Below are 144,179 nucleotides of genomic sequence, written 5' to 3'. Positions count from 1 at the left end.
TCACAAAATCCACTTTTTTTCTTTTCTTCCAAGCCTGAAACGTATTTTAAGAGCATAACAGGCTAAGAATGTACCGTAAACCAATAAAGGTGTGTAAGAATCAGTTTCTATCGAAAACATCATGAAACAGTGAAATCAACTGCCCTACGCCAGTTTTCTGAAACTATGTTGACTTTCACAAAATCCACTTTTGGCCTCTTTCAAGCCTGAAACGTATTTTAACAACATAAAAGGCTACATTAAACCAGTAAAGGTGGGTACGCATCAGGTTCTAATGAAAACATCATGAAACAATGAAATCAACTGCCCTGAGCCAGTGTTTTGAAGAACATCCTTGAAACTATGTTGACTTTCACGAAATCCACTTTTGGCCTCTTCCAAGTCTGAAATGTATTTTAAGAGCAGAAAAGGCTGAGAATGTACCGTAAACCAGTAAAGGTGGGTAAGAATCAGTTTCTATCGAAAACATCATGAAACAGTGAAATCAACTGCCCTGAGCCAGTTTTCTGAAAATATGTTGACTTTCACAAAATCCACTTTTGGCCTCTTTCAAGCCTGAAACGTATTTTAAGAGCATAAAAGGCTACATTAAACCAGTAAAGGTGGGTACGCATCAGGTTCTAATGAAAACATCATGAAACAATGAAATCAACTGCCCTGAGCCAGTTTTTTAAAGAACATCCTTGAAACTATGTTGACTTTCACAAAATCCACTTTTGGCCTCTTCCAAGCCTGAAACGTATTTTAAGAGCAGAAAAGGCTGAGAATGTACCGTAAACCAGTAAAGGTGGGTAATCATCAGGTTCTAATGAAAACATCATAAACTGAACTGCCCTGAGCCAGTTTTTTGATGAAAACCTTTGAAAGTATTTTGACTGTCACAAAATCCACTTTTTTTTTTTCTTCCAAGCCTGAAACGTATTTTAAGAGCATAACAGGCTAAGAATGTACCGTAAACCAATAAAGGTGTGTAAGAATCAGTTTCTATCGAAAACATCATGAAACAGTGAAATCAACTGCCCTAAGCCAGTTTTTTGAAACTATGTTGACTTTCAGAAAATGCACTTTTGGCCTCTTCCAAGCCTGAAACGTATTTTAAGAGCAGAAAAGGCTGAGAATGTACCGTAAACCAGTAAAGGTGGGTAAGCAGGTTGTAATGAAAACATCATGAAACAGTGAAATCAACTGCCCTACGCCAGTTTTCTGAAACTATGTTGACTTTCACAAAATCCACTTTTGGCCTCTTTCAAGCCTGAAACGTATTTTAACAACATAAAAGGCTACATTAAACCAGTAAAGGTGGGTACGCATCAGGTTCTAATGAAAACATCATGAAACAATGAAATCAACTGCCCTGAGCCAGTGTTTTGAAGAACATCCTTGAAACTATGTTGACTTTCACAAAATCCACTTTTGGCCTCTTCCAAGTCTGAAATGTATTTTAAGAGCAGAAAAGGCTGAGAATGTACCGTAAACCAGTAAAGGTGGGTAAGAATCAGTTTCTATCGAAAACATCATGAAACAGTGAAATCAACTGCCCTAAGCCAGTTTTTTGAAACTATGTTGAATTTAAGAAAATGCACTTTTGGCCTCTTCCAAGCCTGAAACGTATTTTAAGAGCATAAAAGGCTGAGAATGTACCGTAAACCAGTAAAGGTGGGTAAGCAGGTTGTAATGACAACATCATGAAACAGTGAAATCAACTGCCCTGAGCCAGTTTTCTGAAACTATGTTGACTTTCACAAAATCCACTTTTGGCCTCTTTCAAGCCTGAAATGTATTTTAAGAGCATAAAAGGCTACATTAAACCAGTAAAGGTGGGTACGCATCAGGTTCTAATGAAAACATCATGAAACAATGAAATCAACTGCCCTGAGCCAGTTTTTTAAAGAACATCCTTGAAACTATGTTGACTTTCACAAAATCCACTTTTGGCCTCTTCCAAGCCTGAAACGTATTTTAAGAGCAGAAAAGGCTGAGAATGTACCGTAAACCAGTAAAGGTGGGTAATCATCAGGTTCTAATGAAAACATCATAAACTGAACTGCCCTGAGCCAGTTTTTTGATGAAAACCTTTGAAAGTATTTTGACTGTCACAAAATCCACTTTTTTTTTTTCTTCCAAGCCTGAAACGTATTTTAAGAGCATAACAGGCTAAGAATGTACCGTAAACCAATAAAGGTGTGTAAGAATCAGTTTCTATCGAAAACATCATGAAACAGTGAAATCAACTGCCCTAAGCCAGTTTTTTGAAACTATGTTGACTTTCAGAAAATGCACTTTTGGCCTCTTCCAAGCCTGAAACGTATTTTAAGAGCAGAAAAGGCTGAGAATGTACCGTAAACCAGTAAAGGTGGGTGAGCAGGTTGTAATGAAAACATCATGAAACAGTGAAATCAACTGCCCTAAGCCAGTTTTCTGAAACTATGTTTACTTTTACAAAATCCACTTTTGGCCTCTTCCAAGCCTCAAACGTATTTTAAGAGCATAAAAGGCTGATAATGTACCGTAAACCAGTAAAGGTGGGTAATCATCAGGTTCTAATGAAAACATCATGAAACTGAACTGCCCTGAGCCAGTTTTTTGAAGAACATCCTTGAAACTATGTTGACTTTCACAAAATCCACTTTTGGCCTCTTCCAAGCCTGAAACGTATTTTAAGAACATAAAAGGCTACATTAAACCAGCAAAGGTGGGTAAGCATGTTGAAATGAAAACATCATGAAAGAGTGAAATCAACTGCCCTGAGCCAGTTTTTTGAAGAACATCCTTGAAACTATGTTTACTTTCACAAAATCCACTTTTGGCCTTTTCCAAGCCTGAAACGTATTTTAAGAGCAGAAAAGGCTGAGAATGTACCGTAAAACAGTAAAGGTGGGTGAGCAGGTTGTAATGAAAACATCATTAAAGAGTGAAATCAACTGCCCTGAGCCAGTTTTCTGAAACTATGTTGACTTTCACAAAATCCACTTTTGGCCTCTTCCAAGCCTGAAACGTATTTTAAGAGCAGAAAAGGCTGAGAATGTACCGTAAACCAGTAATGGTGGGTAATCATCAGGTTCTAATGAAAACATCATAAACTGAACTGCCCTGAGCCAGTTTTTTGATGAAAACCTTTGAAAGTATTTTGACTGTCACAAAATCCACTTTTTTTTTTTCTTCCAAGCCTGAAACGTATTTTAAGAGCATAACAGGCTAAGAATGTACCGTAAACCAATAAAGGTGTGTAAGAATCAGTTTCTATCGAAAACATCATGAAACAGTGAAATCAACTGCCCTAAGCCAGTTTTTTGAAACTATGTTGACTTTCAGAAAATGCACTTTTGGCCTCTTCCAAGCCTGAAACGTATTTTAAGAGCAGAAAAGGCTGAGAATGTACCGTAAACCAGTAAAGGTGGGTAAGCAGGTTGTAATGAAAACATCATGAAACAGTGAAATCAACTGCCCTACGCCAGTTTTCTGAAACTATGTTGACTTTCACAAAATCCACTTTTGGCCTCTTTCAAGCCTGAAACGTATTTTAACAACATAAAAGGCTACATTAAACCAGTAAAGGTGGGTACGCATCAGGTTCTAATGAAAACATCATGAAACAATGAAATCAACTGCCCTGAGCCAGTTTTCTGAAACTATGTTTACTTTTACAAAATCCACTTTTGGCCTCTTCCAAGCCTCAAACGTATTTTAAGAGCATAAAAGGCTGATAATGTACCGTAAACCAGTAAAGGTGGGTAATCATCAGGTTCTAATGAAAACATCATGAAACTGAACTGCCCTGAGCCAGTTTTTTGAAGAACATCCTTGAAACTATGTTGACTTTCACAAAATCCACTTTTGGCCTCTTCCAAGCCTGAAACGTATTTTAAGAACATAAAAGGCTACATTAAACCAGCAAAGGTGGGTAAGCATGTTGAAATGAAAACATCATGAAAGAGTGAAATCAACTGCCCTGAGCCAGTTTTTTGAAGAACATCCTTGAAACTATGTTTACTTTCACAAAATCCACTTTTGGCCTTTTCCAAGCCTGAAACGTATTTTAAGAGCAGAAAAGGCTGAGAATGTACCGTAAAACAGTAAAGGTGGGTGAGCAGGTTGTAATGAAAACATCATTAAAGAGTGAAATCAACTGCCCTGAGCCAGTTTTCTGAAACTATGTTGACTTTCACAAAATCCACTTTTGGCCTCTTCCAAGCCTGAAACGTATTTTAAGAGCATAAAAGGCTGAGAATGTACCGTAAACCAGTAAAGGTGGGTAAGCAGGTTGTAATGACAACATCATGAAACAGTGAAATCAACTGCCCTGAGCCAGTTTTCTGAAACTATGTTGACTTTCACAAAATCCACTTTTGGCCTCTTTCAAACCTGAAACGTATTTTAAGAGCATAAAAGGCTACATTAAACCAGTAAAGGTGGGTACGCATCAGGTTCTAATGAAAACATCATGAAACAATGAAATCAACTGCCCTGAGCCAGTTTTTTAAAGAACATCCTTGAAACTATGTTGACTTTCACAAAATCCACTTTTGGCCTCTTCCAAGCCTGAAACGTATTTTAAGAGCAGAAAAGGCTGAGAATGTACCGTAAACCAGTAAAGGTGGGTAATCATCAGGTTCTAATGAAAACATCATAAACTGAACTGCCCTGAGCCAGTTTTTTGATGAAAACCTTTGAAAGTATTTTGACTGTCACAAAATCCACTTTTTTTTTTTCTTCCTAGCCTGAAACGTATTTTAAGAGCATAACAGGCTAAGAATGTACCGTAAACCAATAAAGGTGTGTAAGAATCAGTTTCTATCGAAAACATCATGAAACAGTGAAATCAACTGCCCTAAGCCAGTTTTTTGAAACTATGTTGACTTTCAGAAAATGCACTTTTGGCCTCTTCCAAGCCTGAAACGTATTTTAAGAGCAGAAAAGGCTGAGAATGTACCGTAAACCAGTAAAGGTGGGTGAGCAGGTTGTAATGAAAACATCATGAAACAGTGAAATCAACTGCCCTACGCCAGTTTTCTGAAACTATGTTGACTTTCACAAAATCCACTTTTGGCCTCTTTCAAGCCTGAAACGTATTTTAACAACATAAAAGGCTACATTAAACCAGTAAAGGTGGGTACGCATCAGGTTCTAATGAAAACATCATGAAACAATGAAATCAACTGCCCTGAGCCAGTTTTTTGAAGAACATCCTTGAAACTATGTTTACTTTCACAAAATCCACTTTTGGCCTCTTCCAAGCCTGAAACGTATTTTAAGAGCAGAAAAGGCTGAGAATGTACCGTAAACCAGTAAAGGTGGGTAAGCAGGTTGTAATGAAAACATCATGAAACAGTGAAATCAACTGCCCTGAGCCAGTTTTCTGAAACTATGTTTACTTTTACAAAATCCACTTTTGGCCTCTTCCAAGCCTCAAACGTATTTTAAGAGCATAAAAGGCTGATAATGTACCGTAAACCAGTAAAGGTGGGTAAGCAGGTTGTAATGAAAACATCATGAAACAGTGAAATCAACTGCCCTACGCCAGTTTTCTGAAACTATGTTGACTTTCACAAAATCCACTTTTGGCCTCTTTCAAGCCTGAAACGTATTTTAACAACATAAAAGGCTACATTAAACCAGTAAAGGTGGGTACGCATCAGGTTCTAATGAAAACATCATGAAACAATGAAATCAACTGCCCTGAGCCAGTGTTTTGAAGAACATCCTTGAAACTATGTTGACTTTCACAAAATCCACTTTTGGCCTCTTCCAAGTCTGAAATGTATTTTAAGAGCAGAAAAGGCTGAGAATGTACCGTAAACCAGTAAAGGTGGGTAAGAATCAGTTTCTATCGAAAACATCATGAAACAGTGAAATCAACTGCCCTAAGCCAGTTTTTTGAAACTATGTTGAATTTAAGAAAATGCACTTTTGGCCTCTTCCAAGCCTGAAACGTATTTTAAGAGCATAAAAGGCTGAGAATGTACCGTAAACCAGTAAAGGTGGGTAAGCAGGTTGTAATGACAACATCATGAAACAGTGAAATCAACTGCCCTGAGCCAGTTTTCTGAAACTATGTTGACTTTCACAAAATCCACTTTTGGCCTCTTTCAAGCCTGAAACGTATTTTAAGAGCATAAAAGGCTACATTAAACCAGTAAAGGTGGGTACGCATCAGGTTCTAATGAAAACATCATGAAACAATGAAATCAACTGCCCTGAGCCAGTTTTTTAAAGAACATCCTTGAAACTATGTTGACTTTCACAAAATCCACTTTTGGCCTCTTCCAAGCCTGAAACGTATTTTAAGAGCAGAAAAGGCTGAGAATGTACCGTAAACCAGTAAAGGTGGGTAATCATCAGGTTCTAATGAAAACATCATAAACTGAACTGCCCTGAGCCAGTTTTTTGATGAAAACCTTTGAAAGTATTTTGACTGTCACAAAATCCACTTTTTTTTTTTCTTCCTAGCCTGAAACGTATTTTAAGAGCATAACAGGCTAAGAATGTACCGTAAACCAATAAAGGTGTGTAAGAATCAGTTTCTATCGAAAACATCATGAAACAGTGAAATCAACTGCCCTAAGCCAGTTTTTTGAAACTATGTTGACTTTCAGAAAATGCACTTTTGGCCTCTTCCAAGCCTGAAACGTATTTTAAGAGCAGAAAAGGCTGAGAATGTACCGTAAACCAGTAAAGGTGGGTGAGCAGGTTGTAATGAAAACATCATGAAACAGTGAAATCAACTGCCCTACGCCAGTTTTCTGAAACTATGTTGACTTTCACAAAATCCACTTTTGGCCTCTTTCAAGCCTGAAACGTATTTTAACAACATAAAAGGCTACATTAAACCAGTAAAGGTGGGTACGCATCAGGTTCTAATGAAAACATCATGAAACAATGAAATCAACTGCCCTGAGCCAGTTTTCTGAAACTATGTTTACTTTTACAAAATCCACTTTTGGCCTCTTCCAAGCCTCAAACGTATTTTAAGAGCATAAAAGGCTGATAATGTACCGTAAACCAGTAAAGGTGGGTAATCATCAGGTTCTAATGAAAACATCATGAAACTGAACTGCCCTGAGCCAGTTTTTTGAAGAACATCCTTGAAACTATGTTGACTTTCACAAAATCCACTTTTGGCCTCTTCCAAGCCTGAAACGTATTTTAAGAACATAAAAGGCTACATTAAACCAGCAAAGGTGGGTAAGCATGTTGAAATGAAAACATCATGAAAGAGTGAAATCAACTGCCCTGAGCCAGTTTTTTGAAGAACATCCTTGAAACTATGTTTACTTTCACAAAATCCACTTTTGGCCTTTTCCAAGCCTGAAACGTATTTTAAGAGCAGAAAAGGCTGAGAATGTACCGTAAAACAGTAAAGGTGGGTGAGCAGGTTGTAATGAAAACATCATTAAAGAGTGAAATCAACTGCCCTGAGCCAGTTTTCTGAAACTATGTTGACTTTCACAAAATCCACTTTTGGCCTCTTCCAAGCCTGAAACGTATTTTAAGAGCATAAAAGGCTGAGAATGTACCGTAAACCAGTAAAGGTGGGTAAGCAGGTTGTAATGACAACATCATGAAACAGTGAAATCAACTGCCCTGAGCCAGTTTTCTGAAACTATGTTGACTTTCACAAAATCCACTTTTGGCCTCTTTCAAACCTGAAACGTATTTTAAGAGCATAAAAGGCTACATTAAACCAGTAAAGGTGGGTACGCATCAGGTTCTAATGAAAACATCATGAAACAATGAAATCAACTGCCCTGAGCCAGTTTTTTAAAGAACATCCTTGAAACTATGTTGACTTTCACAAAATCCACTTTTGGCCTCTTCCAAGCCTGAAACGTATTTTAAGAGCAGAAAAGGCTGAGAATGTACCGTAAACCAGTAAAGGTGGGTAATCATCAGGTTCTAATGAAAACATCATAAACTGAACTGCCCTGAGCCAGTTTTTTGATGAAAACCTTTGAAAGTATTTTGACTGTCACAAAATCCACTTTTTTTTTTTCTTCCTAGCCTGAAACGTATTTTAAGAGCATAACAGGCTAAGAATGTACCGTAAACCAATAAAGGTGTGTAAGAATCAGTTTCTATCGAAAACATCATGAAACAGTGAAATCAACTGCCCTAAGCCAGTTTTTTGAAACTATGTTGACTTTCAGAAAATGCACTTTTGGCCTCTTCCAAGCCTGAAACGTATTTTAAGAGCAGAAAAGGCTGAGAATGTACCGTAAACCAGTAAAGGTGGGTGAGCAGGTTGTAATGAAAACATCATGAAACAGTGAAATCAACTGCCCTACGCCAGTTTTCTGAAACTATGTTGACTTTCACAAAATCCACTTTTGGCCTCTTTCAAGCCTGAAACGTATTTTAACAACATAAAAGGCTACATTAAACCAGTAAAGGTGGGTACGCATCAGGTTCTAATGAAAACATCATGAAACAATGAAATCAACTGCCCTGAGCCAGTTTTTTGAAGAACATCCTTGAAACTATGTTTACTTTCACAAAATCCACTTTTGGCCTCTTCCAAGCCTGAAACGTATTTTAAGAGCAGAAAAGGCTGAGAATGTACCGTAAACCAGTAAAGGTGGGTAAGCAGGTTGTAATGAAAACATCATGAAACAGTGAAATCAACTGCCCTGAGCCAGTTTTCTGAAACTATGTTTACTTTTACAAAATCCACTTTTGGCCTCTTCCAAGCCTCAAACGTATTTTAAGAGCATAAAAGGCTGATAATGTACCGTAAACCAGTAAAGGTGGGTAATCATCAGGTTCTAATGAAAACATCATGAAACTGAACTGCCCTGAGCCAGTTTTTTGAAGAACATCCTTGAAACTATGTTGACTTTCACAAAATCCACTTTTGGCCTCTTCCAAGCCTGAAACGTATTTTAAGAACATAAAAGGCTACATTAAACCAGCAAAGGTGGGTAAGCATGTTGAAATGAAAACATCATGAAAGAGTGAAATCAACTGCCCTGAGCCAGTTTTTTGAAGAACATCCTTGAAACTATGTTTACTTTCACAAAATCCACTTTTGGCCTTTTCCAAGCCTGAAACGTATTTTAAGAGCAGAAAAGGCTGAGAATGTACCGTAAACCAGTAATGGTGGGTAATCATCAGGTTCTAATGAAAACATCATAAACTGAACTGCCCTGAGCCAGTTTTTTGATGAAAACCTTTGAAAGTATTTTGACTGTCACAAAATCCACTTTTTTTTTTTCTTCCAAGCCTGAAACGTATTTTAAGAGCATAACAGGCTAAGAATGTACCGTAAACCAATAAAGGTGTGTAAGAATCAGTTTCTATCGAAAACATCATGAAACAGTGAAATCAACTGCCCTAAGCCAGTTTTTTGAAACTATGTTGACTTTCAGAAAATGCACTTTTGGCCTCTTCCAAGCCTGAAACGTATTTTAAGAGCAGAAAAGGCTGAGAATGTACCGTAAACCAGTAAAGGTGGGTAAGCAGGTTGTAATGAAAACATCATGAAACAGTGAAATCAACTGCCCTACGCCAGTTTTCTGAAACTATGTTGACTTTCACAAAATCCACTTTTGGCCTCTTTCAAGCCTGAAACGTATTTTAACAACATAAAAGGCTACATTAAACCAGTAAAGGTGGGTACGCATCAGGTTCTAATGAAAACATCATGAAACAATGAAATCAACTGCCCTGAGCCAGTGTTTTGAAGAACATCCTTGAAACTATGTTGACTTTCACAAAATCCACTTTTGGCCTCTTCCAAGTCTGAAATGTATTTTAAGAGCAGAAAAGGCTGAGAATGTACCGTAAACCAGTAAAGGTGGGTAAGAATCAGTTTCTATCGAAAACATCATGAAACAGTGAAATCAACTGCCCTAAGCCAGTTTTTTGAAACTATGTTGAATTTAAGAAAATGCACTTTTGGCCTCTTCCAAGCCTGAAACGTATTTTAAGAGCATAAAAGGCTGAGAATGTACCGTAAACCAGTAAAGGTGGGTAAGCAGGTTGTAATGACAACATCATGAAACAGTGAAATCAACTGCCCTGAGCCAGTTTTCTGAAACTATGTTGACTTTCACAAAATCCACTTTTGGCCTCTTTCAAGCCTGAAACGTATTTTAAGAGCATAAAAGGCTACATTAAACCAGTAAAGGTGGGTACGCATCAGGTTCTAATGAAAACATCATGAAACAATGAAATCAACTGCACTGAGCCAGTTTTTTAAAGAACATCCTTGAAACTATGTTGACTTTCACAAAATCCACTTTTGGCCTCTTCCAAGCCTGAAACGTATTTTAAGAGCAGAAAAGGCTGAGAATGTACCGTAAACCAGTAAAGGTGGGTAATCATCAGGTTCTAATGAAAACATCATAAACTGAACTGCCCTGAGCCAGTTTTTTGATGAAAACCTTTGAAAGTATTTTGACTGTCACAAAATCCACTTTTTTTTTTTCTTCCAAGCCTGAAACGTATTTTAAGAGCATAACAGGCTAAGAATGTACCGTAAACCAATAAAGGTGTGTAAGAATCAGTTTCTATCGAAAACATCATGAAACAGTGAAATCAACTGCCCTAAGCCAGTTTTTTGAAACTATGTTGACTTTCAGAAAATGCACTTTTGGCCTCTTCCAAGCCTGAAACGTATTTTAAGAGCAGAAAAGGCTGAGAATGTACCGTAAACCAGTAAAGGTGGGTGAGCAGGTTGTAATGAAAACATCATGAAACAGTGAAATCAACTGCCCTACGCCAGTTTTCTGAAACTATGTTGACTTTCACAAAATCCACTTTTGGCCTCTTTCAAGCCTGAAACGTATTTTAACAACATAAAAGGCTACATTAAACCAGTAAAGGTGGGTACGCATCAGGTTCTAATGAAAACATCATGAAACAATGAAATCAACTGCCCTGAGCCAGTGTTTTGAAGAACATCCTTGAAACTATGTTGACTTTCACAAAATCCACTTTTTAGAAGAAAACCTTTGAAACTATGTTTACTTTCACAAAATCCACTTTTTAGAAGAAAATCTTTGAAACTATGTTTACTTTCACAAAATCCACTTTTTAGAAGAAAATCTTTGAAACTATGTTTGCTTTCACACAATCCACTTTTGGCCTCCTCTCTGCTTGAAACGTCTTTTTAGAGCATAAAAAGTGAAAATGCATCTCTAGCCCTTGTGTTGTCCTGGGGTCATTAATGACCCCAGAAGAAATCTTTTGCTGTCAAAATATGTTTTTTATTCATCAAATGGTCTGAAAATAATGGGGGGCGTTCGATACTATGCTCTTCATGATTAAAATAAATTTGAGGTAATTTGATTGAATTAACGGTGATTTATTGAATTGAATAACTTCTGTTGTCCTCTGGGGTCAAAAAGACCCCGCAGCACAAAGTGGCTCAATGAGGCAAGTTGTCACACCATACTGCTTTCCAAAACATCTTTGATCTTGGATGTTTGATGTGTGGGGTCAAGCAATGGTTATGACAATAAAAAAATAGGTATTTTCTCACAGGTGTTGGGGCATTTCACATTTTAGAGAGAGACAGGCAGCACAATGAGGAGGCAGAAGCGCTATACTGCACAGGAGGCTTGTGAGGTAATTTTGAACTATGATGTGGAAAAGAATAACCAGGAGGACAATGCTGAACATAATGAGGAGGAAGAATCAACTGATGAGGACGATTCAGGGTCAGAAGAGACGGAAAATAATGATGAGGCGATGGATCCAACCTACAGACCACATGCTACTACTTCCTCTGAAGAAGCCCCCACATCGCCCGCTGAAATGGAAGAAGGGCATGAAGAGAAGGAAAATGATGACCATGATGAGGTAGAATCTGAAGCTGAAATGGAAGAAGTGTCAGAAGTGGAGAACTGCACTTATTATGATGAAGAGGAAGAATCAACTGATGAGGTAAAATCTGAAGCTGAAATGGAAGAAGTGTCAGAAGTGGAGGACTGCACTTATGATGAAGAAGAATATTTCCAGTCAAAGGATGAAAAAATGATCTGGTCTTCCATCCCTCCCAGTGACAGACGACGCATGTTGACAGTCGAGAGAGCAGAGAGAGAGACAAGCCACCATGGTCCAACCGCATATGCAAGGTCTCGTATTGATGACATAAAGTCCACTTTTGACCTGTTTCTGCCCAAGCCTATTGAAGAGGTGATGCTGAACATGACAAACAAGGAGGGGCGACGTGTGTATGGCAACAAGTGGAGAAAGATGGATCGAATGGACCTGCAGGCATATGTGGGTTTGTTGATTCTCGCAGGCGTGTACCGATCCAGTAAAGAAGCTACATCTAGTTTATGGCATGCCGAGTCTGGTAGGGCAATTTTCCGTGCTACCATGACACTCAAGATGTTTCATAAAATCTCAAGAGTGATTCGATTTGATGATAAAGACACAAGAGAAGACCGCCGTGCACGAGACAAACTTGCTCACATTCGAGACGTATGGGACAAGTGGGTGTCTCTCCTGCCATTGATGTACGATCCAGGCACAAATGTGACTGTGGATGAGCGCCTGGTCCCCTTCAGAGGTCGCTGTCCATTCAAACAGTACATCCCGAGTAAACCAGGGAAATATGGGATCAAAATATGGGCAGCATGCGATGCCAGGTCCAGCTATGCATGGAACATGCAAATATACACTGGCAAACCTGCTGGTGCGCAGTCAGAAAAAAATCAGGGCATGCGAGTTGTCCTTGACATGACAGGAGGTCTCCAGGGGAAAACGATCACCTGTGACAACTTCTTCACTTCACATGCCCTTGGCCTGCAGCTGCTGAAAAGAAAGCTGTACATGGTGGGAACAGTACGGAGGAATAAGCCTGAGCTTCCCCCTGCACTGGTGTCAAAAACGGACAGGGCTCTGTTCTCATCGAAGTTTGCCTTCACCGAGACCCATGCTCTGGTGTCCTATCACCCCAAAAAACAGAGAAATGTTCTTCTGATGAGCACTCTGCATCGGGATGCTGCTGTGAGCAACAGGGATGACAAAAGGCCAAAAATCATCGAAGATTACAATCACAACAAAGGGGGTGTCGATAACCTTGACAAGGTAATGCACATTTATTATTCATAATATTTATAATATTATATATGGAAAGGATAATGCATTGAATTTGTATGTAGGAAAATAAACCTACATTTCTGAATATTTTTTGGTTTGTTTCTTTTGTTTCAGGTTACAGTGTGTACACGTGCAAAAGGAAGACAGCCCGTTGGCCCCTCGTTGTCTTCTTCAACATTCTCGACGTGTCTGCATACAACTCATTTGTCCTGTGGTCTGAGATCAAGCCAGCCTGGAATCAGGGGAAGTCCAACAGGAGGAGACTGTTCATGGAGGAGCTTGGGCGACAACTGGTGATACCTCACATCAAGCGACGCATGGTCAGCATTAAGCTACATTTATGTTGCTCTTCCTTCTGTAGTGACCTCACAATTTGAACTATTTGTATTTGTACTGTGATTTGTTATAATAAAGTTTGACTTGACTTGACAGGTTATTCCCCGCACGCCAGCCGCTGCCAGAATGGTTATGTCTATCCAGCAGCTCTACTCCAGCTCTACCTCTGCAGCAGCTCCCCCTCGCCCAGCTGCCCCTCCATGCAAAAGGGGAAGGTGCCAATTGTGCCAGAGTGATCTCAAAACAACACAAACGTGCCAAAAATGCAATGCATACATCTGCAAAAGTCATGCCATTACAACCTGCCTTGCATGCATCTGAGGGCACATTCAGACTGTTTTTTTCTGAAAAGTTAGTTTTGAAAAGTTAAATGTTTTGGAAATGAATGTTGACATGTTTTATGTCAGTAATGAGTTGGAATAAAGTTGACTAAAAAGTTGAAACACAGAGTTGGGTGATAATTTATACTTTATAAACAGTCAAACCAGACGGGGTCATTTTTGACCCCAGAGGACAACAGGTGTTATTATTTGCTGCCATTAAAAAAATTCAAATGATTCAAGAACAGCATCCTCACTAAACTTTGATATATACCTCTCTGTGATAAGTCAAATAGTCAAAAATAATGTAAAGTCAAAATAATTCATTGTTTCATTGTATTTTCACTCAAAAACAGGGTATACTTTTATGTAAACAAGGTCTATTGGCCCTAAATTCCAAAACGAAGGTAAAACTGTGTTGGACTGAAGTAAGACTAAAGGTGTAAAACAGAATTGATTGACAATTTATACTATATGCTTTAAAAACAGTCAAACCAGGTGGGGTCATTTTTGACCCCAGAGGACAACAAGTGTATGGCAATCGGGAGGACAACACAAGGGCTAGCCAGCAAAGTGCTGAAAGCTGCAGATATTCATGAACATGACATCAGACTGTGAAATCAACTGTCTTGAGGAAGTTTTTTGAAGAAAATCTTTGAAACTATGCTTACTTTCACAAAATCAACTTTTGGCCTCCTCTCTGCCTGAAACGTCTTTTAAGAGCATAAAAAGTGAAAATGCATCTCTAGGCAGGAAAGTGCTGAAAGCTGCAGATATTCATGAACATGACATCAGACTGTGAAATCAACTGTCTTGAGGAAGTTTTTTGAAGAAAATCTTTGAAACTATGCTTACTTTCACAAAATCAACTTTTGGCCTCCTCTCTGCCTGAAACGTCTTTTAAGAGCATAAAAAGTGAAAATGCATCTCTAGGCAGGAAAGTGCTGAAAGCTGCAGATATTCATGAACATGACATCAGACTGTGAAATCAACTGTCTTGAGGAAGTTTTTTGAAGAAAATCTTTGAAACTATGCTTACTTTCACAAAATCAACTTTTGGCCTCCTCTCTGCCTGAAACGTCTTTTAAGAGCATAAAAAGTGAAAATGCATCTCAAGGCAGGAAAGTGCTGAAAGCTGCAGATATTCATGAACATGACATCAGACTGTGAAATCAACTGTGCTGACGTAGTTTTTTGAAGAAAATCTTTGAAACTATGTTTACTTTCACAAAATCAACTTTTGGCCTCCTCTCTGCCTGAAACGTCTTTTAAGAGCATAAAAAGTGAAAATGCATCTCTAGGCAGGAAAGTGCTGAAAGCTGCAGATATTCATGAACATGACATCAGACTGTTAAATGAACTGTGCTGACATAGTTTTTTGAAGAATATCTTTGAAACTATGCTTACTTTCACAAAATCAACTTTTGGCCTCCTCTCTGCCTGAAACGTCTTTTAAGAGCATAAAAAGTGAAAATGCATCTCTAGGCAGGAAAGTGCTGAAAGCTGCAGATATTCATGAACATGACATCAGACTGTGAAATCAACTGTCTTGAGGAAGTTTTTTGAAGAAAATCTTTGAAACTATGCTTACTTTCACAAAATCAACTTTTGGCCTCCTCTCTGCCTGAAACGTCTTTTAAGAGCATAAAAAGTGAAAATGCATCTCTAGGCAGGAAAGTGCTGAAAGCTGCAGATATTCATGGACATGACATCAGACTGTTAAATCAACTGTGCTGACGTAGTTTTTTGAAGAAAATCTTTGAAACTATGTTTAGTTTCACAAAATCAACTTTTGGCCTCCTCTCTGCCTGAAACGTCTTTTAAGAGCATAAAAAGTGAAAATGCATCTCTAGGCAGGAAAGTGCTGAAAGCTGCAGATATTCATGAACATGACATCAGACTGTGAAATCAACTGTCTTGAGGAAGTTTTTTGAAGAAAATCTTTGAAACTATGCTTACTTTCACAAAATCAACTTTTGGCCTCCTCTCTGCCTGAAACGTCTTTTAAGAGCATAAAAAGTGAAAATGCATCTCTAGGCAGGAAAGTGCTGAAAGCTGCAGATATTCATGAACATGACATCAGACTGTGAAATCAACTGTCTTGAGGAAGTTTTTTGAAGAAAATCTTTGAAACTATGCTTACTTTCACAAAATCAACTTTTGGCCTCCTCTCTGCCTGAAACGTCTTTTAAGAGCATAAAAAGTGAAAATGCATCTCTAGGCAGGAAAGTGCTGAAAGCTGCAGATATTCATGAACATGACATCAGACTGTGAAATCAACTGTCTTGAGGAAGTTTTTTGAAGAAAATCTTTGAAACTATGCTTACTTTCACAAAATCAACTTTTGGCCTCCTCTCTGCCTGAAACGTCTTTTAAGAGCATAAAAAGTGAAAATGCATCTCTAGGCAGGAAAGTGCTGAAAGCTGCAGATATTCATGGACATGACATCAGACTGTTAAATCAACTGTGCTGACGTAGTTTTTTGAAGAAAATCTTTGAAACTATGTTTAGTTTCACAAAATCAACTTTTGGCCTCCTCTCTGCCTGAAACGTCTTTTAAGAGCATAAAAAGTGAAAATGCATCTCTAGGCAGGAAAGTGCTGAAAGCTGCAGATATTCATGAACATGACATCAGACTGTGAAATCAACTGTCTTGAGGAAGTTTTTTGAAGAAAATCTTTGAAACTATGCTTACTTTCACAAAATCAACTTTTGGCCTCCTCTCTGCCTGAAACGTCTTTTAAGAGCATAAAAAGTGAAAATGCATCTCTAGGCAGGAAAGTGCTGAAAGCTGCAGATATTCATGAACATGACATCAGACTGTGAAATCAACTGTCTTGAGGAAGTTTTTTGAAGAAAATCTTTGAAACTATGCTTACTTTCACAAAATCAACTTTTGGCCTCTTCCAAGCCTCAAACGTATTTTAAGAGCATAAAAGGCTGAGAATATACCGTAAACCAGTAACGGTGGGTAATCATCAGGTTCTAATGAAAACATCATGAAACTGAACTGCCCTGAGCCAGTTTTTTGAAGAAAACCTTTGAAAGTATTTTGATTGTCACTAAATCCACTTTTTTTTTTTCTTCCAAGCCTGAAACATATTTTAAGAGCATAAAAGGCTAAGAATGTACCGTGAACCAATAAAGGTGTGTAAGAATCAGTTTCTATCGAAAACATCATGAAACAGTGAAATCAACTGCACTAAGCCAGTTTTTTGAAACAATGTTTACTTTCACAAAATCCACTTTTGGCCTCTTTCAAGCCTGAAACATATTTTAAGAACATAAAAGCCTACATTAAACCAGTAAAAGGTGCCTGAAACGTATTTTAAGAGCATAAAAGGCTGAGAATGTACCGTAAACCAGTAAAGGTGGGTAAGCAGGTTGTAATGAAAACATCATGAAACAGTGAAATCAACTGCCCTGAGCCAGTTTTCTAAAACTATGTTGACTTTCACAAAATCCACTTTTGGCCTCTTCCAAGCCTGAAACGTATTTTAAGAGCATAAAAGGCTGAGAATGTACCGTAAACCAGTAACGGTGGGTAATCATCAGGTTCTAATGAAAACATCATGAAACTGAACTGCCCTGAGCCAGTTTTTTGAAGAAAACCTTTGAAAGTATTTTGATTGTCACTAAATCCACTTTTTTTTTTCTTCCAAGCCTGAAACATATTTTAAGAGCATAAAAGGCTAAGAATGTACCGTGAACCAATAAAGGTGTGTAAGAATCAGTTTCTATCGAAAACATCATGAAACAGTGAAATCAACTGCACTAAGCCAGTTTTTTGAAATAATGTTTACTTTCACAAAATCCACTTTTGGCCTCTTTCAAGCCTGAAACATATTTTAAGAGCATAAAAGGCTACATTAAACCAGTAAAGGTGCCTGAAACGTATTTTAAGAGCATAAAAGGCTGAGAATGTACCGTAAACCAGTAGAGGTGGGTAAGCAGGTTGTAATGAAAACATCATGAAACAGTGAAATCAACTGCCCTGAGCCAGTTTTTTGAAGAAAACCTTTGAATGTATTTTGACTGTCACTAAATCCACTTTTTTTCTTTTCTTCCAAGCCTGAAACATATTTTAAGAGCATAAAAGGCTACATTAAACCAGTAAAGGTGCCTGAAACGTATTTTAAGAGCATAAAAGGCTGAGAATGTACTGTAAACCAGTAGAGGTGGGTAATCATCAGGTTCTAATGAAAACATCATGAAACTGAACTGCCCTGAGCCAGTTTTTTGAAGAAAACCTTTGAATGTATTTTGACTGTCACTAAATCCACTTTTTTTCTTTTCTTCCAAGCCTGAAACATATTTTAAGAGCATAAAAGGCTGAGAATGTACCGTGAACCAATAAAGGTGTGTAAGAATCAGTTTCTATCGAAAACATCATGAAACAGTGAAATCAACTGCCCTGAGCCAGTTTTCTGAAACTATGTTGACTTTCACAAAATCCACTTTTGGCCTCTTCCAAGCCTGAAACGTATTTTAAGAGCATAAAAGGCTGAGAATGTACCGTAAACCAGTAAAGGTGGGTAAGCAGGTTGTAATGAAAACATCATGAAACAGTGAAATCAACTGCCCTGAGCCAGTTTTCTGAAACTATGTTGACTTTCACAAAATCCACTTTTGGCCTCATCCAAGTCTGAAACGTATTTTAAGAGCATCAAAGGCTACATTAAACCAGTAAAGGTGGGTACGCATCAGGTTCTAATGAAAACATCATGAAACAGTGAAATCAACTGCCCTGAGCCAGTTTTCTGAAACTATGTTGACTTTCACAAAATCCACTTTTGGCCTCTTCCAAGCCTGAAACGTATTTTAAGAGCATAAAAGGCTGAGAATGTACCGTAAACCAGTAGAGGTGGGTAATCATCAGGTTCTAATGAAAACATCATGAAACTGAACTGCCCTGAGCCAGTTTTTTGAAGAAAACCTTTGAATGTATTTTGACTGTCACTAAATCCACTTTTTTTCTTTTCTTCCAAGCCTGAAACATATTTTAAGAGCATAAAAGGCTGAGAATGTACCGTGAACCAATAAAGGTGTGTAAGAATCAGTTTCTATCGAAAACATCATGAAACAGTGAAATCAACTGCCCTGAGCCAGTTTTCTGAAACTATGTTGACTTTCACAAAATCCACTTTTGGCCTCTTCCAAGCCTGAAACGTATTTTAAGAGCATAAAAGGCTGAGAATGTACCGTAAACCAGTAAAGGTGGGTAAGCAGGTTGTAATGAAAACATCATGAAACAGTGAAATCAACTGCCCTGAGCCAGTTTTCTGAAACTATGTTGACTTTCACAAAATCCACTTTTGGCCTCTTCCAAGCCTCAAACGTATTTTAAGAGCATAAAAGGCTGATAATGTACCGTAAACCAGTAAAGGTGGGTAATCATCAGGTTCTAATGAAAACATCATGAAACTGAACTGCCCTGAGCCAGTTTTTTGAAGAAAATCTTTGTAACTATATTGACTGTCACAAAATCCACTTTTGTTTTCCTTCCAAGCCTGAAACGTATTTTCAGAGCATAAAAGGCTAAGAATGTACCGTAAACCAATAAAGGTGTGTAAGAATCAGTTTCTATCGAAAACATCATGAAACAGTGAAATCAACTGCCCTGAGCCAGTTTTCTGAAACTATGTTGACTTTCACAAAATCCACTTTTGGCCTCTTCCAAGCCTGAAACGTATTTTAAGAGCATAAAAGGCTGAGAATGTACCGTAAACCAGTGGAGGTGGGTAATCATCAGGTTCTAATGAAAACATCATGAAACTGAACTGCCCTGAGCCAGTTTTTTGAAGAAAACCTTTGAATGTATTTTGACTGCCACAAAATCCACTTTTGTTTTTTCTTCCAAGCCTGAAACGTATTTTAAGAGCATAAAAGGCTAAGAATGTACCGTGAACCAATAAAGGTGTGTAAGAATCAGTTTCTATCGAAAACATCATGAAACAGTGAAATCAACTGCCCTAAGCCAGTTTTTTGAAACAATGTTTACTTTCACAAAATCCACTTTTGGCCTCTTTCAAGCCTGAAACGTATTTTAAGAACATAAAAGGCTACATTAAACCAGTAAAGGTGGGTACGCATCAGATTCTAATGAAAACATCATGAAACAATGAAATCAACTGCCCTGAGCCAGTTTTTTGAAGAAAATCTTTGAAACTATGTTGACTTTCACAAAATCCACTTTTGGCCTCTTCCAAGCCTGAAACGTATTTTAAGAGCATAAAAGGCTGATAATGTACCGTAAACCAGTAAAGGTGGGTAATCATCAGGTTCTAATGAAAACATCATGAAACTGAACTGCCCTGAGCCAGTTTTTTGAAGAAAACCTTTGAAAGTATTTTGATTGTCACTAAATCCACTTTTTTTTTTCTTCCAAGCCTGAAACATATTTTAAGAGCATAAAAGGCTAAGAATGTACCGTGAACCAATAAAGGTGTATAAGAATCAGTTTCTATCGAAAACATCATGAAACAGTGAAATCAACTGCACTAAGCCAGTTTTTTGAAATAATGTTTACTTTCACAAAATCCACTTTTGGCCTCTTTCAAGCCTGAAACATATTTTAAGAGCATAAAAGGCTACATTAAACCAGTAAAGGTGCCTGAAACGTATTTTAAGAGCATAAAAGGCTGAGAATGTACCGTAAACCAGTAGAGGTGGGTAAGCAGGTTGTAATGAAAACATCATGAAACAGTGAAATCAACTGCCCTGAGCCAGTTTTCTGAGACTATGTTGACTTTCACAAAATCCACTTTTGGCCTCATCCAAGTCTGAAACGTATTTTAAGAGCATCAAAGGCTACATTAAACCAGTAAAGGTGCCTGAAACGTATTTTAAGAGCATAAAAGGCTGAGAATGTACCGTAAACCAGTAGAGGTGGGTAATCATCAGGTTCTAATGAAAACATCATGAAACTGAACTGCCCTGAGCCAGTTTTTTGAAGAAAACCTTTGAATGTATTTTGACTGTCACTAAATCCACTTTTTTTCTTTTCTTCCAAGCCTGAAACATATTTTAAGAGCATAAAAGGCTGAGAATGTACCGTGAACCAATAAAGGTGTGTAAGAATCAGTTTCTATCGAAAACATCATGAAACAGTGAAATCAACTGCCCTGAGCCAGTTTTCTGAAACTATGTTGACTTTCACAAAATCCACTTTTGGCCTCTTCCAAGCCTGAAACGTATTTTAAGAGCATAAAAGGCTGAGAATGTACCGTAAACCAGTAAAGGTGGGTAAGCAGGTTGTAATGAAAACATCATGAAACAGTGAAATCAACTGCCCTGAGCCAGTTTTCTGAAACTATGTTGACTTTCACAAAATCCACTTTTGGCCTCTTCCAAGCCTCAAACGTATTTTAAGAGCATAAAAGGCTGATAATGTACCGTAAACCAGTAAAGGTGGGTAATCATCAGGTTCTAATGAAAACATCATGAAACTGAACTGCCCTGAGCCAGTTTTTTGAAGAAAATCTTTGAAACTATATTGACTGTCACAAAATCCACTTTTGTTTTCCTTCCAAGCCTGAAACGTATTTTCAGAGCATAAAAGGCTAAGAATGTACCGTAAACCAATAAAGGTGTGTAAGAATCAGTTTCTATCGAAAACATCATGAAACAGTGAAATCAACTGCCCTGAGCCAGTTTTCTGAAACTATGTTGACTTTCACAAAATCCACTTTTGGCCTCTTCCAAGCCTGAAACGTATTTTAAGAGCATAAAAGGCTGAGAATGTACCGTAAACCAGTAAAGGTGAGTAAGCAGGTTGTAATGAAAACATCATGAAATAGTGAAATCAACTGCCCTAAGCCAGTTTTTTGACACTATGTTTACTTTCACAAAATCCACTTTTGGCCTCTTTCAAGCCTGAAACGTATTTTAAGAACATAAAAGGCTACATTAAACCAGTAAAGGTGGGTAAGCAGGTTGTAATGAAAACATCATGAAAAAGTGAAATCAACTGCCCTGAGCCAGTTTTTTAAAGAACATCCTTGAAACTATGTTGACTTTCACAAAATCCACTTTTGGCCTCTTCCAAGCCTGAAACATATTTTAAGAGCATAACAGGCTAAGAATGTACCGTAAACCAATAAAGGTGTGTAAACATCAGTTTCTATCGAAAACATCATGAAACAGTGAAATCAACTGCCCTGAGCCAGTTTTCTGAAACTATGTTGACTTTCACAAAATCCACTTTTGGCCTCTTCCAAGCCTGAAATGTATTTTAAGAACATAAAAGGCTACATTAAACCAGTAAAGGTACGCATCAGGTTCTAATGAAAACATCATGAAACAATGAAATCAACTGCCCTGAGCCAGTGTTTTGAAGAACATCCTTGAAACTATGTTTACTTTCACAAAATCCAATTTTGGCCTCTTTCAAGCCTGAAACGTATTTTAAGAACATAAAAGGCTACATTAAACCAGTAAAGGTGGGTACGCATCAGGTTCTAATGAAAACATCATGAAACAATGAAATCAACTGCCCTGAGCCAGTTTTTTAAAGAACATCCTTGAAACTATGTTGACTTTCACAAAATCCACGTTTGGCCTCTTCCTAGCCTGAAACGTATTTTAAGAGCATAAAAGGCTGAGAATGTACCGTAAACCAGTAAAGGTGGGTAATTATCAGGTTCGAATGAAAACATCATGAAACTGAACTGCCCTGAGCCAGTTTTTTGAAGAACATCCTTGAAACTATGTTTACTTTCACAAAATCCACTTTTGGCCTCTTCCAAGCCTGAAACGTATTTTAAGAGCAGAAAAGGCTGAGAATGTACCGTAAACCAGTAAAGGTGGGTAATCATCAGGTTCTAATGAAAACATCATGAAACTGAACTGCCCTGAGCCAGTTTTTTGATGAAAACCTTTGAAAGTATTTTGACTGTCACAAAATCCACTTTTTTTTTTCTTCCAAGCCTGAAACGTATTTTAAGAGCATAACAGGCTAAGAATGTACCGTAAACCAATAAAGGTGTGTAAGAATCAGTTTCTATCGAAAACATCATGAAACAGTGAAATCATCATGAATCAGATTCTACCTCATCATGGTCATCATTTTCCTTCTCTTCATGCCCTTCTTCCATTTCAGCGGGCGATGTGGGGGCTTCTTCAGAGGAAGTAGTAGCATGTGGTCTGTAGGTTGGATCCATCGCCTCATCATTATTTTCCGTCTCTTCTGACCCTGAATCGTCCTCATCAGTTGATTCTTCCTCCTCATTATGTTCAGCATTGTCCTCCTGGTTATTCTTTTCCACATCATAGTTCAAAATTACCTCACAAGCCTCCTGTGCAGTATAGCGCTTCTGCCTCCTCATTGTGCTGCCTGTCTCTCTCTAAAATGTGAAATGCCCCAACACCTGTGAGAAAAGACCTATTTTTTTATTGTCATAACCATTGCTTGACCCCACACATCAAACATCCAAGATCAAAGATGTTTTGGAAAGCAGTATGGTGTGACAACTTGCCTCATTGAGCCACTTTGTGCTGCGGGGTCTTTTTGACCCCAGAGGACAACAGAAGTTATTCAATTCAATAAATCACCGTTAATTCAATCAAATTACCTCAAATTTATTTTAATCATGAAGAGCATAGTATCGAACGCCCCCTACATTAAACCAGTAAAGGTGGGTACGCATCAGGTTCTAATGAAAACATCATGAAACAATGAAATCAACTGCCCTGAGCCAGTTTTTTGAAGAACATCCTTGAAACTATGTTTACTTTCACAAAATGCACTTTTGGCCTCTTCCAAGCCTGAAACGTATTTTAAGAGCAGAAAAGGCTGAGAATGTACCGTAAACCAGTAAAGGTGGGTAAGCAGGTTGTAATGAAAACATCATGAAAAAGTGAAATCAACTGCCCTGAGCCAGTTTTTTGAAGAACATCCTTGAAACTATGTTGACTTTCACAAAATCCACTTTTGGCCTCTTCCAAGCTTCAAACGTATTTTAAGAGCAGAAAAGGCTGAGAATGTACCGTAAACTAGTAAAGGTGGGTAATCATCAGGTTCTAATGAAAACATCATGAAACTGAACTGCCCTGAGCCAGTTTTTTGATGAAAACCTTTGAAAGTATTTTGACTGTCACAAAATCCACTTTTTTTTTTCTTCCAAGCCTGAAACGTATTTTAAGAGCATAACAGGCTAAGAATGTACCGTAAACCAATAAAGGTGTGTAAGCATCAGTTTCTATCGAAAACATCATGAAACAGTGAAATCAACTGCCCTGAGCCAGTTTTCTGAAACTATGTTGACTTTCACAAAATCCACTTTTGGCCTCTTCCAAGCCTGAAATGTATTTTAAGAACATAAAAGGCTACATTAAACCAGTAAAGGTACGCATCAGGTTCTAATGAAAACATCATGAAACAATGAAATCAACTGCCCTGAGCCAGTGTTTTGAAGAACATCCTTGAAACTATGTTTACTTTCACAAAATCCAATTTTGGCCTCTTTCAAGCCTGAAACGTATTTTAAGAACATAAAAGGCTACATTAAACCAGTAAAGGTGGGTACGCATCAGGTTCTAATGAAAACATCATGAAACAATGAAATCAACTGCCCTGAGCCAGTTTTTTGAAGAACATCCTTGAAACTATGTTTACTTTCACAAAATCCACTTTTGGCCTCTTCCAAGCCTGAAACGTATTTTAAGAGCAGAAAAGGCTGAGAATGTACCGTAATCCAGTAAAGGTGGGTAAGCAGGTTGTAATGAAAACATCATGAAACAGTGAAATCAACTGCCCTGAGCCAGTTTTCTGAAACTATGTTTACTTTTACAAAATCCACTTTTGGCCTCTTCCAAGCCTCAAACGTATTTTAAGAGCATAAAAGGCTGATAATGTACCGTAAACCAGTAAAGGTGGGTAATCATCAGGTTCTAATGAAAACATCATGAAACTGAACTGCCCTGAGCCAGTTTTTTGAAGAACATCCTTGAAACTATGTTGACTTTCACAAAATCCACTTTTGGCCTCTTCCAAGCCTGAAACGTATTTTAAGAACATAAAAGGCTACATTAAACCAGCAAAGGTGGGTAAGCATGTTGAAATGAAAACATCATGAAAGAGTGAAATCAACTGCCCTGAGCCAGTTTTCTGAAACTATGTTGACTGTCACAAAATCCACTTTTTTTTTTTCTTCCAAGCCTGAAACGTATTTTAAGAGCATAACAGGCTAAGAATGTACCGTAAACCAATAAAGGTGTGTAAGAATCAGTTTCTATCGAAAACATCATGAAACAGTGAAATCAACTGCCCTAAGCCAGTTTTTTGAAACTATGTTGACTTTCAGAAAATGCACTTTTGGCCTCTTCCAAGCCTGAAACGTATTTTAAGAGCAGAAAAGGCTGACAATGTACCGTAAACCAGTAAAGGTGGGTGAGCAGGTTGTAATGAAAACATCATGAAACAGTGAAATCAACTGCCCTACGCCAGTTTTCTGAAACTATGTTGACTTTCACAAAATCCACTTTTGGCCTCTTTCAAGCCTGAAACGTATTTTAACAACATAAAAGGCTACATTAAACCAGTAAAGGTGGGTACGCATCAGGTTCTGATGAAAACATCATGAAACAATGAAATCAACTGCCCTGAGCCAGTTTTTTGAAGAACATCCTTGAAACTATGTTGACTTTCACAAAATCCACTTTTGGCCTCTTCCAAGCTTCAAACGTATTTTAAGAGCAGAAAAGGCTGAGAATGTACCGTAAACCAGTAATGGTGGGTAATCATCAGGTTCTAATGAAAACATCATGAAACAATGAAATCAACTGCCCTGAGCCAGTGTTTTGAAGAACATCCTTGAAACTATGTTTACTTTCACAAAATCCACTTTTGGCCTCTTCCAAGCCTGAAATGTATTTTAAGAACATAAAAGGCTACATTAAACCAGTAAAGGTACGCATCAGGTTCTCATGAAAACATCATGAAACAATGAAATCAACTGCCCTGAGCCAGTGTTTTGAAGAACATCCTTGAAACTATGTTTACTTTCACAAAATCCACTTTTGGCCTCTTCCAAGCCTGAAACGTATTTTAAGAGCAGAAAAGGCTGAGAATGTACCGTAAACCAGTAAAGGTGGGTAAGCAGGTTGTAATGAAAACATCATGAAACAGTGAAATCAACTGCCCTGAGCCAGTTTTCTGAAACTATGTTTACTTTTACAAAATCCACTTTTGGCCTCTTCCAAGCCTCAAACGTATTTTAAGAGCATAAAAGGCTGATAATGTACCGTAAACCAGTAAAGGTGGGTAATCATCAGGTTCAAATGAAAACATCATGAAACTGAACTGCCCTGAGCCAGTTTTTTGAAGAACATCCTTGAAACTATGTTGACTTTCACAAAATCCACTTTTGGCCTCTTCCAAGCCTGAAACGTATTTTAAGAGCAGAAAAGGCTGAGAATGTACCGTAAACCAGTAAAGGTGGGTAAGCAGGTTGTAATGAAAACATCATGAAACAGTGAAATCAACTGCCCTGAGCCAGTTTTCTGAAACTATGTTTCCTTTTACAAAATCCACTTTTGGCCTCTTCCAAGCCTGAAACGTATTTTAAGAGCAGAAAAGGCTGAGAATGTACCGTAAACCAGTAAAGGTGGGTAAGCAGGTTGTAATGAAAACATCATGAAACAGTGAAATCAACTGCCCTGAGCCAGTTTTCTGAAACTATGTTGACTTTCACAAAATCCACTTTTGGCCTCTTTCAAGCCTGAAACGTATTTTAACAACATAAAAGGCTACATTAAACCAGTAAAGGTGGGTACGCATCAGGTTCTAATGAAAACATCATGAAACAATGAAATCAACTGCCCTGAGCCAGTTTTTTGAAGAACATCCTTGAAACTATGTTGACTTTCACAAAATCCACTTTTGGCCTCTTCCAAGCTTCAAACGTATTTTAAGAGCAGAAAAGGCTGAGAATGTACCGTAAACCAGTAATGGTGGGTAATCATCAGGTTCTAATGAAAACATCATGAAACAATGAAATCAACTGCCCTGAGCCAGTGTTTTGAAGAACATCCTTGAAACTATGTTTACTTTCACAAAATCCACTTTTGGCCTCTTCCAAGCCTGAAATGTATTTTAAGAACATAAAAGGCTACATTAAACCAGTAAAGGTACGCATCAGGTTCTCATGAAAACATCATGAAACAATGAAATCAACTGCCCTGAGCCAGTGTTTTGAAGAACATCCTTGAAACTATGTTTACTTTCACAAAATCCACTTTTGGCCTCTTCCAAGCCTGAAACGTATTTTAAGAGCAGAAAAGGCTGAGAATGTACCGTAAACCAGTAAAGGTGGGTAAGCAGGTTGTAATGAAAACATCATGAAACAGTGAAATCAACTGCCCTGAGCCAGTTTTCTGAAACTATGTTTACTTTTACAAAATCCACTTTTGGCCTCTTCCAAGCCTCAAACGTATTTTAAGAGCATAAAAGGCTGATAATGTACCGTAAACCAGTAAAGGTGGGTAATCATCAGGTTCAAATGAAAACATCATGAAACTGAACTGCCCTGAGCCAGTTTTTTGAAGAACATCCTTGAAACTATGTTGACTTTCACAAAATCCACTTTTGGCCTCTTCCAAGCCTGAAACGTATTTTAAGAGCAGAAAAGGCTGAGAATGTACCGTAAACCAGTAAAGGTGGGTAAGCAGGTTGTAATGAAAACATCATGAAACAATGAAATCAACTGCCCTGAGCCAGTTTTCTGAAACTATGTTGACTTTCACAAAATCCACTTTTGGCCTCTTCCAAGCCTGAAATGTATTTTAAGAACATAAAAGGCTACATTAAACCAGTAAAGGTACGCATCAGGTTCTAATGAAAACATCATGAAACAATGAAATCAACTGCCCTGAGCCAGTGTTTTGAAGAACATCCTTGAAACTATGTTTACTTTCACAAAATCCAATTTTGGCCTCTTTCAAGCCTGAAACGTATTTTAAGAACATAAAAGGCTACATTAAACCAGTAAAGGTGGGTACGCATCAGGTTCTAATGAAAACATCATGAAACAATGAAATCAACTGCCCTGAGCCAGTTTTTTGAAGAACATCCTTGAAACTATGTTTACTTTCACAAAATCCACTTTTGGCCTCTTCCAAGCCTGAAACGTATTTTAAGAGCATAAAAGGCTGATAATGTACCGTAAACCAGTAAAGGTGGGTAATCATCAGGTTCTAATGAAAACATCATGAAACTGAACTGCCCTGAGCCAGTTTTTTGAAGAACATCCTTGAAACTATGTTTACTTTCACAAAATCCACTTTTGGCCTTTTCCAAGCCTGAAACGTATTTTAAGAGCAGAAAAGGCTGAGAATGTACCGTAAAACAGTAAAGGTGGGTGAGCAGGTTGTAATGAAAACATCATTAAAGAGTGAAATCAACTGCCCTGAGCCAGTTTTCTGAAACTATGTTGACTTTCACAAAATCCACTTTTGGCCTCTTCCAAGCTTGAAACGTATTTTAAGAGCAGAAAAGGCTGAGAATGTACCGTAAACCAGTAAAGGTGGGTAAGAATCAGTTTCTATCGAAAACATCATGAAACAGTGAAATCAACTGCCCTAAGCCAGTTTTTTGAAACTATGTTGACTTTAAGAAAATGCACTTTTGGCCTCTTCCAAGCCTGAAACGTATTTTAAGAGCATAAAAGGCTGAGAATGTACCGTAAACCAGTAAAGGTGGGTAATCATCAGGTTCTAATGAAAACATCATGAAACTGAACTGCCCTGAGCCAGTTTTTTGAAGAAAACCTTTGAAACTATGTTTACTTTCACAAAATCCACTTTTTAGAAGAAAATCTTTGAAACTGTTTGCTTTCACACAATCCACTTTTGGCCTCCTCTCTGCTTGAAACGTCTTTTAAGAGCATAAAAAGTGAAAATGCATCTCTATCCAGTAAAGTGCTGAAAGCTGCAGATATTCATGAACTTGACATCAGACTGTCCTGAGGTACTGTTTTGAAGAAAATCTTTGAAACTATGTTTACTTTCACAAAATCAACTTTTGGCCTCCTCTCTGCCTGAAACGTCTTTTAAGAGCATAAAAAGTGAAAATGCATCTCTAGCCCTTGTGTTGTCCTGGGGTCATTAATGACCCCAGAAGAAATCTTTTGCTGTCAAAATATGTTTTTTATTCATCAAATGGTCTGAAAATAATGGGGGGCGTTCGATACTATGCTCTTCATGATTGAAATAAATTTGAGGTAATTTGATTGAATTAACGGTGATTTATTGAATTGAATAACTTCTGTTGTCCTCTGGGGTCAAAAAGACCCCGCAGCACAAAGTGGCTCAATGAGGCAAGTTGTCACACCATACTGCTTTCCAAAACATCTTTGATCTTGGATGTTTGATGTGTGGGGTCAAGCAATGGTTATGACAATAAAAAAATAGGTCTTTTCTCACAGGTGTTGGGGCATTTCACATTTTAGAGAGAGACAGGCAGCACAATGAGGAGGCAGAAGCGCTATACTGCACAGGAGGCTTGTGAGGTAATTTTGAACTATGATGTGGAAAAGAATAACCAGGAGGACAATGCTGAACATAATGAGGAGGAAGAATCAACTGATGAGGACGATTCAGGGTCAGAAGAGACGGAAAATAATGATGAGGCGATGGATCCAACCTACAGACCACATGCTACTACTTCCTCTGAAGAAGCCCCCACATCGCCCGCTGAAATGGAAGAAGGGCATGAAGAGAAGGAAAATGATGACCATGATGAGGTAGAATCTGAAGCTGAAATGGAAGAAGTGTCAGAAGTGGAGGACTGCACTTATGATGAAGAAGAATATTTCCAGTCAAAGGATGAAAAAATGATCTGGTCTTCCATCCCTCCCAGTGACAGACGACGCATGTTGACAGTCGAGAGAGCAGAGATGCCAAGCCACCATGGTCCAACCGCATATGCAAGGTCTCGTATTGATGACATAAAGTCCACTTTTGACCTGTTTCTGCCCAAGCCTATTGAAGAGGTGATGCTGAACATGACAAACAAGGAGGGGCGACGTGTGTATGGCAACAAGTGGAGAAAGATGGATCGAATGGACCTGCAGGCATATGTGGGTTTGTTGATTCTCGCAGGCGTGTACCGATCCAGTAAAGAAGCTACATCTAGTTTATAGCATGCCGAGTCTGGTAGGGCAATTTTCCGTGCTACCATGACACTCAAGATGTTTCATAAAATCTCAAGAGTGATTCGATTTGATGATAAAGACACAAGAGAAGACCGCCGTGCACGAGACAAACTTGCTCACATTCGAGACGTATGGGACAAGTGGGTGTCTCTCCTGCCATTGATGTTAAAATACGTTTCAGGCTTGAAAGAGGCCAAAAGTGGATTTTGTGAAAGTAAACATAGTTTCAAAAAACTGGCTTAGGGCAGTTGATTTCACTGTTTCATGATGTTTTCGATAGAAACTGATTCTTACACACCTTTATTGGTTCACGGTACATTCTTAGCCTTTTATGCTCTTAAAATATGTTTCAGGCTTGGAAGAAAAAAAAAAGTGGATTTAGTGACAATCAAAATACTTTCAAAGGTTTTCTTCAAAAAACTGGCTCAGGGCAGTTCAGTTTCATGATGTTTTCATTACAACCTGCTTACCCACCTTTACTGGTTTACGGTACATTCTCAGCCTTTTATGCTCTTAAAATACGTTTCAGGCTTGGAAGAGGCCAAAAGTGGATTTAGTGACAGTCAAAATACATTCAAAGGTTTTCTTCAAAAAACTGGCTCAGGGCAGTTCAGTTCCATGATGTTTTCATTAGAACCTGATGATTACCCACCTCTACTGGTTTACGGTACATTCTCAGCCTTTTATGCTCTTAAAATACATTTCAGGCTTGGAAGAGGCCAAAAGTGGATTTTGTGAAAGTCAACATAGTTTCAGAAAACTGGCTCAGGGCAGTTGATTTCACTGTTTCATGATGTTTTCGATAGAAACTGATGCTTATACACCTTTATTGGTTTACGGTACATTCTTAGCCTGTTATGCTCTTAAAATACGTTTCAGGCTTGGAAGAAAAAAAAAAGTGGATTTTGTGACAGTCAAAATACTTTCAAAGGTTTTCATCAAAAAACTGGCTCAGGGCAGTTCAGTTTCATGATGTTTTCATTAGAACCTGATGATTACCCACCTTTACTAGTTTACGGTACATTCTCAGCCTTTTCTGCTCTTAAAATACGTTTGAAGCTTGGAAGAGGCCAAAAGTGGATTTTGTGAAAGTCAACATAGTTTCAAGGATGTTCTTCAAAAAACTGGCTCAGGGCAGTTGATTTCACTGTTTCATGATGTTTTCATTACAACCTGCTTACCCACCTTTACTGGTTTACGGTACATTCTCAGCCTTTTCTGCTCTTAAAATACGTTTCAGGCTTGGAAGAGGCCAAAAGTGGATTTTGTGAAAGTCAACATAGTTTCAAGGATGTTCTTCAAAACACTGGCTCAGGGCAGTTGATTTCATTGTTTCATGATGTTTTCATTAGAACCTGATGCGTACCCACCTTTACTGGTTTAATGTAGCCTTTTATGTTGTTAAAATACGTTTCAGGCTTGAAAGAGGCCAAAAGTGGATTTTGTGAAAGTAAACAGAGTTTCAAAAAACTGGCTTAGGGCAGTGGATTTCACTGTTTCATGATGTTTTCATTACAACCTGCTTACCCACCTTTACTGGTTTACGGTACATTCTCAGCCTTTTATGCTCTTAAAATACGTTTCAGGCTTGGAAGAGGCCAAAAGTGGATTTTGTGAAAGTCAACATAGTTTCAAGGATGTTCTTTAAAAAACTGGCTCAGGGCAGTTGATTTCATTGTTTCATGATGTTTTCATTAGAACCTGATGCGTACCCACCTTTACTGGTTTAATGTAGCCTTTTATGCTCTTAAAATATGTTTCAGGCTTGGAAGAAAAAACAAAAGTGGATTTTGTGACAGTCAAAATACTTTCAAAGGTTTTCATCAAAAAACTGGCTCAGGGCAGTTCAGTTTCATGATGTTTTCATTAGAACCTGATGATTACCCACCTTTACTGGTTTACGGTACATTCTCAGCCTTTTCTGCTCTTAAAATACATTTCAGACTTGGAAGAGGCCAAAAGTGGATTTTGTGAAAGTCAACATAGTTTCAGAAAACTGGCTCAGGGCAGTTGATTTCACTGTTTCATGATGTTTTCATTAGAACCTGATGCGTACCTTTACTGGTTTAATGTAGCCTTTTATGTTCTTAAAATACATTTCAGGCTTGGAAGAGGCCAAAAGTTGATTTTGTGAAAGTCAACATAGTTTCAAAGATTTTCTTCAAAAAACTGGCTCAGGGCAGTTGATTTCACTGTTTCATGATGTTTTCATTAGAACCTGATGCGTACCTTTACTGGTTTAATGTAGCCTTTTATGTTCTTAAAATACATTTCAGGCTTGGAAGAGGCCAAAAGTGGATTTTGTGAAAGTAAACATAGTTTCAAAAAACTGGCTTAGGGCAGTTGATTTCACTGTTTCATGATGTTTTCATTACAACCTGCTTACTCACCTTTACTGGTTTACGGTACATTCTCAGCCTTTTATGCTCTTAAAATACGTTTCAGGCTTGGAAGAGGCCAAAAGTGGATTTTGTGAAAGTCAACATAGTTTCAAGGATGTTCTTTAAAACACTGGCTCAGGGCAGTTGATTTCATTGTTTCATGATGTTTTCATTAGAATCTGATGCGTACCCACCTTTACTGGTTTAATGTAGCCTTTTATGCTCTTAAAATAAGTTTCAAGGATGTTCTTCAAAAAACTGGCTCAGGGCAGTTCAGTTTCATGATGTTTTCATTAGAACCTGATGATTACCCACCTTTACTGGTTTACGGTACATTATCAGCCTTTTATGCTCTTAAAATACGTTTCAGACTTGGAAGAGGCCAAAAGTGGATTTTGTGAAAAAAACATAGTTTCAAAGATTTTCTTCAAAAAACTGGCTCAGGGCAGTTGATTTCACTGTTTCATGATGTTTTCATTACAACCTGCTTACCCACCTTTACTGGTTTACGGTACATTATCAGCCTTTTTTCTCTTAAAATACGTTTCAGGCTTGGAAGAGGCCAAAAGTGGATTTTGTGAAAGTCAACATAGTTTCAGAAAACTGGCTCAGGGCAGTTGATTTCACTGTTTCATGATGTTTTCGATAGAAACTGATTCTTACACACCTTTATTGGTTCACGGTACATTCTTAGCCTTTTATGCTCTTAAAATATGTTTCAGGCTTGGAAGAAAAGAAAAAAAGTGGATTTAGTGACAGTCAAAATACATTCAAAGGTTTTCTTCAAAAAACTGGCTCAGGGCAGTTCAGTTTCATGATGTTTTCATTAGAACCTGATGATTACCCACCTCTACTGGTTTACGGTACATTCTCAGCCTTTTATGCTCTTAAAATACGTTTCAGGCACCTTTACTGGTTTAATGTAGCCTTTTATGCTCTTAAAATACGTTTCAGGCTTGGAAGAGGCCAAAAGTGGATTTTGTGAAAGTCAACATAGTTTCAGAAAACTGGCTCAGGGCAGTTGATTTCACTGTTTCATGATGTTTTCATTACAACCTGCTTACCCACCTTTACTGGTTTACGGTACATTCTCAGCCTTTTATGCTCTTAAAATACGTTTCAGGCTTGGAAGAGGCCAAAAGTGGATTTTGTGAAAGTCAACATAGTTTCAGAAAACTGGCTCAGGGCAGTTGATTTCACTGTTTCATGATGTTTTCGATAGAAACTGATGCTTACACACCTTTATTGGTTTACGGTACATTCTTAGCCTGTTATGCTCTTAAAATACGTTTCAGGCTTGGAAGAAAAAAAAAAGTGGATTTTGTGACAGTCAAAATACTTTCAAAGGTTTTCATCAAAAAACTGGCTCAGGGCAGTTCAGTTTCATGATGTTTTCATTAGAACCTGATGATTACCCACCTTTACTAGTTTACGGTACATTCTCAGCCTTTTCTGCTCTTAAAATACGTTTGAAGCTTGGAAGAGGCCAAAAGTGGATTTTGTGAAAGTCAACATAGTTTCAAGGATGTTCTTCAAAAAACTGGCTCAGGGCAGTTGATTTCACTGTTTCATGATGTTTTCATTACAACCTGCTTACCCACCTTTACTGGTTTACGGTACATTCTCAGCCTTTTCTGCTCTTAAAATACGTTTCAGGCTTGGAAGAGGCCAAAAGTGCATTTTCTGAAAGTCAACATAGTTTCAAAAAACTGGCTTAGGGCAGTTGATTTCACTGTTTCATGATGTTTTCGATAGAAACTGATTCTTACACACCTTTATTGGTTTACGGTACATTCTTAGCCTGTTATGCTCTTAAAATACGTTTCAGGCTTGGAAGAAGAAAAAAAAGTGGATTTTGTGGCAGTCAAAATACTTTCAAAGGTTTTCATCAAAAAATTGGTTCAGGGCAGTTCAGTTTCATGATGTTTTCATTAGAACCTGATGATTACCCACCTTTACTGGTTTACGGTACATTATCAGCCTTTTATGCTCTTAAAATACGTTTGAGGCTTGGAAGAGGCCAAAAGTGGATTTTGTAAAAGTAAACATAGTTTCAGAAAACTGGCTCAGGGCAGTTGATTTCATTGTTTCATGATGTTTTCATTAGAACCTGATGCGTACCCACCTTTACTGGTTTAATGTAGCCTTTTATGTTGTTAAAATACGTTTCAGGCTTGAAAGAGGCCAAAAGTGGATTTTGTGAAAGTAAACATAGTTTCAAAAAACTGGCTTAGGGCAGTTGATTTCACTTTTTCATGATGTTTTCATTACAACCTGCTTACTCACCTTTACTGGTTTACGGTACATTCTCAGCCTTTTATGCTCTTAAAATACGTTTCAGGCTTGGAAGAGGCCAAAAGTGGATTTTGTGAAAGTCAACATAGTTTCAAGGATGTTCTTTAAAAAACTGGCTCGGGCAGTTGATTTCATTGTTTCATGATGTTTTCATTAGAACCTAATGCGTACCCACCTTTACTGGTTTAATGTAGCCTTTTATGCTCTTAAAATACGTTTCAGGCTTGAAAGAGGCCAAAAGTGGATTTTGTGAAAGTCAACATAGTTTCAGAAAACTGGCTCAGGGCAGTTGATTTCACTGTTTCATGATGTTTTCATTACAACCTGCTTACCCACCTTTACTGGTTTACGGTACATTCTCAGCCTTTTCTGCTCTTAAAATACGTTTCAGGCTTGGAAGAGGCCAAAAGTGGATTTTGTGAAAGTAAACATAGTTTCAAGGATGTTCTTCAAAAAACTGGCTCAGGGCAGTTGATTTCATTGTTTCATGATGTTTTCATTAGAACCTGATGCGTACCCACCTTTACTGGTTTAATGTAGCCTTTTATGTTCTTAAAATACGTTTCAGGCTTGAAAGAGGCCAAAAGTGGATTTTGTGAAAGTAAACATAGTTTCAAAAAACTGGCTTAGGGCAGTTGATTTCACTTTTTCATGATGTTTTCATTACAACCTGCTTACTCACCTTTACTGGTTTACGGTACATTCTCAGCCTTTTATGCTCTTAAAATACGTTTCAGGCTTGGAAGAGGCCAAAAGTGGATTTTGTGAAAGTCAACATAGTTTCAAGGATGTTCTTTAAAAAACTGGCTCGGGCAGTTGATTTCATTGTTTCATGATGTTTTCATTAGAACCTAATGCGTACCCACCTTTACTGGTTTAATGTAGCCTTTTATGCTCTTAAAATACGTTTCAGGCTTGAAAGAGGCCAAAAGTGGATTTTGTGAAAGTCAACATAGTTTCAGAAAACTGGCTCAGGGCAGTTGATTTCACTGTTTCATGATGTTTTCATTACAACCTGCTTACCCACCTTTACTGGTTTACGGTACATTCTCAGCCTTTTCTGCTCTTAAAATACGTTTCAGGCTTGGAAGAGGCCAAAAGTGGATTTTGTGAAAGTCAACATAGTTTCAAGGATGTTCTTTAAAAAACTGGCTCAGGGCAGTTGATTTCATTGTTTCATGATGTTTTCATTAGAACCTGATGCGTACCCACCTTTACTGGTTTAATGTAGACTTTTATGTTCTTAAAATACGTTTCAGGCTTGAAAGAGGCCAAAAGTGGATTTTGTGAAAGTCAACATAGTTTCAGAAAACTGGCTCAGGGCAGTTGATTTCACTGTTTCATGATGTTTTCATTACAACCTGCTTACCCACCTTTACTGGTTTACGGTACATTCTCAGCCTTTTATGCTCTTAAAATACGTTTCAGGCTTGGAAGAGGCCAAAAGTGGATTTTGTAAAAGGAAACATAGTTTCAGAAAACTGGCTCAGGGCAGTTGATTTCACTGTTTCATGATGTTTTCATTACAACCTGCTTACCCACCTTTACTGGTTTAATGTAGCCTTTTATGTTCTTAAAATACGTTTCAGGCTTGGAAGAGGCCAAAAGTGGATTTTGTGAAAGTCAACATAGTTTCAAGGATGTTCTTCAAAACACTGGCTCAGGGCAGTTGATTTCACTCTTTCATGATGTTTTCATTTCAACATGCTTACCCACCTTTGCTGGTTTAATGTAGCCTTTTATGTTCTTAAAATACGTTTCAGGCTTGGAAGAGGCCAAAAGTGGATTTTGTGAAAGTCAACATAGTTTCAAGGATGTTCTTCAAAAAACTGGCTCAGGGCAGTTCAGTTTCATGATGTTTTCATTTGAACCTGATGATTACCCACCTTTACTGGTTTACGGTACATTATCAGCCTTTTATGCTCTTAAAATACGTTTGAGGCTTGGAAGAGGCCAAAAGTGGATTTTGTAAAAGTAAACATAGTTTCAGAAAACTGGCTCAGGGCAGTTGATTTCACTGTTTCATGATGTTTTCATTACAACCTGCTTACCCACCTTTACTGGTTTACGGTACATTCTCAGCCTTTTCTGCTCTTAAAATACGTTTCAGGCTTGGAAGAGGCCAAAAGTGGATTTTGTGAAAGTAAACATAGTTTCAAGGATGTTCTTCAAAACACTGGCTCAGGGCAGTTGATTTCATTGTTTCATGATGTTTTCATTAGAACCTGATGATTACCCACCATTACTGGTTTACGGTACATTCTCAGCCTTTTCTGCTCTTAAAATACGTTTGAAGCTTGGAAGAGGCCAAAAGTGGATTTTGTGAAAGTCAACATAGTTTCAAGGATGTTCTTCAAAAAACTGGCTCAGGGCAGTTGATTTCATTGTTTCATGATGTTTTCATTAGAACCTGATGCGTACCCACCTTTACTGGTTTAATGTAGCCTTTTATGTTGTTAAAATACGTTTCAGGCTTGAAAGAGGCCAAAAGTGGATTTTGTGAAAGTAAACAGAGTTTCAAAAAACTGGCTTAGGGCAGTGGATTTCACTGTTTCATGATGTTTTCATTACAACCTGCTTACCCACCTTTACTGGTTTACGGTACATTCTCAGCCTTTTCTGCTCTTAAAATACGTTTCAGGCTTGGAAGAGGCCAAAAGTGGATTTTGTGAAAGTCAACATAGTTTCAAGGATGTTCTTTAAAAAACTGGCTCAGGGCAGTTGATTTCATTGTTTCATGATGTTTTCATTCGAACCTGATGCGTACCCACCTTTACTGGTTTAATGTAGCCTTTTATGCTCTTAAAATACGTTTCAGGCTTGAAAGAGGCCAAAAGTGGATTTTGTGAAAGTCAACATAGTTTCAGAAAACTGGCTCAGGGCAGTTGATTTCACTGTTTCATGATGTTTTCATTACAACCTGCTTACCCACCTTTACTGGTTTACGGTACATTCTCAGCCTTTTCTGCTCTTAAAATACGTTTCAGGCTTGGAAGAGGCCAAAAGTGGATTTTGTGAAAGTAAACATAGTTTCAAGGATGTTCTTCAAAACACTGGCTCAGGGCAGTTGATTTCACTCTTTCATGATGTTTTCATTTCAACATGCTTACCCACCTTTGCTGGTTTAATGTAGCCTTTTATGTTCTTAAAATACGTTTCAGGCTTGGAAGAGGCCAAAAGTGGATTTTGTGAAAGTCAACATAGTTTCAAGGATGTTCTTCAAAAAACTGGCTCAGGGCAGTTCAGTTTCATGATGTTTTCATTTGAACCTGATGATTACCCACCTTTACTGGTTTACGGTACATTATCAGCCTTTTATGCTCTTAAAATACGTTTGAGGCTTGGAAGAGGCCAAAAGTGGATTTTGTAAAAGTAAACATAGTTTCAGAAAACTGGCTCAGGGCAGTTGATTTCACTGTTTCATGATGTTTTCATTACAACCTGCTTACTCACCTTTACTGGTTTACGGTACATTCTCAGCCTTTTATGCTCTTAAAATACGTTTCAGGCTTGGAAGAGGCCAAAAGTGGATTTTGTGAAAGTCAACATAGTTTCAAGGATGTTCTTTAAAAAACTGGCTCGGGCAGTTGATTTCATTGTTTCATGATGTTTTCATTAGAACCTAATGCGTACCCACCTTTACTGGTTTAATGTAGCCTTTTATGCTCTTAAAATACGTTTCAGGCTTGAAAGAGGCCAAAAGTGGATTTTGTGAAAGTCAACATAGTTTCAGAAAACTGGCTCAGGGCAGTTGATTTCACTGTTTCATGATGTTTTCATTACAACCTGCTTACCCACCTTTACTGGTTTACGGTACATTCTCAGCCTTTTCTGCTCTTAAAATACGTTTCAGGCTTGGAAGAGGCCAAAAGTGGATTTTGTGAAAGTCAACATAGTTTCAAGGATGTTCTTTAAAAAACTGGCTCAGGGCAGTTGATTTCATTGTTTCATGATGTTTTCATTAGAACCTGATGCGTACCCACCTTTACTGGTTTAATGTAGACTTTTATGTTCTTAAAATACGTTTCAGGCTTGAAAGAGGCCAAAAGTGGATTTTGTGAAAGTCAACATAGTTTCAGAAAACTGGCTCAGGGCAGTTGATTTCACTGTTTCATGATGTTTTCATTACAACCTGCTTACCCACCTTTACTGGTTTACGGTACATTCTCAGCCTTTTATGCTCTTAAAATACGTTTCAGGCTTGGAAGAGGCCAAAAGTGGATTTTGTAAAAGGAAACATAGTTTCAGAAAACTGGCTCAGGGCAGTTGATTTCACTGTTTCATGATGTTTTCATTACAACCTGCTTACCCACCTTTACTGGTTTACGGTACATTCTCAGCCTTTTCTGCTCTTAAAATACGTTTCAGGCTTGGAAGAGGCCAAAAGTGGATTTTGTGAAAGTAAACATAGTTTCAAGGATGTTCTTCAAAACACTGGCTCAGGGCAGTTGATTTCACTCTTTCATGATGTTTTCATTTCAACATGCTTACCCACCTTTGCTGGTTTAATGTAGCCTTTTATGTTCTTAAAATACGTTTCAGGCTTGGAAGAGGCCAAAAGTGGATTTTGTGAAAGTCAACATAGTTTCAAGGATGTTCTTCAAAAAACTGGCTCAGGGCAGTTCAGTTTCATGATGTTTTCATTTGAACCTGATGATTACCCACCTTTACTGGTTTACGGTACATTATCAGCCTTTTATGCTCTTAAAATACGTTTGAGGCTTGGAAGAGGCCAAAAGTGGATTTTGTAAAAGTAAACATAGTTTCAGAAAACTGGCTCAGGGCAGTTGATTTCACTGTTTCATGATGTTTTCATTACAACCTGCTTACCCACCTTTACTGGTTTACGGTACATTCTCAGCCTTTTCTGCTCTTAAAATACGTTTCAGGCTTGGAAGAGGCCAAAAGTGGATTTTGTGAAAGTAAACATAGTTTCAAGGATGTTCTTCAAAACACTGGCTCAGGGCAGTTGATTTCATTGTTTCATGATGTTTTCATTAGAACCTGATGATTACCCACCATTACTGGTTTACGGTACATTCTCAGCCTTTTCTGCTCTTAAAATACGTTTGAAGCTTGGAAGAGGCCAAAAGTGGATTTTGTGAAAGTCAACATAGTTTCAAGGATGTTCTTCAAAAAACTGGCTCAGGGCAGTTGATTTCATTGTTTCATGATGTTTTCATTAGAACCTGATGCGTACCCACCTTTACTGGTTTAATGTAGCCTTTTATGTTGTTAAAATACGTTTCAGGCTTGAAAGAGGCCAAAAGTGGATTTTGTGAAAGTAAACAGAGTTTCAAAAAACTGGCTTAGGGCAGTGGATTTCACTGTTTCATGATGTTTTCATTACAACCTGCTTACCCACCTTTACTGGTTTACGGTACATTCTCAGCCTTTTATGCTCTTAAAATACGTTTCAGGCTTGGAAGAGGCCAAAAGTGGATTTTGTGAAAGTCAACATAGTTTCAAGGATGTTCTTTAAAAAACTGGCTCAGGGCAGTTGATTTCATTGTTTCATGATGTTTTCATTAGAACCTGATGCGTACCCACCTTTACTGGTTTAATGTAGCCTTTTATGCTCTTAAAATATGTTTCAGGCTTGGAAGAAAAAACAAAAGTGGATTTTGTGACAGTCAAAATACTTTCAAAGGTTTTCATCAAAAAACTGGCTCAGGGCAGTTCAGTTTCATGATGTTTTCATTAGAACCTGATGATTACCCACCTTTACTGGTTTACGGTACATTCTCAGCCTTTTCTGCTCTTAAAATACATTTCAGACTTGGAAGAGGCCAAAAGTGGATTTTGTGAAAGTCAACATAGTTTCAAGGATGTTCTTCAAAACACTGGCTCAGGGCAGTTGATTTCATTGTTTCATGATGTTTTCATTAGAACCTGATGCGTACCCACCTTTACTGGTTTAATGTAGCCTTTTATGTTGTTAAAATACGTTTCAGGCTTGAAAGAGGCCAAAAGTGGATTTTGTGAAAGTAAACATAGTTTCAAAAAACTGGCTTAGGGCAGTTGATTTCACTGTTTCATGATGTTTTCATTACAACCTGCTTACTCACCTTTACTGGTTTACGGTACATTCTCAGCCTTTTATGTTCTTAAAATACGTTTCAGGCTTGGAAGAGGCCAAAAGTGGATTTTGTGAAAGTCAACATAGTTTCAAGGATGTTCTTTAAAAAACTGGCTCGGGCAGTTGATTTCATTGTTTCATGATGTTTTCATTAGAACCTGATGCGTACCCACCTTTACTGGTTTAATGTAGCCTTTTATGCTCTTAAAATACGTTTCAGGCTTGAAAGAGGCCAAAAGTGGATTTTGTGAAAGTCAACATAGTTTCAGAAAACTGGCTCAGGGCAGTTGATTTCACTGTTTCATGATGTTTTCATTACAACCTGCTTACCCACCTTTACTGGTTTACGGTACATTCTCAGCCTTTTCTGCTCTTAAAATACGTTTCAGGCTTGGAAGAGGCCAAAAGTGGATTTTGTGAAAGTCAACATAGTTTCAAGGATGTTCTTTAAAAAACTGGCTCAGGGCAGTTGATTTCATTGTTTCATGATGTTTTCATTCGAACCTGATGCGTACCCACCTTTACTGGTTTAATGTAGCCTTTTATGCTCTTAAAATACGTTTCAGGCTTGAAAGAGGCCAAAAGTGGATTTTGTGAAAGTCAACATAGTTTCAGAAAACTGGCTCAGGGCAGTTGATTTCACTGTTTCATGATGTTTTCATTACAACCTGCTTACCCACCTTTACTGGTTTACGGTACATTCTCAGCCTTTTCTGCTCTTAAAATACGTTTCAGGCTTGGAAGAGGCCAAAAGTGGATTTTGTGAAAGTAAACATAGTTTCAAGGATGTTCTTCAAAACACTGGCTCAGGGCAGTTGATTTCACTCTTTCATGATGTTTTCATTTCAACATGCTTACCCACCTTTGCTGGTTTAATGTAGCCTTTTATGTTCTTAAAATACGTTTCAGGCTTGGAAGAGGCCAAAAGTGGATTTTGTGAAAGTCAACATAGTTTCAAGGATGTTCTTCAAAAAACTGGCTCAGGGCAGTTCAGTTTCATGATGTTTTCATTTGAACCTGATGATTACCCACCTTTACTGGTTTACGGTACATTATCAGCCTTTTATGCTCTTAAAATACGTTTGAGGCTTGGAAGAGGCCAAAAGTGGATTTTGTAAAAGTAAACATAGTTTCAGAAAACTGGCTCAGGGCAGTTGATTTCACTGTTTCATGATGTTTTCATTACAACCTGCTTACCCACCTTTACTGGTTTACGGTACATTCTCAGCCTTTTCTGCTCTTAAAATACGTTTCAGGCTTGGAAGAGGCCAAAAGTGGATTTTGTGAAAGTAAACATAGTTTCAAGGATGTTCTTCAAAACACTGGCTCAGGGCAGTTGATTTCATTGTTTCATGATGTTTTCATGAGAACCTGATGCGTACCTTTACTGGTTTAATGTAGCCTTTTATGTTCTTAAAATACATTTCAGGCTTGGAAGAGGCCAAAAGTGGATTTTGTGAAAGTAAACATAGTTTCAAGGATGTTCTTCAAAACACTGGCTCAGGGCAGTTGATTTCATTGTTTCATGATGTTTTCATTAGAACCTGATGATTACCCACCATTACTGGTTTACGGTACATTCTCAGCCTTTTCTGCTCTTAAAATACGTTTCAGGCTTGGAAGAGGCCAAAAGTGGATTTTGTGAAAGTCAACATAGTTTCAAGGATGTTCTTTAAAAAACTGGCTCAGGGCAGTTGATTTCATTGTTTCATGATGTTTTCATTAGAACCTGATGCGTACCCACCTTTACTGGTTTAATGTAGCCTTTTATGTTCTTAAAATACGTTTCAGGCTTGAAAGAGGCCAAAAGTGGATTTTGTGAAAGTCAACATAGTTTCAGAAAACTGGCTCAGGGCAGTTGATTTCACTATTTCATGATGTTTTCATTACAACCTGCTTACCCACCTTTACTGGTTTACGGTACATTCTCAGCCTTTTCTGCTCTTAAAATACGTTTCAGGCTTGGAAGAGGCCAAAAGTGGATTTTGTGAAAGTCAACATAGTTTCAAGGATGTTCTTTAAAAAACTGGCTCAGGGCAGTTGATTTCATTGTTTCATGATGTTTTCATTAGAACCTGATGCGTACCCACCTTTACTGGTTTAATGTAGCCTTTTATGCTCTTAAAATACGTTTCAGGCTTGAAAGAGGCCAAAAGTGGATTTTGTGAAAGTCAACATAGTTTCAGAAAACTGGCTCAGGGCAGTTGATTTCACTGTTTCATGATGTTTTCATTACAACCTGCTTACCCACCTTTACTGGTTTACGGTACATTCTCAGCCTTTTATGCTCTTAAAATACGTTTCAGGCTTGGAAGAGGCCAAAAGTGGATTTTGTGAAAGTCAACATAGTTTCAGAAAACTGGCTCAGGGCAGTTGATTTCACTGTTTCATGATGTTTTCATTACAACCTGCTTACCCACCTTTACTGGTTTACGGTACATTCTCAGCCTTTTCTGCTCTTAAAATACGTTTCAGGCTTGGAAGAGGCCAAAAGTGGATTTTGTGAAAGTAAACATAGTTTCAAGGATGTTCTTCAAAACACTGGCTCAGGGCAGTTGATTTCACTCTTTCATGATGTTTTCATTTCAACATGCTTACCCACCTTTGCTGGTTTAATGTAGCCTTTTATGTTCTTAAAATACGTTTCAGGCTTGGAAGAGGCCAAAAGTGGATTTTGTGAAAGTCAACATAGTTTCAAGGATGTTCTTCAAAAAACTGGCTCAGGGCAGTTCAGTTTCATGATGTTTTCATTTGAACCTGATGATTACCCACCTTTACTGGTTTACGGTACATTATCAGCCTTTTATGCTCTTAAAATACGTTTGAGGCTTGGAAGAGGCCAAAAGTGGATTTTGTAAAAGTAAACATAGTTTCAGAAAACTGGCTCAGGGCAGTTGATTTCACTGTTTCATGATGTTTTCATTACAACCTGCTTACCCACCTTTACTGGTTTACGGTACATTCTCAGCCTTTTCTGCTCTTAAAATACGTTTCAGGCTTGGAAGAGGCCAAAAGTGGATTTTGTGAAAGTAAACATAGTTTCAAGGATGTTCTTCAAAACACTGGCTCAGGGCAGTTGATTTCATTGTTTCATGATGTTTTCATTAGAACCTGATGATTACCCACCATTACTGGTTTACGGTACATTCTCAGCCTTTTCTGCTCTTAAAATACGTTTGAAGCTTGGAAGAGGCCAAAAGTGGATTTTGTGAAAGTCAACATAGTTTCAAGGATGTTCTTCAAAAAACTGGCTCAGGGCAGTTGATTTCATTGTTTCATGATGTTTTCATTAGAACCTGATGCGTACCCACCTTTACTGGTTTAATGTAGCCTTTTATGCTCTTAAAATACGTTTCAGGCTTGAAAGAGGCCAAAAGTGGATTTTGTGAAAGTCAACATAGTTTCAGAAAACTGGCTCAGGGCAGTTGATTTCACTGTTTCATGATGTTTTCATTACAACCTGCTTACCCACCTTTACTGGTTTACGGTACATTCTCAGCCTTTTCTGCTCTTAAAATACGTTTCAGGCTTGGAAGAGGCCAAAAGTGGATTTTGTGAAAGTCAACATAGTTTCAAGGATGTTCTTTAAAAAACTGGCTCAGGGCAGTTGATTTCATTGTTTCATGATGTTTTCATTCGAACCTGATGCGTACCCACCTTTACTGGTTTAATGTAGCCTTTTATGCTCTTAAAATACGTTTCAGGCTTGAAAGAGGCCAAAAGTGGATTTTGTGAAAGTCAACATAGTTTCAGAAAACTGGCTCAGGGCAGTTGATTTCACTGTTTCATGATGTTTTCATTACAACCTGCTTACCCACCTTTACTGGTTTACGGTACATTCTCAGCCTTTTATGCTCTTAAAATACGTTTCAGGCTTGGAAGAGGCCAAAAGTGGATTTTGTAAAAGTAAACATAGTTTCAGAAAACTGGCTCAGGGCAGTTGATTTCACTGTTTCATGATGTTTTCATTACAACCTGCTTACCCACCTTTACTGGTTTACGGTACATTCTCAGCCTTTTCTGCTCTTAAAATACGTTTCAGGCTTGGAAGAGGCCAAAAGTGGATTTTGTGAAAGTAAACATAGTTTCAAGGATGTTCTTCAAAACACTGGCTCAGGGCAGTTGATTTCACTCTTTCATGATGTTTTCATTTCAACATGCTTACCCACCTTTGCTGGTTTAATGTAGCCTTTTATGTTCTTAAAATACGTTTCAGGCTTGGAAGAGGCCAAAAGTGGATTTTGTGAAAGTCAACATAGTTTCAAGGATGTTCTTCAAAAAACTGGCTCAGGGCAGTTCAGTTTCATGATGTTTTCATTTGAACCTGATGATTACCCACCTTTACTGGTTTACGGTACATTATCAGCCTTTTATGCTCTTAAAATACGTTTGAGGCTTGGAAGAGGCCAAAAGTGGATTTTGTAAAAGTAAACATAGTTTCAGAAAACTGGCTCAGGGCAGTTGATTTCACTGTTTCATGATGTTTTCATTACAACCTGCTTACCCACCTTTACTGGTTTACGGTACATTCTCAGCCTTTTCTGCTCTTAAAATACGTTTCAGGCTTGGAAGAGGCCAAAAGTGGATTTTGTGAAAGTAAACATAGTTTCAAGGATGTTCTTCAAAACACTGGCTCAGGGCAGTTGATTTCATTGTTTCATGATGTTTTCATGAGAACCTGATGCGTACCTTTACTGGTTTAATGTAGCCTTTTATGTTCTTAAAATACATTTCAGGCTTGGAAGAGGCCAAAAGTGGATTTTGTGAAAGTAAACATAGTTTCAAGGATGTTCTTCAAAACACTGGCTCAGGGCAGTTGATTTCATTGTTTCATGATGTTTTCATTAGAACCTGATGATTACCCACCATTACTGGTTTACGGTACATTCTCAGCCTTTTCTGCTCTTAAAATACGTTTGAAGCTTGGAAGAGGCCAAAAGTGTATTTTGTGAAAGTAAACATAGTTTCAGAAAACTGGATCAGGGCAGTTGATTTCACTGTTTCATGATGTTTTCATTACAACCTGCTTCCCCACCTTTACTGGTTTACGGTACATTCTCAGCCTTTTCTGCTCTTAAAAGACGTTTCAGGCAGAGAGGAGGCCAAAAGTTGATTTTGTGAAAGTAAGCATAGTTTCAAAGATTTTCTTCAAAAAACTTCCTCAAGACAGTTGATTTCACAGTCTGATGTCATGTTCATGAATATCTGCAGCTTTCAGCACTTTCCTGCCTAGAGATGCATTTTCACTTTTTATGCTCTTAAAAGACGTTTCAGGCAGAGAGGAGGCCAAAAGTTGATTTTGTGAAAGTAAGCATAGTTTCAAAGATTTTCTTCAAAAAACTTCCTCAAGACAGTTGATTTCACAGTCTGATGTCATGTTCATGAATATCTGCAGCTTTCAGCACTTTCCTGCCTAGAGATGCATTTTCACTTTTTATGCTCTTAAAAGACGTTTCAGGCAGAGAGGAGGCCAAAAGTTGATTTTGTGAAAGTAAGCATAGTTTCAAAGATATTCTTCAAAAAACTACGTCAGCACAGTTGATTTAACAGTCTGATGTCATGTTCATGAATATCTGCAGCTTTCAGCACTTTCCTGCCTAGAGATGCATTTTCACTTTTTATGCTCTTAAAAGACGTTTCAGGCAGAGAGGAGGCCAAAAGTTGATTTTGTGAAAGTAAGCATAGTTTCAAAGATATTCTTCAAAAAACTACGTCAGCACAGTTGATTTAACAGTCTGATGTCATGTTTATGAATATCTGCAGCTTTCAGCACTTTCCTGCCTAGAGATGCATTTTCACTTTTTATGCTCTTAAAAGACGTTTCAGGCAGAGAGGAGGCCAAAAGTTGATTTTGTGAAAGTAAGCATAGTTTCAAAGATATTCTTCAAAAAACTACGTCAGCACAGTTGATTTAACAGTCTGATGTCATGTTCATGAATATCTGCAGCTTTCAGCACTTTCCTGCCTAGAGATGCATTTTCACTTTTTATGCTCTTAAAAGACGTTTCAGGCAGAGAGGAGGCCAAAAGTTGATTTTGTGAAAGTAAGCATAGTTTCAAAGATTTTCTTCAAAAAACTTCCTCAAGACAGTTGATTTCACAGTCTGATGTCATGTTCATGAATATCTGCAGCTTTCAGCACTTTGCTGGCTAGCCCTTGTGTTGTCCTCCCGATTGCCATACACTTGTTGTCCTCTGGGGTCAAAAATGACCCCACCTGGTTTGACTGTTTTTAAAGCATATAGTATAAATTGTCAATCAATTCTGTTTTACACCTTTAGTCTTACTTCAGTCCAACACAGTTTTACCTTCGTTTTGGAATTCAGGGCCAATAGACCTTGTTTACATAAAAGTATACCCTGTTTTTGAGTGAAAATACAATGAAACAATGAATTATTTTGACTTTATATTATTTTTGACTATTTGACTTATCACAGAGAGGTATATATCAAAGTTTAGTGAGGATGCTGTTCTTGAATCATTTGAATTTTTTTAATGGCAGCAAATAATAACACCTGTTGTCCTCTGGGGTCAAAAATGACCCCGTCTGGTTTGACTGTTTATAAAGTATAAATTATCACCCAACTCTGTGTTTCAACTTTTTAGTCAACTTTATTCCAACTCATTACTGACATAAAACATGTCAACATTCATTTCCAAAACATTTAACTTTTCAAAACTAACTTTTCAGAAAAAAACAGTCTGAATGTGCCCTCAGATGCATGCAAGGCAGGTTGTAATGGCATGACTTTTGCAGATGTATGCATTGCATTTTTGGCACGTTTGTGTTGTTTTGAGATCACTCTGGCACAATTGGCACCTTCCCCTTTTGCATGGAGGGGCAGCTGGGCGAGGGGGAGCTGCTGCAGAGGTAGAGCTGGAGTAGAGCTGCTGGATAGACATAACCATTCTGGCAGCGGCTGGCGTGCGGGGAATAACCTGTCAAGTCAAGTCAAACTTTATTATAACAAATCACAGTACAAATACAAATAGTTCAAATTGTGAGGTCACTACAGAAGGAAGAGCAACATAAATGTAGCTTAATGCTGACCATGCGTCGCTTGATGTGAGGTATCACCAGTTGTCGCCCAAGCTCCTCCATGAACAGTCTCCTCCTGTTGGACTTCCCCTGATTCCAGGCTGGCTTGATCTCAGACCACAGGACAAATGAGTTGTATGCAGACACGTCGAGAATGTTGAAGAAGACAACGAGGGGCCAACGGGCTGTCTTCCTTTTGCACGTGTACACACTGTAACCTGAAACAAAAGAAACAAACCAAAAAATATTCAGAAATGTAGGTTTATTTTCCTACATACAAATTCAATGCATTATCCTTTCCATATATAATATTATAAATATTATGAATAATAAATGTGCATTACCTTGTCAAGGTTATCGACACCCCCTTTGTTGTGATTGTAATCTTCGATGATTTTTGGCCTTTTGTCATCCCTGTTGCTCACAGCAGCATCCCGATGCAGAGTGCTCATCAGAAGAACATTTCTCTGTTTTTTGGGGTGATAGGACACCAGAGCATGGGTCTCGGTGAAGGCAAACTTCGATGAGAACAGAGCCCTGTCCGTTTTTGACACCAGTGCAGGGGGAAGCTCAGGCTTATTCCTCCGTACTGTTCCCACCATGTACAGCTTTCTTTTCAGCAGCTGCAGGCCAAGGGCATGTGAAGTGAAGAAGTTGTCACAGGTGATCGTTTTCCCCTGGAGACCTCCTGTCATGTCAAGGACAACTCGCATGCCCTGATTTTTTTCTGACTGCGCACCAGCAGGTTTGCCAGTGTATATTTGTATGTTCCATGCATAGCTGGACCTGGCATCGCATGCTGCCCATATTTTGATCCCATATTTCCCTGGTTTACTCGGGATGTACTGTTTGAATGGACAGCGACCTCTGAAGGGGACCAGGCGCTCATCCACAGTCACATTTGTGCCTGGATCGTACAGATATTCATGAACATGACATCAGACTGTGAAATCAACTGTCTTGAGGAAGTTTTTTGAAGAAAATCTTTGAAACTATGCTTACTTTCACAAAATCAACTTTTGGCCTCTTCCAAGCCTGAAACGTATTTTAAGAGCATAAAAGGCTGAGAATGTACCGTAAACCAGTAACGGTGGGTAATCATCAGGTTCTAATAAAAACATCATGAAACTGAACTGCCCTGAGCCAGTTTTTTGAAGAAAACCTTTGAATGTATTTTGACTGTCACTAAATCCACTTTTTTTCTTTTCTTCCAAGCCTGAAACGTATTTTAAGAGCATAACAGGCTAAGAATGTACCGTAAACCAATAAAGGTGTGTAAGAATCAGTTTCTATTGAAAACATCATGAAACAGTGAAATCAACTGCCCTAAGCCAGTTTTTTGGAACTATGTTGACTTTCAGAAAATGCACTTTTGGCCTCTTCCAAGCCTGAAACGTATTTTAAGAGCATAAAAGGCTGAGAATGTACCGTAAACCAGTAAAGGTGGGTAAGCAGGTTGTAATGAAAACATCATGAAACAGTGAAATCAACTGCCCTGAGCCAGTTTTCTGAAACTATGTTGACTTTCACAAAATCCACTTTTGGCCTCATCCAAGTCTGAAACGTATTTTAAGAGCATAAAAGGCTACATTAAACCAGTAAAGGTGGGTAATCATCAGGTTCTAATGAAAACATCATGAAACTGAACTGCCCTGAGCCAGTTTTTTGATGAAAACCTTTGAAAGTATTTTGACTGCCACAAAATCCACTTTTTTTTTTTCTTCCAAGCCTGAAACGTATTTTAAGAGCATAAAAGGCTAAGAATGTACCGTGAACCAATAAAGGTGTGTAAGAATCAGTTTCTATCGAAAACATCATGAAACAGTGACATCAACTGCCCTAAGCCAGTTTTTTGAAATTATGTTTACTTTCACAAAATCCACTTTTGGCCTCTTCCAAGCCTGAAACGTATTTTAAGAGCATAAAAGGCTGAGAATGTACCGTAAACCAGTAAAGGTGGGTAAGCAGGTTGTAATGAAAACATCATGAAAGAGTGAAATCAACTGCCCTAAGCCAGTTTTTTGAAACTATGTTTACTTTCACAAAATCCACTTTTGGCCTCTTTCAAGCCTGAAACGTATTTTAAGAGCATAAAAGGCTACATTAAACCAGTAAAGGTGGGTACGCATCAGGTTCTAATGAAAACATCATGAAACAATGAAATCAACTGCCCTGAGCCAGTTTTTTAAAGAACATCCTTGAAACTATGTTGACTTTCACAAAATCCACTTTTGGCCTCTTCCAAGCCTGAAACGTATTATAAGAGCATAAAAGGCTGATAATGTACCGTAAACCAGTAAAGGTGGGTAAGCAGGTTGTCATGAAAACATCATGAAACAGTGAAATCAACTGCCCTGAGCCAGTTTTTTGAAGAAAATCTTTGAAACTATGTTTTTTTCACAAAATCCACTTTTGGCCTCTTCCAAGCCTGCAACGTATTTTAAGAGCAGAAAAGGCTGAGAATGTACCGTAAACCAGTAAAGGTGGGTAATCATCAGGTTCTAATGAAAACATCATGAAACTGAACTGCCCTGAGCTAGTTTTTTGAAGAAAACCTTTGAATGTATTTTGACTGTCACAAAATCCACTTTTTTTTTTCTTCCAAGCCTGAAACGTATTTTAAGAGCATAAAAGGCTAAGAATGTACCGTGAACCAAAAAAGGTGTGTAAGAATCAGTTTCTATCGAAAACATCATGAAACAGTGAAATCAACTGCCCTGAGCCAGTTTTCTGAAACTATGTTGACTTTCACAAAATCCACTTTTGGCCTCTTCCAAGTCTGAAACGTATTTTAAGAGCATAAAAGGCTGATAATGTACCGTAAACCAGTAAAGGTGGGTAATCATCAGGTTCTAATGAAAACATCATGAAACTGAACTGCCCTGAGCCAGTTTTTTGAAGAACATCCTTGAAACGTATTTTAAGAGCATAAAAGGCTACATTAAACCAGTAAAGGTGGGTACGCATCAGGTTCTAATGAAAACATCATGAAACAATGAAATCAACTGCCCTGAGCCAGTGTTTTAAAGAACATCCTTGAAACTATGTTGACTTTCACAAAATCAACTTTTGGCCTAGTCCAAGCCTGAAATGTATTTTAAGAACATAAAAGGCTACATTAAACCAGTAAAGGTACGCATCAGGTTCTAATGAAAACATCATGAAACAATGAAATCAACTGCCCTGAGCCAGTTTTTTGAAGAACATCCTTGAAACTATGTTTACTTTCACAAAATCCACTTTTTAGAAGAAAATCTTTGAAACTATGTTTGCTTTCACACAATCCACTTTTGGCCTCCTCTCTGCTTGAAACGTCTTTTAAGAGCATAAAAAGTGAAAATGCATCTCTAGGCAGGAAAGTGCTGAAAGCTGCAGATATTCATGAACATGACATCAGACTGTGAAATCAACTGTCTTGAGGAAGTTTTTTGAAGAAAATCTTTGAAACTATGCTTACTTTCACAAAATCAACTTTTGGCCTCCTCTCTGCCTGAAACGTCTTTTAAGAGCATAAAAAGTGAAAATGCATCTCTAGGCAGGAAAGTGCTGAAAGCTGCAGATATTCATGAACATGACATCAGACTGTTAAATCAACTGTGCTGACGTAGTTTTTTGAAGAACATCTTTGAAACTATGTTTAGTTTCACAAAATCAACTTTTGGCCTCCTCTCTGCCTGAAACGTCTTTTAAGAGCATAAAAAGTGAAAATGCATCTCTAGGCAGGAAAGTGCTGAAAGCTGCAGATATTCATGAACATGACATCAGACTGTGAAATCAACTGTCTTGAGGAAGTTTTTTGAAGAAAATCTTTGAAACTATGCTTACTTTCACAAAATCAACTTTTGGCCTCCTCTCTGCCTGAAACGTCTTTTAAGAGCATAAAAAGTGAAAATGCATCTCTAGGCAGGAAAGTGCTGAAAGCTGCAGATATTCATGAACATGACATCAGACTGTTAAATCAACTGTGCTGACGTAGTTTTTTGAAGAAAATCTTTGAAACTATGTTTAGTTTCACAAAATCAACTTTTGGCCTCCTCTCTGCCTGAAACGTCTTTTAAGAGCATAAAAAGTGAAAATGCATCTCTAGGCAGGAAAGTGCTGAAAGCTGCAGATATTCATGAACATGACATCAGACTGTTAAATCAACTGTGCTGACGTAGTTTTTTGAAGAAAATCTTTGAAACTATGTTTAGTTTCACAAAATCAACTTTTGGCCTCCTCTCTGCCTGAAACGTCTTTTAAGAGCATAAAAAGTGAAAATGCATCTCTAGGCAGGAAAGTGCTGAAAGCTGCAGATATTCATGAACATGACATCAGACTGTTAAATCAACTGTGCTGACGTAGTTTTTTGAAGAAAATCTTTGAAACTATGTTTAGTTTCACAAAATCAACTTTTGGCCTCCTCTCTGCCTGAAACGTCTTTTAAGAGCATAAAAAGTGAAAATGCATCTCTAGGCAGGAAAGTGCTGAAAGCTGCAGATATTCATGAACATGACATCAGACTGTTAAATCAACTGTGCTGACGTAGTTTTTTGAAGAAAATCTTTGAAACTATGTTTAGTTTCACAAAATCAACTTTTGGCCTCCTCTCTGCCTGAAACGTCTTTTAAGAGCATAAAAAGTGAAAATGCATCTCTAGGCAGGAAAGTGCTGAAAGCTGCAGATATTCATGAACATGACATCAGACTGTGAAATCAACTGTCTTGAGGAAGTTTTTTGAAGAAAATCTTTGAAACTATGCTTACTTTCACAAAATCAACTTTTGGCCTCCTCTCTGCCTGAAACGTCTTTTAAGAGCATAAAAAGTGAAAATGCATCTCTAGGCAGGAAAGTGCTGAAAGCTGCAGATATTCATGAACATGACATCAGACTGTTAAATCAACTGTGCTGACGTAGTTTTTTGAAGAACATCTTTGAAACTATGTTTAGTTTCACAAAATCAACTTTTGGCCTCCTCTCTGCCTGAAACGTCTTTTAAGAGCATAAAAAGTGAAAATGCATCTCTAGGCAGGAAAGTGCTGAAAGCTGCAGATATTCATGAACATGACATCAGACTGTGAAATCAACTGTCTTGAGGAAGTTTTTTGAAGAAAATCTTTGAAACTATGCTTACTTTCACAAAATCAACTTTTGGCCTCCTCTCTGCCTGAAACGTCTTTTAAGAGCATAAAAAGTGAAAATGCATCTCTAGGCAGGAAAGTGCTGAAAGCTGCAGATATTCATGAACATGACATCAGACTGTTAAATCAACTGTGCTGACGTAGTTTTTTGAAGAAAATCTTTGAAACTATGTTTAGTTTCACAAAATCAACTTTTGGCCTCCTCTCTGCCTGAAACGTCTTTTAAGAGCATAAAAAGTGAAAATGCATCTCTAGGCAGGAAAGTGCTGAAAGCTGCAGATATTCATGAACATGACATCAGACTGTGAAATCAACTGTCTTGAGGAAGTTTTTTGAAGAAAATCTTTGAAACTATGCTTACTTTCACAAAATCAACTTTTGGCCTCCTCTCTGCCTGAAACGTCTTTTAAGAGCATAAAAAGTGAAAATGCATCTCTAGGCAGGAAAGTGCTGAAAGCTGCAGATATTCATGAACATGACATCAGACTGTTAAATCAACTGTGCTGACGTAGTTTTTTGAAGAAAATCTTTGAAACTATGTTTAGTTTCACAAAATCAACTTTTGGCCTCCTCTCTGCCTGAAACGTCTTTTAAGAGCATAAAAAGTGAAAATGCATCTCTAGGCAGGAAAGTGCTGAAAGCTGCAGATATTCATGAACATGACATCAGACTGTGAAATCAACTGTCTTGAGGAAGTTTTTTGAAGAAAATCTTTGAAACTATGCTTACTTTCACAAAATCAACTTTTGGCCTCCTCTCTGCCTGAAACGTCTTTTAAGAGCATAAAAAGTGAAAATGCATCTCTAGGCAGGAAAGTGCTGAAAGCTGCAGATATTCATGAACATGACATCAGACTGTTAAATCAACTGTGCTGACGTAGTTTTTTGAAGAAAATCTTTGAAACTATGTTTAGTTTCACAAAATCAACTTTTGGCCTCCTCTCTGCCTGAAACGTCTTTTAAGAGCATAAAAAGTGAAAATGCATCTCTAGGCAGGAAAGTGCTGAAAGCTGCAGATATTCATGAACATGACATCAGACTGTGAAATCAACTGTCTTGAGGAAGTTTTTTGAAGAAAATCTTTGAAACTATGCTTACTTTCACAAAATCAACTTTTGGCCTCCTCTCTGCCTGAAACGTCTTTTAAGAGCATAAAAAGTGAAAATGCATCTCTAGGCAGGAAAGTGCTGAAAGCTGCAGATATTCATGAACATGACATCAGACTGTTAAATCAACTGTGCTGACGTAGTTTTTTGAAGAACATCTTTGAAACTATGTTTAGTTTCACAAAATCAACTTTTGGCCTCCTCTCTGCCTGAAACGTCTTTTAAGAGCATAAAAAGTGAAAATGCATCTCTAGGCAGGAAAGTGCTGAAAGCTGCAGATATTCATGAACATGACATCAGACTGTGAAATCAACTGTCTTGAGGAAGTTCTTTGAAGAAAATCTTTGAAACTATGCTTACTTTCACAAAATCAACTTTTGGCCTCCTCTCTGCCTGAAACGTCTTTTAAGAGCATAAAAAGTGAAAATGCATCTCTAGGCAGGAAAGTGCTGAAAGCTGCAGATATTCATGAACATGACATCAGACTGTTAAATCAACTGTGCTGACGTAGTTTTTTGAAGAACATCTTTGAAACTATGTTTAGTTTCACAAAATCAACTTTTGGCCTCCTCTCTGCCTGAAACGTCTTTTAAGAGCATAAAAAGTGAAAATGCATCTCTAGGCAGGAAAGTGCTGAAAGCTGCAGATATTCATGAACATGACATCAGACTGTGAAATCAACTGTGCTGACGTAGTTTTTTGAAGAATATCTTTGAAACTATGCTTACTTTCACAAAATCAACTTTTGGCCTCCTCTCTGCCTGAAACGTCTTTTAAGAGCATAAAAAGTGAAAATGCATCTCTAGGCAGGAAAGTGCTGAAAGCTGCAGATATTCATGAACATGACATCAGACTGTGAAATCAACTGTCTTGAGGAAGTTTTTTGAAGAAAATCTTTGAAACTATGCTTACTTTCACAAAATCAACTTTTGGCCTCCTCTCTGCCTGAAACGTCTTTTAAGAGCATAAAAAGTGAAAATGCATCTCTAGGCAGGAAAGTGCTGAAAGCTGCAGATATTCATGAACATGACATCAGACTGTGAAATCAACTGTGCTGACGTAGTTTTTTGAAGAATATCTTTGAAACTATGCTTACTTTCACAAAATCAACTTTTGGCCTCCTCTCTGCCTGAAACGTCTTTTAAGAGCATAAAAAGTGAAAATGCATCTCTAGGCAGGAAAGTGCTGAAAGCTGCAGATATTCATGAACATGACATCAGACTGTGAAATCAACTGTCTTGAGGAAGTTTTTTGAAGAAAATCTTTGAAACTATGCTTACTTTCACAAAATCAACTTTTGGCCTCCTCTCTGCCTGAAACGTCTTTTAAGAGCATAAAAAGTGAAAATGCATCTCTAGGCAGGAAAGTGCTGAAAGCTGCAGATATTCATGAACATGACATCAGACTGTGAAATCAACTGTGCTGACGTAGTTTTTTGAAGAATATCTTTGAAACTATGCTTACTTTCACAAAATCAACTTTTGGCCTCCTCTCTGCCTGAAACGTCTTTTAAGAGCATAAAAAGTGAAAATGCATCTCTAGGCAGGAAAGTGCTGAAAGCTGCAGATATTCATGAACATGACATCAGACTGTGAAATCAACTGTCTTGAGGAAGTTTTTTGAAGAAAATCTTTGAAACTATGCTTACTTTCACAAAATCAACTTTTGGCCTCCTCTCTGCCTGAAACGTCTTTTAAGAGCATAAAAAGTGAAAATGCATCTCTAGGCAGGAAAGTGCTGAAAGCTGCAGATATTCATGAACATGACATCAGACTGTTAAATCAACTGTGCTGACGTAGTTTTTTGAAGAAAATCTTTGAAACTATGTTTAGTTTAACAAAATCAACTTTTGGCCTCCTCTCTGCCTGAAACGTCTTTTAAGAGCATAAAAAGTGAAAATGCATCTCTAGGCAGGAAAGTGCTGAAAGCTGCAGATATTCATGAACATGACATCAGACTGTTAAATCAACTGTGCTGACGTAGTTTTTTGAAGAAAATCTTTGAAACTATGTTTAGTTTCACAAAATCAACTTTTGGCCTCCTCTCTGCCTGAAACGTCTTTTAAGAGCATAAAAAGTGAAAATGCATCTCTAGGCAGGAAAGTGCTGAAAGCTGCAGATATTCATGAACATGACATCAGACTGTGAAATCAACTGTCTTGAGGAAGTTTTTTGAAGAAAATCTTTGAAACTATGCTTACTTTCACAAAATCAACTTTTGGCCTCCTCTCTGCCTGAAACGTCTTTTAAGAGCATAAAAAGTGAAAATGCATCTCTAGGCAGGAAAGTGCTGAAAGCTGCAGATATTCATGAACATGACATCAGACTGTGAAATCAACTGTCTTGAGGAAGTTTTTTGAAGAAAATCTTTGAAACTATGCTTACTTTCACAAAATCAACTTTTGGCCTCCTCTCTGCCTGAAACGTCTTTTAAGAGCATAAAAAGTGAAAATGCATCTCTAGGCAGGAAAGTGCTGAAAGCTGCAGATATTCATGAACATGACATCAGACTGTTAAATCAACTGTGCTGACGTAGTTTTTTGAAGAAAATCTTTGAAACTATGTTTAGGTTCACAAAATCAACTTTTGGCCTCCTCTCTGCCTGAAACGTCTTTTAAGAGCATAAAAAGTGAAAATGCATCTCTAGGCAGGAAAGTGCTGAAAGCTGCAGATATTCATGAACATGACATCAGACTGTGAAATCAACTGTGCTGACGTAGTTTTTTGAAGAATATCTTTGAAACTATGCTTACTTTCACAAAATCATCTTTTGGCCTCCTCTCTGCCTGAAACGTCTTTTAAGAGCATAAAAAGTGAAAATGCATCTCTAGGCAGGAAAGTGCTGAAAGCTGCAGATATTCATGAACATGACATCAGACTGTGAAATCAACTGTCTTGAGGAAGTTTTTTGAAGAAAATCTTTGAAACTATGCTTACTTTCACAAAATCAACTTTTGGCCTCCTCTCTGCCTGAAACGTCTTTTAAGAGCATAAAAAGTGAAAATGCATCTCTAGGCAGGAAAGTGCTGAAAGCTGCAGATATTCATGAACATGACATCAGACTGTGAAATCAACTGTGCTGACGTAATTTTTTGAAGAATATCTTTGAAACTATGCTTACTTTCACAAAATCAACTTTTGGCCTCCTCTCTGCCTGAAACGTCTTTTAAGAGCATAAAAAGTGAAAATGCATCTCTAGGCAGGAAAGTGCTGAAAGCTGCAGATATTCATGAACATGACATCAGACTGTGAAATCAACTGTCTTGAGGAAGTTTTTTGAAGAAAATCTTTGAAACTATGCTTACTTTCACAAAATCAACTTTTGGCCTCCTCTCTGCCTGAAACGTCTTTTAAGAGCATAAAAAGTGAAAATGCATCTCTAGGCAGGAAAGTGCTGAAAGCTGCAGATATTCATGAACATGACATCAGACTGTTAAATCAACTGTGCTGACGTAGTTTTTTGAAGAAAATCTTTGAAACTATGTTTAGGTTCACAAAATCAACTTTTGGCCTCCTCTCTGCCTGAAACGTCTTTTAAGAGCATAAAAAGTGAAAATGCATCTCTAGGCAGGAAAGTGCTGAAAGCTGCAGATATTCATGAACATGACATCAGACTGTGAAATCAACTGTCTTGAGGAAGTTTTTTGAAGAAAATCTTTGAAACTATGCTTACTTTCACAAAATCAACTTTTGGCCTCCTCTCTGCCTGAAACGTCTTTTAAGAGCATAAAAAGTGAAAATGCATCTCTAGGCAGGAAAGTGCTGAAAGCTGCAGATATTCATGAACATGACATCAGACTGTTAAATCAACTGTGCTGACGTAGTTTTTTGAAGAAAATCTTTGAAACTATGTTTAGGTTCACAAAATCAACTTTTGGCCTCCTCTCTGCCTGAAACGTCTTTTAAGAGCATAAAAAGTGAAAATGCATCTCTAGGCAGGAAAGTGCTGAAAGCTGCAGATATTCATGAACATGACATCAGACTGTGAAATCAACTGTCTTGAGGAAGTTTTTTGAAGAAAATCTTTGAAACTATGCTTACTTTCACAAAATCAACTTTTGGCCTCCTCTCTGCCTGAAACGTCTTTTAAGAGCATAAAAAGTGAAAATGCATCTCTAGGCAGGAAAGTGCTGAAAGCTGCAGATATTCATGAACATGACATCAGACTGTTAAATCAACTGTGCTGACGTAGTTTTTTGAAGAAAATCTTTGAAACTATGTTTAGGTTCACAAAATCAACTTTTGGCCTCCTCTCTGCCTGAAACGTCTTTTAAGAGCATAAAAAGTGAAAATGCATCTCTAGGCAGGAAAGTGCTGAAAGCTGCAGATATTCATGAACATGACATCAGACTGTTAAATCAACTGTGCTGACGTAGTTTTTTGAAGAAAATCTTTGAAACTATGTTTAGTTTCACAAAATCAACTTTTGGCCTCCTCTCTGCCTGAAACGTCTTTTAAGAGCATAAAAAGTGAAAATGCATCTCTAGGCAGGAAAGTGCTGAAAGCTGCAGATATTCATGAACATGACATCAGACTGTGAAATCAACTGTCTTGAGGAAGTTTTTTGAAGAAAATCTTTGAAACTATGCTTACTTTCACAAAATCAACTTTTGGCCTCCTCTCTGCCTGAAACGTCTTTTAAGAGCATAAAAAGTGAAAATGCATCTCTAGGCAGGAAAGTGCTGAAAGCTGCAGATATTCATGAACATGACATCAGACTGTTAAATCAACTGTGCTGACGTAGTTTTTTGAAGAAAATCTTTGAAACTATGTTTAGGTTCACAAAATCAACTTTTGGCCTCCTCTCTGCCTGAAACGTCTTTTAAGAGCATAAAAAGTGAAAATGCATCTCTAGGCAGGAAAGTGCTGAAAGCTGCAGATATTCATGAACATGACATCAGACTGTTAAATCAACTGTGCTGACGTAGTTTTTTGAAGAAAATCTTTGAAACTATGTTTAGTTTCACAAAATCAACTTTTGGCCTCCTCTCTGCCTGAAACGTCTTTTAAGAGCATAAAAAGTGAAAATGCATCTCTAGGCAGGAAAGTGCTGAAAGCTGCAGATATTCATGAACATGACATCAGACTGTGAAATCAACTGTCTTGAGGAAGTTTTTTGAAGAAAATCTTTGAAACTATGCTTACTTTCACAAAATCAACTTTTGGCCTCCTCTCTGCCTGAAACGTCTTTTAAGAGCATAAAAAGTGAAAATGCATCTCTAGGCAGGAAAGTGCTGAAAGCTGCAGATATTCATGAACATGACATCAGACTGTGAAATCAACTGTGCTGACGTAGTTTTTTGAAGAATATCTTTGAAACTATGCTTACTTTCACAAAATCAACTTTTGGCCTCCTCTCTGCCTGAAACGTCTTTTAAGAGCATAAAAAGTGAAAATGCATCTCTAGGCAGGAAAGTGCTGAAAGCTGCAGATATTCATGAACATGACATCAGACTGTGAAATCAACTGTCTTGAGGAAGTTTTTTGAAGAAAATCTTTGAAACTATGCTTACTTTCACAAAATCAACTTTTGGCCTCCTCTCTGCCTGAAACGTCTTTTAAGAGCATAAAAAGTGAAAATGCATCTCTAGGCAGGAAAGTGCTGAAAGCTGCAGATATTCATGAACATGACATCAGACTGTTAAATCAACTGTGCTGACGTAGTTTTTTGAAGAAAATCTTTGAAACTATGTTTAGTTTCACAAAATCAACTTTTGGCCTCCTCTCTGCCTGAAACGTCTTTTAAGAGCATAAAAAGTGAAAATGCATCTCTAGGCAGGAAAGTGCTGAAAGCTGCAGATATTCATGAACATGACATCAGACTGTGAAATCAACTGTCTTGAGGAAGTTTTTTGAAGAAAATCTTTGAAACTATGCTTACTTTCACAAAATCAACTTTTGGCCTCCTCTCTGCCTGAAACGTCTTTTAAGAGCATAAAAAGTGAAAATGCATCTCTAGGCAGGAAAGTGCTGAAAGCTGCAGATATTCATGAACATGACATCAGACTGTTAAATCAACTGTGCTGACGTAGTTTTTTGAAGAAAATCTTTGAAACTATGTTTAGGTTCACAAAATCAACTTTTGGCCTCCTCTCTGCCTGAAACGTCTTTTAAGAGCATAAAAAGTGAAAATGCATCTCTAGGCAGGAAAGTGCTGAAAGCTGCAGATATTCATGAACATGACATCAGACTGTTAAATCAACTGTGCTGACGTAGTTTTTTGAAGAAAATCTTTGAAACTATGTTTAGTTTCACAAAATCAACTTTTGGCCTCCTCTCTGCCTGAAACGTCTTTTAAGAGCATAAAAAGTGAAAATGCATCTCTAGGCAGGAAAGTGCTGAAAGCTGCAGATATTCATGAACATGACATCAGACTGTGAAATCAACTGTCTTGAGGAAGTTTTTTGAAGAAAATCTTTGAAACTATGCTTACTTTCACAAAATCAACTTTTGGCCTCTTTCAAGCCTGAAACATATTTTAAGAACATAAAAGCCTACATTAAACCAGTAAAAGGTGCCTGAAACGTATTTTAAGAGCATAAAAGGCTGAGAATGTACCGTAAACCAGTAACGGTGGGTAATCATCAGGTTCTAATGAAAACATCATGAAACTGAACTGCCCTGAGCCAGTTTTTTGAAGAAAACCTTTGAAAGTATTTTGATTGTCACTAAATCCACTTTTTTTTTTCTTCCAAGCCTGAAACATATTTTAAGAGCATAAAAGGCTAAGAATGTACCGTGAACCAATAAAGGTGTGTAAGAATCAGTTTCTATCGAAAACATCATGAAACAGTGAAATCAACTGCACTAAGCCAGTTTTTTGAAATAATGTTTACTTTCACAAAATCCACTTTTGGCCTCTTTCAAGCCTGAAACATATTTTAAGAGCATAAAAGGCTACATTAAACCAGTAAAGGTGCCTGAAACGTATTTTAAGAGCATAAAAGGCTGAGAATGTACCGTAAACCAGTAGAGGTGGGTAAGCAGGTTGTAATGAAAACATCATGAAACAGTGAAATCAACTGCCCTGAGCCAGTTTTCTGAGACTATGTTGACTTTCACAAAATCCACTTTTGGCCTCATCCAAGTCTGAAACGTATTTTAAGAGCATAAAAGGCTACATTAAACCAGTAAAGGTGGGTACGCATCAGGTTCTAATGAAAACATCATGAAACAGTGAAATCAACTGCCCTGAGCCAGTTTTCTGAAACTATGTTGACTTTCACAAAATCCACTTTTGGCCTCTTCCAAGCCTGAAACGTATTTTAAGAGCATAAAAGGCTGAGAATGTACCGTAAACCAGTAGAGGTGGGTAATCATCAGGTTCTAATGAAAACATCATGAAACTGAACTGCCCTGAGCCAGTTTTTTGAAGAAAACCTTTGAATGTATTTTGACTGTCACTAAATCCACTTTTTTTCTTTTCTTCCAAGCCTGAAACATATTTTAAGAGCATAAAAGGCTACATTAAACCAGTAAAGGTGCCTGAAACGTATTTTAAGAGCATAAAAGGCTGAGAATGTACCGTAAACCAGTAGAGGTGGGTAATCATCAGGTTCTAATGAAAACATCATGAAACTGAACTGCCCTGAGCCAGTTTTTTGAAGAAAACCTTTGAATGTATTTTGACTGTCACTAAATCCACTTTTTTTCTTTTCTTCCAAGCCTGAAACATATTTTAAGAGCATAAAAGGCTGAGAATGTACCGTGAACCAATAAAGGTGTGTAAGAATCAGTTTCTATCGAAAACATCATGAAACAGTGAAATCAACTGCCCTGAGCCAGTTTTCTGAAACTATGTTGACTTTCACAAAATCCACTTTTGGCCTCTTCCAAGCCTGAAACGTATTTTAAGAGCATAAAAGGCTGATAATGTACCGTAAACCAGTAAAGGTGGGTAATCATCAGGTTCTAATGAAAACATCATGAAACTGAACTGCCCTGAGCCAGTTTTTTGAAGAAAACTTTGAATGTATTTTGACTGTCACAAAATCCACTTTTTTTCTTTTCTTCCAAGCCTGAAACGTATTTTAAGAGCATAAAAGGCTGAGAATGTACCGTAAACCAGTAAAGGTGGGTAATCATCAGGTTCTAATGAAAACATCATGAAACTGAACTGCCCTGAGCCAGTTTTTTGAAGAACATCCTTGAAACGTATTTTAAGAGCATAAAAGGCTACATTAAACCAGTAAAGGTGGGTACGCATCAGGTTCTAATGAAAACATCATGAAACAATGAAATCAACTGCCCTGAGCCAGTTTTTTAAAGAACATCCTTGAAACTATGTTGACTTTCACAAAATCCACTTTTGGCCTCTTCCAAGCCTGAAACGTATTTTAAGAGCATAAAAGGCTGAGAATGTACCGTAAACCAGTAAAGGTGAGTAAGCAGGTTGTAATGAAAACATCATGAAATAGTGAAATCAACTGCCCTAAGCCAGTTTTTTGACACTATGTTTACTTTCACAAAATCCACTTTTGGCCTCTTTCAAGCCTGAAACGTATTTTAAGAACATAAAAGGCTACATTAAACCAGTAAAGGTGGGTAAGCAGGTTGTAATGAAAACATCATGAAAAAGTGAAATCAACTGCCCTGAGCCAGTTTTTTAAAGAACATCCTTGAAACTATGTTGACTTTCACAAAATCCACTTTTGGCCTCTTCCAAACCTGAAACATATTTTAAGAGCATAACAGGCTAAGAATGTACCGTAAACCAATAAAGGTGTGTAAGCATCAGTTTCTATCGAAAACATCATGAAACAGTGAAATCAACTGCCCTGAGCCAGTTTTCTGAAACTATGTTGACTTTCACAAAATCCACTTTTGGCCTCTTCCAAGCCTGAAATGTATTTTAAGAACATAAAAGGCTACATTAAACCAGTAAAGGTACGCATCAGGTTCTAATGAAAACATCATGAAACAATGAAATCAACTGCCCTGAGCCAGTGTTTTGAAGAACATCCTTGAAACTATGTTTACTTTCACAAAATCCAATTTTGGCCTCTTTCAAGCCTGAAACGTATTTTAAGAACATAAAAGGCTACATCAAACCAGTAAAGGTGGGTACGCATCAGGTTCTAATGAAAACATCATGAAACAATGAAATCAACTGCCCTGAGCCAGTTTTTTAAAGAACATCCTTGAAACTATGTTGACTTTCACAAAATCCACTTTTGGCCTCTTCCAAGCCTGAAACGTATTTTAAGAGCATAAAAGGCTGAGAATGTACCGTAAACCAGTAAAGGTGAGTAAGCAGGTTGTAATGAAAACATCATGAAATAGTGAAATCAACTGCCCTGAGCCAGTTTTTTAAAGAACATCCTTGAAACTATGTTGACTTTCACAAAATCCACTTTTGGCCTCTTCCTAGCCTGAAACGTATTTTAAGAGCATAAAAGGCTGACAATGTACCGTAAACCAGTAAAGGTGGGTAATTATGAGGTTCGAATGAAAACATCATGAAACTGAACTGCCCTGAGCCAGTTTTTTGAAGAAAACCTTTGAATGTATTTTGACTGCCACAAAATCCACTTTTGTTTTTTCTTCCAAGCCTGAAACGTATTTTAAGAGCATCAAAGGCTAAGAATGTACCGTGAACCAATAAAGGTGTGTAAGAATCAGTTTCTATCGAAAACATCATGAAACAGTGAAATCAACTGCCCTAAGCCAGTTTTTTGAAACAATGTTTACTTTCACAAAATCCACTTTTGGCCTCTTTCAAGCCTGAAACGTATTTTAAGAACATAAAAGGCTACATTAAACCAGTAAAGGTGGGTACGCATCAGATTCTAATGAAAACATCATGAAACAATGAAATCAACTGCCCTGAGCCAGTTTTTTGAAGAAAATCTTTGAAACTATGTTTACTTTCACAAAATCCACTTTTGGCCTCTTCCAAGCCTAAAACGTATTTTAAGAGCAGAAAAGGCTGAGAATGTACCGTAAACCAGTAAAGGTGGGTAAGCAGGTTGTAATGTAAACATCATGAAACAGTGAAATCAACTGCCCTGAGCCAGTTTTCTGAAACTATGTTGACTTTCACAAAATCCACTTTTGGCCTCTTCCAAGCCTGAAACGTATTTTAAGAGCATAAAAGGCTGATAATGTACCGTAAACCAGTAAAGGTGGGTAATCATCAGGTTCTAATGAAAACATCATGAAACTGAACTGCCCTGAGCCAGTTTTTTGAAGAAAACCTTTGAATGTATTTTGACTGTCACAAAATCCACTTTTTTTCTTTTCTTCCAAGCCTGAAACGTATTTTAAGAGCATAAAAGGCTGAGAATGTACCGTAAACCAGTAAAGGTGGGTAATCATCAGGTTCTAATGAAAACATCATGAAACTGAACTGCCCTGAGCCAGTTTTTTGAAGAACATCCTTGAAACGTATTTTAAGAGCATAAAAGGCTACATTAAACCAGTAAAGGTGGGTACGCATCAGGTTCTAATGAAAACATCATGAAACAATGAAATCAACTGCCCTGAGCCAGTTTTTTAAAGAACATCCTTGAAACTATGTTGACTTTCACAAAATCCACTTTTGGCCTCTTCCAAGCCTGAAACGTATTTTAAGAGCATAAAAGGCTGAGAATGTACCGTAAACCAGTAAAGGTGAGTAAGCAGGTTGTAATGAAAACATCATGAAATAGTGAAATCAACTGCCCTGAGCCAGTTTTTTAAAGAACATCCTTGAAACTATGTTGACTTTCACAAAATCCACTTTTGGCCTCTTCCTAGCCTGAAACGTATTTTAAGAGCATAAAAGGCTGACAATGTACCGTAAACCAGTAAAGGTGGGTAATTATCAGGTTCGAATGAAAACATCATGAAACTGAACTGCCCTGAGCCAGTTTTTTGAAGAACATCCTTGAAACTATGTTTACTTTCACAAAATCCACTTTTGGCCTCTTCCAAGCCTGAAACGTATTTTAAGAGCAGAAAAGGCTGAGAATGTACCGTAAACCAGTAAAGGTGGGTAAGCAGGTTGTAATGAAAACATCATGAAAGAGTGAAATCAACTGCCCTGAGCCAGTTTTCTGAAACTATGTTTACTTTCACAAAATCCACTTTTGGCCTCTTCCAAGCCTCAAACGTATTTTAAGAGCAGAAAAGGCTGAGAATGTACCGTAAACCAGTAAAGGTGGGTAATCATCAGGTTCTAATGAAAACATCATGAAACTGAACTGCCCTGAGCCAGTTTTTTGATGAAAACCTTTGAAAGTATTTTGACTGTCACAAAATCCACTTTTTTTTTTCTTCCAAGCCTGAAACGTATTTTAAGAGCATAACAGGCTAAGAATGTACCGTAAACCAATAAAGGTGTGTAAGAATCAGTTTCTATCGAAAACATCATGAAACAGTGAAATCATCATGAATCAGATTCTACCTCATCATGGTCATCATTTTCCTTCTCTTCATGCCCTTCTTCCATTTCAGCGGGCGATGTGGGGGCTTCTTCAGAGGAAGTAGTAGCATGTGGTCTGTAGGTTGGATCCATCGCCTCATCATTATTTTCCGTCTCTTCTGACCCTGAATCGTCCTCATCAGTTGATTCTTCCTCCTCATTATGTTCAGCATTGTCCTCCTGGTTATTCTTTTCCACATCATAGTTCAAAATTACCTCACAAGCCTCCTGTGCAGTATAGCGCTTCTGCCTCCTCATTGTGCTGCCTGTCTCTCTCTAAAATGTGAAATGCCCCAACACCTGTGAGAAAAGACCTATTTTTTTATTGTCATAACCATTGCTTGACCCCACACATCAAACATCCAAGATCAAAGATGTTTTGGAAAGCAGTATGGTGTGACAACTTGCCTCATTGAGCCACTTTGTGCTGCGGGGTCTTTTTGACCCCAGAGGACAACAGAAGTTATTCAATTCAATAAATCACCGTTAATTCAATCAAATTACCTCAAATTTATTTTAATCATGAAGAGCATAGTATCGAACGCCCCCTACATTAAACCAGTAAAGGTGGGTACGCATCAGGTTCTAATGAAAACATCATGAAACAATGAAATCAACTGCCCTGAGCCAGTTTTTTGAAGAACATCCTTGAAACTATGTTTACTTTCACAAAATGCACTTTTGGCCTCTTCCAAGCCTGAAACGTATTTTAAGAGCAGAAAAGGCTGAGAATGTACCGTAAACCAGTAAAGGTGGGTAAGCAGGTTGTAATGAAAACATCATGAAACAGTGAAATCAACTGCCCTGAGCCAGTTTTTTGAAGAACATCCTTGAAACTATGTTGACTTTCACAAAATCCACTTTTGGCCTCTTCCAAGCTTCAAACGTATTTTAAGAGCAGAAAAGGCTGAGAATGTACCGTAAACTAGTAAAGGTGGGTAATCATCAGGTTCTAATGAAAACATCATGAAACTGAACTGCCCTGAGCCAGTTTTTTGAAGAACATCCTTGAAACTATGTTTACTTTCACAAAATCCACTTTTGGCCTCTTCCAAGCCTGAAACGTATTTTAAGAGCAGAAAAGGCTGAGAATGTACCGTAAACCAGTAAAGGTGGGTAAGCAGGTTGTAATGAAAACATCATGAAAGAGTGAAATCAACTGCCCTGAGCCAGTTTTCTGAAACTATGTTTACTTTCACAAAATCCACTTTTGGCCTCTTCCAAGCCTCAAACATATTTTAAGAGCAGAAAAGGCTGAGAATGTACCGTAAACCAGTAAAGGTGGGTAATCATCAGGTTCTAATGAAAACATCATGAAACTGAACTGCCCTGAGCCAGTTTTTTGATGAAAACCTTTGAAAGTATTTTGACTGTCACAAAATCCACTTTTTTTTTTCTTCCAAGCCTGAAACGTATTTTAAGAGCATAACAGGCTAAGAATGTACCGTAAACCAATAAAGGTGTGTAAGAATCAGTTTCTATCGAAAACATCATGAAACAGTGAAATCATCATGAATCAGATTCTACCTCATCATGGTCATCATTTTCCTTCTCTTCATGCCCTTCTTCCATTTCAGCGGGCGATGTGGGGGCTTCTTCAGAGGAAGTAGTAGCATGTGGTCTGTAGGTTGGATCCATCGCCTCATCATTATTTTCCGTCTCTTCTGACCCTGAATCGTCCTCATCAGTTGATTCTTCCTCCTCATTATGTTCAGCATTGTCCTCCTGGTTATTCTTTTCCACATCATAGTTCAAAATTACCTCACAAGCCTCCTGTGCAGTATAGCGCTTCTGCCTCCTCATTGTGCTGCCTGTCTCTCTCTAAAATGTGAAATGCCCCAACACCTGTGAGAAAAGACCTATTTTTTTATTGTCATAACCATTGCTTGACCCCACACATCAAACATCCAAGATCAAAGATGTTTTGGAAAGCAGTATGGTGTGACAACTTGCCTCATTGAGCCACTTTGTGCTGCGGGGTCTTTTTGACCCCAGAGGACAACAGAAGTTATTCAATTCAATAAATCACCGTTAATTCAATCAAATTACCTCAAATTTATTTTAATCATGAAGAGCATAGTATCGAACGCCCCCTACATTAAACCAGTAAAGGTGGGTACGCATCAGGTTCTAATGAAAACATCATGAAACAATGAAATCAACTGCCCTGAGCCAGTTTTTTGAAGAACATCCTTGAAACTATGTTTACTTTCACAAAATGCACTTTTGGCCTCTTCCAAGCCTGAAACGTATTTTAAGAGCAGAAAAGGCTGAGAATGTACCGTAAACTAGTAAAGGTGGGTAATCATCAGGTTCTAATGAAAACATCATGAAACTGAACTGCCCTGAGCCAGTTTTTTGATGAAAACCTTTGAAAGTATTTTGACTGTCACAAAATCCACTTTTTTTTTTCTTCCAAGCCTGAAACGTATTTTAAGAGCATAAAAGGCTGAGAATGTACCGTGAACCAATAAAGGTGTGTAAGAATCAGTTTCTATCGAAAACATCATGAAACAGTGAAATCAACTGCCCTGAGCCAGTTTTCTGAAACTATGTTGACTTTCACAAAATCCACTTTTGGCCTCTTCCAAGCCTGAAACGTATTTTAAGAGCATAAAAGGCTGAGAATGTACCGTAAACCAGTAAAGGTGGGTAAGCAGGTTGTAATGAAAACATCATGAAACAGTGAAATCAACTGCCCTGAGCCAGTTTTCTGAAACTATGTTGACTTTCACAAAATCCACTTTTGGCCTCTTCCAAGCCTCAAACGTATTTTAAGAGCATAAAAGGCTGATAATGTACCGTAAACCAGTAAAGGTGGGTAATCATCAGGTTCTAATGAAAACATCATGAAACTGAACTGCCCTGAGCCAGTTTTTTGAAGAAAATCTTTGAAACTATATTGACTGTCACAAAATCCACTTTTGTTTTCTTTCCAAGCCTGAAACGTATTTTCAGAGCATAAAAGGCTAAGAATGTACCGTAAACCAATAAAGGTGTGTAAGAATCAGTTTCTATCGAAAACATCATGAAACAGTGAAATCAACTGCCCTGAGCCAGTTTTCTGAAACTATGTTGACTTTCACAAAATCCACTTTTGGCCTCTTCCAAGCCTGAAACGTATTTTAAGAGCATAAAAGGCTGAGAATGTACCGTAAACCAGTGGAGGTGGGTAATCATCAGGTTCTAATGAAAACATCATGAAACTGAACTGCCCTGAGCCAGTTTTTTGAAGAAAACCTTTGAATGTATTTTGACTGCCACAAAATCCACTTTTGTTTTTTCTTCCAAGCCTGAAACGTATTTTAAGAGCATAAAAGGCTAAGAATGTACCGTGAACCAATAAAGGTGTGTAAGAATCAGTTTCTATCGAAAACATCATGAAACAGTGAAATCAACTGCCCTAAGCCAGTTTTTTGAAACAATGTTTACTTTCACAAAATCCACTTTTGGCCTCTTTCAAGCCTGAAACGTATTTTAAGAACATAAAAGGCTACATTAAACCAGTAAAGGTGGGTACGCATCAGATTCTAATGAAAACATCATGAAACAATGAAATCAACTGCCCTGAGCCAGTTTTTTGAAGAAAATCTTTGAAACTATGTTGACTTTCACAAAATCCACTTTTGGCCTCTTCCAAGCCTGAAACGTATTTTAAGAGCATAAAAGGCTGATAATGTACCGTAAACCAGTAAAGGTGGGTAATCATCAGGTTCTAATGAAAACATCATGAAACTGAACTGCCCTGAGCCAGTTTTTTGAAGAAAACCTTTGAAAGTATTTTGATTGTCACTAAATCCACTTTTTTTTTTCTTCCAAGCCTGAAACATATTTTAAGAGCATAAAAGGCTAAGAATGTACCGTGAACCAATAAAGGTGTATAAGAATCAGTTTCTATCGAAAACATCATGAAACAGTGAAATCAACTGCACTAAGCCAGTTTTTTGAAATAATGTTTACTTTCACAAAATCCACTTTTGGCCTCTTTCAAGCCTGAAACATATTTTAAGAGCATAAAAGGCTACATTAAACCAGTAAAGGTGCCTGAAACGTATTTTAAGAGCATAAAAGGCTGAGAATGTACCGTAAACCAGTAGAGGTGGGTAAGCAGGTTGTAATGAAAACATCATGAAACAGTGAAATCAACTGCCCTGAGCCAGTTTTCTGAGACTATGTTGACTTTCACAAAATCCACTTTTGGCCTCATCCAAGTCTGAAACGTATTTTAAGAGCATCAAAGGCTACATTAAACCAGTAAAGGTGCCTGAAACGTATTTTAAGAGCATAAAAGGCTGAGAATGTACCGTAAACCAGTAGAGGTGGGTAATCATCAGGTTCTAATGAAAACATCATGAAACTGAACTGCCCTGAGCCAGTTTTTTGAAGAAAACCTTTGAATGTATTTTGACTGTCACTAAATCCACTTTTTTTCTTTTCTTCCAAGCCTGAAACATATTTTAAGAGCATAAAAGGCTGAGAATGTACCGTGAACCAATAAAGGTGTGTAAGAATCAGTTTCTATCGAAAACATCATGAAACAGTGAAATCAACTGCCCTGAGCCAGTTTTCTGAAACTATGTTGACTTTCACAAAATCCACTTTTGGCCTCTTCCAAGCCTGAAACGTATTTTAAGAGCATAAAAGGCTGAGAATGTACCGTAAACCAGTAAAGGTGGGTAAGCAGGTTGTAATGAAAACATCATGAAACAGTGAAATCAACTGCCCTGAGCCAGTTTTCTGAAACTATGTTGACTTTCACAAAATCCACTTTTGGCCTCTTCCAAGCCTGAAACGTATTTTAAGAGCATAAAAGGCTGATAATGTACCGTAAACCAGTAAAGGTGGGTAATCATCAGGTTCTAATGAAAACATCATGAAACTGAACTGCCCTGAGACAGTTTTTTGAAGAAAATCTTTGAAACTATATTGACTGTCACAAAATCCACTTTTGTTTTCCTTCCAAGCCTGAAACGTATTTTCAGAGCATAAAAGGCTAAGAATGTACCGTAAACCAATAAAGGTGTGTAAGAATCAGTTTCTATCGAAAACATCATGAAACAGTGAAATCAACTGCCCTGAGCCAGTTTTCTGAAACTATGTTGACTTTCACAAAATCCACTTTTGGCCTCTTCCAAGCCTGAAACGTATTTTAAGAGCATAAAAGGCTGAGAATGTACCGTAAACCAGTGGAGGTGGGTAATCATCAGGTTCTAATGAAAACATCATGAAACTGAACTGCCCTGAGCCAGTTTTTTGAAGAACATCCTTGAAACGTATTTTAAGAGCATAAAAGGCTACATTAAACCAGTAAAGGTGGGTACGCATCAGGTTCTAATGAAAACATCATGAAACAATGAAATCAACTGCCCTGAGCCAGTTTTTTAAAGAACATCCTTGAAACTATGTTGACTTTCACAAAATCCACTTTTGGCCTCTTCCAAGCCTGAAACGTATTTTAAGAGCATAAAAGGCTGAGAATGTACCGTAAACCAGTAAAGGTGAGTAAGCAGGTTGTAATGAAAACATCATGAAATAGTGAAATCAACTGCCCTAAGCCAGTTTTTTGACACTATGTTTACTTTCACAAAATCCACTTTTGGCCTCTTTCAAGCCTGAAACGTATTTTAAGAACATAAAAGGCTACATTAAACCAGTAAAGGTGGGTAAGCAGGTTGTAATGAAAACATCATGAAAAAGTGAAATCAACTGCCCTGAGCCAGTTTTTTAAAGAACATCCTTGAAACTATGTTGACTTTCACAAAATCCACTTTTGGCCTCTTCCAAGCCTGAAACATATTTTAAGAGCATAACAGGCTAACAATGTACCGTAAACCAATAAAGGTGTGTAAGCATCAGTTTCTATCGAAAACATCATGAAACAGTGAAATCAACTGCCCTGAGCCAGTTTTCTGAAACTATGTTGACTTTCACAAAATCCACTTTTGGCCTCTTCCAAGCCTGAAACGTATTTTAAGAGCATAAAAGGCTGAGAATGTACCGTAAACCAGTAAAGGTGAGTAAGCAGGTTGTAATGAAAACATCATGAAATAGTGAAATCAACTGCCCTGAGCCAGTTTTTTAAAGAACATCCTTGAAACTATGTTGACTTTCACAAAATCCACGTTTGGCCTCTTCCTAGCCTGAAACGTATTTTAAGAGCATAAAAGGCTGAGAATGTACCGTAAACCAGTAAAGGTGGGTAATTATCAGGTTCGAATGAAAACATCATGAAACTGAACTGCCCTGAGCCAGTTTTTTGAAGAACATCCTTGAAACTATGTTTACTTTCACAAAATCCACTTTTGGCCTCTTCCAAGCCTGAAACGTATTTTAAGAGCAGAAAAGGCTGAGAATGTACCGTAAACCAGTAAAGGTGGGTAAGCAGGTTGTAATGAAAACATCATGAAAGAGTGAAATCAACTGCCCTGAGCCAGTTTTCTGAAACTATGTTTACTTTCACAAAATCCACTTTTGGCCTCTTCCAAGCCTCAAACGTATTTTAAGAGCAGAAAAGGCTGAGAATGTACCGTAAACCAGTAAAGGTGGGTAATCATCAGGTTCTAATGAAAACATCATGAAACTGAACTGCCCTGAGCCAGTTTTTTGAAGAACATCCTTGAAACTATGTTGACTTTCACAAAATCCACTTTTGGCCTCTTCCAAGCCTGAAACGTATTTTAAGAACATAAAAGGCTACATTAAACCAGCAAAGGTGGGTAAGCATGTTGAAATGAAAACATCATGAAAGAGTGAAATCAACTGCCCTGAGCCAGTTTTCTGAAACTATGTTGACTGTCACAAAATCCACTTTTTTTTTTTCTTCCAAGCCTGAAACGTATTTTAAGAGCATAACAGGCTAAGAATGTACCGTAAACCAATAAAGGTGTGTAAGAATCAGTTTCTATCGAAAACATCATGAAACAGTGAAATCAACTGCCCTAAGCCAGTTTTTTGAAACTATGTTGACTTTCAGAAAATGCACTTTTGGCCTCTTCCAAGCCTGAAACGTATTTTAAGAGCAGAAAAGGCTGAGAATGTACCGTAAACCAGTAAAGGTGGGTGAGCAGGTTGTAATGAAAACATCATGAAACAGTGAAATCAACTGCCCTACGCCAGTTTTCTGAAACTATGTTGACTTTCACAAAATCCACTTTTGGCCTCTTTCAAGCCTGAAACGTATTTTAACAACATAAAAGGCTACATTAAACCAGTAAAGGTGGGTACGCATCAGGTTCTAATGAAAACATCATGAAACAATGAAATCAACTGCCCTGAGCCAGTTTTTTGAAGAACATCCTTGAAACTATGTTGACTTTCACAAAATCCACTTTTGGCCTCTTCCAAGCTTCAAACGTATTTTAAGAGCAGAAAAGGCTGAGAATGTACCGTAAACCAGTAATGGTGGGTAATCATCAGGTTCTAATGAAAACATCATGAAACAATGAAATCAACTGCCCTGAGCCAGTGTTTTGAAGAACATCCTTGAAACTATGTTTACTTTCACAAAATCCACTTTTGGCCTCTTCCAAGCCTGAAATGTATTTTAAGAACATAAAAGGCTACATTAAACCAGTAAAGGTACGCATCAGGTTCTCATGAAAACATCATGAAACAATGAAATCAACTGCCCTGAGCCAGTGTTTTGAAGAACATCCTTGAAACTATGTTTACTTTCACAAAATCCACTTTTGGCCTCTTCCAAGCCTGAAACGTATTTTAAGAGCAGAAAAGGCTGAGAATGTACCGTAAACCAGTAAAGGTGGGTAAGCAGGTTGTAATGAAAACATCATGAAACAGTGAAATCAACTGCCCTGAGCCAGTTTTCTGAAACTATGTTTACTTTTACAAAATCCACTTTTGGCCTCTTCCAAGCCTCAAACGTATTTTAAGAGCATAAAAGGCTGATAATGTACCGTAAACCAGTAAAGGTGGGTAATCATCAGGTTCAAATGAAAACATCATGAAACTGAACTGCCCTGAGCCAGTTTTTTGAAGAACATCCTTGAAACTATGTTGACTTTCACAAAATCCACTTTTGGCCTCTTCCAAGCCTGAAACGTATTTTAAGAGCAGAAAAGGCTGAGAATGTACCGTAAACCAGTAAAGGTGGGTAAGCAGGTTGTAATGAAAACATCATGAAACAGTGAAATCAACTGCCCTGAGCCAGTTTTCTGAAACTATGTTTCCTTTTACAAAATCCACTTTTGGCCTCTTCCAAGCCTGAAACGTATTTTAAGAGCATAAAAGGCTGAGAATGTACCGTAAACCAGTAAAGGTGGGTAAGCAGGTTGTAATGAAAACATCATGAAACAGTGAAATCAACTGCCCTGAGCCAGTTTTCTGAAACTATGTTGACTTTCACAAAATCCACTTTTGGCCTCTTCCAAGCCTGAAATGTATTTTAAGAACATAAAAGGCTACATTAAACCAGTAAAGGTACGCATCAGGTTCTAATGAAAACATCATGAAACAATGAAATCAACTGCCCTGAGCCAGTGTTTTGAAGAACATCCTTGAAACTATGTTTACTTTCACAAAATCCAATTTTGGCCTCTTTCAAGCCTGAAACGTATTTTAAGAACATAAAAGGCTACATTAAACCAGTAAAGGTGGGTACGCATCAGGTTCTAATGAAAACATCATGAAACAATGAAATCAACTGCCCTGAGCCAGTTTTTTGAAGAACATCCTTGAAACTATGTTTACTTTCACAAAATCCACTTTTGGCCTCTTCCAAGCCTGAAACGTATTTTAAGAGCATAAAAGGCTGATAATGTACCGTAAACCAGTAAAGGTGGGTAATCATCAGGTTCTAATGAAAACATCATGAAACTGAACTGCCCTGAGCCAGTTTTTTGAAGAACATCCTTGAAACTATGTTGACTTTCACAAAATCCACTTTTGGCCTCTTCCAAGCCTGAAACGTATTTTAAGAACATAAAAGGCTACATTAAACCAGCAAAGGTGGGTAAGCATGTTGAAATGAAAACATCATGAAAGAGTGAAATCAACTGCCCTGAGCCAGTTTTTTGAAGAACATCCTTGAAACTATGTTTACTTTCACAAAATCCACTTTTGGCCTTTTCCAAGCCTGAAACGTATTTTAAGAGCAGAAAAGGCTGAGAATGTACCGTAAAACAGTAAAGGTGGGTGAGCAGGTTGTAATGAAAACATCATTAAAGAGTGAAATCAACTGCCCTGAGCCAGTTTTCTGAAACTATGTTGACTTTCACAAAATCCACTTTTGGCCTCTTCCAAGCCTGAAACGTATTTTAAGAGCAGAAAAGGCTGAGAATGTACCGTAAACCAGTAAAGGTGGGTAATCATCAGGTTCTAATGAAAACATCATAAACTGAACTGCCCTGAGCCAGTTTTTTAAAGAACATCCTTGAAACTATGTTGACTTTCACAAAATCCACTTTTGGCCTCTTCCAAGCTTGAAACGTATTTTAAGAGCAGAAAAGGCTGAGAATGTACCGTAAACCAGTAAAGGTGGGTAATCATCAGGTTCTAATGAAAACATCATGAAACTGAACTGCCCTGAGCCAGTTTTTTGAAGAAAACCTTTGAAACTATGTTTACTTTCACAAAATCCACTTTTTAGAAGAAAATCTTTGAAACTGTTTGCTTTCACACAATCCACTTTTGGCCTCCTCTCTGCTTGAAACGTCTTTTAAGAGCATAAAAAGTGAAAATGCATCTCTATCCAGTAAAGTGCTGAAAGCTGCAGATATTCATGAACTTGACATCAGACTGTCCTGAGGTACTGTTTTGAAGAAAATCTTTGAAACTATGTTTACTTTCACAAAATCAACTTTTGGCCTCCTCTCTGCCTGAAACGTCTTTTAAGAGCATAAAAAGTGAAAATGCATCTCTAGCCCTTGTGTTGTCCTGGGGTCATTAATGACCCCAGAAGAAATCTTTTGCTGTCAAAATATGTTTTTTATTCATCAAATGGTCTGAAAATAATGGGGGGCGTTCGATACTATGCTCTTCATGATTGAAATAAATTTGAGGTAATTTGATTGAATTAACGGTGATTTATTGAATTGAATAACTTCTGTTGTCCTCTGGGGTCAAAAAGACCCCGCAGCACAAAGTGGCTCAATGAGGCAAGTTGTCACACCATACTGCTTTCCAAAACATCTTTGATCTTGGATGTTTGATGTGTGGGGTCAAGCAATGGTTATGACAATAAAAAAATAGGTCTTTTCTCACAGGTGTTGGGGCATTTCACATTTTAGAGAGAGACAGGCAGCACAATGAGGAGGCAGAAGCGCTATACTGCACAGGAGGCTTGTGAGGTAATTTTGAACTATGATGTGGAAAAGAATAACCAGGAGGACAATGCTGAACATAATGAGGAGGAAGAATCAACTGATGAGGACGATTCAGGGTCAGAAGAGACGGAAAATAATGATGAGGCGATGGATCCAACCTACAGACCACATGCTACTACTTCCTCTGAAGAAGCCCCCACATCGCCCGCTGAAATGGAAGAAGGGCATGAAGAGAAGGAAAATGATGACCATGATGAGGTAGAATCTGAAGCTGAAATGGAAGAAGTGTCAGAAGTGGAGGACTGCACTTATGATGAAGAAGAATATTTCCAGTCAAAGGATGAAAAAATGATCTGGTCTTCCATCCCTCCCAGTGACAGACGACGCATGTTGACAGTCGAGAGAGCAGAGATGCCAAGCCACCATGGTCCAACCGCATATGCAAGGTCTCGTATTGATGACATAAAGTCCACTTTTGACCTGTTTCTGCCCAAGCCTATTGAAGAGGTGATGCTGAACATGACAAACAAGGAGGGGCGACGTGTGTATGGCAACAAGTGGAGAAAGATGGATCGAATGGACCTGCAGGCATATGTGGGTTTGTTGATTCTCGCAGGCGTGTACCGATCCAGTAAAGAAGCTACATCTAGTTTATAGCATGCCGAGTCTGGTAGGGCAATTTTCCGTGCTACCATGACACTCAAGATGTTTCATAAAATCTCAAGAGTGATTCGATTTGATGATAAAGACACAAGAGAAGACCGCCGTGCACGAGACAAACTTGCTCACATTCGAGACGTATGGGACAAGTGGGTGTCTCTCCTGCCATTGATGTTAAAATACGTTTCAGGCTTGAAAGAGGCCAAAAGTGGATTTTGTGAAAGTAAACATAGTTTCAAAAAACTGGCTTAGGGCAGTTGATTTCACTGTTTCATGATGTTTTCGATAGAAACTGATTCTTACACACCTTTATTGGTTTACGGTACATTCTTAGCCTGTTATGCTCTTAAAATACGTTTCAGGCTTGGAAGAGGCCAAAAGTGGATTTTGTGAAAGTAAACATAGTTTCAGAAAACTGGCTCAGGGCAGTTGATTTCACTCTTTCATGATGTTTTCATTACAACCTGCTTACCCACCTTTACTGGTTTACGGTACATTCTCAGCCTTTTCTGCTCTTAAAATACGTTTCAGGCTTGGAAGAGGCCAAAAGTGGATTTTGTGAAAGTAAACATAGTTTCAAGGATGTTCTTCAAAAAACTGGCTCAGGGCAGTTCAGTTTCATGATGTTTTCATTAGAACCTGATGATTACCCACCTCTACTGGTTTACGGTACATTCTCAGCCTTTTATGCTCTTAAAATACGTTTCAGGCACCTTTACTGGTTTAATGTAGCCTTTTATGCTCTTAAAATATATTTCAGGCTTGAAAGAGGCCAAAAGTGGATTTTGTGAAAATAAACATTGTTTCAAAAAACTGGCTTAGGGCAGTTGATTTCACTGTTTCATGATGTTTTCGATAGAAACTGATTCTTACACACCTTTATTGGTTCACGGTACATTCTTAGCCTTTTATGCTCTTAAAATATGTTTCAGGCTTGGAAGAAAAAAAAAAGTGGATTTAGTGACAATCAAAATACTTTCAAAGGTTTTCTTCAAAAAACTGGCTCAGGGCAGTTCAGTTTCATGATGTTTTCATTAGAACCTGATGATTACCCACCGTTACTGGTTTACGGTACATTCTCAGCCTTTTATGCTCTTAAAATACGTTTCAGGCTTGGAAGAGGCCAAAAGTGGATTTTGTGAAAGTCAACATAGTTTCAGAAAACTGGCTCAGGGCAGTTGATTTCACTGTTTCATGATGTTTTCATTACAACCTGCTTACCCACCTTTACTGGTTCACGGTACATTCTCAGCCTTTTATGCTCTTAAAATACGTTTCAGGCTTGGAAGAGGCCAAAAGTGGATTTAGTGACAGTCAAAATACATTCAAAGGTTTTCTTCAAAAAACTGGCTCAGGGCAGTTCAGTTCCATGATGTTTTCATTAGAACCTGATGATTACCCACCTCTACTGGTTTACGGTACATTCTCAGCCTTTTATGCTCTTAAAATACATTTCAGCTTGGAAGAGGCCAAAAGTGGATTTTGTGAAAGTCAACATAGTTTCAGAAAACTGGCTCAGGGCAGTTGATTTCACTGTTTCATGATGTTTTCGATAGAAACTGATGCTTATACACCTTTATTGGTTTACGGTACATTCTTAGCCTGTTATGCTCTTAAAATACGTTTCAGGCTTGGAAGAAAAAAAAAAGTGGATTTTGTGACAGTCAAAATACTTTCAAAGGTTTTCATCAAAAAACTGGCTCAGGGCAGTTCAGTTTCATGATGTTTTCATTAGAACCTGATGATTACCCACCTTTACTAGTTCACGGTACATTCTCAGCCTTTTCTGCTCTTAAAATACGTTTGAAGCTTGGAAGAGGCCAAAAGTGGATTTTGTGAAAGTCAACATAGTTTCAAGGATGTTCTTCAAAAAACTGGCTCAGGGCAGTTGATTTCACTGTTTCATGATGTTTTCATTACAACCTGCTTACCCACCTTTACTGGTTTACGGTACATTCTCAGCCTTTTCTGCTCTTAAAATACGTTTCAGGCTTGGAAGAGGCCAAAAGTGGATTTTGTGAAAGTCAACATAGTTTCAAGGATGTTCTTCAAAACACTGGCTCAGGGCAGTTGATTTCATTGTTTCATGATGTTTTCATTAGAACCTGATGCGTACCCACCTTTACTGGTTTAATGTAGCCTTTTATGTTGTTAAAATACGTTTCAGGCTTGAAAGAGGCCAAAAGTGGATTTTGTGAAAGTAAACAGAGTTTCAAAAAACTGGCTTAGGGCAGTGGATTTCACTGTTTCATGATGTTTTCATTACAACCTGCTTACCCACCTTTACTGGTTTACGGTACATTCTCAGCCTTTTATGCTCTTAAAATACGTTTCAGGCTTGGAAGAGGCCAAAAGTGGATTTTGTGAAAGTCAACATAGTTTCAAGGATGTTCTTTAAAAAACTGGCTCAGGGCAGTTGATTTCATTGTTTCATGATGTTTTCATTAGAACCTGATGCGTACCCACCTTTACTGGTTTAATGTAGCCTTTTATGCTCTTAAAATATGTTTCAGGCTTGGAAGAAAAAACAAAAGTGGATTTTGTGACAGTCAAAATACTTTCAAAGGTTTTCATCAAAAAACTGGCTCAGGGCAGTTCAGTTTCATGATGTTTTCATTAGAACCTGATGATTACCCACCTTTACTGGTTTACGGTACATTCTCAGCCTTTTCTGCTCTTAAAATACATTTCAGACTTGGAAGAGGCCAAAAGTGGATTTTGTGAAAGTCAACATAGTTTCAGAAAACTGGCTCAGGGCAGTTGATTTCACTGTTTCATGATGTTTTCATTAGAACCTGATGCGTACCTTTACTGGTTTAATGTAGCCTTTTATGTTCTTAAAATACATTTCAGGCTTGGAAGAGGCCAAAAGTTGATTTTGTGAAAGTCAACATAGTTTCAAAGATTTTCTTCAAAAAACTGGCTCAGGGCAGTTGATTTCACTGTTTCATGATGTTTTCATTAGAACCTGATGCGTACCTTTACTGGTTTAATGTAGCCTTTTATGTTCTTAAAATACATTTCAGGCTTGGAAGAGGCCAAAAGTGGATTTTGTGAAAGTAAACATAGTTTCAAAAAACTGGCTTAGGGCAGTTGATTTCACTGTTTCATGATGTTTTCATTACAACCTGCTTACTCACCTTTACTGGTTTACGGTACATTCTCAGCCTTTTATGCTCTTAAAATACGTTTCAGGCTTGGAAGAGGCCAAAAGTGGATTTTGTGAAAGTCAACATAGTTTCAAGGATGTTCTTTAAAACACTGGCTCAGGGCAGTTGATTTCATTGTTTCATGATGTTTTCATTAGAATCTGATGCGTACCCACCTTTACTGGTTTAATGTAGCCTTTTATGCTCTTAAAATAAGTTTCAAGGATGTTCTTCAAAAAACTGGCTCAGGGCAGTTCAGTTTCATGATGTTTTCATTAGAACCTGATGATTACCCACCTTTACTGGTTTACGGTACATTATCAGCCTTTTATGCTCTTAAAATACGTTTCAGACTTGGAAGAGGCCAAAAGTGGATTTTGTGAAAGTCAACATAGTTTCAGAAAACTGGCTCAGGGCAGTTGATTTCACTGTTTCATGATGTTTTCGATAGAAACTGATTCTTACACACCTTTTTTGGTTCACGGTACATTCTTAACCTTTTATGCTCTTAAAATACGTTTCAGGCTTGGAAGAAAAAAAAAAGTGGATTTTGTGACAGTCAAAATACATTCAAAGGTTTTCTTCAAAAAACTAGCTCAGGGCAGTTCAGTTTCATGATGTTTTCATTAGAACCTGATGATTACCCACCTTTACTGGTTTACGGTACATTCTCAGCCTTTTCTGCTCTTAAAATACGTTGCAGGCTTGGAAGAGGCCAAAAGTGGATTTTGTGAAAAAAACATAGTTTCAAAGATTTTCTTCAAAAAACTGGCTCAGGGCAGTTGATTTCACTGTTTCATGATGTTTTCATTACAACCTGCTTACCCACCTTTACTGGTTTACGGTACATTATCAGCCTTTTTTCTCTTAAAATACGTTTCAGGCTTGGAAGAGGCCAAAAGTGGATTTTGTGAAAGTCAACATAGTTTCAGAAAACTGGCTCAGGGCAGTTGATTTCACTGTTTCATGATGTTTTCGATAGAAACTGATTCTTACACACCTTTATTGGTTCACGGTACATTCTTAGCCTTTTATGCTCTTAAAATATGTTTCAGGCTTGGAAGAAAAGAAAAAAAGTGGATTTAGTGACAGTCAAAATACATTCAAAGGTTTTCTTCAAAAAACTGGCTCAGGGCAGTTCAGTTTCATGATGTTTTCATTAGAACCTGATGATTACCCACCTCTACTGGTTTACGGTACATTCTCAGCCTTTTATGCTCTTAAAATACGTTTCAGGCACCTTTACTGGTTTAATGTAGCCTTTTATGCTCTTAAAATACGTTTCAGGCTTGGAAGAGGCCAAAAGTGGATTTTGTGAAAGTCAACATAGTTTCAGAAAACTGGCTCAGGGCAGTTGATTTCACTGTTTCATGATGTTTTCATTACAACCTGCTTACCCACCTTTACTGGTTTACGGTACATTCTCAGCCTTTTATGCTCTTAAAATACGTTTCAGGCTTGGAAGAGGCCAAAAGTGGATTTAGTGACAGTCAAAATACATTCAAAGGTTTTCTTCAAAAAACTGGCTCAGGGCAGTTCAGTTCCATGATGTTTTCATTAGAACCTGATGATTACCCACCTCTACTGGTTTACGGTACATTCTCAGCCTTTTATGCTCTTAAAATACGTTTCAGGCACCTTTACTGGTTTAATGTAGCCTTTTATGTTCTTAAAATACATTTCAGGCTTGGAAGAGGCCAAAAGTGGATTTTGTGAAAGTCAACATAGTTTCAGAAAACTGGCTCAGGGCAGTTGATTTCACTGTTTCATGATGTTTTCGATAGAAACTGATGCTTACACACCTTTATTGGTTTACGGTACATTCTTAGCCTGTTATGCTCTTAAAATACGTTTCAGGCTTGGAAGAAAAAAAAAAGTGGATTTTGTGACAGTCAAAATACTTTCAAAGGTTTTCATCAAAAAACTGGCTCAGGGCAGTTCAGTTTCATGATGTTTTCATTAGAACCTGATGATTACCCACCTTTACTAGTTTACGGTACATTCTCAGCCTTTTCTGCTCTTAAAATACGTTTGAAGCTTGGAAGAGGCCAAAAGTGGATTTTGTGAAAGTCAACATAGTTTCAAGGATGTTCTTCAAAAAACTGGCTCAGGGCAGTTGATTTCACTGTTTCATGATGTTTTCATTACAACCTGCTTACCCACCTTTACTGGTTTACGGTACATTCTCAGCCTTTTCTGCTCTTAAAATACGTTTCAGGCTTGGAAGAGGCCAAAAGTGCATTTTCTGAAAGTCAACATAGTTTCAAAAAACTGGCTTAGGGCAGTTGATTTCACTGTTTCATGATGTTTTCGATAGAAACTGATTCTTACACACCTTTATTGGTTTACGGTACATTCTTAGCCTGTTATGCTCTTAAAATACGTTTCAGGCTTGGAAGAAGAAAAAAAAGTGGATTTTGTGGCAGTCAAAATACTTTCAAAGGTTTTCATCAAAAAATTGGTTCAGGGCAGTTCAGTTTCATGATGTTTTCATTAGAACCTGATGATTACCCACCTTTACTGGTTTACGGTACATTATCAGCCTTTTATGCTCTTAAAATACGTTTGAGGCTTGGAAGAGGCCAAAAGTGGATTTTGTAAAAGTAAACATAGTTTCAGAAAACTGGCTCAGGGCAGTTGATTTCATTGTTTCATGATGTTTTCATTAGAACCTGATGCGTACCCACCTTTACTGGTTTAATGTAGCCTTTTATGTTGTTAAAATACGTTTCAGGCTTGAAAGAGGCCAAAAGTGGATTTTGTGAAAGTAAACATAGTTTCAAAAAACTGGCTTAGGGCAGTTGATTTCACTTTTTCATGATGTTTTCATTACAACCTGCTTACTCACCTTTACTGGTTTACGGTACATTCTCAGCCTTTTATGCTCTTAAAATACGTTTCAGGCTTGGAAGAGGCCAAAAGTGGATTTTGTGAAAGTCAACATAGTTTCAAGGATGTTCTTTAAAAAACTGGCTCGGGCAGTTGATTTCATTGTTTCATGATGTTTTCATTAGAACCTAATGCGTACCCACCTTTACTGGTTTAATGTAGCCTTTTATGCTCTTAAAATACGTTTCAGGCTTGAAAGAGGCCAAAAGTGGATTTTGTGAAAGTCAACATAGTTTCAGAAAACTGGCTCAGGGCAGTTGATTTCACTGTTTCATGATGTTTTCATTACAACCTGCTTACCCACCTTTACTGGTTTACGGTACATTCTCAGCCTTTTCTGCTCTTAAAATACGTTTCAGGCTTGGAAGAGGCCAAAAGTGGATTTTGTGAAAGTAAACATAGTTTCAAGGATGTTCTTCAAAAAACTGGCTCAGGGCAGTTGATTTCATTGTTTCATGATGTTTTCATTAGAACCTGATGCGTACCCACCTTTACTGGTTTAATGTAGCCTTTTATGTTCTTAAAATACGTTTCAGGCTTGAAAGAGGCCAAAAGTGGATTTTGTGAAAGTAAACATAGTTTCAAAAAACTGGCTTAGGGCAGTTGATTTCACTTTTTCATGATGTTTTCATTACAACCTGCTTACTCACCTTTACTGGTTTACGGTACATTCTCAGCCTTTTATGCTCTTAAAATACGTTTCAGGCTTGGAAGAGGCCAAAAGTGGATTTTGTGAAAGTCAACATAGTTTCAAGGATGTTCTTTAAAAAACTGGCTCGGGCAGTTGATTTCATTGTTTCATGATGTTTTCATTAGAACCTAATGCGTACCCACCTTTACTGGTTTAATGTAGCCTTTTATGCTCTTAAAATACGTTTCAGGCTTGAAAGAGGCCAAAAGTGGATTTTGTGAAAGTCAACATAGTTTCAGAAAACTGGCTCAGGGCAGTTGATTTCACTGTTTCATGATGTTTTCATTACAACCTGCTTACCCACCTTTACTGGTTTACGGTACATTCTCAGCCTTTTCTGCTCTTAAAATACGTTTCAGGCTTGGAAGAGGCCAAAAGTGGATTTTGTGAAAGTCAACATAGTTTCAAGGATGTTCTTTAAAAAACTGGCTCAGGGCAGTTGATTTCATTGTTTCATGATGTTTTCATTAGAACCTGATGCGTACCCACCTTTACTGGTTTAATGTAGCCTTTTATGTTCTTAAAATACGTTTCAGGCTTGAAAGAGGCCAAAAGTGGATTTTGTGAAAGTCAACATAGTTTCAGAAAACTGGCTCAGGGCAGTTGATTTCACTGTTTCATGATGTTTTCATTACAACCTGCTTACCCACCTTTACTGGTTTACGGTACATTCTCAGCCTTTTCTGCTCTTAAAATACGTTTCAGGCTTGGAAGAGGCCAAAAGTGGATTTTGTGAAAGTCAACATAGTTTCAAGGATGTTCTTTAAAAAACTGGCTCAGGGCAGTTGATTTCATTGTTTCATGATGTTTTCATTAGAACCTGATGCGTACCCACCTTTACTGGTTTAATGTAGCCTTTTATGCTCTTAAAATACGTTTCAGGCTTGAAAGAGGCCAAAAGTGGATTTTGTGAAAGTCAACATAGTTTCAGAAAACTGGCTCAGGGCAGTTGATTTCACTGTTTCATGATGTTTTCATTACAACCTGCTTACCCACCTTTACTGGTTTACGGTACATTCTCAGCCTTTTATGCTCTTAAAATACGTTTCAGGCTTGGAAGAGGCCAAAAGTGGATTTTGTAAAAGGAAACATAGTTTCAGAAAACTGGCTCAGGGCAGTTGATTTCACTGTTTCATGATGTTTTCATTACAACCTGCTTACCCACCTTTACTGGTTTACGGTACATTCTCAACCTTTTCTGCTCTTAAAATACGTTTCAGGCTTGGAAGAGGCCAAAAGTGGATTTTGTGAAAGTAAACATAGTTTCAAGGATGTTCTTCAAAACACTGGCTCAGGGCAGTTGATTTCACTCTTTCATGATGTTTTCATTTCAACATGCTTACCCACCTTTGCTGGTTTAATGTAGCCTTTTATGTTCTTAAAATACGTTTCAGGCTTGGAAGAGGCCAAAAGTGGATTTTGTGAAAGTCAACATAGTTTCAAGGATGTTCTTCAAAAAACTGGCTCAGGGCAGTTCAGTTTCATGATGTTTTCATTTGAACCTGATGATTACCCACCTTTACTGGTTTACGGTACATTATCAGCCTTTTATGCTCTTAAAATACGTTTGAGGCTTGGAAGAGGCCAAAAGTGGATTTTGTAAAAGTAAACATAGTTTCAGAAAACTGGCTCAGGGCAGTTGATTTCACTGTTTCATGATGTTTTCATTACAACCTGCTTACCCACCTTTACTGGTTTACGGTACATTCTCAGCCTTTTCTGCTCTTAAAATACGTTTCAGGCTTGGAAGAGGCCAAAAGTGGATTTTGTGAAAGTAAACATAGTTTCAAGGATGTTCTTCAAAACACTGGCTCAGGGCAGTTGATTTCATTGTTTCATGATGTTTTCATTAGAACCTGATGATTACCCACCATTACTGGTTTACGGTACATTCTCAGCCTTTTCTGCTCTTAAAATACGTTTGAAGCTTGGAAGAGGCCAAAAGTGGATTTTGTGAAAGTCAACATAGTTTCAAGGATGTTCTTCAAAAAACTGGCTCAGGGCAGTTGATTTCATTGTTTCATGATGTTTTCATTAGAACCTGATGCGTACCCACCTTTACTGGTTTAATGTAGCCTTTTATGTTGTTAAAATACGTTTCAGGCTTGAAAGAGGCCAAAAGTGGATTTTGTGAAAGTAAACAGAGTTTCAAAAAACTGGCTTAGGGCAGTGGATTTCACTGTTTCATGATGTTTTCATTACAACCTGCTTACCCACCTTTACTGGTTTACGGTACATTCTCAGCCTTTTATGCTCTTAAAATACGTTTCAGGCTTGGAAGAGGCCAAAAGTGGATTTTGTGAAAGTCAACATAGTTTCAAGGATGTTCTTTAAAAAACTGGCTCAGGGCAGTTGATTTCATTGTTTCATGATGTTTTCATTAGAACCTGATGCGTACCCACCTTTACTGGTTTAATGTAGCCTTTTATGCTCTTAAAATATGTTTCAGGCTTGGAAGAAAAAACAAAAGTGGATTTTGTGACAGTCAAAATACTTTCAAAGGTTTTCATCAAAAAACTGGCTCAGGGCAGTTCAGTTTCATGATGTTTTCATTAGAACCTGATGATTACCCACCTTTACTGGTTTACGGTACATTCTCAGCCTTTTCTGCTCTTAAAATACATTTCAGACTTGGAAGAGGCCAAAAGTGGATTTTGTGAAAGTCAACATAGTTTCAAGGATGTTCTTCAAAACACTGGCTCAGGGCAGTTGATTTCATTGTTTCATGATGTTTTCATTAGAACCTGATGCGTACCCACCTTTACTGGTTTAATGTAGCCTTTTATGTTGTTAAAATACGTTTCAGGCTTGGAAGAGGCCAAAAGTGGATTTTGTGAAAGTCAACATAGTTTCAAGGATGTTCTTTAAAAAACTGGCTCGGGCAGTTGATTTCATTGTTTCATGATGTTTTCATTAGAACCTGATGCGTACCCACCTTTACTGGTTTAATGTAGCCTTTTATGCTCTTAAAATACGTTTCAGGCTTGAAAGAGGCCAAAAGTGGATTTTGTGAAAGTCAACATAGTTTCAGAAAACTGGCTCAGGGCAGTTGATTTCACTGTTTCATGATGTTTTCATTACAACCTGCTTACCCACCTTTACTGGTTTACGGTACATTCTCAGCCTTTTCTGCTCTTAAAATACGTTTCAGGCTTGGAAGAGGCCAAAAGTGGATTTTGTGAAAGTCAACATAGTTTCAAGGATGTTCTTTAAAAAACTGGCTCAGGGCAGTTGATTTCATTGTTTCATGATGTTTTCATTCGAACCTGATGCGTACCCACCTTTACTGGTTTAATGTAGCCTTTTATGCTCTTAAAATACGTTTCAGGCTTGAAAGAGGCCAAAAGTGGATTTTGTGAAAGTCAACATAGTTTCAGAAAACTGGCTCAGGGCAGTTGATTTCACTGTTTCATGATGTTTTCATTACAACCTGCTTACCCACCTTTACTGGTTTACGGTACATTCTCAGCCTTTTATGCTCTTAAAATACGTTTCAGGCTTGGAAGAGGCCAAAAGTGGATTTTGTAAAAGTAAACATAGTTTCAGAAAACTGGCTCAGGGCAGTTGATTTCACTGTTTCATGATGTTTTCATTACAACCTGCTTACCCACCTTTACTGGTTTACGGTACATTCTCAGCCTTTTCTGCTCTTAAAATACGTTTCAGGCTTGGAAGAGGCCAAAAGTGGATTTTGTGAAAGTAAACATAGTTTCAAGGATGTTCTTCAAAACACTGGCTCAGGGCAGTTGATTTCACTCTTTCATGATGTTTTCATTTCAACATGCTTACCCACCTTTGCTGGTTTAATGTAGCCTTTTATGTTCTTAAAATACGTTTCAGGCTTGGAAGAGGCCAAAAGTGGATTTTGTGAAAGTCAACATAGTTTCAAGGATGTTCTTCAAAAAACTGGCTCAGGGCAGTTCAGTTTCATGATGTTTTCATTTGAACCTGATGATTACCCACCTTTACTGGTTTACGGTACATTATCAGCCTTTTATGCTCTTAAAATACGTTTGAGGCTTGGAAGAGGCCAAAAGTGGATTTTGTAAAAGTAAACATAGTTTCAGAAAACTGGCTCAGGGCAGTTGATTTCACTGTTTCATGATGTTTTCATTACAACCTGCTTACCCACCTTTACTGGTTTACGGTACATTCTCAGCCTTTTCTGCTCTTAAAATACGTTTCAGGCTTGGAAGAGGCCAAAAGTGGATTTTGTGAAAGTAAACATAGTTTCAAGGATGTTCTTCAAAACACTGGCTCAGGGCAGTTGATTTCATTGTTTCATGATGTTTTCATGAGAACCTGATGCGTACCTTTACTGGTTTAATGTAGCCTTTTATGTTCTTAAAATACATTTCAGGCTTGGAAGAGGCCAAAAGTGGATTTTGTGAAAGTAAACATAGTTTCAAGGATGTTCTTCAAAACACTGGCTCAGGGCAGTTGATTTCATTGTTTCATGATGTTTTCATTAGAACCTGATGATTACCCACCATTACTGGTTTACGGTACATTCTCAGCCTTTTCTGCTCTTAAAATACGTTTGAAGCTTGGAAGAGGCCAAAAGTGGATTTTGTGAAAGTCAACATAGTTTCAAGGATGTTCTTCAAAAAACTGGCTCAGGGCAGTTGATTTCATTGTTTCATGATGTTTTCATTAGAACCTGATGCGTACCCACCTTTAATGGTTTAATGTAGCCTTTTATGTTCTTAAAATACGTTTCAGACTTGAAAGAGGCCAAAAGTGTATTTTGTGAAAGTAAACATAGTTTCAGAAAACTGGATCAGGGCAGTTGATTTCACTGTTTCATGATGTTTTCATTACAACCTGCTTCCCCACCTTTACTGGTTTACGGTACATTCTCAGCCTTTTCTGCTCTTAAAAGACGTTTCAGGCAGAGAGGAGGCCAAAAGTTGATTTTGTGAAAGTAAGCATAGTTTCAAAGATTTTCTTCAAAAAACTTCCTCAAGACAGTTGATTTCACAGTCTGATGTCATGTTCATGAATATCTGCAGCTTTCAGCACTTTCCTGCCTAGAGATGCATTTTCACTTTTTATGCTCTTAAAAGACGTTTCAGGCAGAGAGGAGGCCAAAAGTTGATTTTGTGAAAGTAAGCATAGTTTCAAAGATTTTCTTCAAAAAACTTCCTCAAGACAGTTGATTTCACAGTCTGATGTCATGTTCATGAATATCTGCAGCTTTCAGCACTTTCCTGCCTAGAGATGCATTTTCACTTTTTATGCTCTTAAAAGACGTTTCAGGCAGAGAGGAGGCCAAAAGTTGATTTTGTGAAAGTAAGCATAGTTTCAAAGATATTCTTCAAAAAACTACGTCAGCACAGTTGATTTAACAGTCTGATGTCATGTTCATGAATATCTGCAGCTTTCAGCACTTTCCTGCCTAGAGATGCATTTTCACTTTTTATGCTCTTAAAAGACGTTTCAGGCAGAGAGGAGGCCAAAAGTTGATTTTGTGAAAGTAAGCATAGTTTCAAAGATATTCTTCAAAAAACTACGTCAGCACAGTTGATTTAACAGTCTGATGTCATGTTTATGAATATCTGCAGCTTTCAGCACTTTCCTGCCTAGAGATGCATTTTCACTTTTTATGCTCTTAAAAGACGTTTCAGGCAGAGAGGAGGCCAAAAGTTGATTTTGTGAAAGTAAGCATAGTTTCAAAGATATTCTTCAAAAAACTACGTCAGCACAGTTGATTTAACAGTCTGATGTCATGTTCATGAATATCTGCAGCTTTCAGCACTTTCCTGCCTAGAGATGCATTTTCACTTTTTATGCTCTTAAAAGACGTTTCAGGCAGAGAGGAGGCCAAAAGTTGATTTTGTGAAAGTAAGCATAGTTTCAAAGATTTTCTTCAAAAAACTTCCTCAAGACAGTTGATTTCACAGTCTGATGTCATGTTCATGAATATCTGCAGCTTTCAGCACTTTGCTGGCTAGCCCTTGTGTTGTCCTCCCGATTGCCATACACTTGTTGTCCTCTGGGGTCAAAAATGACCCCACCTGGTTTGACTGTTTTTAAAGCATATAGTATAAATTGTCAATCAATTCTGTTTTACACCTTTAGTCTTACTTCAGTCCAACACAGTTTTACCTTCGTTTTGGAATTCAGGGCCAATAGACCTTGTTTACATAAAAGTATACCCTGTTTTTGAGTGAAAATACAATGAAACAATGAATTATTTTGACTTTATATTATTTTTGACTATTTGACTTATCACAGAGAGGTATATATCAAAGTTTAGTGAGGATGCTGTTCTTGAATCATTTGAATTTTTTTAATGGCAGCAAATAATAACACCTGTTGTCCTCTGGGGTCAAAAATGACCCCGTCTGGTTTGACTGTTTATAAAGTATAAATTATCACCCAACTCTGTGTTTCAACTTTTTAGTCAACTTTATTCCAACTCATTACTGACATAAAACATGTCAACATTCATTTCCAAAACATTTAACTTTTCAAAACTAACTTTTCAGAAAAAAACAGTCTGAATGTGCCCTCAGATGCATGCAAGGCAGGTTGTAATGGCATGACTTTTGCAGATGTATGCATTGCATTTTTGGCACGTTTGTGTTGTTTTGAGATCACTCTGGCACAATTGGCACCTTCCCCTTTTGCATGGAGGGGCAGCTGGGCGAGGGGGAGCTGCTGCAGAGGTAGAGCTGGAGTAGAGCTGCTGGATAGACATAACCATTCTGGCAGCGGCTGGCGTGCGGGGAATAACCTGTCAAGTCAAGTCAAACTTTATTATAACAAATCACAGTACAAATACAAATAGTTCAAATTGTGAGGTCACTACAGAAGGAAGAGCAACATAAATGTAGCTTAATGCTGACCATGCGTCGCTTGATGTGAGGTATCACCAGTTGTCGCCCAAGCTCCTCCATGAACAGTCTCCTCCTGTTGGACTTCCCCTGATTCCAGGCTGGCTTGATCTCAGACCACAGGACAAATGAGTTGTATGCAGACACGTCGAGAATGTTGAAGAAGACAACGAGGGGCCAACGGGCTGTCTTCCTTTTGCACGTGTACACACTGTAACCTGAAACAAAAGAAACAAACCAAAAAATATTCAGAAATGTAGGTTTATTTTCCTACATACAAATTCAATGCATTATCCTTTCCATATATAATATTATAAATATTATGAATAATAAATGTGCATTACCTTGTCAAGGTTATCGACACCCCCTTTGTTGTGATTGTAATCTTCGATGATTTTTGGCCTTTTGTCATCCCTGTTGCTCACAGCAGCATCCCGATGCAGAGTGCTCATCAGAAGAACATTTCTCTGTTTTTTGGGGTGATAGGACACCAGAGCATGGGTCTCGGTGAAGGCAAACTTCGATGAGAACAGAGCCCTGTCCGTTTTTGACACCAGTGCAGGGGGAAGCTCAGGCTTATTCCTCCGTACTGTTCCCACCATGTACAGCTTTCTTTTCAGCAGCTGCAGGCCAAGGGCATGTGAAGTGAAGAAGTTGTCACAGGTGATCGTTTTCCCCTGGAGACCTCCTGTCATGTCAAGGACAACTCGCATGCCCTGATTTTTTTCTGACTGCGCACCAGCAGGTTTGCCAGTGTATATTTGTATGTTCCATGCATAGCTGGACCTGGCATCGCATGCTGCCCATATTTTGATCCCATATTTCCCTGGTTTACTCGGGATGTACTGTTTGAATGGACAGCGACCTCTGAAGGGGACCAGGCGCTCATCCACAGTCACATTTGTGCCTGGATCGTACAGATATTCATGAACATGACATCAGACTGTGAAATCAACTGTCTTGAGGAAGTTTTTTGAAGAAAATCTTTGAAACTATGCTTACTTTCACAAAATCAACTTTTGGCCTCTTCCAAGCCTGAAACGTATTTTAAGAGCATAAAAGGCTGAGAATGTACCGTAAACCAGTAACGGTGGGTAATCATCAGGTTCTAATAAAAACATCATGAAACTGAACTGCCCTGAGCCAGTTTTTTGAAGAAAACCTTTGAATGTATTTTGACTGTCACTAAATCCACTTTTTTTCTTTTCTTCCAAGCCTGAAACGTATTTTAAGAGCATAACAGGCTAAGAATGTACCGTAAACCAATAAAGGTGTGTAAGAATCAGTTTCTATTGAAAACATCATGAAACAGTGAAATCAACTGCCCTAAGCCAGTTTTTTGGAACTATGTTGACTTTCAGAAAATGCACTTTTGGCCTCTTCCAAGCCTGAAACGTATTTTAAGAGCATAAAAGGCTGAGAATGTACCGTAAACCAGTAAAGGTGGGTAAGCAGGTTGTAATGAAAACATCATGAAACAGTGAAATCAACTGCCCTGAGCCAGTTTTCTGAAACTATGTTGACTTTCACAAAATCCACTTTTGGCCTCATCCAAGTCTGAAACGTATTTTAAGAGCATAAAAGGCTACATTAAACCAGTAAAGGTGGGTAATCATCAGGTTCTAATGAAAACATCATGAAACTGAACTGCCCTGAGCCAGTTTTTTGATGAAAACCTTTGAAAGTATTTTGACTGCCACAAAATCCACTTTTTTTTTTTCTTCCAAGCCTGAAACGTATTTTAAGAGCATAAAAGGCTAAGAATGTACCGTGAACCAATAAAGGTGTGTAAGAATCAGTTTCTATCGAAAACATCATGAAACAGTGACATCAACTGCCCTAAGCCAGTTTTTTGAAATTATGTTTACTTTCACAAAATCCACTTTTGGCCTCTTCCAAGCCTGAAACGTATTTTAAGAGCATAAAAGGCTGAGAATGTACCGTAAACCAGTAAAGGTGGGTAAGCAGGTTGTAATGAAAACATCATGAAAGAGTGAAATCAACTGCCCTAAGCCAGTTTTTTGAAACTATGTTTACTTTCACAAAATCCACTTTTGGCCTCTTTCAAGCCTGAAACGTATTTTAAGAGCATAAAAGGCTACATTAAACCAGTAAAGGTGGGTACGCATCAGGTTCTAATGAAAACATCATGAAACAATGAAATCAACTGCCCTGAGCCAGTTTTTTAAAGAACATCCTTGAAACTATGTTGACTTTCACAAAATCCACTTTTGGCCTCTTCCAAGCCTGAAACGTATTATAAGAGCATAAAAGGCTGATAATGTACCGTAAACCAGTAAAGGTGGGTAAGCAGGTTGTAATGAAAACATCATGAAACAGTGAAATCAACTGCCCTGAGCCAGTTTTTTGAAGAAAATCTTTGAAACTATGTTTTTTTCACAAAATCCACTTTTGGCCTCTTCCAAGCCTGCAACGTATTTTAAGAGCAGAAAAGGCTGAGAATGTACCGTAAACCAGTAAAGGTGGGTAATCATCAGGTTCTAATGAAAACATCATGAAACTGAACTGCCCTGAGCTAGTTTTTTGAAGAAAACCTTTGAATGTATTTTGACTGTCACAAAATCCACTTTTTTTTTTCTTCCAAGCCTGAAACGTATTTTAAGAGCATAAAAGGCTAAGAATGTACCGTGAACCAAAAAAGGTGTGTAAGAATCAGTTTCTATCGAAAACATCATGAAACAGTGAAATCAACTGCCCTGAGCCAGTTTTCTGAAACTATGTTGACTTTCACAAAATCCACTTTTGGCCTCTTCCAAGTCTGAAACGTATTTTAAGAGCATAAAAGGCTGATAATGTACCGTAAACCAGTAAAGGTGGGTAATCATCAGGTTCTAATGAAAACATCATGAAACTGAACTGCCCTGAGCCAGTTTTTTGAAGAACATCCTTGAAACGTATTTTAAGAGCATAAAAGGCTACATTAAACCAGTAAAGGTGGGTACGCATCAGGTTCTAATGAAAACATCATGAAACAATGAAATCAACTGCCCTGAGCCAGTGTTTTAAAGAACATCCTTGAAACTATGTTGACTTTCACAAAATCCACTTTTGGCCTCTTCCAAGCCTGAAACGTATTTTAAGAGCATAAAAGGCTGAGAATGTACCGTAAACCAGTAAAGGTGAGTAAGCAGGTTGTAATGAAAACATCATGAAACAGTGAAATCAACTGCCCTAAGCCAGTTTTTTGAAACTATGTTTACTTTCACAAAATCCACTTTTGGCCTAGTCCAAGCCTGAAATGTATTTTAAGAACATAAAAGGCTACATTAAACCAGTAAAGGTACGCATCAGGTTCTAATGAAAACATCATGAAACAATGAAATCAACTGCCCTGAGCCAGTTTTTTGAAGAACATCCTTGAAACTATGTTTACTTTCACAAAATCCACTTTTTAGAAGAAAATCTTTGAAACTATGTTTGCTTTCACACAATCCACTTTTGGCCTCCTCTCTGCTTGAAACGTCTTTTAAGAGCATAAAAAGTGAAAATGCATCTCTAGCCCTTGTGTTGTCCTGGGGTCATTAATGACCCCAGAAGAAATCTTTTGCTGTCAAAATATGTTTTTTATTCATCAAATGGTCTGAAAATAATGGGGGGCGTTCGATACTATGCTCTTCATGATTAAAATAAATTTGAGGTAATTTGATTGAATTAACGGTGATTTATTGAATTGAATAACTTCTGTTGTCCTCTGGGGTCAAAAAGACCCCGCAGCACAAAGTGGCTCAATGAGGCAAGTTGTCACACCATACTGCTTTCCAAAACATCTTTGATCTTGGATGTTTGATGTGTGGGGTCAAGCAATGGTTATGACAATAAAAAAATAGGTCTTTTCTCACAGGTGTTGGGGCATTTCACATTTTAGAGAGAGACAGGCAGCACAATGAGGAGGCAGAAGCGCTATACTGCACAGGAGGCTTGTGAGGTAATTTTGAACTATGATGTGGAAAAGAATAACCAGGAGGACAATGCTGAACATAATGAGGAGGAAGAATCAACTGATGAGGACGATTCAGGGTCAGAAGAGACGGAAAATAATGATGAGGCGATGGATCCAACCTACAGACCACATGCTACTACTTCCTCTGAAGAAGCCCCCACATCGCCCGCTGAAATGGAAGAAGGGCATGAAGAGAAGGAAAATGATGACCATGATGAGGTAGAATCTGAAGCTGAAATGGAAGAAGTGTCAGAAGTGGAGAACTGCACTTATTATGATGAAGAGGAAGAATCAACTGATGAGGTAAAATCTGAAGCTGAAATGGAAGAAGTGTCAGAAGTGGAGGACTGCACTTATGATGAAGAAGAATATTTCCAGTCAAAGGATGAAAAAATGATCTGGTCTTCCATCCCTCCCAGTGACAGACGACGCATGTTGACAGTCGAGAGAGCAGAGAGAGAGACAAGCCACCATGGTCCGACCGCATATGCAAGGTCTCGTATTGATGACATAAAGTCCACTTTTGACCTGTTTCTGCCCAAGCCTATTGAAGAGGTGATGCTGAACATGACAAACAAGGAGGGGCGACGTGTGTATGGCAACAAGTGGAGAAAGATGGATCGAATGGACCTGCAGGCATATGTGGGTTTGTTGATTCTCGCAGGCGTGTACCGATCCAGTAAAGAAGCTACATCTAGTTTATGGCATGCCGAGTCTGGTAGGGCAATTTTCCGTGCTACCATGACACTCAAGATGTTTCATAAAATCTCAAGAGTGATTCGATTTGATGATAAAGACACAAGAGAAGACCGCCGTGCACGAGACAAACTTGCTCACATTCGAGACGTATGGGACAAGTGGGTGTCTCTCCTGCCATTGATGTACGATCCAGGCACAAATGTGACTGTGGATGAGCGCCTGGTCCCCTTCAGAGGTCGCTGTCCATTCAAACAGTACATCCCGAGTAAACCAGGGAAATATGGGATCAAAATATGGGCAGCATGCGATGCCAGGTCCAGCTATGCATGGAACATGCAAATATACACTGGCAAACCTGCTGGTGCGCAGTCAGAAAAAAATCAGGGCATGCGAGTTGTCCTTGACATGACAGGAGGTCTCCAGGGGAAAACGATCACCTGTGACAACTTCTTCACTTCACATGCCCTTGGCCTGCAGCTGCTGAAAAGAAAGCTGTACATGGTGGGAACAGTACGGAGGAATAAGCCTGAGCTTCCCCCTGCACTGGTGTCAAAAACGGACAGGGCTCTGTTCTCATCGAAGTTTGCCTTCACCGAGACCCATGCTCTGGTGTCCTATCACCCCAAAAAACAGAGAAATGTTCTTCTGATGAGCACTCTGCATCGGGATGCTGCTGTGAGCAACAGGGATGACAAAAGGCCAAAAATCATCGAAGATTACAATCACAACAAAGGGGGTGTCGATAACCTTGACAAGGTAATGCACATTTATTATTCATAATATTTATAATATTATATATGGAAAGGATAATGCATTGAATTTGTATGTAGGAAAATAAACCTACATTTCTGAATATTTTTTGGTTTGTTTCTTTTGTTTCAGGTTACAGTGTGTACACGTGCAAAAGGAAGACAGCCCGTTGGCCCCTCGTTGTCTTCTTCAACATTCTCGACGTGTCTGCATACAACTCATTTGTCCTGTGGTCTGAGATCAAGCCAGCCTGGAATCAGGGGAAGTCCAACAGGAGGAGACTGTTCATGGAGGAGCTTGGGCGACAACTGGTGATACCTCACATCAAGCGACGCATGGTCAGCATTAAGCTACATTTATGTTGCTCTTCCTTCTGTAGTGACCTCACAATTTGAACTATTTGTATTTGTACTGTGATTTGTTATAATAAAGTTTGACTTGACTTGACAGGTTATTCCCCGCACGCCAGCCGCTGCCAGAATGGTTATGTCTATCCAGCAGCTCTACTCCAGCTCTACCTCTGCAGCAGCTCCCCCTCGCCCAGCTGCCCCTCCATGCAAAAGGGGAAGGTGCCAATTGTGCCAGAGTGATCTCAAAACAACACAAACGTGCCAAAAATGCAATGCATACATCTGCAAAAGTCATGCCATTACAACCTGCCTTGCATGCATCTGAGGGCACATTCAGACTGTTTTTTTCTGAAAAGTTAGTTTTGAAAAGTTAAATGTTTTGGAAATGAATGTTGACATGTTTTATGTCAGTAATGAGTTGGAATAAAGTTGACTAAAAAGTTGAAACACAGAGTTGGGTGATAATTTATACTTTATAAACAGTCAAACCAGACGGGGTCATTTTTGACCCCAGAGGACAACAGGTGTTATTATTTGCTGCCATTAAAAAAATTCAAATGATTCAAGAACAGCATCCTCACTAAACTTTGATATATACCTCTCTGTGATAAGTCAAATAGTCAAAAATAATATAAAGTCAAAATAATTCATTGTTTCATTGTATTTTCACTCAAAAACAGGGTATACTTTTATGTAAACAAGGTCTATTGGCCCTAAATTCCAAAACGAAGGTAAAACTGTGTTGGACTGAAGTAAGACTAAAGGTGTAAAACAGAATTGATTGACAATTTATACTATATGCTTTAAAAACAGTCAAACCAGGTGGGGTCATTTTTGACCCCAGAGGACAACAAGTGTATGGCAATCGGGAGGACAACACAAGGGCTAGCCAGCAAAGTGCTGAAAGCTGCAGATATTCATGAACATGACATCAGACTGTGAAATCAACTGTCTTGAGGAAGTTTTTTGAAGAAAATCTTTGAAACTATGCTTACTTTCACAAAATCAACTTTTGGCCTCCTCTCTGCCTGAAACGTCTTTTAAGAGCATAAAAAGTGAAAATGCATCTCTAGGCAGGAAAGTGCTGAAAGCTGCAGATATTCATGAACATGACATCAGACTGTGAAATCAACTGTCTTGAGGAAGTTTTTTGAAGAAAATCTTTGAAACTATGCTTACTTTCACAAAATCAACTTTTGGCCTCCTCTCTGCCTGAAACGTCTTTTAAGAGCATAAAAAGTGAAAATGCATCTCTAGGCAGGAAAGTGCTGAAAGCTGCAGATATTCATGAACATGACATCAGACTGTTAAATCAACTGTGCTGACGTAGTTTTTTGAAGAATATCTTTGAAACTATGCTTACTTTCACAAAATCAACTTTTGGCCTCCTCTCTGCCTGAAACGTCTTTTAAGAGCATAAAAAGTGAAAATGCATCTCTAGGCAGGAAAGTGCTGAAAGCTGCAGATATTCATGAACATGACATCAGACTGTTAAATCAACTGTGCTGACGTAGTTTTTTGAAGAAAATCTTTGAAACTATGTTTACTTTCACAAAATCAACTTTTGGCCTCCTCTCTGCCTGAAACGTCTTTTAAGAGCATAAAAAGTGAAAATGCATCTCTAGGCAGGAAAGTGCTGAAAGCTGCAGATATTCATGAACATGACATCAGACTGTGAAATCAACTGTCTTGAGGAAGTTTTTTGAAGAAAATCTTTGAAACTATGCTTACTTTCACAAAATCAACTTTTGGCCTCCTCTCTGCCTGAAACGTCTTTTAAGAGCATAAAAAGTGAAAATGCATCTCTAGGCAGGAAAGTGCTGAAAGCTGCAGATATTCATGAACATGACATCAGACTGTTAAATCAACTGTGCTGACGTAGTTTTTTGAAGAAAATCTTTGAAACTATGTTTAGTTTCACAAAATCAACTTTTGGCCTCCTCTCTGCCTGAAACGTCTTTTAAGAGCATAAAAAGTGAAAATGCATCTCTAGGCAGGAAAGTGCTGAAAGCTGCAGATATTCATGAACATGACATCAGACTGTGAAATCAACTGTCTTGAGGAAGTTTTTTGAAGAAAATCTTTGAAACTATGCTTACTTTCACAAAATCAACTTTTGGCCTCCTCTCTGCCTGAAACGTCTTTTAAGAGCATAAAAAGTGAAAATGCATCTCTAGGCAGGAAAGTGCTGAAAGCTGCAGATATTCATGAACATGACATCAGACTGTTAAATCAACTGTGCTGACGTAGTTTTTTGAAGAAAATCTTTGAAACTATGTTTAGTTTCACAAAATCAACTTTTGGCCTCCTCTCTGCCTGAAACGTCTTTTAAGAGCATAAAAAGTGAAAATGCATCTCTAGGCAGGAAAGTGCTGAAAGCTGCAGATATTCATGAAAATGACATCAGACTGTGAAATCAACTGTCTTGAGGAAGTTTTTTGAAGAAAATCTTTGAAACTATGCTTACTTTCACAAAATCAACTTTTGGCCTCCTCTCTGCCTGAAACGTCTTTTAAGAGCATAAAAAGTGAAAATGCATCTCTAGGCAGGAAAAGTGCTGAAAGCTGCAGATATTCATGAACATGACATCAGACTGTTAAATCAACTGTGCTGACGTAGTTTTTTGAAGAAAATCTTTGAAACTATGTTTAGTTTCACAAAATCAACTTTTGGCCTCCTCTCTGCCTGAAACGTCTTTTAAGAGCATAAAAAGTGAAAATGCATCTCTAGGCAGGAAAGTGCTGAAAGCTGCAGATATTCATGAAAATGACATCAGACTGTGAAATCAACTGTCTTGAGGAAGTTTTTTGAAGAAAATCTTTGAAACTATGCTTACTTTCACAAAATCAACTTTTGGCCTCCTCTCTGCCTGAAACGTCTTTTAAGAGCATAAAAAGTGAAAATGCATCTCTAGGCAGGAAAGTGCTGAAAGCTGCAGATATTCATGAACATGACATCAGACTGTTAAATCAACTGTGCTGACGTAGTTTTTTGAAGAAAATCTTTGAAACTATGTTTAGTTTCACAAAATCAACTTTTGGCCTCCTCTCTGCCTGAAACGTCTTTTAAGAGCATAAAAAGTGAAAATGCATCTCTAGGCAGGAAAGTGCTGAAAGCTGCAGATATTCATGAACATGACATCAGACTGTTAAATCAACTGTGCTGACGTAGTTTTTTGAAGAAAATCTTTGAAACTATGTTTAGTTTCACAAAATCAACTTTTGGCCTCCTCTCTGCCTGAAACGTCTTTTAAGAGCATAAAAAGTGAAAATGCATCTCTAGGCAGGAAAGTGCTGAAAGCTGCAGATATTCATGAACATGACATCAGACTGTGAAATCAACTGTCTTGAGGAAGTTTTTTGAAGAAAATCTTTGAAACTATGCTTACTTTCACAAAATCAACTTTTGGCCTCCTCTCTGCCTGAAACGTCTTTTAAGAGCATAAAAAGTGAAAATGCATCTCTAGGCAGGAAAGTGCTGAAAGCTGCAGATATTCATGAACATGACATCAGACTGTTAAATCAACTGTGCTGACGTAGTTTTTTGAAGAACATCTTTGAAACTATGTTTAGTTTCACAAAATCAACTTTTGGCCTCCTCTCTGCCTGAAACGTCTTTTAAGAGCATAAAAAGTGAAAATGCATCTCTAGGCAGGAAAGTGCTGAAAGCTGCAGATATTCATGAACATGACATCAGACTGTTAAATCAACTGTGCTGACGTAGTTTTTTGAAGAAAATCTTTGAAACTATGTTTAGTTTCACAAAATCAACTTTTGGCCTCCTCTCTGCCTGAAACGTCTTTTAAGAGCATAAAAAGTGAAAATGCATCTCTAGGCAGGAAAGTGCTGAAAGCTGCAGATATTCATGAACATGACATCAGACTGTGAAATCAACTGTCTTGAGGAAGTTTTTTGAAGAAAATCTTTGAAACTATGCTTACTTTCACAAAATCAACTTTTGGCCTCCTCTCTGCCTGAAACGTCTTTTAAGAGCATAAAAAGTGAAAATGCATCTCTAGGCAGGAAAGTGCTGAAAGCTGCAGATATTCATGAACATGACATCAGACTGTTAAATCAACTGTGCTGACGTAGTTTTTTGAAGAACATCTTTGAAACTATGTTTAGTTTCACAAAATCAACTTTTGGCCTCCTCTCTGCCTGAAACGTCTTTTAAGAGCATAAAAAGTGAAAATGCATCTCTAGGCAGGAAAGTGCTGAAAGCTGCAGATATTCATGAACATGACATCAGACTGTTAAATCAACTGTGCTGACGTAGTTTTTTGAAAATAATCTTTGAAACTATGTTTAGTTTCACAAAATCAACTTTTGGCCTCCTCTCTGCCTGAAACGTCTTTTAAGAGCATAAAAAGTGAAAATGCATCTCTAGGCAGGAAAGTGCTGAAAGCTGCAGATATTCATGAACATGACATCAGACTGTGAAATCAACTGTCTTGAGGAAGTTTTTTGAAGAAAATCTTTGAAACTATGCTTACTTTCACAAAATCAACTTTTGGCCTCCTCTCTGCCTGAAACGTCTTTTAAGAGCATAAAAAGTGAAAATGCATCTCTAGGCAGGAAAGTGCTGAAAGCTGCAGATATTCATGAACATGACATCAGACTGTTAAATCAACTGTGCTGACGTAGTTTTTTGAAGAACATCTTTGAAACTATGTTTAGTTTCACAAAATCAACTTTTGGCCTCCTCTCTGCCTGAAACGTCTTTTAAGAGCATAAAAAGTGAAAATGCATCTCTAGGCAGGAAAGTGCTGAAAGCTGCAGATATTCATGAACATGACATCAGACTGTGAAATCAACTGTCTTGAGGAAGTTTTTTGAAGAAAATCTTTGAAACTATGCTTACTTTCACAAAATCAACTTTTGGCCTCCTCTCTGCCTGAAACGTCTTTTAAGAGCATAAAAAGTGAAAATGCATCTCTAGGCAGGAAAGTGCTGAAAGCTGCAGATATTCATGAACATGACATCAGACTGTTAAATCAACTGTGCTGACGTAGTTTTTTGAAGAAAATCTTTGAAACTATGTTTAGTTTCACAAAATCAACTTTTGGCCTCCTCTCTGCCTGAAACGTCTTTTAAGAGCATAAAAAGTGAAAATGCATCTCTAGGCAGGAAAGTGCTGAAAGCTGCAGATATTCATGAAAATGACATCAGACTGTGAAATCAACTGTCTTGAGGAAGTTTTTTGAAGAAAATCTTTGAAACTATGCTTACTTTCACAAAATCAACTTTTGGCCTCCTCTCTGCCTGAAACGTCTTTTAAGAGCATAAAAAGTGAAAATGCATCTCTAGGCAGGAAAGTGCTGAAAGCTGCAGATATTCATGAACATGACATCAGACTGTTAAATCAACTGTGCTGACGTAGTTTTTTGAAGAAAATCTTTGAAACTATGTTTAGTTTCACAAAATCAACTTTTGGCCTCCTCTCTGCCTGAAACGTCTTTTAAGAGCATAAAAAGTGAAAATGCATCTCTAGGCAGGAAAGTGCTGAAAGCTGCAGATATTCATGAACATGACATCAGACTGTTAAATCAACTGTGCTGACGTAGTTTTTTGAAGAAAATTTTGAAACTATGTTTAGTTTCACAAAATCAACTTTTGGCCTCCTCTCTGCCTGAAACGTCTTTTAAGAGCATAAAAAGTGAAAATGCATCTCTAGGCAGGAAAGTGCTGAAAGCTGCAGATATTCATGAACATGACATCAGACTGTGAAATCAACTGTCTTGAGGAAGTTTTTTGAAGAAAATCTTTGAAACTATGCTTACTTTCACAAAATCAACTTTTGGCCTCCTCTCTGCCTGAAACGTCTTTTAAGAGCATAAAAAGTGAAAATGCATCTCTAGGCAGGAAAGTGCTGAAAGCTGCAGATATTCATGAACATGACATCAGACTGTTAAATCAACTGTGCTGACGTAGTTTTTTGAAGAAAATCTTTGAAACTATGTTTAGTTTCACAAAATCAACTTTTGGCCTCCTCTCTGCCTGAAACGTCTTTTAAGAGCATAAAAAGTGAAAATGCATCTCTAGGCAGGAAAGTGCTGAAAGCTGCAGATATTCATGAACATGACATCAGACTGTGAAATCAACTGTCTTGAGGAAGTTTTTTGAAGAAAATCTTTGAAACTATGCTTACTTTCACAAAATCAACTTTTGGCCTCCTCTCTGCCTGAAACGTCTTTTAAGAGCATAAAAAGTGAAAATGCATCTCTAGGCAGGAAAGTGCTGAAAGCTGCAGATATTCATGAACATGACATCAGACTGTTAAATCAACTGTGCTGACGTAGTTTTTTGAAGAAAATCTTTGAAACTATGTTTAGTTTCACAAAATCAACTTTTGGCCTCCTCTCTGCCTGAAACGTCTTTTAAGAGCATAAAAAGTGAAAATGCATCTCTAGGCAGGAAAGTGCTGAAAGCTGCAGATATTCATGAACATGACATCAGACTGTGAAATCAACTGTCTTGAGGAAGTTTTTTGAAGAAAATCTTTGAAACTATGCTTACTTTCACAAAATCAACTTTTGGCCTCCTCTCTGCCTGAAACGTCTTTTAAGAGCATAAAAAGTGAAAATGCATCTCTAGGCAGGAAAGTGCTGAAAGCTGCAGATATTCATGAACATGACATCAGACTGTTAAATCAACTGTGCTGACGTAGTTTTTTGAAGAACATCTTTGAAACTATGTTTAGTTTCACAAAATCAACTTTTGGCCTCCTCTCTGCCTGAAACGTCTTTTAAGAGCATAAAAAGTGAAAATGCATCTCTAGGCAGGAAAGTGCTGAAAGCTGCAGATATTCATGAACATGACATCAGACTGTGAAATCAACTGTCTTGAGGAAGTTTTTTGAAGAAAATCTTTGAAACTATGCTTACTTTCACAAAATCAACTTTTGGCCTCCTCTCTGCCTGAAACGTCTTTTAAGAGCATAAACAGTGAAAATGCATCTCTAGGCAGGAAAGTGCTGAAAGCTGCAGATATTCATGAACATGACATCAGACTGTTAAATCAACTGTGCTGACGTAGTTTTTTGAAGAATATCTTTGAAACTATGCTTACTTTCACAAAATCAACTTTTGGCCTCCTCTCTGCCTGAAACGTCTTTTAAGAGCATAAAAAGTGAAAATGCATCTCTAGGCAGGAAAGTGCTGAAAGCTGCAGATATTCATGAACATGACATCAGACTGTTAAATCAACTGTGCTGACGTAGTTTTTTGAAGAAAATCTTTGAAACTATGTTTACTTTCATAAAATCAACTTTTGGCCTCCTCTCTGCCTGAAACGTCTTTTAAGAGCATAAAAAGTGAAAATGCATCTCTAGGCAGGAAAGTGCTGAAAGCTGCAGATATTCATGAACATGACATCAGACTGTGAAATCAACTGTCTTGAGGAAGTTTTTTGAAGAAAATCTTTGAAACTATGCTTACTTTCACAAAATCAACTTTTGGCCTCTTCCAAGCCTCAAACGTATTTTAAGAGCATAAAAGGCTGAGAATATACCGTAAACCAGTAACGGTGGGTAATCATCAGGTTCTAATGAAAACATCATGAAACTGAACTGCCCTGAGCCAGTTTTTTGAAGAAAACCTTTGAAAGTATTTTGATTGTCACTAAATCCACTTTTTTTTTTTCTTCCAAGCCTGAAACATATTTTAAGAGCATAAAAGGCTAAGAATGTACCGTGAACCAATAAAGGTGTGTAAGAATCAGTTTCTATCGAAAACATCATGAAACAGTGAAATCAACTGCACTAAGCCAGTTTTTTGAAACAATGTTTACTTTCACAAAATCCACTTTTGGCCTCTTTCAAGCCTGAAACATATTTTAAGAACATAAAAGCCTACATTAAACCAGTAAAAGGTGCCTGAAACGTATTTTAAGAGCATAAAAGGCTGAGAATGTACGAGTAAACCAGTAGAGGTGGGTAAGCAGGTTGTAATGAAAACATCATGAAACAGTGAAATCAACTGCCCTGAGCCAGTTTTCTGAGACTATGTTGACTTTCACAAAATCCACTTTTGGCCTCATCCAAGTCTGAAACGTATTTTAAGAGCATAAAAGGCTACATTAAACCAGTAAAGGTGGGTACGCATCAGGTTCTAATGAAAACATCATGAAACAGTGAAATCAACTGCCCTGAGCCAGTTTTCTGAAACTATGTTGACTTTCACAAAATCCACTTTTGGCCTCTTCCAAGCCTGAAACGTATTTTAAGAGCATAAAAGGCTGAGAATGTACCGTAAACCAGTAGAGGTGGGTAATCATCAGGTTCTAATGAAAACATCATGAAACTGAACTGCCCTGAGCCAGTTTTTTGAAGAAAACCTTTGAATGTATTTTGACTGTCACTAAATCCACTTTTTTTCTTTTCTTCCAAGCCTGAAACATATTTTAAGAGCATAAAAGGCTGAGAATGTACCGTGAACCAATAAAGGTGTGTAAGAATCAGTTTCTATCGAAAACATCATGAAACAGTGAAATCAACTGCCCTGAGCCAGTTTTCTGAAACTATGTTGACTTTCACAAAATCCACTTTTGGCCTCTTCCAAGCCTGAAACGTATTTTAAGAGCATAAAAGGCTGAGAATGTACCGTAAACCAGTAAAGGTGGGTAAGCAGGTTGTAATGAAAACATCATGAAACAGTGAAATCAACTGCCCTGAGCCAGTTTTCTGAAACTATGTTGACTTTCACAAAATCCACTTTTGGCCTCATCCAAGTCTGAAACGTATTTTAAGAGCATCAAAGGCTACATTAAACCAGTAAAGGTGGGTACGCATCAGGTTCTAATGAAAACATCATGAAACAGTGAAATCAACTGCCCTGAGCCAGTTTTTTGAAGAACATCCTTGAAACTATGTTGACTTTCACAAAATCCACTTTTGGCCTCTTCCAAGCTTCAAACGTATTTTAAGAGCAGAAAAGGCTGAGAATGTACCGTAAACTAGTAAAGGTGGGTAATCATCAGGTTCTAATGAAAACATCATGAAACTGAACTGCCCTGAGCCAGTTTTTTGAAGAACATCCTTGAAACTATGTTTACTTTCACAAAATCCACTTTTGGCCTCTTCCAAGCCTGAAACGTATTTTAAGAGCAGAAAAGGCTGAGAATGTACCGTAAACCAGTAAAGGTGGGTAAGCAGGTTGTAATGAAAACATCATGAAAGAGTGAAATCAACTGCCCTGAGCCAGTTTTCTGAAACTATGTTTACTTTCACAAAATCCACTTTTGGCCTCTTCCAAGCCTCAAACATATTTTAAGAGCAGAAAAGGCTGAGAATGTACCGTAAACCAGTAAAGGTGGGTAATCATCAGGTTCTAATGAAAACATCATGAAACTGAACTGCCCTGAGCCAGTTTTTTGATGAAAACCTTTGAAAGTATTTTGACTGTCACAAAATCCACTTTTTTTTTTCTTCCAAGCCTGAAACGTATTTTAAGAGCATAACAGGCTAAGAATGTACCGTAAACCAATAAAGGTGTGTAAGAATCAGTTTCTATCGAAAACATCATGAAACAGTGAAATCATCATGAATCAGATTCTACCTCATCATGGTCATCATTTTCCTTCTCTTCATGCCCTTCTTCCATTTCAGCGGGCGATGTGGGGGCTTCTTCAGAGGAAGTAGTAGCATGTGGTCTGTAGGTTGGATCCATCGCCTCATCATTATTTTCCGTCTCTTCTGACCCTGAATCGTCCTCATCAGTTGATTCTTCCTCCTCATTATGTTCAGCATTGTCCTCCTGGTTATTCTTTTCCACATCATAGTTCAAAATTACCTCACAAGCCTCCTGTGCAGTATAGCGCTTCTGCCTCCTCATTGTGCTGCCTGTCTCTCTCTAAAATGTGAAATGCCCCAACACCTGTGAGAAAAGACCTATTTTTTTATTGTCATAACCATTGCTTGACCCCACACATCAAACATCCAAGATCAAAGATGTTTTGGAAAGCAGTATGGTGTGACAACTTGCCTCATTGAGCCACTTTGTGCTGCGGGGTCTTTTTGACCCCAGAGGACAACAGAAGTTATTCAATTCAATAAATCACCGTTAATTCAATCAAATTACCTCAAATTTATTTTAATCATGAAGAGCATAGTATCGAACGCCCCCTACATTAAACCAGTAAAGGTGGGTACGCATCAGGTTCTAATGAAAACATCATGAAACAATGAAATCAACTGCCCTGAGCCAGTTTTTTGAAGAACATCCTTGAAACTATGTTTACTTTCACAAAATGCACTTTTGGCCTCTTCCAAGCCTGAAACGTATTTTAAGAGCAGAAAAGGCTGAGAATGTACCGTAAACTAGTAAAGGTGGGTAATCATCAGGTTCTAATGAAAACATCATGAAACTGAACTGCCCTGAGCCAGTTTTTTGATGAAAACCTTTGAAAGTATTTTGACTGTCACAAAATCCACTTTTTTTTTTCTTCCAAGCCTGAAACGTATTTTAAGAGCATAACAGGCTAAGAATGTACCGTAAACCAATAAAGGTGTGTAAGCATCAGTTTCTATCGAAAACATCATGAAACAGTGAAATCAACTGCCCTGAGCCAGTTTTCTGAAACTATGTTGACTTTCACAAAATCCACTTTTGGCCTCTTCCAAGCCTGAAATGTATTTTAAGAACATAAAAGGCTACATTAAACCAGTAAAGGTACGCATCAGGTTCTAATGAAAACATCATGAAACAATGAAATCAACTGCCCTGAGCCAGTGTTTTGAAGAACATCCTTGAAACTATGTTTACTTTCACAAAATCCAATTTTGGCCTCTTTCAAGCCTGAAACGTATTTTAAGAACATAAAAGGCTACATTAAACCAGTAAAGGTGGGTACGCATCAGGTTCTAATGAAAACATCATGAAACAATGAAATCAACTGCCCTGAGCCAGTTTTTTAAAGAACATCCTTGAAACTATGTTGACTTTCACAAAATCCACTTTTGGCCTCTTCCAAGCCTGAAACGTATTTTAAGAGCATAAAAGGCTGAGAATGTACCGTAAACCAGTAAAGGTGAGTAAGCAGGTTGTAATGAAAACATCATGAAATAGTGAAATCAACTGCCCTGAGCCAGTTTTTTAAAGAACATCCTTGAAACTATGTTGACTTTCACAAAATCCACTTTTGGCCTCTTCCTAGCCTGAAACGTATTTTAAGAGCATAAAAGGCTGAGAATGTACCGTAAACCAGTAAAGGTGGGTAATTATCAGGTTCGAATGAAAACATCATGAAACTGAACTGCCCTGAGCCAGTTTTTTGAAGAACATCCTTGAAACTATGTTTACTTTCACAAAATCCACTTTTGGCCTCTTCCAAGCCTGAAACGTATTTTAAGAGCAGAAAAGGCTGAGAATGTACCGTAAACCAGTAAAGGTGGGTAAGCAGGTTGTAATGAAAACATCATGAAAGAGTGAAATCAACTGCCCTGAGCCAGTTTTCTGAAACTATGTTTACTTTCACAAAATCCACTTTTGGCCTCTTCCAAGCCTCAAACATATTTTAAGAGCAGAAAAGGCTGAGAATGTACCGTAAACCAGTAAAGGTGGGTAATCATCAGGTTCTAATGAAAACATCATGAAACTGAACTGCCCTGAGCCAGTTTTTTGATGAAAACCTTTGAAAGTATTTTGACTGTCACAAAATCCACTTTTTTTTTTCTTCCAAGCCTGAAACGTATTTTAAGAGCATAACAGGCTAAGAATGTACCGTAAACCAATAAAGGTGTGTAAGAATCAGTTTCTATCGAAAACATCATGAAACAGTGAAATCATCATGAATCAGATTCTACCTCATCATGGTCATCATTTTCCTTCTCTTCATGCCCTTCTTCCATTTCAGCGGGCGATGTGGGGGCTTCTTCAGAGGAAGTAGTAGCATGTGGTCTGTAGGTTGGATCCATCGCCTCATCATTATTTTCCGTCTCTTCTGACCCTGAATCGTCCTCATCAGTTGATTCTTCCTCCTCATTATGTTCAGCATTGTCCTCCTGGTTATTCTTTTCCACATCATAGTTCAAAATTACCTCACAAGCCTCCTGTGCAGTATAGCGCTTCTGCCTCCTCATTGTGCTGCCTGTCTCTCTCTAAAATGTGAAATGCCCCAACACCTGTGAGAAAAGACCTATTTTTTTATTGTCATAACCATTGCTTGACCCCACACATCAAACATCCAAGATCAAAGATGTTTTGGAAAGCAGTATGGTGTGACAACTTGCCTCATTGAGCCACTTTGTGCTGCGGGGTCTTTTTGACCCCAGAGGACAACAGAAGTTATTCAATTCAATAAATCACCGTTAATTCAATCAAATTACCTCAAATTTATTTTAATCATGAAGAGCATAGTATCGAACGCCCCCTACATTAAACCAGTAAAGGTGGGTACGCATCAGGTTCCAATGAAAACATCATGAAACAATGAAATCAACTGCCCTGAGCCAGTTTTTTGAAGAACATCCTTGAAACTATGTTTACTTTCACAAAATGCACTTTTGGCCTCTTCCAAGCCTGAAACGTATTTTAAGAGCAGAAAAGGCTGAGAATGTACCGTAAACCAGTAAAGGTGGGTAAGCAGGTTGTAATGAAAACATCATGAAAAAGTGAAATCAACTGCCCTGAGCCAGTTTTTTGAAGAACATCCTTGAAACTATGTTGACTTTCACAAAATCCACTTTTGGCCTCTTCCAAGCTTCAAACGTATTTTAAGAGCAGAAAAGGCTGAGAATGTACCGTAAACTAGTAAAGGTGGGTAATCATCAGGTTCTAATGAAAACATCATGAAACTGAACTGCCCTGAGCCAGTTTTTTGATGAAAACCTTTGAAAGTATTTTGACTGTCACAAAATCCACTTTTTTTTTTCTTCCAAGCCTGAAACGTATTTTAAGAGCATAACAGGCTAAGAATGTACCGTAAACCAATAAAGGTGTGTAAGCATCAGTTTCTATCGAAAACATCATGAAACAGTGAAATCAACTGCCCTGAGCCAGTTTTCTGAAACTATGTTGACTTTCACAAAATCCACTTTTGGCCTCTTCCAAGCCTGAAATGTATTTTAAGAACATAAAAGGCTACATTAAACCAGTAAAGGTACGCATCAGATTCTAATGAAAACATCATGAAACAATGAAATCAACTGCCCTGAGCCAGTGTTTTGAAGAACATCCTTGAAACTATGTTTACTTTCACAAAATCCACTTTTGGCCTCTTCCAAGCCTGAAACGTATTTTAAGAGCAGAAAAGGCTGAGAATGTACCGTAAACCAGTAAAGGTGGGTAAGCAGGTTGTAATGAAAACATCATGAAACAGTGAAATCAACTGCCCTGAGCCAGTTTTCTGAAACTATGTTTACTTTTACAAAATCCACTTTTGGCCTCTTCCAAGCCTCAAACGTATTTTAAGAGCATAAAAGGCTGATAATGTACCGTAAACCAGTAAACGTGGGTAATCATCAGGTTCTAATGAAAACATCATGAAACTGAACTGCCCTGAGCCAGTTTTTTGAAGAACATCCTTGAAACTATGTTGACTTTCACAAAATCCACTTTTGGCCTCTTCCAAGCCTGAAACGTATTTTAAGAACATAAAAGGCTACATTAAACCAGCAAAGGTGGGTAAGCATGTTGAAATGAAAACATCATGAAAGAGTGAAATCAACTGCCCTGAGCCAGTTTTCTGAAACTATGTTGACTGTCACAAAATCCACTTTTTTTTTTTCTTCCAAGCCTGAAACGTATTTTAAGAGCATAACAGGCTAAGAATGTACCGTAAACCAATAAAGGTGTGTAAGAATCAGTTTCTATCGAAAACATCATGAAACAGTGAAATCAACTGCCCTAAGCCAGTTTTTTGAAACTATGTTGACTTTCAGAAAATGCACTTTTGGCCTCTTCCAAGCCTGAAACGTATTTTAAGAGCAGAAAAGGCTGAGAATGTACCGTAAACCAGTAAAGGTGGGTGAGCAGGTTGTAATGAAAACATCATGAAACAGTGAAATCAACTGCCCTACGCCAGTTTTCTGAAACTATGTTGACTTTCACAAAATCCACTTTTGGCCTCTTTCAAGCCTGAAACGTATTTTAACAACATAAAAGGCTACATTAAACCAGTAAAGGTGGGTACGCATCAGGTTCTAATGAAAACATCATGAAACAATGAAATCAACTGCCCTGAGCCAGTTTTTTGAAGAACATCCTTGAAACTATGTTTACTTTCACAAAATCCACTTTTGGCCTCTTCCAAGCCTGAAACGTATTTTAAGAGCATAAAAGGCTGATAATGTACCGTAAACCAGTAAAGGTGGGTAATCATCAGGTTCTAATGAAAACATCATGAAACTGAACTGCCCTGAGCCAGTTTTTTGAAGAACATCCTTGAAACTATGTTGACTTTCACAAAATCCACTTTTGGCCTCTTCCAAGCCTGAAACGTATTTTAAGAACATAAAAGGCTACATTAAACCAGCAAAGGTGGGTAAGCATGTTGAAATGAAAACATCATGAAAGAGTGAAATCAACTGCCCTGAGCCAGTTTTTTGAAGAACATCCTTGAAACTATGTTTACTTTCACAAAATCCACTTTTGGCCTTTTCCAAGCCTGAAACGTATTTTAAGAGCAGAAAAGGCTGAGAATGTACCGTAAACCAGTAAAGGTGGGTAATCATCAGGTTCTAATGAAAACATCATAAACTGAACTGCCCTGAGCCAGTTTTTTAAAGAACATCCTTGAAACTATGTTGACTTTCACAAAATCCACTTTTGGCCTCTTCCAAGCTTGAAACGTATTTTAAGAGCAGAAAAGGCTGAGAATGTACCGTAAACCAGTAAAGGTGGGTAAGAATCAGTTTCTATCGAAAACATCATGAAACAGTGAAATCAACTGCCCTAAGCCAGTTTTTTGAAACTATGTTGACTTTAAGAAAATGCACTTTTGGCCTCTTCCAAGCCTGAAACGTATTTTAAGAGCATAAAAGGCTGAGAATGTACCGTAAACCAGTAAAGGTGGGTAATCATCAGGTTCTAATGAAAACATCATGAAACTGAACTGCCCTGAGCCAGTTTTTTGAAGAAAACCTTTGAAACTATGTTTACTTTCACAAAATCCACTTTTTAGAAGAAAATCTTTGAAACTATGTTTACTTTCACAAAATCCACTTTTTTGAAGAAAATCTTTGAAACTGTTTGCTTTCACACAATCCACTTTTGGCCTCCTCTCTGCTTGAAACGTCTTTTAAGAGCATAAAAAGTGAAAATGCATCTCTAGCCAGTAAAGTGCTGAAAGCTGCAGATATTCATGAACTTGACATCAGACTGTCCTGAGGTACTGTTTTGAAGAAAATCTTTGAAACTATGTTTACTTTCACAAAATCAACTTTTGGCCTCCTCTCTGCCTGAAACGTCTTTTAAGAGCATAAAAACTGAAAATGCATCTCTAGCCCTTGTGTTGTCCTGGGGTCATTAATGACCCCAGAAGAAATCTTTTGCTGTCAAAATATGTTTTTTATTCATCAAATGGTCTGAAAATAATGGGGGGCGTTCGATACTATGCTCTTCATGATTGAAATAAATTTGAGGTAATTTGATTGAATTAACGGTGATTTATTGAATTGAATAACTTCTGTTGTCCTCTGGGGTCAAAAAGACCCCGCAGCACAAAGTGGCTCAATGAGGCAAGTTGTCACACCATACTGCTTTCCAAAACATCTTTGATCTTGGATGTTTGATGTGTGGGGTCAAGCAATGGTTATGACAATAAAAAAATAGGTCTTTTCTCACAGGTGTTGGGGCATTTCACATTTTAGAGAGAGACAGGCAGCACAATGAGGAGGCAGAAGCGCTATACTGCACAGGAGGCTTGTGAGGTAATTTTGAACTATGATGTGGAAAAGAATAACCAGGAGGACAATGCTGAACATAATGAGGAGGAAGAATCAACTGATGAGGACGATTCAGGGTCAGAAGAGACGGAAAATAATGATGAGGCGATGGATCCAACCTACAGACCACATGCTACTACTTCCTCTGAAGAAGCCCCCACATCGCCCGCTGAAATGGAAGAAGGGCATGAAGAGAAGGAAAATGATGACCATGATGAGGTAGAATCTGAAGCTGAAATGGAAGAAGTGTCAGAAGTGGAGAACTGCACTTATTATGATGAAGAGGAAGAATCAACTGATGAGGTAAAATCTGAAGCTGAAATGGAAGAAGTGTCAGAAGTGGAGGACTGCACTTATGATGAAGAAGAATATTTCCAGTCAAAGGATGAAAAAATGATCTGGTCTTCCATCCCTCCCAGTGACAGACGACGCATGTTGACAGTCGAGAGAGCAGAGAGAGAGACAAGCCACCATGGTCCAACCGCATATGCAAGGTCTCGTATTGATGACATAAAGTCCACTTTTGACCTGTTTCTGCCCAAGCCTATTGAAGAGGTGATGCTGAACATGACAAACAAGGAGGGGCGACGTGTGTATGGCAACAAGTGGAGAAAGATGGATCGAATGGACCTGCAGGCATATGTGGGTTTGTTGATTCTCGCAGGCGTGTACCGATCCAGTAAAGAAGCTACATCTAGTTTATAGCATGCCGAGTCTGGTAGGGCAATTTTCCGTGCTACCATGACACTCAAGATGTTTCATAAAATCTCAAGAGTGATTCGATTTGATGATAAAGACACAAGAGAAGACCGCCGTGCACGAGACAAACTTGCTCACATTCGAGACGTATGGGACAAGTGGGTGTCTCTCCTGCCATTGATGTTAAAATACGTTTCAGGCTTGAAAGAGGCCAAAAGTGGATTTTGTGAAAGTAAACATAGTTTCAAAAAACTGGCTTAGGGCAGTTGATTTCACTGTTTCATGATGTTTTCGATAGAAACTGATTCTTACACACCTTTATTGGTTTACGGTACATTCTTAGCCTGTTATGCTCTTAAAATACGTTTCAGGCTTGGAAGAGGCCAAAAGTGGATTTTGTGAAAGTAAACATAGTTTCAGAAAACTGGCTCAGGGCAGTTGATTTCACTCTTTCATGATGTTTTCATTACAACCTGCTTACCCACCTTTACTGGTTTACGGTACATTCTCAGCCTTTTCTGCTCTTAAAATACGTTTCAGGCTTGGAAGAGGCCAAAAGTGGATTTTGTGAAAGTAAACATAGTTTCAAGGATGTTCTTCAAAAAACTGGCTCAGGGCAGTTCAGTTTCATGATGTTTTCATTCGAACCTGATGATTACCCACCTTTACTGGTTTACGGTACATTCTCAGCCTTTTATGCTCTTAAAATACGTTTCAGGCTAGGAAGAGGCCAAAAGTGGATTTTGTGAAAGTCAACATAGTTTCAAGGATGTTCTTTAAAAAACTGGCTCAGGGCAGTTGATTTCACTATTTCATGATGTTTTCATTACAACCTGCTTACTCACCTTTACTGGTTTACGGTACATTCTCAGCCTTTTATGCTCTTAAAATACGTTTCAGGCTTGGAAGAGGCCAAAAGTGGATTTTGTGAAAGTCAACATAGTTTCAGAAAACTGGCTCAGGGCAGTTGATTTCACTGTTTCATGATGTTTTCATTAGAACCTGATGCATACCTTTACTGGTTTAATGTAGCCTTTTATGTTCTTAAAATACATTTCAGGCTTGGAAGAGGCCAAAAGTTGATTTTGTGAAAGTCAACATAGTTTCAAAGATTTTCTTCAAAAAACTGGCTCAGGGCAGTTGATTTCACTCTTTCATGATGTTTTCATTACAACAAGCTTACCCACCTTTGCTGGTTTAATGTAGCCTTTTATGTTCTTAAAATACGTTTCAGGCTTGGAAGAGGCCAAAAGTGGATTTTGTGAAAGTAAACATAGTTTCAAAAAACTGGCTTAGGGCAGTTGATTTCACTGTTTCATGATGTTTTCATTACAACCTGCTTACTCACCTTTACTGGTTTACGGTACATTCTCAGCCTTTTATGCTCTTAAAATACGTTTCAGGCTTGGAAGAGGCCAAAAGTGGATTTTGTGAAAGTCAACATAGTTTCAAGGATGTTCTTTAAAACACTGGCTCAGGGCAGTTGATTTCATTGTTTCATGATGTTTTCATTAGAACCTGATGCGTACCCACGTTTACTGGTTTAATGTAGCCTTTTATGCTCTTAAAATACGTTTCAAGGATGTTCTTCAAAAAACTGGCTCAGGGCAGTTCAGTTTCATGATGTTTTCATTAGAACCTGATGATTACCCACCTTTACTGGTTTACGGTACATTATCAGCCTTTTATGCTCTTAAAATACGTTTCAGACTTGGAAGAGGCCAAAAGTGGATTTTGTGAAAGTCAACATAGTTTCAGAAAACTGTCTCAGGGCAGTTGATTTCACTGTTTCATGATGTTTTCGATAGAAACTGATTCTTACACACCTTTTTTGGTTCACGGTACATTCTTAGCCTTTTATGCTCTTAAAATACGTTTCAGGCTTGGAAGAAAAAAAAAAGTGGATTTTGTGACAGTCAAAATACATTCAAAGGTTTTCTTCAAAAAACTAGCTCAGGGCAGTTCAGTTTCATGATGTTTTCATTAGAACCTGATGATTACCCACCTTTACTGGTTTACGGTACATTCTCAGCCTTTTCTGCTCTTAAAATACGTTGCAGGCTTGGAAGAGGCCAAAAGTGGATTTTGTGAAAAAAACATAGTTTCAAAGATTTTCTTCAAAAAACTGGCTCAGGGCAGTTGATTTCACTTTTTCATGATGTTTTCATTACAACCTGCTTACCCACCTTTACTGGTTTATGGTACATTCTCAGCCTTTTCTGCTCTTAAAATACGTTTGAGGCTTGGAAGAGGCCAAAAGTGGATTTTGTGAAAGTAAACATAGTTTCAAAGATTTTCTTCAAAAAACTGGCTCAGGGCAGTTGATTTCACTTTTTCATGATGTTTTCATTACAACCTGCTTACCCACCTTTACTGGTTTAATGTAGCCTTTTATGTTCTTAAAATACGTTTCAGGCTTGAAAGAGGCCAAAAGTGGATTTTGTGAAAGTAAACATAGTGTCAAAAAACTGGCTTAGGGCAGTTGATTTCACTATTTCATGATGTTTTCATTACAACCTGCTTACCCACCTTTACTGGTTTACGGTACATTCTCAGCCTTTTATGCTCTTAAAATACGTTTCAGGCTTGGAAGAGGCCAAAAGTGGATTTTGTGAAAGTCAACATAGTTTCAAGGATGTTCTTTAAAAAACTGGCTCAGGGCAGTTGATTTCATTGTTTCATGATGTTTTCATTAGAACCTGATGCGTACCCACCTTTACTGGTTTAATGTAGCCTTTTATGCTCTTAAAATACGTTTCAAGGATGTTCTTCAAAAAACTGGCTCAGGGCAGTTCAGTTTCATGATGTTTTCATTAGAACCTGATGATTACCCACCTTTACTGGTTTACGGTACATTCTCAGCCTTTTCTGCTCTTAAAATACGTTTGAGGCTTGGAAGAGGCCAAAAGTGGATTTTGTGAAAGTAAACATAGTTTCAAAGATTTTCTTCAAAAAACTGGCTCAGGGCAGTTGATTTCACTTTTTCATGATGTTTTCATTACAACCTGCTTACCCACCTTTACTGGTTTAATGTAGCCTTTTATGTTCTTAAAATACATTTCAGGCTTGGAAGAGGCCAAAAGTGGATTTTGTGAAAGTAAACATAGTTTCAAAAAACTGGCTTAGGGCAGTTGATTTCACTGTTTCATGATGTTTTCATTACAACCTGCTTACTCACCTTTACTGGTTTACGGTACATTCTCAGCCTTTTATGCTCTTAAAATACGTTTCAGGCTTGGAAGAGGCCAAAAGTGGATTTTGTGAAAGTCAACATAGTTTCAAGGATGTTCTTTAAAACACTGGCTCAGGGCAGTTGATTTCATTGTTTCATGATGTTTTCATTAGAACCTGATGCGTACCCACCTTTACTGGTTTAATGTAGCCTTTTATGCTCTTAAAATACGTTTCAAGGATGTTCTTCAAAAAACTGGCTCAGGGCAGTTCAGTTTCATGATGTTTTCATTAGAACCTGATGATTACCCACCTTTACTGGTTTAATGTAGCCTTTTATGCTCTTAAAATACGTTTCAAAGATTTTCTTCAAAAAACTGGCTCAGGGCAGTTGATTTCACTGTTTCATGATGTTTTCATTACAACCTGCTTACCCACCTTTACTGGTTTACGGTACATTATCAGCCTTTTTTCTCTTAAAATACGTTTCAGGCTTGGAAGAGGCCAAAAGTGGATTTTGTGAAAGTCAACATAGTTTCAGAAAACTGGCTCAGGGCAGTTGATTTCACTGTTTCATGATGTTTTCATTACAACCTGCTTACCCACCTTTACTGGTTTACGGTACATTCTCAGCCTTTTATGCTCTTAAAATACGTTTCAGGCTTGGAAGAGGCCAAAAGTGGATTTAGTGACAGTCAAAATACATTCAAAGGTTTTCTTCAAAAAACTGGCTCAGGGCAGTTCAGTTCCATGATGTTTTCATTAGAACCTGATGATTACCCACCTCTACTGGTTTACGGTACATTCTCAGCCTTTTATGCTCTTAAAATACGTTTCAGGCACCTTTACTGGTTTAATGTAGCCTTTTATGTTCTTAAAATACATTTCAGGCTTGGAAGAGGCCAAAAGTGGATTTTGTGAAAGTCAACATAGTTTCAGAAAACTGGCTCAGGGCAGTTGATTTCACTGTTTCATGATGTTTTCGATAGAAACTGATGCTTATACACCTTTATTGGTTTACGGTACATTCTTAGCCTGTTATGCTCTTAAAATACGTTTCAGGCTTGGAAGAAAAAAAAAAGTGGATTTTGTGACAGTCAAAATACTTTCAAAGGTTTTCATCAAAAAACTGGCTCAGGGCAGTTCAGTTTCATGATGTTTTCATTAGAACCTGATGATTACCCACCTTTACTAGTTTACGGTACATTCTCAGCCTTTTCTGCTCTTAAAATACGTTTCAGGCTTGGAAGAGGCAAAAGTGCATTTTCTGAAAGTCAACATATATTTTCAAAAAACTGGCTTAGGGCAGTTGATTTCACTGTTTCATGATGTTTTCGATAGAAACTGATTCTTACACACCTTTATTGGTTTACGGTACATTCTTAGCCTGTTATGCTCTTAAAATACGTTTCAGGCTTGGAAGAAGAAAAAAAAGTGGATTTTGTGGCAGTCAAAATACTTTCAAAGGTTTTCATCAAAAAACTGGCTCAGGGCAGTTCAGTTTCATGATGTTTTCATTAGAACCTGATGATTACCCACCTTTACTGGTTTACGGTACATTCTCAGCCTTTTCTGCTCTTAAAATACATTTCAGACTTGGAAGAGGCCAAAAGTGGATTTTGTGAAAGTCAACATAGTTTCAGAAAACTGGCTCAGGGCAGTTGATTTCACTGTTTCATGATGTTTTCATTAGAACCTGATGCGTACCTTTACTGGTTTAATGTAGCCTTTTATGTTCTTAAAATACATTTCAGGCTTGGAAGAGGCCAAAAGTTGATTTTGTGAAAGTCAACATAGTTTCAAAGATTTTCTTCAAAAAACTGGCTCAGGGCAGTTGATTTCACTGTTTCATGATGTTTTCATTAGAACCTGATGCGTACCTTTACTGGTTTAATGTAGCCTTTTATGTTCTTAAAATACATTTCAGGCTTGGAAGAGGCCAAAAGTGGATTTTGTGAAAGTAAACATAGTTTCAAAAAACTGGCTTAGGGCAGTTGATTTCACTGTTTCATGATGTTTTCATTACAACCTGCTTACTCACCTTTACTGGTTTACGGTACATTCTCAGCCTTTTATGCTCTTAAAATACGTTTCAGGCTTGGAAGAGGCCAAAAGTGGATTTTGTGAAAGTCAACATAGTTTCAAGGATGTTCTTTAAAACACTGGCTCAGGGCAGTTGATTTCATTGTTTCATGATGTTTTCATTAGAATCTGATGCGTACCCACCTTTACTGGTTTAATGTAGCCTTTTATGCTCTTAAAATACGTTTCAAGGATGTTCTTCAAAAAACTGGCTCAGGGCAGTTCAGTTTCATGATGTTTTCATTAGAACCTGATGATTACCCACCTTTACTGGTTTACGGTACATTATCAGCCTTTTATGCTCTTAAAATACGTTTCAGACTTGGAAGAGGCCAAAAGTGGATTTTGTGAAAGTCAACATAGTTTCAGAAAACTGGCTCAGGGCAGTTGATTTCACTGTTTCATGATGTTTTCGATAGAAACTGATTCTTACACACCTTTTTTGGTTCACGGTACATTCTTAACCTTTTATGCTCTTAAAATACGTTTCAGGCTTGGAAGAAAAAAAAAAGTGGATTTTGTGACAGTCAAAATACATTCAAAGGTTTTCTTCAAAAAACTAGCTCAGGGCAGTTCAGTTTCATGATGTTTTCATTAGAACCTGATGATTACCCACCTTTACTGGTTTACGGTACATTCTCAGCCTTTTCTGCTCTTAAAATACGTTGCAGGCTTGGAAGAGGCCAAAAGTGGATTTTGTGAAAAAAACATAGTTTCAAAGATTTTCTTCAAAAAACTGACTCAGGGCAGTTGATTTCACTGTTTCATGATGTTTTCATTACAACCTGCTTACCCACCTTTACTGGTTTACGGTACATTATCAGCCTTTTTTCTCTTAAAATACGTTTCAGGCTTGGAAGAGGCCAAAAGTGGATTTTGTGAAAGTCAACATAGTTTCAGAAAACTGGCTCAGGGCAGTTGATTTCACTGTTTCATGATGTTTTCGATAGAAACTGATTCTTACACACCTTTATTGGTTCACGGTACATTCTTAGCCTTTTATGCTCTTAAAATATGTTTCAGGCTTGGAAGAAAAGAAAAAAAGTGGATTTAGTGACAGTCAAAATACATTCAAAGGTTTTCTTCAAAAAACTGGCTCAGGGCAGTTCAGTTTCATGATGTTTTCATTAGAACCTGATGATTACCCACCTCTACTGGTTTACGGTACATTCTCAGCCTTTTATGCTCTTAAAATACGTTTCAGGCACCTTTACTGGTTTAATGTAGCCTTTTATGCTCTTAAAATATGTTTCAGGCTTGAAAGAGGCCAAAAGTGGATTTTGTGAAAGTAAACATTGTTTCAAAAAACTGGCTTAGGGCAGTTGATTTCACTGTTTCATGATGTTTTCGATAGAAACTGATTCTTACACACCTTTATTGGTTCACGGTACATTCTTAGCCTTTCATGCTCTTAAAATATGTTTCAGGCTTGGAAGAAAAAAAAAAGTGGATTTAGTGACAATCAAAATACTTTCAAAGGTTTTCTTCAAAAAACTGGCTCAGGGCAGTTCAGTTTCATGATGTTTTCATTAGAACCTGATGATTACCCACCGTTACTGGTTTACGGTACATTCTCAGCCTTTTATGCTCTTAAAATACGTTTCAGGCTTGGAAGAGGCCAAAAGTGGATTTTGTGAAAGTCAACATAGTTTCAGAAAACTGGCTCAGGGCAGTTGATTTCACTGTTTCATGATGTTTTCATTACAACCTGCTTACCCACCTTTACTGGTTTACGGTACATTCTCAGCCTTTTATGCTCTTAAAATACGTTTCAGGCTTGGAAGAGGCCAAAAGTGGATTTAGTGACAGTCAAAATACATTCAAAGGTTTTCTTCAAAAAACTGGCTCAGGGCAGTTCAGTTCCATGATGTTTTCATTAGAACCTGATGATTACCCACCTCTACTGGTTTACGGTACATTCTCAGCCTTTTATGCTCTTAAAATACGTTTCAGGCACCTTTACTGGTTTAATGTAGCCTTTTATGTTCTTAAAATACATTTCAGGCTTGGAAGAGGCCAAAAGTGGATTTTGTGAAAGTCAACATAGTTTCAGAAAACTGGCTCAGGGCAGTTGATTTCACTGTTTCATGATGTTTTCGATAGAAACTGATGCTTACACACCTTTATTGGTTTACGGTACATTCTTAGCCTGTTATGCTCTTAAAATACGTTTCAGGCTTGGAAGAAAAAAAAAAGTGGATTTTGTGACAGTCAAAATACTTTCAAAGGTTTTCATCAAAAAACTGGCTCAGGGCAGTTCAGTTTCATGATGTTTTCATTAGAACCTGATGATTACCCACCTTTACTAGTTTACGGTACATTCTCAGCCTTTTCTGCTCTTAAAATACGTTTGAAGCTTGGAAGAGGCCAAAAGTGGATTTTGTGAAAGTCAACATAGTTTCAAGGATGTTCTTCAAAAAACTGGCTCAGGGCAGTTGATTTCACTGTTTCATGATGTTTTCATTACAACCTGCTTACCCACCTTTACTGGTTTACGGTACATTCTCAGCCTTTTCTGCTCTTAAAATACGTTTCAGGCTTGGAAGAGGCCAAAAGTGCATTTTCTGAAAGTCAACATAGTTTCAAAAAACTGGCTTAGGGCAGTTGATTTCACTGTTTCATGATGTTTTCGATAGAAACTGATTCTTACACACCTTTATTGGTTTACGGTACATTCTTAGCCTGTTATGCTCTTAAAATACGTTTCAGGCTTGGAAGAAGAAAAAAAAGTGGATTTTGTGGCAGTCAAAATACTTTCAAAGGTTTTCATCAAAAAACTGGCTCAGGGCAGTTCAGTTTCATGATGTTTTCATTAGAACCTGATGATTACCCACCTTTACTGGTTTACGGTACATTCTCAGCCTTTTCTGCTCTTAAAATACATTTCAGACTTGGAAGAGGCCAAAAGTGGATTTTGTGAAAGTAAACATAGTTTCAAAAAACTGGCTTAGGGCAGTTGATTTCACTGTTTCATGATGTTTTCATTACAACCTGCTTACTCACCTTTACTGGTTTACGGTACATTCTCAGCCTTTTATGCTCTTAAAATACGTTTCAGGCTTGGAAGAGGCCAAAAGTGGATTTTGTGAAAGTCAACATAGTTTCAAGGATGTTCTTTAAAAAACTGGCTCGGGCAGTTGATTTCATTGTTTCATGATGTTTTCATTAGAACCTGATGCGTACCCACCTTTACTGGTTTAATGTAGCCTTTTATGCTCTTAAAATACGTTTCAGGCTTGAAAGAGGCCAAAAGTGGATTTTGTGAAAGTAAACATAGTTTCAAAAAACTGGCTTAGGGCAGTTGATTTCACTGTTTCATGATGTTTTCATTACAACCTGCTTACTCACCTTTACTGGTTTACGGTACATTCTCAGCCTTTTATGCTCTTAAAATACGTTTCAGGCTTGGAAGAGGCCAAAAGTGGATTTTGTGAAAGTCAACATAGTTTCAAGGATGTTCTTTAAAAAACTGGCTCGGGCAGTTGATTTCATTGTTTCATGATGTTTTCATTAGAACCTGATGCGTACCCACCTTTACTGGTTTAATGTAGCCTTTTATGCTCTTAAAATACGTTTCAGGCTTGAAAGAGGCCAAAAGTGGATTTTGTGAAAGTCAACATAGTTTCAGAAAACTGGCTCAGGGCAGTTGATTTCACTGTTTCATGATGTTTTCATTACAACCTGCTTACCCACCTTTACTGGTTTACGGTACATTCTCAGCCTTTTCTGCTCTTAAAATACGTTTCAGGCTTGGAAGAGGCCAAAAGTGGATTTTGTGAAAGTCAACATAGTTTCAAGGATGTTCTTTAAAAAACTGGCTCAGGGCAGTTGATTTCATTGTTTCATGATGTTTTCATTAGAACCTGATGCGTACCCACCTTTACTGGTTTAATGTAGCCTTTTATGCTCTTAAAATACGTTTCAGGCTTGGAAGAGGCCAAAAGTGCATTTTCTTAAAGTCAACATAGTTTCAAAAAACTGGCTTAGGGCAGTTGATTTCACTGTTTCATGATGTTTTCGATAGAAACTGATTCTTACCCACCTTTACTGGTTTACGGTACATTCTCAGCCTTTTCTGCTCTTAAAATACGTTTCAGGCTTGGAAGAGGCCAAAAGTGGATTTCGTGAAAGTCAACATAGTTTCAGAAAACTGGCTCAGGGCAGTTGATTTCACTCTTTAATGATGTTTTCATTACAACCTGCTCACCCACCTTTACTGTTTTACGGTACATTCTCAGCCTTTTCTGCTCTTAAAATACGTTTCAGGCTTGGAAAAGGCCAAAAGTGGATTTTGTGAAAGTAAACATAGTTTCAAGGATGTTCTTCAAAAAACTGGCTCAGGGCAGTTGATTTCACTCTTTCATGATGTTTTCATTTCAACATGCTTACCCACCTTTGCTGGTTTAATGTAGCCTTTTATGTTCTTAAAATACGTTTCAGGCTTGGAAGAGGCCAAAAGTGGATTTTGTGAAAGTCAACATAGTTTCAAGGATGTTCTTTAAAAAACTGGCTCGGGCAGTTGATTTCATTGTTTCATGATGTTTTCATTAGAACCTGATGCGTACCCACCTTTACTGGTTTAATGTAGCCTTTTATGCTCTTAAAATACGTTTCAGGCTTGAAAGAGGCCAAAAGTGGATTTTGTGAAAGTAAACATAGTTTCAAAAAACTGGCTTAGGGCAGTTGATTTCACTGTTTCATGATGTTTTCATTACAACCTGCTTACTCACCTTTACTGGTTTACGGTACATTCTCAGCCTTTTATGCTCTTAAAATACGTTTCAGGCTTGGAAGAGGCCAAAAGTGGATTTTGTGAAAGTCAACATAGTTTCAAGGATGTTCTTTAAAAAACTGGCTCGGGCAGTTGATTTCATTGTTTCATGATGTTTTCATTAGAACCTGATGCGTACCCACCTTTACTGGTTTAATGTAGCCTTTTATGCTCTTAAAATACGTTTCAGGCTTGAAAGAGGCCAAAAGTGGATTTTGTGAAAGTCAACATAGTTTCAGAAAACTGGCTCAGGGCAGTTGATTTCACTGTTTCATGATGTTTTCATTACAACCTGCTTACCCACCTTTACTGGTTTACGGTACATTCTCAGCCTTTTCTGCTCTTAAAATACGTTTCAGGCTTGGAAGAGGCCAAAAGTGGATTTTGTGAAAGTCAACATAGTTTCAAGGATGTTCTTTAAAAAACTGGCTCAGGGCAGTTGATTTCATTGTTTCATGATGTTTTCATTAGAACCTGATGCGTACCCACCTTTACTGGTTTAATGTAGCCTTTTATGCTCTTAAAATACGTTTCAGGCTTGGAAGAGGCCAAAAGTGCATTTTCTTAAAGTCAACATAGTTTCAAAAAACTGGCTTAGGGCAGTTGATTTCACTGTTTCATGATGTTTTCGATAGAAACTGATTCTTACCCACCTTTACTGGTTTACGGTACATTCTCAGCCTTTTCTGCTCTTAAAATACGTTTCAGGCTTGGAAGAGGCCAAAAGTGGATTTCGTGAAAGTCAACATAGTTTCAGAAAACTGGCTCAGGGCAGTTGATTTCACTCTTTAATGATGTTTTCATTACAACCTGCTCACCCACCTTTACTGTTTTACGGTACATTCTCAGCCTTTTCTGCTCTTAAAATACGTTTCAGGCTTGGAAAAGGCCAAAAGTGGATTTTGTGAAAGTAAACATAGTTTCAAGGATGTTCTTCAAAAAACTGGCTCAGGGCAGTTGATTTCACTCTTTCATGATGTTTTCATTTCAACATGCTTACCCACCTTTGCTGGTTTAATGTAGCCTTTTATGTTCTTAAAATACGTTTCAGGCTTGGAAGAGGCCAAAAGTGGATTTTGTGAAAGTCAACATAGTTTCAAGGATGTTCTTCAAAAAACTGGCTCAGGGCAGTTCAGTTTCATGATGTTTTCATTAGAACCTGATGATTACCCACCTTTACTGGTTTACGGTACATTATCAGCCTTTTATGCTCTTAAAATACGTTTGAGGCTTGGAAGAGGCCAAAAGTGGATTTTGTAAAAGTAAACATAGTTTCAGAAAACTGGCTCAGGGCAGTTGATTTCTCTGTTTCATGATGTTTTCATTACAACCTGCTTACCCACCTTTACTGGTTTACGGTACATTCTCAGCCTTTTCTGCTCTTAAAATACGTTTCAGGCTTGGAAGAGGCCAAAAGTGGATTTTGTGAAAGTAAACATAGTTTCAAGGATGTTCTTCAAAAAACTGGCTCAGGGCAGTTGATTTCATTGTTTCATGATGTTTTCATTAGAACCTGATGCGTACCCACCTTTACTGGTTTAATGTAGCCTTTTATGTTCTTAAAATACGTTTCAGGCTTGAAAGAGGCCAAAATTGGATTTTGTGAAAGTAAACATAGTTTCAAGGATGTTCTTCAAAACACTGGCTCAGGGCAGTTGATTTCATTGTTTCATGATGTTTTCATTAGAACCTGATGCGTACCTTTACTGGTTTAATGTAGCCTTTTATGTTCTTAAAATACATTTCAGGCTTGGAAGAGGCCAAAAGTGGATTTTGTGAAAGTAAACATAGTTTCAAGGATGTTCTTCAAAACACTGGCTCAGGGCAGTTGATTTCATTGTTTCATGATGTTTTCATTAGAACCTGATGATTACCCACCATTACTGGTTTACGGTACATTCTCAGCCTTTTCTGCTCTTAAAATACGTTTGAAGCTTGGAAGAGGCCAAAAGTGGATTTTGTGAAAGTCAACATAGTTTTAAGGATGTTCTTCAAAAAACTGGCTCAGGGCAGTTGATTTCATTGTTTCATGATGTTTTCATTAGAACCTGATGCGTACCCACCTTTACTGGTTTAATGTAGCCTTTTATGTTGTTAAAATACGTTTCAGGCTTGAAAGAGGCCAAAAGTGGATTTTGTGAAAGTAAACAGAGTTTCAAAAAACTGGCTTAGGGCAGTGGATTTCACTGTTTCATGATGTTTTCATTACAACCTGCTTACCCACCTTTACTGGTTTACGGTACATTCTCAGCCTTTTATGCTCTTAAAATACGTTTCAGGCTTGGAAGAGGCCAAAAGTGGATTTTGTGAAAGTCAACATAGTTTCAAGGATGTTCTTTAAAAAACTGGCTCAGGGCAGTTGATTTCATTGTTTCATGATGTTTTCATTAGAACCTGATGCGTACCCACCTTTACTGGTTTAATGTAGCCTTTTATACTCTTAAAATATGTTTCAGGCTTGGAAGAAAAAACAAAAGTGGATTTTGTGACAGTCAAAATACTTTCAAAGGTTTTCATCAAAAAACTGGCTCAGGGCAGTTCAGTTTCATGATGTTTTCATTAGAACCTGATGATTACCCACCTTTACTGGTTTACGGTACATTCTCAGCCTTTTCTGCTCTTAAAATACATTTCAGACTTGGAAGAGGCCAAAAGTGGATTTTGTGAAAGTCAACATAGTTTCAAGGATGTTCTTCAAAACACTGGCTCAGGGCAGTTGATTTCATTGTTTCATGATGTTTTCATTAGAACCTGATGCGTACCCACCTTTACTGGTTTAATGTAGCCTTTTATGTTGTTAAAATACGTTTCAGGCTTGAAAGAGGCCAAAAGTGGATTTTGTGAAAGTCAACATAGTTTCAGAAAACTGGCTCAGGGCAGTTGATTTCACTGTTTCATGATGTTTTCATTACAACCTGCTTACCCACCTTTACTGGTTTACGGTACATTCTCAGCCTTTTCTGCTCTTAAAATACGTTTCAGGCTTGGAAGAGGCCAAAAGTGGATTTTGTGAAAGTAAACATAGTTTCAAGGATGTTCTTCAAAAAACTGGCTCAGGGCAGTTGATTTCATTGTTTCATGATGTTTTCATTAGAACCTGATGCGTACCCACCTTTACTGGTTTAATGTAGCCTTTTATGTTCTTAAAATACGTTTCAGGCTTGAAAGAGGCCAAAATTGGATTTTGTGAAAGTAAACATAGTTTCAAGGATGTTCTTCAAAACACTGGCTCAGTGCAGTTGATTTCATTGTTTCATGATGTTTTCATTAGAACCTGATGATTACCCACCATTACTGGTTTACGGTACATTCTCAGCCTTTTCTGCTCTTAAAATACGTTTGAAGCTTGGAAGAGGCCAAAAGTGGATTTTGTGAAAGTCAACATAGTTTCAAGGATGTTCTTCAAAAAACTGGCTCAGGGCAGTTGATTTCATTGTTTCATGATGTTTTCATTAGAACCTGATGCGTACCCACCTTTACTGGTTTAATGTAGCCTTTTATGTTGTTAAAATACGTTTCAGGCTTGAAAGAGGCCAAAAGTGGATTTTGTGAAAGTCAACATAGTTTCAGAAAACTGGCTCAGGGCAGTTGATTTCACTGTTTCATGATGTTTTCATTACAACCTGCTTACCCACCTTTACTGGTTTACGGTACATTCTCAGCCTTTTCTGCTCTTAAAATACGTTTCAGGCTTGGAAGAGGCCAAAAGTGGATTTTGTGAAAGTAAACATAGTTTCAAGGATGTTCTTCAAAAAACTGGCTCAGGGCAGTTGATTTCATTGTTTCATGATGTTTTCATTAGAACCTGATGCGTACCCACCTTTACTGGTTTAATGTAGCCTTTTATGTTGTTAAAATACGTTTCAGGCTTGAAAGAGGCCAAAAGTGGATTTTGTGAAAGTAAACAGAGTTTCAAAAAACTGGCTTAGGGCAGTGGATTTCACTGTTTCATGATGTTTTCATTACAACCTGCTTACCCACCTTTACTGGTTTACGGTACATTCTCAGCCTTTTATGCTCTTAAAATACGTTTCAGGCTTGGAAGAGGCCAAAAGTGGATTTTGTGAAAGTCAACATAGTTTCAAGGATGTTCTTTAAAAAACTGGCTCAGGGCAGTTGATTTCATTGTTTCATGATGTTTTCATTAGAACCTGATGCGTACCCACCTTTACTGGTTTAATGTAGCCTTTTATGCTCTTAAAATATGTTTCAGGCTTGGAAGAAAAAACAAAAGTGGATTTTGTGACAGTCAAAATACTTTCAAAGGTTTTCATCAAAAAACTGGCTCAGGGCAGTTCAGTTTCATGATGTTTTCATTAGAACCTGATGATTACCCACCTTTACTGGTTTACGGTACATTCTCAGCCTTTTCTGCTCTTAAAATACATTTCAGACTTGGAAGAGGCCAAAAGTGGATTTTGTGAAAGTCAACATAGTTTCAAGGATGTTCTTCAAAACACTGGCTCAGGGCAGTTGATTTCATTGTTTCATGATGTTTTCATTAGAACCTGATGCGTACCCACCTTTACTGGTTTAATGTAGCCTTTTATGTTGTTAAAATACGTTTCAGGCTTGAAAGAGGCCAAAAGTGGATTTTGTGAAAGTAAACATAGTTTCAAAAAACTGGCTTAGGGCAGTTGATTTCACTGTTTCATGATGTTTTCATTACAACCTGCTTACTCACCTTTACTGGTTTACGGTACATTCTCAGCCTTTTATGCTCTTAAAATACGTTTCAGGCTTGGAAGAGGCCAAAAGTGGATTTTGTGAAAGTCAACATAGTTTCAAGGATGTTCTTTAAAAAACTGGCTCGGGCAGTTGATTTCATTGTTTCATGATGTTTTCATTAGAACCTGATGCGTACCCACCTTTACTGGTTTAATGTAGCCTTTTATGCTCTTAAAATACGTTTCAGGCTTGAAAGAGGCCAAAAGTGGATTTTGTGAAAGTCAACATAGTTTCAGAAAACTGGCTCAGGGCAGTTGATTTCACTGTTTCATGATGTTTTCATTACAACCTGCTTACCCACCTTTACTGGTTTACGGTACATTCTCAGCCTTTTCTGCTCTTAAAATACGTTTCAGGCTTGGAAGAGGCCAAAAGTGGATTTTGTGAAAGTAAACATAGTTTCAAGGATGTTCTTCAAAAAACTGGCTCAGGGCAGTTGATTTCATTGTTTCATGATGTTTTCATTAGAACCTGATGCGTACCCACCTTTACTGGTTTAATGTAGCCTTTTATGTTCTTAAAATACGTTTCAGGCTTGAAAGAGGCCAAAATTGGATTTTGTGAAAGTAAACATAGTTTCAAGGATGTTCTTCAAAACACTGGCTCAGGGCAGTTGATTTCATTGTTTCATGATGTTTTCATTAGAACCTGATGCGTACCTTTACTGGTTTAATGTAGCCTTTTATGTTCTTAAAATACATTTCAGGCTTGGAAGAGGCCAAAAGTGGATTTTGTGAAAGTAAACATAGTTTCAAGGATGTTCTTCAAAACACTGGCTCAGGGCAGTTGATTTCATTGTTTCATGATGTTTTCATTAGAACCTGATGATTACCCACCATTACTGGTTTACGGTACATTCTCAGCCTTTTCTGCTCTTAAAATACGTTTGAAGCTTGGAAGAGGCCAAAAGTGGATTTTGTGAAAGTCAACATAGTTTCAAGGATGTTCTTCAAAAAACTGGCTCAGGGCAGTTGATTTCATTGTTTCATGATGTTTTCATTAGAACCTGATGCGTACCCACCTTTACTGGTTTAATGTAGCCTTTTATGTTGTTAAAATACGTTTCAGGCTTGAAAGAGGCCAAAAGTGGATTTTGTGAAAGTAAACAGAGTTTCAAAAAACTGGCTTAGGGCAGTGGATTTCACTGTTTCATGATGTTTTCATTACAACCTGATGCGTACCCACCTTTACTGGTTTAATGTAGCCTTTTATGCTCTTAAAATATGTTTCAGGCTTGGAAGAAAAAACAAAAGTGGATTTTGTGACAGTCAAAATACTTTCAAAGGTTTTCATCAAAAAACTGGCTCAGGGCAGTTCAGTTTCATGATGTTTTCATTAGAACCTGATGATTACCCACCTTTACTGGTTTACGGTACATTCTCAGCCTTTTCTGCTCTTAAAATACATTTCAGACTTGGAAGAGGCCAAAAGTGGATTTTGTGAAAGTCAACATAGTTTCAAGGATGTTCTTTAAAAAACTGGCTCGGGCAGTTGATTTCATTGTTTCATGATGTTTTCATTAGAACCTGATGCGTACCCACCTTTACTGGTTTAATGTAGCCTTTTATGCTCTTAAAATACGTTTCAGGCTTGAAAGAGGCCAAAAGTGGATTTTGTGAAAGTCAACATAGTTTCAGAAAACTGGCTCAGGGCAGTTGATTTCACTGTTTCATGATGTTTTCATTACAACCTGCTTACCCACCTTTACTGGTTTACGGTACATTCTCAGCCTTTTCTGCTCTTAAAATACGTTTCAGGCTTGGAAGAGGCCAAAAGTGGATTTTGTGAAAGTCAACATAGTTTCAGAAAACTGGCTCAGGGCAGTTGATTTCACTCTTTAATGATGTTTTCATTACAACCTGCTCACCCACCTTTACTGTTTTACGGTACATTCTCAGCCTTTTCTGCTCTTAAAATACGTTTCAGGCTTGGAAGAGGCCAACAGTGCATTTTCTGAAAGTCAACATAGTTTCAAAAAACTGGCTTAGGGCAGTTGATTTCACTGTTTCATGATGTTTTCATTACAACCTGCTTACTCACCTTTACTTGTTTACGGTACATTCTCAGCCTTTTATGCTCTTAAAATACGTTTCAGGCTTGGAAGAGGCCAAAAGTGGATTTTGTGAAAGTCAACATAGTTTCAAGGATGTTCTTTAAAAAACTGGCTCAGGGCAGTTGATTTCATTGTTTCATGATGTTTTCATTAGAACCTGATGCGTACCCACCTTTACTGGTTTAATGTAGCCTTTTATGCTCTTAAAATACGTTTCAGGCTTGGAAGGAAAACAAAAGTGGATTTTGTGACAGTCAATATAGTTTCAAAGATTTTCTTCAAAAAACTGGCTCAGGGCAGTTGATTTCACTTTTTCATGATGTTTTCATTACAACCTGCTTACCCACCTTTTCTGGTTTACGGTACATTCTCAGCCTTTTATGCTCTTAAAATACGTTTCAGGCTTGGAAGAGGCCAAAAGTGGATTTTGTGAAAGTCAACATAGTTTCAGAAAACTGGCTCAGGGCAGTTGATTTCACTGTTTCATGATGTTTTCATTACAACCTGCTTACCCACCTTTTCTGGTTTACGGTACATTCTCAGCCTTTTATGCTCTTAAAATACGTTTCAGGCTTGGAAGAGGCCAAAAGTGGATTTTGTGAAAGTCAACATAGTTTCAGAAAACTGGCTCAGGGCAGTTGATTTCACTGTTTCATGATGTTTTCGATAGAAACTGATTCTTACACACCTTTATTGGTTCACGGTACATTCTTAGCCTTTTATGCTCTTAAAATATGTTTCAGGCTTGGAAGAAAAGAAAAAAAGTGGATTTAGTGACAGTCAAAATACTTTCAAAGGTTTTCATCAAAAAACTGGCTCAGGGCAGTTCAGTTCATGATGTTTTCATTAGAACCTGATGATTACCCACCTTTACTGGTTTACGGTACATTCTCAGCCTTTTCTGCTCTTAAAATACGTTTCAGGCTTGGAAGAGGCCAAAAGTGGATTTTGTGAAAGTCAACATAGTTTCAGAAAACTGGCTCAGGGCAGTTGATTTCACTCTTTAATGATGTTTTCATTACAACCTGCTCACCCACCTTTACTGTTTTACGGTACATTCTCAGCCTTTTATGCTCTTAAAATACGTTTCAGGCTTGGAAGAAAAAAAAAAAGTGGATTTTGTGACAGTCAAAATACTTTCAAAGGTTTTCATCAAAAAACTGGCTCAGGGCAGTTCAGTTTCATGATGTTTTCATTAGAACCTGATGATTACCCACCTTTACTGGTTTACGGTACATTCTCAGCCTTTTCTGCTCTTAAAATACGTTGCAGGCTTGGAAGAGGCCAAAAGTGGATTTTGTGAAAAAAACATAGTTTCAAAGATTTTCTTCAAAAAACTGGCTCAGGGCAGTTGATTTCACTTTTTCATGATGTTTTCATTACAACCTGCTTACCCACCTTTTCTGGTTTACGGTACACTCTCAGCCTTTTATGCTCTTAAAATACGTTTCAGGCTTGGAAGAGGCCAAAAGTGGATTTTGTGAAAGTCAACATAGTTTCAGAAAACTGGCTCAGGGCAGTTGATTTCACTGTTTCATGATGTTTTCATTACAACCTGCTTACCCACCTTTTCTGGTTTACGGTACATTCTCAGCCTTTTATGCTCTTAAAATACGTTTCAGGCTTGGAAGAGGCCAAAAGTGGATTTTGTGAAAGTCAACATAGTTTCAGAAAACTGGCTCAGGGCAGTTGATTTCACTGTTTCATGATGTTTTCATTACAACCTGCTTACCCACCTTTACTGGTTTACGGTACATTCTCAGCCTTTTATGCTCTTAAAATACGTTTCAGGCTTGGAAGAGGCCAAAAGTGGATTTTGTGAAAGTCAACATAGTTTCAGAAAACTGGCTTAGGGCAGTTGATTTCACTGTTTCATGATGTTTTCATTACAACCTGCTTACTCACCTTTACTGGTTTACGGTACATTCTCAGCCTTTTCTGCTCTTAAAATACGTTTCAGGCTTGGAAGAAAAGAAAAAAAGTGGATTTTGTGACAGTCAAAATACATTCAAAGGTTTTCTTCAAAAAACTGGCTCAGGGCAGTTCAGTTTCATGATGTTTTCATTAGAACCTGATGATTACCCACCTTTACTGGTTTACGGTACATTCTCAGCCTTTTATGCTCTTAAAATACGTTTCAGGCTTGGAAGAAAAAACAAAAGTGGATTTTGTGACAGTCAAAATACATTCAAAGGTTTTCTTCAAAAAACTGGCTCAGGGCAGTTCAGTTTCATGATGTTTTCATTAGAACCTGATGATTACCCACCTCCACTGGTTTACGGTACATTCTCAGCCTTTTATGCTCTTAAAATACGTTTCAGGCTTGGAAGAGGCCAAAAGTGGATTTTGTGAAAGTCAACATAGTTTCAGAAAACTGGCTCAGGGCAGTTGATTTCACTGTTTCATGATGTTTTCGATACAAACTGATTCTTACACACCTTTATTGGTTTACGGTACATTCTTAGCCTTTTATGCTCTGAAAATACGTTTCAGGCTTGGAAGGAAAACAAAAGTGGATTTTGTGACAGTCAAAATACATTCAAAGATTTTCTTCAAAAAACTGGCTCAGGGCAGTTGATTTCACTTTTTCATGATGTTTTCATTACAACCTGCTTACCCACCTTTTCTGGTTTACGGTACATTCTCAGCCTTTTATGCTCTTAAAATACGTTTCAGGCTTGGAAGAGGCCAAAAGTGGATTTTGTGAAAGTCAACATAGTTTCAGAAAACTGGCTCAGGGCAGTTGATTTCACTGTTTCATGATGTTTTCATTACAACCTGCTTACCCACCTTTTCTGGTTTACGGTACATTCTCAGCCTTTTATGCTCTTAAAATACGTTTCAGGCTTGGAAGAGGCCAAAAGTGGATTTTGTGAAAGTCAACATAGTTTCAGAAAACTGGCTCAGGGCAGTTGATTTCACTGTTTCATGATGTTTTCGATAGAAACTGATTCTTACACACCTTTGTTGGTTCACGGTACATTCTTAGCCTTTTATGCTCTTAAAATATGTTTCAGGCTTGGAAGAAAAGAAAAAAAGTGGATTTAGTGACAGTCAAAATACTTTCAAAGGTTTTCATCAAAAAACTGGCTCAGGGCAGTTCAGTTCATGATGTTTTCATTAGAACCTGATGATTACCCACCTTTACTGGTTTACGGTACATTCTCAGCCTTTTCTGCTCTTAAAATACGTTTCAGGCTTGGAAGAGGCCAAAAGTGGATTTTGTGAAAGTCAACATAGTTTCAGAAAACTGGCTCAGGGCAGTTGATTTCACTCTTTAATGATGTTTTCATTACAACCTGCTCACCCACCTTTACTGTTTTACGGTACATTCTCAGCCTTTTCTGCTCTTAAAATACGTTTCAGGCTTGGAAGAGGCCAACAGTGCATTTTCTGAAAGTCAACATAGTTTCAAAAAACTGGCTTAGGGCAGTTGATTTCACTGTTTCATGATGTTTTCATTACAACCTGATGCGTACCCACCTTTACTGGTTTAATGTAGCCTTTTATGCTCTTAAAATACGTTTCAGGCTTGAAAGAGGCCAAAAGTGGATTTTGTGAAAGTCAACATAGTTTCAGAAAACTGGCTCAGGGCAGTTGATTTCACTGTTTCATGATGTTTTCATTACAACCTGCTTACCCACCTTTACTGGTTTACGGTACATTCTCAGCCTTTTATGCTCTTAAAATACGTTTCAGGCTTGGAAGAGGCCAAAAGTGCATTTTCTTAAAGTCAACATAGTTTCAGAAAACTGGCTCAGGGCAGTTGATTTCACTGTTTCATGATGTTTTCGATACAAACTGATTCTTACACACCTTTATTGGTTCACGGTACATTCTTAGCCTTTTATGCTCTTAAAATACGTTTCAGGCTTGGAAGAAAAAACAAAAGTGGATTTTGTGACAGTCAAAATACATTCAAAGGTTTTCTTCAAAAAACTGGCTCAGGGCAGTTCAGTTTCATGATGTTTTCATTAGAACCTGATGATTACCCACCTCCACTGGTTTACGGTACATTCTCAGCCTTTTATGCTCTTAAAATACGTTTCAGGCTTGGAAGAGGCCAAAAGTGGATTTTGTGAAAGTCAACATAGTTTCAGAAAACTGGCTCAGGGCAGTTGATTTCATTGTTTCATGATGTTTTCGATAGAAACTGATTCTTACACACCTTTATTGGTTCACGGTACATTCTTAGCCTTTTATGCTCTTAAAATACGTTTCAGGCTTGGAAGAAAAAACAAAAGTGGATTTTGTGACAGTCAAAATACATTCAAAGGTTTTCTTCAAAAAACTGGCTCAGGGCAGTTCAGTTTCATGATGTTTTCATTAGAACCTGATGATTACCCACCTCCACTGGTTTACGGTACATTCTCAGCCTTTTATGCTCTTAAAATACGTTTCAGGCTTGGAAGAGGCCAAAAGTGGATTTTGTGAAAGTCAACATAGTTTCAGAAAACTGGCTCAGGGTAGTTGATTTCACTGTTTCATGATGTTTTCGATAGAAACTGATTCTTACACACCTTTATTGGTTCACGGTACATTCTTAGCCTTTTATGCTCTTAAATTACGTTTCAGGCTTGGAAGAAAAAAAAAAAGTGGATTTTGTGACAGTCAAAATACATTCAAAGGTTTTCTTCAAAAAACTGGCTCAGGGCAGTTCAGTTCCATGATGTTTTCATTAAAACCTGATGATTACCCACCTTTACTGGTTTACGGTACATTCTCAGCCTTTTATGCTCTTAAAATACGTTTCAGGCTTGGAAGAGGCCAAAAGTGGATTTTGTGAAAGTCAACATAGTTTCAGAAAACTGGCTCAGGGCAGTTGATTTCACTGTTTCATGATGTTTTCGATAGAAACTGATTCTTACACACCTTTATTGGTTCACGGTACATTCTTAGCCTTTTATGCTCTTAAAATACGTTTCAGGCTTGGAAGAAAAAACAAAAGTGGATTTTGTGACAGTCAAAATACATTCAAAGGTTTTCTTCAAAAAACTGGCTCAGGGCAGTTCAGTTTCATGATGTTTTCATTAGAACCTGATGATGACCCACCTCCACTGGTTTACGGTACATTCTCAGACTTTTATGCTCTTAAAATACGTTTCAGGCTTGGAAGAGGCCAAAAGTGGATTTTGTGAAAGTCAACATAGTTTCAGAAAACTGGCTCAGGGCAGTTGATTTCACTGTTTCATGATGTTTTCATTACAACCTGCTTACCCACCTTTACTGGTTTACGGTACATTCTCAGCCTTTTATGCTCTTAAAATACGTTTCAGGCTTGGAAGAGGCCAAAAGTGGATTTTGTGAAAGTCAACATAGTTTCAGAAAACTGGCTCAGGGCAGTTGATTTCATTGTTTCATGATGTTTTTGATAGAAACTGATTCTTACACACCTTTATTGGTTCACGGTACATTCTTAGCCTTTTATGCTCTTAAAATACGTTTCAGGCTTGGAAGAAAAAACAAAAGTGGATTTTGTGACAGTCAAAATACATTCAAAGGTTTTCTTCAAAAAACTGGCTCAGGGCAGTTCAGTTTCATGATGTTTTCATTAGAACCTGATGATTACCCACCTCCACTGGTTTACGGTACATTCTCAGCCTTTTATGCTCTTAAAATACGTTTCAGGCTTGGAAGAGGCCAAAAGTGGATTTTGTGAAAGTCAACATAGTTTCAGAAAACTGGCTCAGGGCAGTTGATTTCACTGTTTCATGATGTTTTCGATAGAAACTGATTCTTACACACCTTTATTGGTTCACGGTACATTCTTAGCCTTTTATGCTCTTAAATTACGTTTCAGGCTTGGAAGAAAAAAAAAAAGTGGATTTTGTGACAGTCAAAATACATTCAAAGGTTTTCTTCAAAAAACTGGCTCAGGGCAGTTCAGTTCCATGATGTTTTCATTAAAACCTGATGATTACCCACCTTTACTGGTTTACGGTACATTCTCAGCCTTTTATGCTCTTAAAATACGTTTCAGGCTTGGAAGAGGCCAAAAGTGGATTTTGTGAAAGTCAACATAGTTTCAGAAAACTGGCTCAGGGCAGTTGATTTCACTGTTTCATGATGTTTTCGATAGAAACTGATTCTTACACACCTTTATTGGTTCACGGTACATTCTTAGCCTTTTATGCTCTTAAAATACGTTTCAGGCTTGGAAGAAAAAACAAAAGTGGATTTTGTGACAGTCAAAATACATTCAAAGGTTTTCTTCAAAAAACTGGCTCAGGGCAGTTCAGTTTCATGATGTTTTCATTAGAACCTGATGATGACCCACCTCCACTGGTTTACGGTACATTCTCAGACTTTTATGCTCTTAAAATACGTTTCAGGCTTGGAAGAGGCCAAAAGTGGATTTTGTGAAAGTCAACATAGTTTCAGAAAACTGGCTCAGGGCAGTTGATTTCACTGTTTCATGATGTTTTCATTACAACCTGCTTACCCACCTTTACTGGTTTACGGTACATTCTCAGCCTTTTATGCTCTTAAAATACGTTTCAGGCTTGGAAGAGGCCAAAAGTGGATTTTGTGAAAGTCAACATAGTTTCAGAAAACTGGCTCAGGGCAGTTGATTTCATTGTTTCATGATGTTTTTGATAGAAACTGATTCTTACACACCTTTATTGGTTCACGGTACATTCTTAGCCTTTTATGCTCTTAAAATACGTTTCAGGCTTGGAAGAAAAAACAAAAGTGGATTTTGTGACAGTCAAAATACATTCAAAGGTTTTCTTCAAAAAACTGGCTCAGGGCAGTTCAGTTTCATGATGTTTTCATTAGAACCTGATGATTACCCACCTCCACTGGTTTACGGTACATTCTCAGCCTTTTATGCTCTTAAAATACGTTTCAGGCTTGGAAGAGGCCAAAAGTGGATTTTGTGAAAGTCAACATAGTTTCAGAAAACTGGCTCAGGGCAGTTGATTTCACTGTTTCATGATGTTTTCGATAGAAACTGATTCTTACACACCTGTATTGGTTCACGGTACATTCTTAGCCTTTTATGCTCTTAAATTACGTTTCAGGCTTGGAAGAAAAAAAAAAAGTCGATTTTGTGACAGTCAAAATACATTCAAAGGTTTTCTTCAAAAAACTGGCTCAGGGCAGTTCAGTTCCATGATGTTTTCATTAAAACCTGATGATTACCCACCTTTACTGGTTTACGGTACATTCTCAGCCTTTTATGCTCTTAAAATACGTTTCAGGCTTGGAAGAGGCCAAAAGTGGATTTTGTGAAAGTCAACATAGTTTCAGAAAACTGGCTCAGGGCAGTTGATTTCACTGTTTCATGATGTTTTCATTACAACCTGCTTACCCACCTTTACTGGTTTACGGTACATTCTCAGCCTTTTATGCTCTTAAAATACGTTTCAGGCTTGGAAGAGGCCAAAAGTGGATTTTGTGAAAGTCAACATAGTTTCAGAAAACTGGCTCAGGGCAGTTGATTTCATTGTTTCATGATGTTTTCGATAGAAACTGATTCTTACACACCTTTATTGGTTCACGGTACATTCTTAGCCTTTTATGCTCTTAAAATACGTTTCAGGCTTGGAAGAAAAAACAAAAGTGGATTTTGTGACAGTCAAAATACATTCAAAGGTTTTCTTCAAAAAACTGGCTCAGGGCAGTTCAGTTTCATGATGTTTTCATTAGAACCTGATGATTACCCACCTCCACTGGTTTACGGTACATTCTCAGCCTTTTATGCTCTTAAAATACGTTTCAGGCTTGGAAGAGGCCAAAAGTGGATTTTGTGAAAGTCAACATAGTTTCAGAAAACTGGCTCAGGGCAGTTGATTTCACTGTTTCATGATGTTTTCGATAGAAACTGATTCTTACACACCTTTATTGGTTCACGGTACATTCTTAGCCTTTTATGCTCTTAAATTACGTTTCAGGCTTGGAAGAAAAAAAAAAAGTGGATTTTGTGACAGTCAAAATACATTCAAAGGTTTTCTTCAAAAAACTGGCTCAGGGCAGTTCAGTTCCATGATGTTTTCATTAAAACCTGATGATTACCCACCTTTACTGGTTTACGGTACATTCTCAGCCTTTTATGCTCTTAAAATACGTTTCAGGCTTGGAAGAGGCCAAAAGTGGATTTTGTGAAAGTCAACATAGTTTCAGAAAACTGGCTCAGGGCAGTTGATTTCACTGTTTCATGATGTTTTCGATAGAAACTGATTCTTACACACCTTTATTGGTTCACGGTACATTCTTAGCCTTTTATGCTCTTAAAATACGTTTCAGGCTTGGAGGAAAAAACAAAAGTGGATTTTGTGACAGTCAAAATACATTCAAAGGTTTTCTTCAAAAAACTGGCTCAGGGCAGTTCAGTTTCATGATGTTTTCATTAGAACCTGATGATGACCCACCTCCACTGGTTTACGGTACATTCTCAGACTTTTATGCTCTTAAAATACGTTTCAGGCTTGGAAGAGGCCAAAAGTGGATTTTGTGAAAGTCAACATAGTTTCAGAAAACTGGCTCAGGGCAGTTGATTTCACTGTTTCATGATGTTTTCATTACAACCTGCTTACCCACCTTTACTGGTTTACGGTACATTCTCAGCCTTTTATGCTCTTAAAATACGTTTCAGGCTTGGAAGAGGCCAAAAGTGGATTTTGTGAAAGTCAACATAGTTTCAGAAAACTGGCTCAGGGCAGTTGATTTCATTGTTTCATGATGTTTTTGATAGAAACTGATTCTTACACACCTTTATTGGTTCACGGTACATTCTTAGCCTTTTATGCTCTTAAAATACGTTTCAGGCTTGGAAGAAAAAACAAAAGTGGATTTTGTGACAGTCAAAATACATTCAAAGGTTTTCTTCAAAAAACTGGCTCAGGGCAGTTCAGTTTCATGATGTTTTCATTAGAACCTGATGATTACCCACCTCCACTGGTTTACGGTACATTCTCAGCCTTTTATGCTCTTAAAATACGTTTCAGGCTTGGAAGAGGCCAAAAGTGGATTTTGTGAAAGTCAACATAGTTTCAGAAAACTGGCTCAGGGCAGTTGATTTCACTGTTTCATGATGTTTTCGATAGAAACTGATTCTTACACACCTTTATTGGTTCACGGTACATTCTTAGCCTTTTATGCTCTTAAAATACGTTTCAGGCTTGGAAGAAAAGAAAAAAAGTGGATTTAGTGACAGTCAAAATACATTCAACGGTTTTCTTCAAAAAACTGGCTCAGGGCAGTTCAGTTTCATGATGTTTTCATTAGAACCTGATGATTACCCACCTCTACTAGTTTACGGTACATTCTCAGCCTTTTATGCTCTTAAAAGACGTTTCAGGCACCTTTACTGGTTTAATGTAGCCTTTCATGCTCTTAAAATATGTTTCAGGCTTGAAAGAGGCCAAAAGTGGATTTTGTGAAAGTCAACATAGTTTCAGAAAACTGGCTCAGGGCAGTTGATTTCACTGTTTCATGATGTTTTCGATAGAAACTGATTCTTACACACCTTTATTGGTTCACGGTACATTCTTAGCCTTTTATGCTCTTAAAATACGTTTCAGGCTTGGAAGAAAAGAAAAAAAGTGGATTTAGTGACAGTCAAAATACATTCAACGGTTTTCTTCAAAAAACTGGCTCAGGGCAGTTCAGTTTCATGATGTTTTCATTAGAACCTGATGATTACCCACCTCTACTGGTTTACGGTACATTCTCAGCCTTTTATGCTCTTAAAATACGTTTCAGGCTTGGAAGAGGCCAAAAGTGGATTTTGTGAAAGTCAACATAGTTTCAGAAAACTGGCTCAGGGCAGTTGATTTCACTGTTTCATGATGTTTTCGATAGAAACTGATTCTTACACACCTTTATTGGTTCACGGTACATTCTTAGCCTTTTATGCTCTTAAATTACGTTTCAGGCTTGGAAGAAAAAAAAAAAGTGGATTTTGTGACAGTCAAAATACATTCAAAGGTTTTCTTCAAAAAACTGGCTCAGGGCAGTTCAGTTCCATGATGTTTTCATTAAAACCTGATGATTACCCACCTTTACTGGTTTACGGTACATTCTCAGCCTTTTATGCTCTTAAAATACGTTTCAGGCTTGGAAGAGGCCAAAAGTGGATTTTGTGAAAGTCAACATAGTTTCAGAAAACTGGCTCAGGGCAGTTGATTTCACTGTTTCATGATGTTTTCGATAGAAACTGATTCTTACACACCTTTATTGGTTCACGGTACATTCTTAGCCTTTTATGCTCTTAAAATACGTTTCAGGCTTGGAAGAAAAAACAAAAGTGGATTTTGTGACAGTCAAAATACATTCAAAGGTTTTCTTCAAAAAACTGGCTCAGGGCAGTTCAGTTTCATGATGTTTTCATTAGAACCTGATGATGACCCACCTCCACTGGTTTACGGTACATTCTCAGACTTTTATGCTCTTAAAATACGTTTCAGGCTTGGAAGAGGCCAAAAGTGGATTTTGTGAAAGTCAACATAGTTTCAGAAAACTGGCTCAGGGCAGTTGATTTCACTGTTTCATGATGTTTTCATTACAACCTGCTTACCCACCTTTACTGGTTTACGGTACATTCTCAGCCTTTTATGCTCTTAAAATACGTTTCAGGCTTGGAAGAGGCCAAAAGTGGATTTTGTGAAAGTCAACATAGTTTCAGAAAACTGGCTCAGGGCAGTTGATTTCATTGTTTCATGATGTTTTTGATAGAAACTGATTCTTACACACCTTTATTGGTTCACGGTACATTCTTAGCCTTTTATGCTCTTAAAATACGTTTCAGGCTTGGAAGAAAAAACAAAAGTGGATTTTGTGACAGTCAAAATACATTCAAAGGTTTTCTTCAAAAAACTGGCTCAGGGCAGTTCAGTTTCATGATGTTTTCATTAGAACCTGATGATTACCCACCTCCACTGGTTTACGGTACATTCTCAGCCTTTTATGCTCTTAAAATACGTTTCAGGCTTGGAAGAGGCCAAAAGTGGATTTTGTGAAAGTCAACATAGTTTCAGAAAACTGGCTCAGGGCAGTTGATTTCACTGTTTCATGATGTTTTCGATAGAAACTGATTCTTACACACCTGTATTGGTTCACGGTACATTCTTAGCCTTTTATGCTCTTAAATTACGTTTCAGGCTTGGAAGAAAAAAAAAAAGTCGATTTTGTGACAGTCAAAATACATTCAAAGGTTTTCTTCAAAAAACTGGCTCAGGGCAGTTCAGTTCCATGATGTTTTCATTAAAACCTGATGATTACCCACCTTTACTGGTTTACGGTACATTCTCAGCCTTTTATGCTCTTAAAATACGTTTCAGGCTTGGAAGAGGCCAAAAGTGGATTTTGTGAAAGTCAACATAGTTTCAGAAAACTGGCTCAGGGCAGTTGATTTCACTGTTTCATGATGTTTTCGATAGAAACTGATTCTTACACACCTTTATTGGTTCACGGTACATTCTTAGCCTTTTATGCTCTTAAATTACGTTTCAGGCTTGGAAGAAAAAAAAAAAGTGGATTTTGTGACAGTCAAAATACATTCAAAGGTTTTCTTCAAAAAACTGGCTCAGGGCAGTTCAGTTCCATGATGTTTTCATTAAAACCTGATGATTACCCACCTTTACTGGTTTACGGTACATTCTCAGCCTTTTATGCTCTTAAAATACGTTTCAGGCTTGGAAGAGGCCAAAAGTGGATTTTGTGAAAGTCAACATAGTTTCAGAAAACTGGCTCAGGGCAGTTGATTTCACTGTTTCATGATGTTTTCGATAGAAACTGATTCTTACACACCTTTATTGGTTCACGGTACATTCTTAGCCTTTTATGCTCTTAAAATACGTTTCAGGCTTGGAAGAAAAAACAAAAGTGGATTTTGTGACAGTCAAAATACATTCAAAGGTTTTCTTCAAAAAACTGGCTCAGGGCAGTTCAGTTTCATGATGTTTTCATTAGAACCTGATGATGACCCACCTCCACTGGTTTACGGTACATTCTCAGACTTTTATGCTCTTAAAATACGTTTCAGGCTTGGAAGAGGCCAAAAGTGGATTTTGTGAAAGTCAACATAGTTTCAGAAAACTGGCTCAGGGCAGTTGATTTCACTGTTTCATGATGTTTTCATTACAACCTGCTTACCCACCTTTACTGGTTTACGGTACATTCTCAGCCTTTTATGCTCTTAAAATACGTTTCAGGCTTGGAAGAGGCCAAAAGTGGATTTTGTGAAAGTCAACATAGTTTCAGAAAACTGGCTCAGGGCAGTTGATTTCATTGTTTCATGATGTTTTTGATAGAAACTGATTCTTACACACCTTTATTGGTTCACGGTACATTCTTAGCCTTTTATGCTCTTAAAATACGTTTCAGGCTTGGAAGAAAAAACAAAAGTGGATTTTGTGACAGTCAAAATACATTCAAAGGTTTTCTTCAAAAAACTGGCTCAGGGCAGTTCAGTTTCATGATGTTTTCATTAGAACCTGATGATTACCCACCTCCACTGGTTTACGGTACATTCTCAGCCTTTTATGCTCTTAAAATACGTTTCAGGCTTGGAAGAGGCCAAAAGTGGATTTTGTGAAAGTCAACATAGTTTCAGAAAACTGGCTCAGGGCAGTTGATTTCACTGTTTCATGATGTTTTCGATAGAAACTGATTCTTACACACCTTTATTGGTTCACGGTACATTCTTAGCCTTTTATGCTCTTAAAATACGTTTCAGGCTTGGAAGAAAAGAAAAAAAGTGGATTTAGTGACAGTCAAAATACATTCAACGGTTTTCTTCAAAAAACTGGCTCAGGGCAGTTCAGTTTCATGATGTTTTCATTAGAACCTGATGATTACCCACCTCTACTAGTTTACGGTACATTCTCAGCCTTTTATGCTCTTAAAAGACGTTTCAGGCACCTTTACTGGTTTAATGTAGCCTTTCATGCTCTTAAAATATGTTTCAGGCTTGAAAGAGGCCAAAAGTGGATTTTGTGAAAGTCAACATAGTTTCAGAAAACTGGCTCAGGGCAGTTGATTTCACTGTTTCATGATGTTTTCGATAGAAACTGATTCTTACACACCTTTATTGGTTCACGGTACATTCTTAGCCTTTTATGCTCTTAAATTACGTTTCAGGCTTGGAAGAAAAAAAAAAAGTGGATTTTGTGACAGTCAAAATACATTCAAAGGTTTTCTTCAAAAAACTGGCTCAGGGCAGTTCAGTTCCATGATGTTTTCATTAAAACCTGATGATTACCCACCTTTACTGGTTTACGGTACATTCTCAGCCTTTTATGCTCTTAAAATACGTTTCAGGCTTGGAAGAGGCCAAAAGTGGATTTTGTGAAAGTCAACATAGTTTCAGAAAACTGGCTCAGGGCAGTTGATTTCACTGTTTCATGATGTTTTCGATAGAAACTGATTCTTACACACCTTTATTGGTTCACGGTACATTCTTAGCCTTTTATGCTCTTAAAATACGTTTCAGGCTTGGAAGAAAAAACAAAAGTGGATTTTGTGACAGTCAAAATACATTCAAAGGTTTTCTTCAAAAAACTGGCTCAGGGCAGTTCAGTTTCATGATGTTTTCATTAGAACCTGATGATGACCCACCTCCACTGGTTTACGGTACATTCTCAGACTTTTATGCTCTTAAAATACGTTTCAGGCTTGGAAGAGGCCAAAAGTGGATTTTGTGAAAGTCAACATAGTTTCAGAAAACTGGCTCAGGGCAGTTGATTTCACTGTTTCATGATGTTTTCATTACAACCTGCTTACCCACCTTTACTGGTTTACGGTACATTCTCAGCCTTTTATGCTCTTAAAATACGTTTCAGGCTTGGAAGAGGCCAAAAGTGGATTTTGTGAAAGTCAACATAGTTTCAGAAAACTGGCTCAGGGCAGTTGATTTCATTGTTTCATGATGTTTTTGATAGAAACTGATTCTTACACACCTTTATTGGTTCACGGTACATTCTTAGCCTTTTATGCTCTTAAAATACGTTTCAGGCTTGGAAGAAAAAACAAAAGTGGATTTTGTGACAGTCAAAATACATTCAAAGGTTTTCTTCAAAAAACTGGCTCAGGGCAGTTCAGTTTCATGATGTTTTCATTAGAACCTGATGATTACCCACCTCCACTGGTTTACGGTACATTCTCAGCCTTTTATGCTCTTAAAATACGTTTCAGGCTTGGAAGAGGCCAAAAGTGGATTTTGTGAAAGTCAACATAGTTTCAGAAAACTGGCTCAGGGCAGTTGATTTCACTGTTTCATGATGTTTTCGATAGAAACTGATTCTTACACACCTTTATTGGTTCACGGTACATTCTTAGCCTTTTATGCTCTTAAAATACGTTTCAGGCTTGGAAGAAAAGAAAAAAAGTGGATTTAGTGACAGTCAAAATACATTCAACGGTTTTCTTCAAAAAACTGGCTCAGGGCAGTTCAGTTTCATGATGTTTTCATTAGAACCTGATGATTACCCACCTCTACTAGTTTACGGTACATTCTCAGCCTTTTATGCTCTTAAAAGACGTTTCAGGCACCTTTACTGGTTTAATGTAGCCTTTCATGCTCTTAAAATATGTTTCAGGCTTGAAAGAGGCCAAAAGTGGATTTTGTGAAAGTCAACATAGTTTCAGAAAACTGGCTCAGGGCAGTTGATTTCACTGTTTCATGATGTTTTCGATAGAAACTGATTCTTACACACCTTTATTGGTTCACGGTACATTCTTAGCCTTTTATGCTCTTAAAATACGTTTCAGGCTTGGAAGAAAAGAAAAAAAGTGGATTTAGTGACAGTCAAAATACATTCAACGGTTTTCTTCAAAAAACTGGCTCAGGGCAGTTCAGTTTCATGATGTTTTCATTAGAACCTGATGATTACCCACCTCTACTGGTTTACGGTACATTCTCAGCCTTTTATGCTCTTAAAAGACGTTTCAGGCACCTTTACTGGTTTAATGTAGCCTTTTATGCTCTTAAAATATGTTTCAGGCTTGAAAGAGGCCAAAAGTGGATTTTGTGAAAGTAAACATTGTTTCAAAAAACTGGCTCAGGGCAGTTGATTTTACTGTTTCATTATGTTTACATTACAACCTGCTTACCCACCTTTACTGGTTTACGGTACATTCTCAGCCTTTTCTGCTCTTAAAATACGTTTTAGGCTTGGAAGAGGCCAAAAGTGGATTTTGTGAAAGTAAACATAGTTTCAAAGATTTTCTTCAAAAAACTGGCTCAGGGCAGTTGATTTCATTGTTTCATGATGTTTTCATTAGAACCTGATGCGTACCCACCTTTACT

The sequence above is a fragment of the Anarhichas minor genome, unplaced genomic scaffold (assembly GCF_050575085.1).
Source record: "Anarhichas minor isolate MPS153535 unplaced genomic scaffold, ASM5057508v1 ptg000009l, whole genome shotgun sequence".
Lineage (NCBI taxonomy): Eukaryota > Metazoa > Chordata > Actinopteri > Perciformes > Anarhichadidae > Anarhichas > Anarhichas minor.
Note: the sequence above shows the minus strand (reverse complement) of the source record.